At 38.1% G+C, this 109,280-nt stretch overlaps 7 protein-coding genes across 14 annotated transcripts; 3 read left to right on the forward strand and 4 right to left on the reverse strand.

Annotated features, from left to right (window-relative positions):
* Positions 1 to 19,409: 19,409 nt before the first annotated feature.
* slc44a5b (solute carrier family 44 member 5b) lies at positions 19,410 to 59,880 on the forward strand. 7 transcript variants are annotated; one of them, XM_056252267.1, is made up of 23 exons: positions 31,758 to 32,008; positions 32,447 to 32,495; positions 37,968 to 38,041; positions 39,832 to 39,916; positions 40,628 to 40,707; positions 40,832 to 40,965; positions 41,634 to 41,694; positions 43,336 to 43,459; positions 45,129 to 45,161; positions 47,123 to 47,206; positions 47,291 to 47,403; positions 47,768 to 47,899; positions 48,056 to 48,155; positions 48,286 to 48,378; positions 48,844 to 48,931; positions 49,052 to 49,314; positions 49,429 to 49,523; positions 51,820 to 51,923; positions 52,104 to 52,177; positions 53,650 to 53,720; positions 53,909 to 53,997; positions 54,912 to 54,996; positions 58,503 to 59,880. In XM_056252267.1, the coding sequence occupies exons 1-23, from the start codon at positions 31,969 to 31,971 to the stop codon at positions 58,625 to 58,627; spliced, it is 2,196 nt and encodes a 731-aa protein (XP_056108242.1). In that variant the 5' UTR covers positions 31,758 to 31,968; the 3' UTR covers positions 58,628 to 59,880. The 7 variants fall into 7 exon arrangements, with proteins under 7 accessions (XP_056108238.1, XP_056108239.1, XP_056108237.1 ...); XM_056252263.1 differs by lacking the exons at positions 31,758 to 32,008; positions 32,447 to 32,495; positions 58,503 to 59,880 and adding exons at positions 19,410 to 19,601; positions 55,322 to 56,260; XM_056252264.1 differs by lacking the exons at positions 31,758 to 32,008; positions 32,447 to 32,495; positions 45,129 to 45,161 and adding exons at positions 19,412 to 19,601; positions 44,633 to 44,656.
* Positions 59,881 to 59,941: 61 nt separating this feature from the next.
* Positions 59,942 to 64,366, reverse strand: LOC130086113 (LIM/homeobox protein Lhx8). 2 transcript variants are annotated; one of them, XM_056252270.1, is made up of 8 exons: positions 63,899 to 64,366; positions 63,031 to 63,171; positions 62,807 to 62,928; positions 62,491 to 62,711; positions 61,314 to 61,378; positions 61,084 to 61,179; positions 60,757 to 60,922; positions 59,942 to 60,106 (listed from the first exon to the last, which is right to left on the reverse strand). In XM_056252270.1, the coding sequence occupies exons 1-8, from the start codon at positions 64,064 to 64,066 to the stop codon at positions 60,030 to 60,032; spliced, it is 1,056 nt and encodes a 351-aa protein (XP_056108245.1). In that variant the 5' UTR covers positions 64,067 to 64,366; the 3' UTR covers positions 59,942 to 60,029. The 2 variants fall into 2 exon arrangements, with proteins under 2 accessions (XP_056108245.1, XP_056108244.1); XM_056252269.1 differs by lacking the exon at positions 59,942 to 60,106 and having other exon boundaries at positions 60,364 to 60,922; positions 62,491 to 62,708.
* Positions 64,367 to 66,823: 2,457 nt separating this feature from the next.
* On the forward strand, positions 66,824 to 79,794 carry erich3 (glutamate-rich 3). The gene is made up of 14 exons (XM_056252249.1): positions 66,824 to 66,972; positions 67,807 to 67,900; positions 68,165 to 68,290; positions 68,562 to 68,633; positions 68,720 to 68,848; positions 69,564 to 69,731; positions 70,425 to 70,616; positions 70,723 to 70,900; positions 71,136 to 71,322; positions 72,008 to 72,219; positions 72,759 to 72,914; positions 73,036 to 73,419; positions 75,624 to 75,755; positions 75,979 to 79,794. Exons 1-14 carry the CDS (start codon positions 66,953 to 66,955, stop codon positions 79,254 to 79,256), a joined length of 5,328 nt encoding a protein of 1,775 aa, XP_056108224.1. The 5' UTR covers positions 66,824 to 66,952; the 3' UTR covers positions 79,257 to 79,794.
* Positions 79,795 to 80,014: 220 nt separating this feature from the next.
* On the reverse strand, positions 80,015 to 92,256 carry tnni3k (TNNI3 interacting kinase). Its single transcript, XM_056252271.1, has 25 exons — positions 92,128 to 92,256; positions 91,809 to 91,917; positions 91,126 to 91,211; positions 90,311 to 90,408; positions 90,113 to 90,223; positions 89,932 to 90,030; positions 89,707 to 89,845; positions 89,427 to 89,571; positions 89,202 to 89,306; positions 88,591 to 88,685; positions 88,338 to 88,487; positions 88,030 to 88,116; positions 87,836 to 87,892; positions 87,396 to 87,488; positions 87,260 to 87,317; positions 86,983 to 87,177; positions 85,836 to 85,940; positions 85,589 to 85,641; positions 85,085 to 85,137; positions 84,705 to 84,837; positions 83,206 to 83,315; positions 81,791 to 81,850; positions 81,522 to 81,691; positions 80,663 to 80,742; positions 80,015 to 80,405 (listed from the first exon to the last, which is right to left on the reverse strand). Exons 1-25 carry the CDS (start codon positions 92,165 to 92,167, stop codon positions 80,329 to 80,331), a joined length of 2,508 nt encoding a protein of 835 aa, XP_056108246.1. The 5' UTR covers positions 92,168 to 92,256; the 3' UTR covers positions 80,015 to 80,328.
* A 1,052-nt stretch (positions 92,257 to 93,308) lies between these two features.
* fpgt (fucose-1-phosphate guanylyltransferase) lies at positions 93,309 to 96,141 on the reverse strand. The gene is made up of 4 exons (XM_056252272.1): positions 95,940 to 96,141; positions 95,438 to 95,605; positions 95,274 to 95,366; positions 93,309 to 94,737 (listed from the first exon to the last, which is right to left on the reverse strand). The coding sequence occupies exons 1-4, from the start codon at positions 96,010 to 96,012 to the stop codon at positions 93,356 to 93,358; spliced, it is 1,716 nt and encodes a 571-aa protein (XP_056108247.1). The 5' UTR covers positions 96,013 to 96,141; the 3' UTR covers positions 93,309 to 93,355.
* A 521-nt stretch (positions 96,142 to 96,662) lies between these two features.
* On the forward strand, positions 96,663 to 100,297 carry lrriq3 (leucine rich repeats and IQ motif containing 3). The gene is made up of 7 exons (XM_056252274.1): positions 96,663 to 96,929; positions 97,788 to 98,111; positions 98,194 to 98,324; positions 98,493 to 98,646; positions 99,243 to 99,317; positions 99,404 to 99,524; positions 99,596 to 100,297. The coding sequence occupies exons 1-7, from the start codon at positions 96,663 to 96,665 to the stop codon at positions 100,228 to 100,230; spliced, it is 1,707 nt and encodes a 568-aa protein (XP_056108249.1). The 3' UTR covers positions 100,231 to 100,297.
* Positions 100,298 to 100,938: 641 nt separating this feature from the next.
* Positions 100,939 to 108,813, reverse strand: acot11b (acyl-CoA thioesterase 11b). The gene is made up of 16 exons (XM_056252275.1): positions 108,687 to 108,813; positions 106,979 to 107,178; positions 106,287 to 106,356; positions 106,148 to 106,208; positions 105,398 to 105,499; positions 105,136 to 105,271; positions 104,697 to 104,853; positions 104,426 to 104,545; positions 103,612 to 103,750; positions 103,336 to 103,391; positions 102,923 to 102,989; positions 102,750 to 102,833; positions 102,494 to 102,627; positions 102,059 to 102,190; positions 101,844 to 101,970; positions 100,939 to 101,591 (listed from the first exon to the last, which is right to left on the reverse strand). The coding sequence occupies exons 2-16, from the start codon at positions 107,166 to 107,168 to the stop codon at positions 101,433 to 101,435; spliced, it is 1,734 nt and encodes a 577-aa protein (XP_056108250.1). The 5' UTR covers positions 107,169 to 107,178; positions 108,687 to 108,813; the 3' UTR covers positions 100,939 to 101,432.
* Between the last annotated feature and the right edge of the window lie 467 nt (positions 108,814 to 109,280).

Here is a 109,280-nt window from a genome sequence, read left to right on the forward strand (position 1 = left end):
CTTTCCATTTCATTATCTGATCAGGGGTGAAGGTAGAAATTATAGGATAGTATAGGATATTATAGGATAGATCACTGGATAGTGTAATTTAAAAGGCTTTAAAAGCCTGCACCTGATTTATCATGAAAAACTGCAGAGGCAGAAGACCGAAAAATGACGAAAAGAAAGAAAAATGGTCAAGTCTTCTGAATATTATTGTGCACTGCATATCATAAAAATGCAACTGCATCTAAACAGTTTGATAAAAAAAAAAAGTAAGGATACTGTACAGTGCCGTTATTCTTCACGTTTAAGTTATCGTCCTAATGTCTTGAAGTTTCCAAAGCAAAATTTTAATTCTAGGGACAAAGAAGTTTTTGTGCAAAGCTAAAGAATAGGAGACCACAGCCTGGTCTAAGAGTTAGATTATGGATTTAAAGAAAAATTTAAAATTTTCCAGATGTTAACAAAAAAAAAGAAGACATTTTGGAGCTCTTCTCCATATAATATTAAGGATATAGAAAATAACAGACTGAGGTGACTCTATAGTCATCAAATGCAACATTCAAAGGAAAAAACAAACTGTTAAAGCCCCAGGAAAAAAAAAAATATCTAGAAACTTTTCGTTTTAAACTGCCATATTAATCATTTTAGTGCTAGCATTTTACAGACCTAAAATAAGTAAGTCACCTTATTATCAATGATGCTGCTGTAACCTTCTAAGTAGGATGTTTGCTGACTGAGAACATTCGTCTGATGTCCATCTGATTGAACCTGATCTTCAGGTGTGTCGGTAGAACTGCTGTTGTACAGGAATAATAAGCTTGTAAGCACAGTCACAAAACCAATCAATATGATCCCATGACCCTGAAACAAGAGGAAAAACAACATTTTTTATAAAGGATGCGCTCAGATTATCCTCCATCTATGGTTCTGCTGACATGCATCAGTAAATAAAAAGGATCATTTTGAGGCATGAATGAAATGTTGGGTAAATATGCGTATTATATATCAAATAAAAACGCTCAGTATATTCAGTGCCAAGAAGACAACTGAAATGACTAGCCAGCCAGTAGTTGTAAATTCAACCATGTCAGGTAATGGTGGGTTTCATTTAAGAAACAAAAAAGCTACACTGCAAGACACATGATTAAATGATAAACAACTGCCAAAAAATGTATCACAAAAAAAAGATCTGATAGTTCAATAGACTGAATGAACAGTGTGTTTAAAAAAAAGCATAAATAATAAAGAATAGATAATACAGATAATATTTAGGGTTCAATTTTATCTTCAGAAACATTTTACAGTGTAAATTTATTGCAAATAAATCCAAATGAATGTTTTTTTTTTTAATTTTGCCAATTGAAAAATATGAAAGTAGTTAACCAAAATTATGAAAAAAAATAAAAAACTACCTCCTTAATAAGTTTTTACATTTAAATTACAATGCATTTATATACATATCAATTTCATTATACAAACGTGCTCACCAAACATTTATTAATCAAATGAATCTGGGCACTTTAATAATTATCTTACAATAATTTACAATAGCAGCCATAGTTTCCACCAAAATATCAGGCAAGTCTTGCCATTGACACAACTGATATGATATATATATATATATATATATATATATATATATATATATATATATATATATATATATATATATATATATATATATATATATATATAAAAAACAAGACAACAATAACTGTGATAAATACGCAACTCTGACGGAAACTATGTACAATGGTAAATGTTTGTAAGGGCAGCTAAAGTTCCTGTAAATAATGTCAGAGAGAGTTTGCGCTACCGTCCGCGTCTTCATATTGTGAAGTGTATAATTCGGTCCGTTTAGTCCAGGCGTGTTATTCAGCCTCGCCGACAGCAGCTTTACAAACCCACAGTTCTGCTCGCTCACACATCTTTTTCTTCACACTGAAGCTCCAGCCTCCACTGAACTCAGATCTAAAGTCGTCCGTTCGTCCACACACACACACACACACACGCTGTGCGCACGCGTGGTCTTAAAGAACGCCGATTCACAATCCCTCGTAAAACATTACCATTTATTGACGGACCAAAATTATTAACTATTGAAAAATATTTAAAATGATTCAAAATTGATTCAAATAATTTAAAAGCATTTAGGAACGTTTGTTTAGTTAAAAAAAAAACGCCAGCAACTAATCACAACTCCCCCACTTTAGGCTACAATATTGCCTATCGCTAATGCATACTGTATTATCTCATTGATATATTGGATTTTCACTGCACTTCCGTTTAAAAAACGTCAGGAAATAAGGGCCCTGGATTATGGGATTCACAACTCCTCCACTTTAGACTATAGGCTATTGCCTATTACTGTGTTATCTCATTGTTAGCTATATTGGATTTTCACTGTACTTCCATGTTTTTAAACGTTTAGGTAATGTAACAGTAAAAAGTCAGTGCAAACCATATCAAATTAGGATCCTATTAAACTCTTGTTATCAAAGGAGTTGATGTACAATAATAATAAAATACAATAATAGAGTTTCGTGTTATTCCAACATGCCTTATAAAAAAAATTATGACTTTGCTGGACTTTAAAGGAATAAAGTACTGTTTGTAAGGAATGATTTCTGTGATGATATTACTGTAATTCAATTTTCCATTATGTCCTATTAATGAGATGGTTTGATATATGATACGTTAATGATCCTCAGTACTCGGCAGATGATATTTAATCATGTAATATGTAGTCATTTGATATTTCTGTCTGGGTCTGGCTGACACATCATGAATGATTTTTAGTGTGACTCATAAATCATAAAGCAACATGCAGCATTGAGTTCAGATGTGTATAATTTTTGTTAAGACAAAACAAAATAAAATAAAATACCATCTTACTCTTTGAAACTTTGGACAGGACACTGAATGCTATTCAGTATGTTATGGTCATATCAAACAGTGACACTGAAACCTTCGGTATATGAACATCAAAAGGAGCATTAAAAAAAACACCATATAGGCACTTTGATCAACTGATACAGACGGTAAAGCAGCATGTATGGTTTTTGATGCATTTGCTTTTAAACTCGGCCTCAGCGATTTATTACAATGCATTAATTGATGAGAAATTCTGGGTTGCAATACATCAAACTCAAATTCAATTCCCTTCGGTCTGCAGTGAGATGTCACTTAAGAAACCATCATAATCCATCTTTTTTTATTATTATTATAGGGGCACTGTGACTGACATATTAAACAATGCATATGATTTCTAAAATTCTCCCATGCCAAATGACAAATCAGAATCATTATTTTGGTAATCTAACAGTCAGCTCTCAGTCTATCACATGCATTGTCACTATGGATCTTCATCTGATGTCACGAGGTCACCAACACCATTAACTTCATGTTTATGAGAGGCGGCGCAGGTGTCTTAATGTGAACTGATTTCAGCATATAGTAAACAGCCTATCCCAAACCGCCGGCATTTGGCCTGGATGTAAAAGATACCATCTTCTCTTCTAAAAATGGCACGCAATGTGGCAGAGATTCTCACAGGAGCAGAGATTTGCTGGAAGCTACGTGTAATTTCGTCCGGAACTAGGCAGAAATAGAAATACATCTTTTTTGTATTTCATATATACATTTTTCAAATCTCACATCCTTTCTCAGTCCTTCACTTTTCAGATTTATAACTGCTCTCAACCTTGTGATTATGTGAAAATGAGACATATTGATTTATGATCTGTCTTGCTGTGTGCTTCAGTTTCGTTTTACAGTTACTTTTTGCAAAGAATTGAATTCCACATCTGTGTTGCACATTTGATACCTACTGAAGAAAAAGCCTATAGTTATGCAACAGAATGTTAGTTTACAATTTCCATGCTTTCTCAACAATATCAATGTATAAACCAATACTTTAATAAAAATTGGGTATTCATTCATTCTTTTTTTTTAAAGCAAACATTTGTGTGATTTTTAGAGTTAGGTAAATATCTTGATTGAAGTTGGCATGACTTAAAATGTGCCATCATTGTAACAATTACCTATGTATTTCTTGAGTTGACTTATTACGCATAATAATTTCCTTTATATTATTTAATAATTTTGTGTTTTCTAAATGTTGAGGTAACAGAAAGTTCAAATATGCATTAATCCAACTCAATGTTATTCTTCAGCATTATTTTCTTGATCCAAGACTCATTTCACATGGCTTGCATGTGGTTTATATGTGAAAACAAATTAATCAAAAAGAAAGCCTATGATCTTCTAGGATGAAATTTGCTCATTTCCTTCATTGAGCGTGGGTGAAAATTAGAAAAGGGCAAAGGCATCTGATGGGTATTGATTCAGTGTTTGTTGTCATTGGAGACAAATGAGAATTAGATTTTGCTTGCCTTTCTGTCTGTCTCATTAGTATATTTGATTAAATCACTCCTTGAGGCTGAGGCTGTGGTGACAGTTGGTGATGCGTTTGCCATAAAATTAAAGCTTATCTGAATTAAATAGTCTTACCTCTCTGATGAGGTCACAAACCGCTGCTCTTCAAGTGGATGGACAGATACATTTTCAGAATGATCACATAAAGTTGGTATTGCCTTGAAAAAGCAGCAATCAGATATTGTGCCTCTTTGCCTATCTCTCTAATTAATGCAGCAGGCCTATATGTTTCAGGAGTTTATTTAATAATCTGAAATCCTAAACAGTTTTAATCACCCAAGGCAAAGAGACAGCAAAAAAATGTTAAAACAAATTAATTAATCTTTTTTAATATATTTTAAAATATAATTTATTCAATAAAAAAATAAATAAAAAAAACTAGAAACGCTTGCGCCAACTTCAAGCATAACAATTACAATGGCGGACTACATCGTGTTTCTGCAAATGTTTCTCCTGGCTTTGCGATCCTATTATGTCAGAAAATATGTTATCTAAATCCGCCCCCAGCCCCCGAGGTAAGCATGACGTGGTAAAAGAACGGTTCTAGTCCAGCAAAGAGTTGGTGCCGCTTTGGAACCAGTTTTCCTGGCCGAGAACCGGTTCTTTGGCTGTCGAAACACAAAGAACTGGTTCGCGCGCAGGCACCGGCTCCGAACCGGCTCTCAAAATGCGTTGGTGGAAAAGGGGTATGGCCAGTCCCAGAGCCATAGAGAGAAAGAGTTGCGACACTCCCATAGACCGCCATAGGAACTTTGGAATGCGGAAGTAACGCGTGTCGTGGAGCAGCCAATAGTTCCAAACACTGATAGTTCTCTTACGAGAGGTTCTCTCGTATTGCGTAAGCTAGCTTACGCTGCGGGAAAGATTCATCTTTTCTGAGAAATTGAAGCCAAAAATTATCCTATAATTTTGTATCCATTGTCAACGCAGTTCAGCTGCAGCAGACCATGAGCAGGCTAGCTAGCAGCTCATTGGCTCGCTCACAGGGAACTGCTTAAGCCTATGAGGAGACACGAATGAACTCTCGGCCAATGAGAGTCTGACCTGCTCTCATTGCGTCAGAGCCCGCCGAAACGGGCGTGGCCAGAGAGTATAAATTCGCCTCTCAGGCTGCAAACTCTGATTTTCATCTCTTCAGCGAGGCTACACGCATCTGCTGATCCTGAGAGAAGCCGCCGTCGTGGAAAAGGCACCTTCTAGCGAGCATCTGGGAGACTGAGGAAGCCGGCCGTCTTCGCCACCTTCAGCCGTCCTGCAAGCTAGCGCCATCCGACGGATTCATATCCTTTTTACCAAAAGCTTCTTGTTTTGTGTGTGTGTGTATCTAAAAGAGCCGAGCGTCTTTGTAAAGATGTCTCGTTTTTCCTCCTGCGGTTCTTGCCGCGCTCCCCTCGAGACTGGAGACCGCCACGTCATCTGCGCTCTCTGCCTCGGATTGGAGCACGCCGAGCTCGCCCTCGCCGATGGCGGCTGCGATCTCTGCGAGGAGATGCCGTTGTCGACCCTGCGGGCTCGACTTCAGGCCACTAAAGTTGCTTCCGCGCCGCCTCTGACTTCGCCGCGTAAGAAGAAACGCCGCTCGCAGAGGCCGCCGGAACCCCAGCCAGAAGCGTTCATCCCGCCGGAGCCGGTCGCCTCCCGCTCTCCTTCTCCGCCGCTTCCGGACATACAGTTGCCGCCGAGTGGCCGCTCTGTCGCCTCCGACGACGCCGCGGACATCAAGGAGACATGTTCGCTTCTCGCTTCAGACAGTGAGGAATGGTCCGGTTCTCACGCCTCTTCGGCCCGAGAATCCTCTGGGACCCGCGCTGGAATCGAGGAGGAATTAGTGCGCCTCTTCTCACAGGCCGTCGAACGCCTCGGGCTCGATTGGTCTCCTCCCCCCGAGCAGACCATCAACCGTATGGACGGCAGCTATTTCCGCCAGCGCTCGACTCCCGTCACTAAACGGGCCGCGCCCTTCTTGCCCGAACTGCACGCGGAACTCACAAAGTCCTGGAATGCCCCGCTCTCTGCCAGAACTCGCTCCGACTCTTCCGCCCCGCTTCGCGTTGTGGACGGAGCCGCAGAAAAGGGCTATCTTTCCATTCCCCCTGTAGAGGACCTGGTCGCCGCACATCTGTGCCCGCCCTCCACGAGATGGCGCTCATCACCTGTGCTTCCTTCTAAAGCCTGCAGAGCGACTTCGAGCTTCCACGCCCGCGCTTACTCAGCCGCCGGCCAAGCAGCCTCTGCACTTCACTCCATGACCGTCCTCCAGATTCTACAGGGTGATTTACTGCGTGAGTGGGACGAGAGCGGGAAAAAATCCCCCCTCAGTCGCGGATTTGAGGAGCGCCACGGACATTGCCCTTCGCGCTACAAAGTCTGCTGCTCAAGCCCTGGGGAAATGTATGGCCGCCATTTGCGTGTCTGAAAGACATTTGTGGCTCACGCTCGCCGACATGGGAGATTCCGAGCGCGCCGCTTTTCTCAACGCCCCGCTCTCTCCATCCGGCCTCTTCGGATCTGCTGTCACGGGTATCGTTGACCGTTTCTCCGAAGTGCAGAAAGCCTCCCAGGCCATGAATCTTTTTCTGCCTCGTCGCGCTAGCTCCTCTGCAGGCCGCTCACGTGACCAGCCTCCTGCACGAGCCCCACCCCAGCGCCCAGCTCAGCACAGTCAGACTTCTCAGCGACGCCAGGGCGGCCGCCCTCGTTCTCGCTCTGACAGCCGCCACAGACCGCCGCCTCCCCGTGGGCCTCGGTCCAGGATCACGCTGAAACCTGATCACTCAAGGTCTGCCTAGCACAGCTGAGAAAAAGACGGCGCTCTCCCGCCGAGGCCGGACCGCCGTCAAAGTTTCGCCCTCTGTTAGTCCCCGCTCACGCGGCTACTACAGCAGTGTACCCCGCCATTACCAAGCCGGTTCCCTTTCCCGCTTGCATGAGCACAAACGCCGTTATCACGGCGACCCAGAGAAATCTCAAAAAGAGCATAAAAGCCTCACGTGTAGAAAATGTGCCCACAACACTGTGTTCACTCATACACAAAAGCATTTCAGTTCCCGTGTGTCTCACAGAGCCCACTCTCATAAAGCGGTTCCAACCCGCTCGAGTTTCAGAGTGCATAAGCGCGCCCACGAGCCCGTGTGCGCGTCCCACCTCTGCTCACTCTGTTACACGGCCCTTAAACTCATCTCTGAGTGTAAGTCCCGCTGTCATAAACACGATGAGCGCGCCCGCACGGCCCGCTGTGTGCAGCAACGGGGACCATGTAGCCATTCACCCCTTAGCGTTACGCTTCAAAGCGTGGGAAGCTATTCCGGGAATTTCCCAGTGGGTGCTAAACACAATAAGGCTAGGCTATCGCTTACAGTTTCACCGCCGCCCTCCACGTTTCCGAGCGCGGCTAGAAACTATTGTGAACCCAGAAGCAGTGACTCTGCTCCGTTCAGAGATAGCAAAACTATTGTGCAAAAGGGCTATAGAGAGAGTCCCTCTATCTATGAGCGAGTCGGGGTTTTACGGCCGTTATTTTCTGGTTCCAAAGAAAGACGGTGGCCTCAGACCAATCGTAGACCAATCGTAGAAAATATTTTTCTCAAAAGGCGAGGACGCGCTAGCCCAGACCTGGCCCAGCCGCCCGCTTTATGCATTCCCTCCGGTTTCTCTGCTACCGCAGGTGCTTCAGAGAATCAGGGAAACACGCCACTCGGTGCTCCTCATAGCCCCGCGTTGGGAGGGTCAGACTTGGTTTCCGGAGCTCACTCAGCTGTCACAGACAGCCCCGTGGCCCATTCCAGTCAGAACAGATCTCCTCTCCCAAGCTCGCGGCACGATCTGGCATCCCCACCCAGAGCGCTGGGCGCTTCATGCGTGGGTGATCAACGACTACCCGTTGCTTTGCCAGAAGGAGTTTTAAACACGATCATGCAGGCTAGAGCGGCTTCTACTAGAAGGCTCTATGCGTCTAAATGGTCTGTGTTCTCTAAGTGGTGCACCGACAGAAACTTGGACCCACGGTCATGCGAGGTTCCTTCCTTGCTAGTTTTTCTCCAAGAGATGCTGGACAAGGGCAGGTCCCCATCCACTCTCAAGGTGTATGTGGCAGCCGTCGCGGCGTTCGCTGATCCCCGGCGCGGCCAGTCACTGGGCAAAGATGGCTTAGTCATCCGCTTCCTCAGGGGAGCTAGAAGGATGAACCCCTCACGCCCCCCGTCGGTGCCGATTTGGGACCTTTCCATAGTTCTCGAAGCTATGAAAGCCCCCCCATTCGAACCGTTAAACACCGTGGATCTCAAATACCTTTCGCTCAAAACCATTTTTCTGCTCGCGCTCGCGTCAGTGAAGCGTGTGGGAGACCTTCACGCGCTGTCCAGTAGCGCTTCCTGTCTGGAGTTTGGGCCCAATGACTCCTTAGTCGTTCTCAAACCTAGACATGGTTATGTCCCAAAAGCGATTGGTACCCCATTCAGGGCACAAGTTATTTCCCTATCGGCTCTGCCTGCATCCGATAGCGAATCTGACTCTAATCTCCTGTGTCCGGTCAGGGCCCTGAGATTATACTTTACTCGCACTGCTCCGGTCAGACGAGCTGAGCAGCTTTTTGTTTCGTTCGGTGGGCGCACCAAAGGGTTGGCCGCCTCGAAACAGACTCTGTCCAGATGGATAGTTGATGCCATTGCAGCCGCATACGCGTCAAAAGACCTGCCATGCCCTCTGGGCATCAGGGCCCATTCCACTAGAGGCATGGCCTCATCGTGGGCATGGTCCAGCGGAATTTCCATTCATGATATTTGTGTGGCAGCGGGATGGGCTTCCCCCTCCACCTTTATCAGATTTTACAATCTGGAAGTTCCCGCCTTGCAGGCTAAACTACTAGCAGTCTAGTATGTTACAGCTCTTCTGGTTGAGCTGCACTATAGGGAGTTATTCACTCAGACCGGTTTCGCTCTGTCCCTCCTTATCATGTGCTTATGTACTTCACAATCCCCGGCCCGCTCCGCTGGCCTTTGTCACATGTACATATTTTATTCCCACTCATAAGGGTTCCCCGGGGTCCCCCCTGGGACTCATAGTGGATGCTTAGCACGCACGGCGTTGACCAGGTGTTCCCGCAGCGTAAGCTAGCTTACGCAATACGAGAGAACCTCTCATAAGAGAACGAATCGGTTACCTAACGTAACCTCGGTTCTCTCTAGATGAGGGAACGAGTATTGCGTTCCTGGCCGTGCTTGTGCTACTAGCGTTCTCGCTTCATTCTATGAAAACCAGAGTTTGCAGCCTGAGAGGCGAATTTACACTCTCTGGCCACGCCCGTTTCGGCGGGCTCTGACGCAATGAGAGCAGGTCAGACTCTCATTGGCCGAGAGTTCATTCGTGTCTCCTCATAGGCTTAAGCAGTTCCCTGTGAGCGAGCCAATGAGCTGCTAGCTAGCCTGCTCATGGTCTGCTGCAGCTGAACTGCGTTGACAATGGATACAAAATTATAGGATAATTTTTGGCTTCAATTTCTCAGAAATTGAATTTTATAATATATAATATTTTTATAATATTTTATATATATATATATATAACGTTAGCCTATATATAATATAATATATACATACACACACACACACAATTCATTTATTTAAATGGGTTAGGGTTATGCATATATGTGCTTATATGTATTTAGGAACATAGTTAATTCACTCATTAACTATATCTCCGGTTTAATTTTATGAAGAATATTTTTCGGTTGAATATTTACCGAACATTGCTGTATATATCGTTGCTTTCTACGTTATGGGAGCAGTCTATTTCCCTCCTAAATCATTCATTTGAACATGCACAGCGTGCGTAATTATTTATATTTTATGTTGGTTGGAGTTCTGAACGGACTGCAGAGCTCTTTGCGTGATCATGAAGGTAGGCTAATAGCCTGGTAATACCAGACTCTGCTACTTCACTTTGCTTCGTACACAGAGTCTGGGATAGCATAATAGAGAAGTGTTTTCTCTCTCGCTAGGGGGCGCGTACTGAAGTTTAAAATCATTGGTTACCCGTAAGCCAATCAGATAAGTTTGTTTATGACGTATGTTATGCGCCGACACAGCCGCATCGAACCACAGACATCATGCATCGAACTCAAATCTATGATCGAACTTCCACTGTAAACACTTGATGATGCGAGCGAAATACCCGAGTGAACATGGCTGTAAACGACTTTTTTGATCTGTGAGTGATGTAATAGAATGACTGCTGCGCTTGACAGGGCACAAACGAGCAGAGAGAGAGAGAGCGAGAGAGAGCCCCGGCCGCGCGCGCGCACTCCCACGTCTACAAACAACACGAGCGCTGTATTGCTCTCTCTCCCTCGCGCATATTCATAAAAATCAATCGACAAGATAGTAAGAGGTCGGAAGACCGCGGTTTCACGTGGAGCATTTGGAGATTTTTAGAGATTATAGACTCTAGGAACAACATCTCAATGAACAACATCTCAACTATAAAGGCCTGTCTCATATAAGTTAGACGCCTATCTCAAGTACAAGCCGGTGCAGTTCGACGATTTGGGCAAATAAAAGCCCGGGCTATTATTTGAAGTTTTACGGTATTTAAGACCTGGAAAAGAAAAGAGACACTGACCTGTCAGTTTCTCGCTGACGATCGGTAATAGTTGATAAATTAAACTTTTCCCAAAGGGAGTAGGGCCACAACATCACCTCCATTCAAAATGTTTAATACACACTCTTCGTGTTCGGGCTTCAGTTTGCTAATGCCGGAAATATTCTCCACAACAGAGCGAATTGCATCCGCGTCTCCATATCAGCGGTCGTTTTCGATTTCCCTGACCTAATCTTAAACACGGCGCTTACCGACTACGTCACGGCTTTCAGCCCGCCCTCTGTTCGTTGATTGGCCAGGCTGTTTTCAGGCCGGTGGAAAACAGAAAGATAGGCTGCTATCTCAGACTGACTACAGGAGCGAAATGAAATTAGAAATTAGTAGTCAGGCTAGTAGGCTAATGGCTGAATCGGAATTTATAAGCAAGATCACGGAAATCAATAGCCTAATACAGCCCAGTTGTGCTAAAATAAATATCATGAGACGTCCATCATCAGATGAATGACATGGAAAAGTTAAGTTAGAGCCGCTAAAGCCAGCTACTACCCATGCGAACATGAACACTAAGCTTTTCCCTCCAAAAATATAGCCTAAAACTTATCTAAGTTGTCACCCTGCCTCTCCAAATGCAAAACTGACATTAACAAAATGCAATAACAGCTGAAAAAGTACTTGGGTGTGTGTTTTATTTTATATTTACCGTTTAAAAATGCAATCGCTGCTGTCTGTCCATAGAAGAACATGACAGCCCGCGTACGTTTTGGAACTATTGGGGCTTACATGAACCACGTGACAGCCGTCGCGGCGACATCAAAGCGTGTCGCAACTCTTTAGGTGTGTTCGACATCGGCTGCGGCTGTAACTGATCGGCGAGAGTAGCCGCGTGCAGGCGGGGAGGAGCTGCAAACGGAGACGTGAAGTCGGACACTTTCTGGTTCCCGTAGTGACCGCTCACGTGGTGTTTGTATACTTTAGCACAGCTGAAGTGAAATAAATGCAATATTTGCCAAATACACAGATGTTTCAGAGACATTTTCATTCAATACTTTATGTACTGCTTCATACAGCGTTTGTTTGAACAAGAATAAAGTTCAACATAAGCCTACAGCTACTATCAATGAAGTGGAATCAACGTTTTTAATCAGTTTTATTTTGATAAACATAACACAATACATCGCGACTAAATGAAAAGAGTGTTTACTGTTAAAGGAACACTCCGACTTTTTGGGACTTTAGCCTATTCACCTTATCCCCCAGAGTTAGATAAGTCCATACATACCTTTTTCATCTCCGTGCGTGCTATAGTCTGTTTGACGCACCCACCGCTAGCCTAGCTTAGCACAAAGACTGGATGTAAATGGTTGCAGCTAGCATACTAATCCAAATAAGTGACAAAATAACGCAAACATGTTTCTATTTACATGTTGTGATTTGTATAGTCACAGAGTGTACAAAAAACAAAGTCACATAAGACACAGACATATTTTAACCGTATAAATACTGGGAACTATATTCTCTGAAGGCGACTATATTCTCTGAAGGCGAAGCACTGCTACTTGGGCGGAGTGATAACCGCAGCACCTGAGACGAGCCGTGGTGAGGAGCAGAGAGCGCGTCTCAGGTGCTGCGGTTATCACTCCGCCCAAGTAGCAGTGCTTCGCCTTCAGAGAATATAGTTCCCAGTATTTATACGGTTAAAATATGTCTGTGTCTCATGTGACTTTGTTTTTTGTACACTCTGTGACTATACAAATCACAACATGTAAATAGGAAAATGTTTGCGCTATTTTGTCACTTATTTGGATTAGTATGCTAGCTGCAACCATTTACATCCAGTCTTTGTGCTAAGCTAGGCTAGCGGTGGGTGCGTCAGATAGAGTTACAGCACGCACGGAGATGAAAAAGGGATGGACTTATCTAACTCTGGGGGATAAGGTGAATAGGCTAAAGTTTCAAAAAGTCGGAGTGTTCCTTTAAAAAAACTGATTTGTGAGCTTTAGTGGAACTAAAGGTGTGTGAGAATAAACCATAGACAGTATAAGAAGGAATAAACCGAATAAACACGAAACGCACGTGATCGTTGTCATGCGGTGAATCCGGCCAATCGTGGAACAGCTGTGTCGTCATCAGAGCTCGTGCAGCCCAGAGCAGCCGTTCTTCAGAAGCTGCGCTGGCTGAGTTCTCCGGCTACTCTCGAATCGCTCTCGCGGTACTTTGATGGCATACGTCACAGTCACGTGGCGTCGGCGCTGTATCAAGTCGGACAAAATTTCTAACAGGTGTTGTGCCGAATTTCGACCCCCGCCAAATTATTACCCCCCTAGCATTGGTAGGTTTAGGATTAGTTGTGGGGAGGGGTTAGGATTAGGGGCGGGGTTGGGATTAGGCAATCAGGTACTGACTTCAACGAGGGGGGTAATAATTTGGCAGGGGGTCGAAATTCGGCACAACACCGGCATGCACTGCTTCAAGTCTGCCGCCGATCGGTCTGCGCAGAGCTGCATGAAGTCGAACGAGCCTTTTCTCTCTATGGCTCTGGCCAGTCCGCCCCTGCATCGTATTCGTATCCTATCATGTTCTGTATCCAAATCATTTGGCCGGATCCCGTGATTTCCTCAGATATAAAGCTGGCTACCTCCATCCAGTCTGACAAGTGTTTTCGCCTGTTAAGTATATTCCGGCGCAGTAGGCCTATGTTTGGTAACGTCCTACGACAAATGGTAATGCCATGTTGGTAGCTATAATTATTGCACCTGTAGAATTTCCTTTTGTTAAAAGGCAAGCCCAGATAAACGTAAAAAGCTACTATTAGGTTTAGATCCATGTCGGCAGATCGACTTCACGAACGCATTTCTTTAGCCTACAAAAAAAAATAAAAAAGATTTTATACGGAAGACTGCATTCTCGTAATTTTGACGTTATTCTCGTAATGTTTCGACTTTAATCGTATTGAGCTCTGGTCTACTTCATCAAGGATAAACGTTGTGTCACTCTGCGTATCTAAGATAGGACTTCTTGATCTGGCCATTTTGTGGATGACACCCAAACTGGTTTGATCGTGGAAGTTTGTGTTTTTCTTGTCTGACTGCATTGGTGATTGCTGCTGCAGCTATTTTGGTTTGGTTCAGGGCTTACGTATACCTCTAATAGATGAATGCATGAAATTATGGGATTAATTATAAATAAATAAATTATTAAACAAATGCATAGGACATCTGCATAACAGCAATTACACTAGGAATGAAACAACGTCTTTTTAACCACACAGTCAATCATTATTTTTGTGTTACAATAACCCAAATTATCAAGTACTGGGATAAAAGTTTATAGATCAGATATAAACAGTGATGATGTCTAGACTAGAGTAAAACTTGACACTTCAAAGATTGTATCAATTACATTGTTATGCCAATAGGTGGCGACAAGACTGTTTAAAAATGTATTCGTCATTGAATCAGATGTGTGCAGCAAATAACATTTTAATAGAGCCTCTAAATTACATGTTATTTTGATTAGTTGTCTATTCAGAATTGTGGGAGAATAGTGAACTTTATTTTAAACATGAAAACCGTGCTTCTCAATTTATCCAGAATCGTGCAGCTCTAACTCTATTACACCACTATACTGCAGCCCAGAAATGTTCAGGAATCTCCATGAATATCCATGTGCAAGCTATTTTAAGATCCCGAAGCAGATGGAGCCAACCAAAACCCAACAAGTGTCTGGCCTTTTTACGTGGCACCCTGAACAGATGAACTGTCTCCTTATGAGACAGTGGTGATCACACAGAGAAGCAGGGGACACACTTTGTGAATGTTAATATATTCATAGCAGTGAAGAAAGACACTCACCCAGAGTTTCACATGGTGAGCAATCCTAAGATTGTTTATCTAAAGGCACCTCAGAATAAACAGAATGGAGCAGGTGTCTTTCCTACCTGAGGAATGAATCCAAAGTTTTTTAGCCAAGCTTGGACAGTATCTGGTCTCAATTTATCCAAACCATTTATTACTGCTATATGCTGATAACTGATAGCTTCAGGGGAAGAAATACCTCAAATTTCAATCAGGCTCTCAGATCAAAATGAATAGAAGAAATGTGAATATTCCAGATGGACCATTACTAAATTACTTAAGATCTATTATGAAATTAGAGCAGTCATTTTCCCAAAGGAAGTATAGTCTTCAGTCGCTCACTGTTGGTCAAGAGGGAGGAAAATTGAGAAAAAAAAAAATTGAGAAAAAAAAAACACCATATAGGAAATCACAACAAAAGGACTGAGGCTCTCACTGTATGTAGCTGATATACCGTTCGTTTGGGCTCATGATTGCTTTAAAATAATAATTATACTTTTTTTTTAGCAAGGACACATTACAGTAAAGATATTTATAATGCTACAGAAAAATCTATTTCAAATAAATGTTGTTCTTTATATTCATCAAAGAATCCTGAAGAGAAAGTATGTTTACTAAAATATTAAGCAGCACAACTATTTTCAACATTGATAATAATTAGAAATGTTTCTTGAGCACCAAAATTAGCATATTAGAATGATTTCTGAAAACTGGAGAAATGATGCTGAAAAAACACATGAATAAGTTTAATTTTTTAAATATATTAAAATGCAAAAGTTATTTTAAAATTTAATTTTATTGTACTTTTGATCAAATAAATGCAGCCTTGTTGAACATAAGAGACTTCTTTCAAAAGCATTAAAAAAATGTTTAAATGGCCCTATGGTTACACATAGCCTACACTTCAAAAGCCTTTTCAAACAACATTTCATTAAGTACAAAGTGAGTATTTGGTGATTGTGCGATAAATAGATGCTAGCAAACGTCTGTCACGTTCATCTAAAGAGTAATCATAGCAACATTAAGGTGCTATTTGCTTTTCATATTGAACGGTACAATAAAAATAATATTAGCGTAATTATTTTAGTCTTTACAAAACAAGATATTACAAGAATACCACCACATTCACACAGACTGATACATTTTAAAAGTTGGCATGAAACGGAAGATGCGACAGTCTGTTCTTCCCTATTCTGACGTATATCAAAGTGAAATTGCATCTCGAACAAGAAAAAAATGTAGTGTGGCACTTGATTTTGTCCAACGGGAATTGATTGGATCGTTGGATGCTTGTGATTTGCTATTGCTGTGATGTCATGTGAGTGACAGTTTGATCCCGCCCTCGCGCCACTAAACACGTCATCAGAGAAAAGAAGAAATGTTGTTGCAAGAGGAGGGGAAGTTATTTTGATTAAAGATTATGAGGGTACATGAATTTAACAAAAAAATAATAATGTGCATGCATAAATTATTTATAATAAATAATGCAATATTCCATAAAAAACAAGAATTGTCCATTTTAAACATTACACAACTAGTTAAGAGGCATACTGCATGTTGCTGATCTATGTTTTTGCCCATTGTGTTCTTTTGTCAGTTATTCCCAAGAGCTGCATCTTAGATACTGCACTGTATCTTGTTTTGGCTTTGGCTCTTATCTGAAGCTGTGCCTACAGTGCCAATGATATCACATGCACCTTCAGTCCATTTATTCTAGCCCAACAGCATACAACGGTTGGTGTCTATTCTTAGTTTGTTGCTCAGCAGTGTTTGCGGTCAGTGTTGGATGTTTATATTATTCCTAGTAAATTGAAGTATAAACCTGCATCTTTAAAAGACTGGACATAAAATTAAACAGGATAAATCTGCATGATTAAGCCTTTATACTGTAATATTAATACATACTATAAGCCATATTTGCTTTTGTGAAACTGCCATGAACGTGCATATGACTGCACTGTCATCTTGAGCGTTGTGGTTGCAGTGTAAGTTTCCTGAGTGCAAAAAAATTTCACTCAAGATGAGCCCACAGCAACATGCATCAACATCTATATTTTCTTGGCACATTTTGGGCCCCTTAGTAGTACCAATCGATCATTGTTTAAACACTACAGCCTATCTGATAATTGTTGCTGACTGTTGTTGATTAATGCAGATTTCCATTGTTTGCTCATGTTTCCATTTGAAAGAGGTTTCTGTCTTGGTCTGAGTATTTAGAGAGAAGTTGCAGACGGCTCAAGGCACGGTTTGTAGTCAGATCAGCCCGTAATGCTGAGTGTCTTCCAGACTCTCAGCTTTATGTATTTTTCTGAGGTCAGGTATGATGTTTTGTATTGATTATCTTTGAATTGATTATGTAATTGTCATGATACATTTGCCTGACTAATAATAAATGGTTACATTTGATTTTATTCTGACTTACTCTGAAATTATTAACTCTAGTAGATTACGTATTGGATCCATTATTACTGCAAGTCAGGTTAGTAACAGACTAGAGTCCAGTTTTGAGTGGAGCACAGGGCACACCAACTGAGATTTTAGAGTTCCGGCTAACACTTGGCACTGGTTCACTGGCAACGCGACTTACTGTAAAGGCCAATTTCCATAAGGAAAGGCTATTTCCATTTAGGACAACAGAATGTTGCTCGACCAACCTAGGGTGAGCCTTACCTCTGTTTATTGTAATATTACTCTAAGTGTATGTGGGAAACCATGGCATGACCAAATCAAAGCTACTATCAGAGAAGGTAATGATGGTCGCCTTATATCTGTAGTAGTTGTCATGACCTCTGTCTAGAGATAGTTACTTCAAGTGTATACAGATATGGGGGCTAAACAAAATACTTTTAGAGAGAGCAAGCATGAGAGCGGCCCAGTATAGTCAATTACCTCTGTCCAGTGACCAAGATTGGCAAGTTTGTGATAGTGGGATCTGCGTTAAACGGCTGGCGCAAGACCTTGAGCGACACTGGTAACCGAATTAATGAGTGCAATAAGAGTAAAGAGTTGAATAGAATAATCAAGTGTCTAGATAAACTATTATACAAATGGTCAATCAATAACCAATTGGCAGTTCAAACTAAATTCGAGATCACCAGATCTCAAACCAATAGAGCACCTTTGGGATTTGCATCATGGATGTGCAGCTGACAAATCTGCAACAACTGAGTGATGCTATCATGTCAGTATGGACCAGTACCTGTAGATGTTTCCAGCACCTTGTAAGGCAGGTCTGAAGGCAAATGGGGGTCCAACCCGGTACTAGCAATGTGTAAGTGTACCTAATAAAGTGGCAGGGGAGTGTACAACACAAGTCATTTAATACCAAAACAGTGCAATAATTTGTGCAATTAATTTAATTAATAATATGGTTTATTTGCATGTAATCTTGACCTTGATGACAGGTATATAGATCTACCTGTCAGACCCATTAGACAAAAAATAAAAAAAAGATTTCAATTAAATTAGAGACAATATACTTTACAGTTCCTTTGTTCCTATTGGTCCTTATAGTACCTTAATCATTTTGTCCTGCAGACTTTCAGGATCAATTAGTTGCTGCTGCTCCCATTTGCAAGAAAATTAAAGATCATTATTGCTTATTAGACCACTTACTGGAGTCTTAATGGATTTTTGATTGTCTAGTCAAAAAGTTTCTGAAAGAATGCATTGCATTTGTATGTGTATTTATCTTTGGAACTCTGCATTACTAAGAATTGAGATATTCACAGTAAGAGACAAAAAAGAAAAAGTTGGATTTCTGTTAAGAACTGGATTTTACCAAACCTTTAATCATTAAGTAATTTCACTGCATTACTGTATATGCAATAAATCAAAATTTGAACTTTCAGGTTGCCTAAACCAGGGGGTTTATATCCTGAGGGCTGCACTGCATATTTTACATGTTTTCCTTATTTAACACTTGTTTCAGATCAGACATGTTCATCAATTTACAACACATTACTGCCATCAGGTGGTGAAATGCAAACGTTGGCAGCCACAGTAATTTAATACAATGGCTTTGTTTTTATTTTATTTTTGACAGATTTGATATGTTAAATTGTATATCTTAATATACGGTAATCAAACAGTTTGTCTACATATATTTGGGTTCTTAAATAAATGTAGTTGGTTTTTTTTTTAGGATGAAACAATGCAACCAAACCAGAAACCTTTGTGACCTTTACTACATGATTTATATTACATGGTGCACCAATCATTGTGGTTGCCACAAGGCCATACTGTACATAAATGCTCACAGAATACTTTCTTGTGTCGAGCAGCACAGGGGAATTTCAAAACACTGGCACATTGTTTTCAGCTGATTTACTTTGTTCTCATGTAGTCGCTGAAGTGTTTCCCCGTGCCTGAGAAGTGAGAAATGTCTCTATTTTCCCACCAGTATTACGATATGTCCTGCCTCCTGAGGTTGGATTGGCTGTTGGGAGACGATGGCACTCAGCGATTGGACAGTTGAGGCGTCACTCATACAATAGACCGCCTCTGCGTGCGCATTGTCTCACTGCTGATGGCGCTGTAAACACAGTGACGCGGTGTTGCGTGGCCCAGCAAATCACAGATAGACAGATTAGCGTTATATATGTGGACGACTAGTGTTAGAGACGCTATTCACGTCCACAGCTTCATATGCAATCACATAAACAAAAGACACGCGAGGACTGCTCGTCGGAGGTGCAATGGCAAGAAAAAGTGCAATTCCTCCTTCATACTATGGTAAGAGAGCAGCAGTTTGTGAATCGCTTTAAATCAAGTTTTTGCTGTGAGACCAGTGACAAAGAGAACTGACCTAGCGGTGCTGGTGTCAAGTCACCTCGATTCTTTATTTTAAGTGTTCGGCTGTTTTCTCTCGCAGTTGATATTTTAAGAACCTACACAGCACAAAAGCTACCCTGATATGTTTTCATTCTGATCTGAGTTGCTTTGTTTTTGCAAAACTGGATGACGGGCAGACAAAACGCAGATTCGGATTCTGAATTCGGAGAGGATTTAATTGTTACGTCATAGAAGTTAACTGGAAAGTAACCAAAGCAATAAGAGCAAGAATTGGAATAATAGAAAACACATATGGTGTTAACTCCGCAGGGTTTGCCGTATTAAGATGGGTTTATGTGTTTTTGCTGTGTGAGTCGGTCCTCATATTACGGTACATAATGTGGACAGACCTTAAAATAACTGTTTGCTATTTACTGAAGTTTGATAGCACGCGTACATCACGGATACGTCTATTTGATGTGCTTGTTTACATCTGGAAGACGTATTTTTGATGTTTCCTGTCAGATGTCAATTAGACGTTTAGAAAATGTCTTTAAGATGTTTTTGATTTAGAACGTATGTAAAACTGACATCTTAAAGACGTCTATCAGATGTCAGTAAACAGCAGATGCTTTCCAGATAAAGTGATCTTTAACAGACATCTTGCACGTGTGCTATCTGTTTAAAGAGTTTTTAAAGATTCACTCAATATTGCAAATTATCGCATTTGAACACATAAACAAATGAATGGCACTTTTAAGAAATATGATAAAATTATCCTACACACATGAAATGAAGATGGTAACTATAACAGTAACTATTTTAGCATCCACACCAACATACGATAACGTTCTGTTTATTATAAGCGCACAATGTGTCATCTGTCGCTTTAAAGTCAGTTTGATTCTGATTAGCTGTCAATGTTTTTATTGTAAAAGTTGTTTTGAATGTGATTCCAATGATATTGTGTATCTGTGTTGTTATCATTAGCTGTGGTGTGGACTTCCCTATTCTCTTAGAATTAGAATAAGAACGATTATTAAAACTTTTATAGTTACAGTTATCGTTCTTGGTGTGAACCGCCTTTATACAACTGTTTTATTCTTCATTGAGTGGGTTTCCATGTTGCCATCACAGTTACTTTGGTGCTTTAAAAGCTCCAGCTCTTTAAATTTGGCTAGATTCTGATTGCCTGTCATTTTATTTTATCATTCATGAGCTGAAAAAAAAAGTTCTGAAAGTGATCCTAATTATATTGTTCCTCTCTGCCAATAACGTTCAATGACAGTGATAAAATTGCAAGAATCACTGTTTGTAGTCGACACATCATGTTGCTAATCATTTCTTTAGGCTGGATCCAAAAATGTGTTATACACAAATATGAATCTGTTTGTTATGAGAAAAAAAAAGAGAAAAAAAACAGATGAACAAAACAACCAAAGTGGCAGCAGTTAGTAAACAAATTTCATGCTCCATGAAGTATGCAGTCCAAAACCACTGGTATACAGATCTTTAAAAGCCAGCAAAATGTAAACCAGAACTCTTTGAGAATAGTCGGTCTGGAGTCAGTCAGATTTACTTTACATTCCTCCATAGTCATCACAGACCTTACACATTGTTCTGGAAACCAGTCATTCGCAATCCCCCATGAGCTTGAGCAGAGCACTTGTAGGTCCCCCCCAGCCATTTAACACTACTGCGCTAAATATGTTTCAGAGGCAATCTATCTAATTATAACACATTATCATGCCGAAAGGATGCATCTGGTACGCCTACACACCCACTCAGCATAACCATCCAAATAGAGTTGTAATTATTATCATGTGGTGTACTGCATTTTAAACTCTAATATTTAAAGCCTAGATGCCTCACCATGGCAGTGCTGTTGAAGTGTCAAAGAAAGAAGTTTTCTTTGTCACGTAAATTGTGCAGGGAGCAGCTGTTTCTTTGACTCGCTTGGGCAGGGTCAAGCTCTTTGGCCTTTGCCACATGTATTGTTAAGTTCCCACGAGCCACTTATCAATCACAACTATTGTCAGCTAGAATTGGGAAGTAGTCTGTGGAGAGATATCCAAATCAAAATAAATTGTTGTTCCAAACCCGTAAGACTTTCATTCATCTTCAGAACACAAATGAAGATATTTTTAATGAAATCTGAGGGATTTCTGTCCCTCCACTGATACGCAACTGACACTTTGATGCTTTAAAAAATTCATAAAGAGCATAAGAGATCGTAAAACCAATCCATATGAATTGAGCAGTTTACCACTGAATTCATTTGGATTAGTTTTACTATCTCTTTATGAACTTTTTGAAGCGTTAAAGTGGTAGTTGCATAACTGTCAATGGAGGGACAGAAATCGCTCAGATTTGATTTAAAATATCTTCATTTGTGTTCCGGAGATGAACGAAAGTCCTACGGGTTTGGAACGACAAGGGTGAGTAATGACAGAATTTTATTTTTTGAGTGAATTAACACTTTAAGTCATAATTCTAATTTGCCATAGTTGGATATAGTATGGGTGTTCAGATGCCTTGTTGCAATAAACCCTTTATACTTAATATTTTTGCTGTCGACAGATAATTCTGGTTAAATACGATTGAGCAAATGTATCGTTCAAGCTCCTATAGTAAGAAGTAGAGAAAGTGAATTGCATTGGGTTCCTGGCCCAATGCGGATGTAAATTTTAAAAAGCCTCCCTCTGGATGTGGAAGGATCTTATTAACAGTTCCTCAACAGGACGATCTTCCCTTAAGGACCGAAAGCAAATTATATTCCTGAATCAGAGGTTGCTACAAGAGGTACATTAAAGATGCCTGCAATTATGTAGCTAATAGAGAGGACAGTCAGTGCATTTATGAGGGACCAGATAGTCTCTCGTTAACTCTTAAGAGTTTAACACAGAAGATTCTCTCTCATGTCCACTGCCTGTCGTTCAAAGCAGCTCTGTCGCACATGCCACAGTCCACCATAGAGTTCAGAATGAGCTCTCTACTGTGCGCCCGGGACATTAACAATGACAAATTCTACTGAAGCTCCATGCTAAGGGATGAATGGCTCATAATGGGTGTCATCTCCCTTTCCAGAGCCTTTATAAATGACTTGGAAGTTGTATAGGTTCTGCTAATGGAACCTAAATGAAAGTCTGGACCTCTATGAAAGACTACAAAATGCATCTTCTTTGGGTCTTGATCCAAGCTGATTTTGAATGCAACTTGCAAAAAAAAAAAAAAGATTGACTATGGCGGAAATCACTCGTTCATGTCAGTCCAATCTTTTTCACTAGGCTTCAAAACACTTGAAATAAAGTGCACAAAGTATATAGACCACTTTTATGGTGATTTTGTGCACTTTTTGAAGCTTAAAAGCCCAATTTATTGTAATTTCATGGAAGGAATGATCAGTCTTCAGAATTTCTTTTTTTTTCTATAGAAGATAGAACGTTATGCAGGATTAGAAAGACATGAGGGTGAGTAAATGGAAAACAATTTTTTAAAAATATAATTTCTATCAGGTTTCAATGTCTCCTAAAAGTTCTAAAGGCTTTTTGTATTTGTTGTTTGTCTCAGGAACAAATTGCGGCAGGACTGCATTTGGTTGCACTGCAAAAAAAAGTTGCTGGCATATATTGATTAACCACCACTTGTCTGTCTGTTCTGGATTTCTGTTTTACATTTTCACTCGTTACTGTGAACTTGTTTCATAATTGATTAACTTTGCAACATTGACACAGTTAGCCTACTGAACGGAATTGAAACAACATTGAACTAAATTGAGCTGAATTAAATGACACCATTGTCTTTTGTAGGGCTCCTATAAAGCTGAAATGAAAGTCGTTTCATAATTGATGAATTATACAATATTACAGCAGCCAATATTTTTGCCACCTATTTGGGCTTGAACGGTCAAACACACTTGTGTCAATTCCTGTCTTTGCGAGTAACGTCGTAAACGCAGTAATTTATGGTTTAAATGAATGTAAACGGTTGAGAAGGAAAACGCATGTGTAGCAGTAAATTGGATCTGTGTATTCGTTCTTAAAGTGACAGCAGCCTAATAAACCTGCTGCTATCTCTGTCATTAATGTTAATCAAACAACAAAAGACAAAGAGAAAATATCTCACTGCTCTTGACCGAATCACTTTTGTAAGTTTAATAAGAATACATTTATATTTAATGTGCACAGTGAAGATTATGCAGTGTTTTTTGTACATTTAAGTAATTTCAATTTATGTATTTTCTTATTTCTAGTGCTTGAAGTTTTTCAGGTAGGTTTATTTCCGTTGTCTATTCTGGATTTGTCCTATTGCTTAGTTAGTTTCTCTGTTCTTATTTTATCACTGACTGTTTTCTTGTTTTCAATAAGCTTAAGGCAGTATTAGGGGTTTTGCGATGTTGAAATTAGTGACGAGATTTATGAAATTTCAATGGTATCATTTTTTTTATATCATAACCTTTTTGTAAGCATAAATAACTATATAGTGATATTGATATTGTGAAAACAAAATAACTAATATTGTGATATAAGACTTTGGTCATATCGCCCACCCCATGCCACTGGTTGTAAAGGTGTGAATCACATTTCAGACAGTATCCAGGAGTCATATTCACACTCACCCTGTCAGTGTCTATGCTGTCCACCTGGTGCTCAAGGCTAAAGCTGGTGTCCTTGAGAGATCTGCAAGCAGTTGTACTCATTTGAACAGGCACTGGCAGGCCTTTATGCATTACATGTCCTTTGTGATAGGGACTGAGCAACAGAACAACATCTACATGTGACCAATTTTAATGCACTTTTGAGGCATTTTGCCTAATAAACAAACAGCCATGTGACTTTCAACTTTAGTCGTTTTACATAAAGGTCCCAGAATGACCTCCAATTGCATTGAAATGTAAGCAAGCATATCAAGTGTTGGTATTATCATCACACAATAAATGATCAGAGTAGAAACAGCTGAAGTGCTGTCTCTGATATCATTAAGTAAGAGCTCTCATTTGAAAAAAACTGTTTGCAGATAAATAACAGCCCTTTGATTAGACGTAGTAATGAAGCAGCCACATGTAAAGCGTCTTCAATCCTCTTATTTGAGTACAGGCCAGTGATAACCGGCATGTATCAGCAAAACACAAGTCCAAAGGGAGGGGAGTCTCACGTCACGAATCTGCTCTGTCTGTCACTCGCTTCACTTTGCCTGTCCATCTGTCCCTGAAGGTTTGCGTGTCTGTCACTCGCTTTCTGTGATGACATCCAAGTTAATCTTGAGTCAGAGAAAATATTTTATATGTATTTTGTTGTACCCATAGATCAGAGATAACAATAAGTGTTGTATAAAATAGTGTGACCATTAAATAATATTAATATGACTAAAATGTATTATTCAATATTTTTACAGATTTAATGACAGCCAACGCAGCACACAAAAATGAAAAATTATATAATTTTACAGATTTAATGACATTTGCAATATTATTGATCAATCACTCATCTGTTTAACCTAGATTTATGTTTTACATTTGCACAAAATGTTACAAATGTAGTTAATTATTTATCCATTTGTGCATTTAATTTATAGCAGTTTAATTATTTTAAACTGGCCATGTTCAGCCGATTCATTTTAAGGTCGTGATTGAGATGCAGCATATGTAAGGGACTTGTTTGTGACTTAATGCCATGGGGTGGGAACTCCATGTTCTGGTAGGAAGAGGAAAACGTAACCACACAGTGTTTCCATTCGACCAAACTCACACTGTCTGCACCTGCACGCCTTCCCAGGCTGTTCCTTATGGAGAAACACTGAAAGAGGCTTGTGTTTTGCAGCAAGGCACGCAAAACACTGCTCTCAGTGTGTAAACTCATGTGTGTGCAAGGAAAAAAATCTTAGTGGAAATAGAGGATGAGAGGAAGAGGTATAGAAAGAGAGATGAGACTTCACTGAGCAGTTCAAGGAAGGAATTACTGTACCCCGCTATATCTGAAGCCAACAACTATTTGGATTGTGCTTTCTAAAGAGTAACAGTTGCTTTTTGTGCCAGTGAATTCTCATCTCAGCTATAAACAAGTGGAAGAGAGGGTAAAACAAGATAAATCTCTGACAAGAGTGAATGTTTTGGGAAATGTGATTCCAAGAAGAGGATCTCGCTGTACAGGCTTTTAACTGGAACAAGGAAATGTATAATTTATTAATGCTTGTGTGTATTCAATTCTGTTCAATATTCAAATTTAGAGTAATTTGTTATACATGCATATATATATATATATATATATATATATATATATATATACACACACACACACACACACACACACACACACACACACACACACATGCTTACATAAGATATATACGAATTCATATACACTCACCTAAAGGATTATTAGGAACACCTGTTCAATTTCTCTTTAATGCAATTATCTAATCAACCAATCACATGGCAGTTGCTTCAATGCATTTAGGGGTGTGGTCCTGGTCAAGACAATCTCCTGAACTCCAAACTGAATGTCAGAATGGGAAAGAAAGGTGATTTAAGCAATTTTGAGCGTGGCATGGTTGTTGGTGCCAGACGGGCCGGTCTGAGTATTTCACAATCTGCTCAGTTACTGGGATTTTCATGCACAATCATTTCTAGGGTTTACAAAGAATGGTGTGAAAAGGGAAAAACATCCAGTATGCGGCAGGCCTGTGGGCGAAAATGCCTTGTTGATGCTAGAGGTCAGAGGAGAATGGGCCGACTGATTCAAGCTGATAGAAGAGCAACTTTGACTGAAATAACCACTCGTTACAACCGAGGTATGCAGCAAAGCATTTGTGAAGCCACAACACGCACAACCTTGAGGCGGATGGGCTACAACAGCAGAAGACCCCACGGTACCACTCATCTCCACTACAAATAGGAAAAAGAGGCTACAATTTGCTAGCGCTCATCAAAATTGGACAGTTGAAGACTGGAAAAATGTTGCCTCGTCTGATGAGTCTCGATTTCTGTTGAGACATTCAGATGGTAGAATCAGAATTTGGCGTAAACAGAATGAGAACATGGATCCATCATGCCTTGTTACCACTGTGCAGGCTGGTGGTGGTGGTGTAATGGTGTGGGGGATGTTTTCTTGGCACACTTTAGGCCCCTTAGTGCCAATTTGGCATCGTTTAAATGCCACGGCCTACCTGAGCATTGTTTCTGACCATGTCCATCCCTTTATGGCCACCATGTACCCATCCTCTGATGGCTACTTTCAGCAGGATAATGCACCATGTCACAAAGCTCGAATCATTTCAAATTGGTTTCTTGAACATGGCAATGAGTTCACTGTACTAAAATGGCCCCCACAGTCACCAGATCTCAACCCAATAGAGCATCTTTGGGATGTGGTGGAACGGGAGCTTCGTGCCCTGGATGTGCATCCAACAAATCTCCATCAACTGCAAGATGCTATCCTATCAATATGGGCCAACATTTCTAAAGAATGCTTTCAGCACCTTGTTGAATCAATGCCATGTAGAATTAAGGCAGTTCTGAAGGCGAAATGGGGTCAAACACAGTATTAGTATGGTGGTCCTAATAATCCTTTAGGTGAGTGTATAGGTCACAGCAGGCGATCCACACTCCAATCCAGAAGCGTGGTAATGCAATGCTGTTTGCTAACTGCCACAACAGGAAAAAGAGCAGAAGAAGAGACGATCATGCTCCAACCCGTAACAAGAGTTCATATGGCTCACAAGAGCTTGCTAGTAGCCTATACGCTGATTTTTGTGACATGCTCTACCAGCTTCACGGAAAGGAAACCGGGACATCTTTATTTTACAAAAGCACAATGTTTGGTTTTTATTGTGAGCGTACACAAATAAAAACCGACCCTTTACAGTTCCGAATGATGTCATACTCTTATCTGTTGGACCATAAATTAGTTGTTTCCGCTGTTAAATTCTGCTGTCGATTTGTAATTTCTTGAAAAAGCGTAATATTGAACATTGTGCATCTGCCATTGTTTAAATTGTTCACAACACGTTATTTAAACCAATAAGTGGAAAAACACACGTCGCATTTTATCACGCAGCATTGGTCAATCTATCAATTAGAGTAACAAAAAAAACAATTTTTTATTTTTATTTTAAGCAATCAGGAATCTGGGGAGGATCGGCAAGAGTGCATTCTGTTTAGTGCTTAATATACACTAGAGGCAGTATTCTACCAACTACCTCAAGGTGGGACTAAATACACCTGGTGTAACAAACTGTAATTTGCACTTCTCTCTGTTCAAAATAAATTAAATGAAACCTAGCATTGGGGATTTGTTGCATTCTCTTGTTGTGCCGAACTCTGACCCCAAAACGGAGCTACGTACCGAACCGTGACTTCTGTGTACCGTGACACACCCCCCCCCCCTGGATGTTTGCGATTGAGGAGTCATTGTTGAAATTAATGTCACTGTCTGTGCCTGTCTCGCTTGGTGGTAATTTAGTTTACCTGGGAAGGATTGACACCAGCTGTACCTTAGCCACAGTTCAGCTGATGCAATTATGCCATGCAAACTGACGAAACATTCAGTCTGTTAAATGCCGGGCCGATTATAAATGAGACGGAGAAGTGGAGATAAACTGTTGATCTGCTGTCTGGGGCTCCTGTGATGTGAGATGTGTCTCAGGGGACGTCCTGTTAGCCGAGTCAAGTTTATTGCCATTCTTCTCGTTACAGTCAATTGAACAACATTGTAACTGCTTGAAGGATTTGGTGGTGGTGGTTGTTGTTGTATTTTGTATTCAGCAGTTAGACAAGACCAATAAATCTGTCCTTTAGTTATTTGAGCTGACATTTTGTAAAAAGCTTTCATTTATTCTCTACTTATCCTAATGAAACACTTTTCCCCTAAATTCTGAGGATAATTAGAAGAGAGCTTTTTTCCTAAATTAGCTGTATCTATCCATATTTGAGACATTTAATTGTCTTGTATTTGAGGGGCATATATTGAGAGCATTCAAACTTCTGAAACCTAAGACGGGACACCCTATAAGCATGTGACAGGGCAAGCAATGCCGACATTGTTTTTTCCCATAATACCTCAGGGGCATTTTCCTGATGTCCTGGCCTGTTTGTCCACTGCTGCGTGACAAGACCACAGTGTCTTATCAATTTCTCATTCCTCTCTCTCTCTCTCTCTCTCTCTCTCTCTCTCTCTCTCTCTCTCTCTCTCTCTCTCTCTCTCTCTCTCTCTCTCTCTCTCTCCTCTCTCCTCTCTCCTCTCTCCTCTCTCCTCTCTCCTCTCTCCTCTCTCCTCTCTCCTCTCTCCTCTCTCCTCTCTCCTCTCTCCTCTCTCCTCTCTCCTCTCTCCTCTCTCCTCTCTCCTCTCTCCTCTCTCCTCTCTCTCTCTGTCTCTGTCCATCTTTCTTTCTCTCAAACCTGCCTGTAGTATTTATATCTCTTTATCTTTCTCATTGTCTCTTTTGGTCTCTCTTTTGTCCATCCCTCTCTTTATTCATATTATTATTCACAATACTGTAAATGTGTTCCTTATCTGTATAAGGTATGTATAAGATATGTTTATTCTGACTAAACCTATCTTTGTTTTTATACTTTTTTATACCAAGGCTTTAATACCAAGGTAAATTTCTTGTTTGGGCAAGCACACTTGGCAATCAAGTTCTTTCTGATTCTGATTCTCATTTTAAGCTTTGTCACTTTAAACAATTCAAGCGCAGTGAAACACGAAAGAGAACTCAGTTTGGTAATCACTCGTTTTTCTGACAGACTGTTTTCTGTGCACTCGCACCTGAAGTGTGCACACAAAAAGCCATCGGTCAAACAGCGTGTAAATACTGAATTAAATTCCTTTTCGCAGTTTGTGTTTAAATTACACAGATTCATGTAAACGCAGTCGGTCCTGTCTAAAGTAAAGGGAAAAAGTTGGGATAAAATCAGGTCAGAGTCATTATCATTTTGAAGCCTTTTCATTTTAAACATTCAAGCGAATATTTTTTATTATTTTTTTCAAACAGAGTAAAACATGAGAGAACTTAATTTGGTACTCGCACGGTGTTCTGACAGATGGTTTTCTGTGCGCTCGCAAAGGTGCTAAACACTGTTTCTTTTTCGTGGTTAATTGCTTTTAAAAGTTCAATTATACTGCACTATTTTCACTGCATTAATTAACTTTGTGTTTTTTTTTTACATTTGATTGCGTGTTTTTTTTTTTTTTTTTTTTTTTTTTTTTTACTTATACCCAAACTGAAAAAGCACACTTTATTTATTTTTTCTATGTATTTATTTGTCTATTTTGTTCTATTGCTTGTAATTCGATTATTCGTTCTTATTGTATTATGGACTGTTTACTTGCCTTCAAAAATCTAACTTTTTACTGTACATTGAGGTAGGCTAGTATTAGTTTTCATAACAAACTTAATTTCCAGCAAATATGACTGGATAACAGATAACTGGATACATCATGATAACGTTGTCATGAAATGAAATGACTCCTACTGTGATGTAAGAGTTTGGTCATATTTTGGTCATGGCCTCAGCCCTAAGTCAGTAGTTTGGAAGGAATGGACATTCCTTAAATTCACATTGTTAAAAGCTCAGGATGTAGTTCAGCCCTTGTGATAATAGAGACCGAAAAGTGGAGCTGACTACTGTATATTGGAGCTCATCCAAAATCTGGTGTGCGTTGTATACTTTCTTTTACTTTATCGAGGTCAAGAGGTCCAGAATGTTTTTGCAAATGGTGGTTGTTTTGTGAATGTGAAAGATCTTCTGTGGTTTCTCTGAGATGTGTTAACAGAGCTGTTATTTTGCCATCTAGCCTAAATTGCCACAGACTGAACCAATCAGAAGCCTCTTTGAAATGTTTGTCTATTGATAATGAATACAGTGAGCCTCACCCACTTGTGGGCAGAACAAATCAGGGTCACACAGTGTCTGTAAGGAAAATTGAGATAAATATTCAATATTTTTATACTGATAAAGTCAGTAAAGTTAATTTTAGAAAGAAAAACAATTTTTTTGCGTTTTTATTTTTTTGTTATCGAGTGTAAAAATATTTATGCATTTGACTAATTAACCTTTTGGTGGTGTCAGTGTTTTGGGAAATGTTATTCCAAATAGAGAATCTCTCATCCCTTTGACTGAAACTCAGCAGGACTTGTAAATAAATATTCAATATAATATGATGGAACTATTCATGAAGAGTAGCCTATATTTGAATACTGAATTAGTCAATTTGGCTATTTTAGAAACGAAAAACTAAATTTTAAGCACAAAAATACATATTGATACCGGGAAAAGTTATATGTAATTTATAGTGTATTTAACATTTCGTTATAAATCTTTTTCCACACAATGTATAGCATACTATCATAAACAAACCTTTATTTACACATTGATGGAATAAAACAAATGAAACGCTATACATTCTTTATTTATCCAATTAACTGAATAAATAATTGCCAGACTCGAGTAATCAATTATGAAAATTATTGCTATATGTCTTTCCCTCTACTCAGCCACTGATGCCATCATAAACATGTCATCATACATGACATCATGATAGCATCATAAAATTTTAAACAATCAAAAACTGCTTAAACCACTCTGGTTTGCTGGTCTTTTGGCTGGTTTTAGAGGGGTTTTTGGGACATCTCAGATCTCCTGAAGACCAGTTTAAACCAGCTAAGACTGTTCTTTGTCTTGCAGGATGGCATCATTGCCTGATCCCCCAACTCGGGCTACCTAGGCATCTATCATCATACAGTATGTGACGCCTGACGTCTGTACACTCAGCTTGGTCAGTAATACTGGCACAGATACTAGCAGACCTACATGTTTGTTCTGTGTTGTCAACCTGCTTTAGTCTATTCATTTTATTAATTAATTGTGTTCGTAATTCCACTGAACAGATGTGATGGTATGTTTGGCGATGGACAAGCTCCACTTTGAGTCTGTGTGTGTGCAAAGCTTTGAGCAGGTGGCTGCCATGCTGTTGTCTCATTGTGTTTGGTGTGTCAGTGGATGCATCATGCTACCAATCTGAGCCGCGAGACACCAGTGCTGTTTCCTTTGTGAGCGTGCGAGAGAGAGAGAGAGAGAGAGAGAGAAAGAGGATAAGGAATGAGTGAAGGAGTAGAGAGTGGATAGTGTGAGAGAGAGGCAGATGGAAGCGACGCAAACGCCCACCAGCCTGATTTCTCCTCCACCTCTTCTCGCAAACACAGCTTATGTGTGTAATGATTAACCGATCGCAAAAAAAGATGAGAAGATACCGCCTCAGCCCTCATAGGAAGTGACACGCACACAGTAACATTATATAAACACAGTGTCTTCGCTCAGAGAACAGTGAACATGACTGGACCAAAAGGAGGATACTACAAAGCAGAATTGGGTAGGAACTTATTGTAAATACTTTGAAGATTTTAAATGCTTTGTCTCAAAATTAGCGGTATCTGCTGTGTTTCAAACTGTGGCAGGTACATGCTTTTGTTTGCCTGTGCTTTGTTATGGCACTCCTGAGGCATTGTGGGGCTGTTCAGACCTTGGCTACTTGATTGAGTGCTTTTTTTTTTCTTTTTTTTTTCTTCTTTTTTTTTTTTTAATGAACAGGGTGGTGACAAGATGAGCATTGTTTTACGTTGTTTCAATGTTGCCTTGTTCTGATATCAGTTGGTTTGTTTGCTCTTTGTCCTGGTTATAAGCCTATACATGGTTCAAGCTTCCTGATGAGAATAGCAAAAAGATTAAAGGCTTTTGGGGTGCTTGAGGTTTTGCAATCGTTATTTTCACCATTTAAATGTGATTTTGACACCTTGCTCTTGTGTTACAGGGGAGCCACACAAATTTGACCCCTCATTCACAGGACCCGTTCACAATAGGTAAAGTAAATCTTGTTTCTTTTTTATGCTTTTTGGATTTTATTTGAGGCTGAGCACTCAAGGCTATTTGAGCATTTATCATTCTTCACATGTCACTTCATGTACACGTATACTTATTATTAATCAGTATTTTATATATATATATATATTATACTGTGTGCATAATATATAAATGCATATATATATATATATATATATATATATATATATATATATATATATATATATGCTTTTAAAATGTTATATTTATATATTAAAATATAAAATTATATTTATTTTTTACCTTATTGAACATTTAAGAACAACTACTAACAGTTTTATACATAGAACAAATGCTTGAATGGTGACTTCGTATTCACTTCTTAATATACTTCCTATTATTGACTTCATACTAAGCTTACAACCGAATATCAAAAGTAACCCTAAAATACTTTTGGTATTTATAGAAGTGAATAAAGCCATTATTTAGTCTTTTATGAATCATTTTTACTTTTAAGACCTCTACAAATTTTTCTACAGAGTTTTTTTTTTAATATTTAGCTAACTTCTGGAAATATTTAGCAGAAATAATGCCCTCAAAACCACAGCTAGGACAGAAACAAACATGCACACCCTAAAAATGTCGTCCTTTTCTCTATCCCTGATTTGCACGTGCCTATTATTGATAAAAAATATTGACTTCATTTATGGACCTGTCGCTCCGCTGGCCTGTTTCTTGCTCTAATCCAGAGCTGCTGGTGGATCAATGGTTAGTTCAGCAGTGATAGTGGACAGAACAGCTTTCACCCCACCGGAGCAGAGAAATCAATGACTGTTGCTCAAATGTCTTGGGTTGCTATGCATAATTAACATGCATACTAAATAAGATTCAGCAGATTGTGATGTAATTCTGCTATTATTGGACAAGCAGCCACGGGTTTCATTTTATTTTTGTTGTTCCAAATACAAAGTGTGCAGCTCAGCGTGTTTCTAATAGGGTTTTCCTGTGCTTAGTGCGTATTTGTAAGTCCTGACTACTGCTAATTAGGGTTGACTGATGTAAAACGCTTAAGCTCTGTTGGGTTAGTACAGCATATGGAGCTTTGTGCTATGTTTGCTGTGATCAGGTGTGGTGCATTCCAGAGATGGTCCTCACTGCAGAACACGAAATCCAGGGGGAGGAGTTGGATCCAGATCCAACTCCTCCCACCTTACATATACCTAAACCTACCCATCTCCACCCCCTGATCCCTAACCCCACTCCTAATCCTACCCATCTCCACCCCCTGATCCCTAACCCCACCCCTAATCCTACCACTCTCCACCCCCTGATCCCTAACCCCACCCCTAAACCTACCCATCTCCACCCCCTGATCCCTAACCCCACCTCTAATCCTACCCATCTCCACCCCCTGATCCCTAACCCCACCCTTAAACCTACCCATCTCCACCCCCTGATCCCTAACCCCACCCCTAAACCTACCCATCTCCACCCCCTGATCCCTAACCCCACCTCTAATCCTACCCATCTCCACCCCCTGATCCCTAACCCCACCCTTAAACCGACCCATCTCCACCCCCTGATCCCTAAACCCACCCCTAAACCTACCCATCTCCACCCCCTGATCCCTAACCCCACCCTTAAACCTACCCATCTCCACCCCCTGATCCCTAACCCCACCCCTAAACCTACCCATCTCCACCCCCTGATCCCTAACCCCACCTCTAATCCTACCCATCTCCACCCCCTGATCCCTAACCCCACCCTTAAACCGACCCATCTCCACCCCCTGATCCCTAAACCCACCCCTAAACCTACCCATCTCCACCCCCTGATCCCTAACCCCACCCCTAATCCTACCAATCTCCACCCCCTGATCCCTAACCCCACCCCTAAACCTACCCATCTCCACCCCCTGATCCCTAACCCCACCTCTAATCCTACCCATCTCCACCCCCTGATCCCTAACCCCACCCCTAAACCTACCCATCTCCACCCCCTGATCCCTAACCCCACCCCTAAACCTACCCATCTCCACCCCCTGATCCCTAACCCCACCCCTAAACCTACCCATCTCCACCCCCTGATCCCTAACCCCACCCCTAATCCTACCCATCTCCACCCCCTGATCCCTAACCCCACCCCTAATCCTACCCATCTCCACGCCTGAAATCTGGATCCAACTCCGCCCCCTGGATCTCGTGTATTGCGATGAGGTGCTACTGGCATTCCATGTCACAGCTGACCCAGTTGTTTATCGTAGTGGCTCAGTAATAACATGATAAAGTTTATTTTTTTTATTATTAGATTTATTTGTTTATGGTTTGATAAACCAAGAGACTTAGTAGCACTTTAAGATAGTTTTGTGTGAGGAACATTTGATAATCTTCTCCTCCAGTGCACAGAACTGCTGTGACTGGATCATTGAGAACTGGATCATTTCGATTCGAATTCTTTTTAATTTGTTATTTTCAATCAACCTCAGAATGATTTGTTGACATTAGGGGTGGGACGATACAGGTACCTCACGATTCAATTCTGTGGCGATATGTGGTCCACGATATGATAATATCACGATTCGCGATATCTACGATATTCAATATATTGGAAGAAATTTCATCAACGATATATCACGATATATGTGACTGAAAAGAAAAAGAAGGAATAAGGAAATAATCAGGCACAAAAATAATAAGGCACACGAATATACTTTTGTCTAGTTTCGCCATTTTGAACTGAAAATAGCCTATGCAACGTGACTCATGTTAATGTAATAATTAGTTTACTGTCATTGTGAGGGGAAAAGCCGTTTTCATTATGTTAGGCACAAGATTAATAATGCATGTGTACATATTGAGAATTAATATACCGTAAAACTTCCCGGGTTTTTATTTTCCCAAATCGTCGAACTGCACCGGCTTGTATTTGAGACAGGCGTCTATATGAGACAGGCCTTTATAATTTAGTGTTGAGATGTTGTTCATTGAGTTTAGGCGAGTCTCTAATCTCTAAAAATCTCCAAATGCTCCACGTGAAACTGCGGTCTTCCGACCTTTTACTATCGTGTCAATTGATTTTGATTAATATGCGCGAGGGAGAGAGCAAGACAGCGCTCGTGTTGTTTGAAGACGTGCGAGTGCGCGCGCGCGGCCGTTGCGCTCTCTATGCTCGTAAAACCCGAAGTGTCTCCACACTTTAGAGTGGAAACTAGCGGGTGGGTCTTTGATTAGTTTTTTATTTTTTCCGCCATTCTTCTCGCTTCTCTTTTTTTCTGCAATTCTCTGTTGTTGTTGTTAGTTAACTTGTGTTCTTCACCGGCCGCTGTTTGCGCCACTTTACCCCTATTTACTCGAACAGCGCCCCCGCAAACAGAATGGTAGATATGGGTAGTGACAGTGACACTGACAACGGGTAAATTAATCATTTTGTGTTGTAATAAAATATCGATATTGGGCGTTAGTGTATCGATTATTTATTGCGACAGAGAGCACAACAATATATTGCAATATCGATTTTTTTTCCCACCCCTAGTTGACATTATTATTGACTCGGTCTGGTCACAGCAGCTCACTGGAAGACATGATTAATGTTCAGTCTGTTCCTCACACAAAGTTATCATATGACTTGCAATGTAGTAATATAGTCATATGAGCTACTTTTATTTTTTTTATCTTTTTTGTAATTTTTGGTTGATTAATCATAATGACCTTTCATTATATGAAAAAGAGTTGCACGTAGACTTATAAAACAAAAATAACAGCATTTGGGTAATGTTGGGTATTATTTTGTGTAACTTTTTCCTGTGACTAAGCTTTTTTTTCCTGTGACTAAGCTTTTTTTTTCCTGAATCTTAGTTGGCCAACTTTCCATAAGTCCATTAACAAAATATCACCATAAATATCACCCAAGCTGCATTACATTAAATGTCACTTACTCCCAGTAACACGTCAAATCCACACCTTTGTGTGAACGTGGCCCGGCGCAACCACCCACTTCCCGTCTGTGTTGAGCAGAATATAAATATAGCTCAGGGAACACTTTTACAGACGACACTGATGGGACTGTGGGTTTGTAGTTTACACATCAGACACGTCACTCATTTCTACTGTCCTCCACATTACTGTGAGTTCGTAAGATTTAGTTTAGTGGAGTCAGTACTACTACAACACTTAGGATGTCCCAGTTAGCTTATGTATACTCTTCACTACATGTACTTTACTGGTGGTCCATTCTTTTGAGTGTGTGTTATTAGGACACGTTACCACAACATAAAGTTGCGTCTTAGTTCTACAGACTTCCTTTTAGCAAATTGTTTATATTAGCATCTAGCTAACTCATTAGCTTAAAATTCACGGTTTCACTTTATTTGGATGGTCTCTTTAACACATTCTGTTGACTATAAGTTATGTTCCACCTACATGTCTACTAACTCTTATTAGAATGTTAGTAGAGTATTAGTAGACTGGTAGCGTTAGGGTTAGAATAAGTTAACATGTAGTTGCAAAGTTACTTATAGTCAGTAGAATGTTTGTTGAAGGACCATCACAATAAAGAGTTAGCAGATATTAAGCAGACAGACAGTCTACTAATACTCTAATGAGAGTTAGTTAACATGTTATTGCAAAGTTACTTATAGTCAACAGAATGTTCAAAAGGGACCATCAAATTAAAGTGTACCAAATTCAATATTACTTAAAGTTGGCATGAAACAGAAGTTGTCATGGTCTTTTCTTCCCTATTGTTACGTATTGCTGAGTGAAACATCTTGAACAAGAAAAAAAAATGTAGGGTGGGACTTGATTTTGTCCATTGGGAATTTATTGGATTGTTGTTGTTTGCTATTGTGGTGATCTTATGTGAGTGAGAGGTTGTCCCATCATGTCATCAGAATGTGCATGCATAAATCATTTGGATTAAATCCTACAATATTCTATAAAAACACATTTTTGTAAGTTTAAGTTTTTCATCTAAATATTATATTTTATTTCAGATAACAAAAAAAATATATTTTTAATTATTTCTAGTTAACATTAGCAGCCCTGTGCACTACTTTACAATAATTGCATACTATTTAGGATGATATGTGAATGGGGATTCAGCACAGCTGTTAATCTCTTAGTTGCCCTGCTGTGACCTCAGACTCCTTTTCTCAGTCTGCAAAGCTGTTATATAGACCAGTTGTTTTCAATTAGTTGGTTGGCACTCAAAAATGGGTCATAAGTCTGTTCTGTTGGCGTTAAAGTCAGCATGGAAAAAACAATGGCAAATACAGTATGTGCTCAGTGTACAAAAAAATAACTATATAAACTATTTTTTAAATTTTGTTCATGGATTGAGGGTTCACAATATTTATAAGAGTTTTATTGACCAACATTTGATTAATTGTATATAATTCATTAACTTGTTCAAATAATTATTGAAATGCTAGTATGAATGTAAATATACTGTGATTTATTCATTCACATTCTCTCTTTCTCACATTCCCACTGCAGGGGCTGCACAGATGTGCTTTGCTGTGTGATCTTTGTCATCGTCATCCTCGGTTACATCGTTCTGGGAACAGTGGGTGAGTTACACTCATTAACGTGCGATTCAGCAGAGAGGGTTGCATAATGCGGCTCATGAATCCAGTGCTATTAAGCAGCCAAATAGAAGCGGCGGGGGAGCGTCAGTCCTAACCCCCCTCACCGTATGTGGCTGTTTTTCAAGGACAGTCATTTAGTCCATTCTCAAAAAAACCAAGAGGACTCACACGAACCCATTCATTCACTGTGACATTTGATTGTGTGCATCATTCATGGTTTAAATGTGGGATCTGTGGTTAAAACTGTCAGAGGCTCTTCTCTTGTGCCGTTTCTGGGAGACTCACAGCTTGCTGACTGTTTTGATCTGTCTGTTTTGGAAAATTGCTGCCAGGGTTATATATATATATATATATATATATATATATATACACAGTGGCGGGTTTTAGTTTTTTTTTAGAATTTTGGAATAGGATCATGTGACACTGAAGACTGGAGTAATGGCTGCTGAAACTTTAGCTTTAGCCATAATATTTTTTTTCTTTTAATTAAAACAATTATTTTATACGTATATATGTGTAAAATAATGTAAACTGATATTTTTTACTGGCACACTGCAGCAAAAGATATAAATGGCTGGCTTAAAACCATCTTTTTGGTGAAAATAATAACGTTCCTAAGACTTTTGCACAGTACTTTATATATATTTTTGTATGCACAAGGAGTCGGTATCTGACAACAGTTGGTATGATCCACACAGAGATCTGATCTCACCACCATCGAGTCCATCTGGGATTACATGAAAAGTCAGAAAAAACTGAGACAGACTAAATCCAGAAGAACTGCAGCAACGTCTCCAAGATGCTTGAAGAAACCTTCCTGCAAAGCTACAGTACTGTGAAAAGTTTTAGGCACTTGCTGTAAAGTGAGGATGCTTTCAAAAATAATGTCATAAATAGATTTTATTTATCAATTAACTTGATTAAATCAAATCAATATTTGGTGTGACCACCCTTTGCGTTTAAAACAGTTTTTGTCCAGGTACACTTGCACATAGCTACCTAGCTTTGCAGGAAGGTTTCTTCAAGCATCTTGGAGACGTTGCCGCCGTTCTTCTGGATTCAAGCAGCTTGAGTGCTGCTGCTGTGGTTATAGTAAATGGGACAAACCAAATAGCAAAACATTCTGAAATCGAGGTTCATTTGTCATTCAAATTATGATACTAATTCTTTAGTCTGTACATATTGTGTCTATGGAGTGTTTGCTGTTTCTCCCAGTGCATTTTCTTTCTCACACTGATCTCATTCCACTCCTCTCTGATGTCTTATTGGTTTAATCCTGACTAGGCTAAATTAATACGACTGGCTTTTTTGTTGCCCTTTGAAGTGCACTGACATCTCATGTGACCCTTTTAGACTTGAGGTGACATTCCATGACCCCTGAAGCTCAAATTCACTTCCATGCAGACTTAAGTGGAGAGAATTAAATCATTGGGCACAATCATTCTCCACAGAGCTGCAGTGTTTTCGATTCACTGTGGATTTGAATCGCTCATGTTAAATTACATAAAGAGCTTCTTATGCTCTAAATTAAATATGGGGTTTCACTTTATTTTTAGTTTGTTTTTCATGCATCTTTTCTTGTTTGTCCTCTTTGCTTGTGCCTGTTCCTTCTCAACAGGAACAGTGGGTGTAGTGTCAGTGCCATAAAATACTGAGGTTGAATTTTAAAATTATAGCAATTATTTGAAATGCATGATGTTTGAAATGCAACTCTGGTGAACTTATTTGAGAAACATGTTTCAGATGACATGGCTTGTGTTATGTTTTTTAAGCTTGGATGCATGGAGACCCCCGGAAAGTGGTCTACCCGACAGACAGCTATGGGCAGTTCTGTGGACAGCAGGAAACCCCTAATGCGTGAGTATGAGTCCGAGAGGAGTTAAAGCCATTATCTTTAAATGAAAAAATTTAAAAGAGTATTTAAAAGTAGTCTCACACTTTATATTATATTATATTATATTATATTATATTATATTATATTATATTATATTATATTATATTATATTATATTATATTATTAGGGATGCACCGATATGAAACTTTTGGCCGATAACCGATAATTCTTTATATTTGAAAGCCAATAACTGAGATATTGGGCGATGATTCTAAATCCAAATTTTTTTTTAAAATTGAGAGCCTGATTACAAAAACAAAAGTCTCACCATTAAAATCCATGTCCCAAGGACACAATTATAATGTTCTCATTATAATTGTATGTAGCCTATATGACAGACTTGTGCTGTGCATGTTGCACTTAACTGTATTTTTCCTTTTTTACAGTTATTCCAATCATATTTCAAGCAATTCAAAACCATCATGGTAAATTGTGCGCATCTGAAGTGTCTCAGCTGAAGGAAATAATCCATTATTTTTCTGCTTTAATATATCGGCCCAATTTTCTTATCAGACCAATAACGATAACATAAAAAATGAACATATATCGGCCGCTACCGATATGGAGGCCGATATATCGTGTATCGATATATATTATATTATATTATATTATTAATTTTTAAGACATTCAGGTTTCAAAGATGGATTGAAACACCTTCTGTTTCTCCCCCGCAGAAATAAAGCCATATTATTTTACTTCAATATTTTACAATGTGCCAATCCTACAGTCCTCATTAACCTCCAGTGCCCTACAACTCAGGTAATACTGACACTTTTGCAAACTATCTGTCATTCTTTGTTTCTAAGCTAGATTGCTCTGTTTTTTAGCACATGCCTTGTTTTATTTGTAGCTGATGTTTCTTTTCCTCTCTTGTTCACCTCAGCTGTGTGTATCCAAGTGCCCAGATAGATTTGCCACATACATTGACATGCAATACAACTATAGACGCAATAAGAGCTACTGGGAATACTACAAGCAATTCTGCAAGCAGGACTTCAACAATCCTGATAAGGTACCATGTGGATATCCAGTAGAACCAGAACTTAGTTTAAATTCAGAGATGACTGAACAAAAACATCTACACTGGCTTTTGATGAAAGTTTGAATATTGAAATGAATAAAATCAAAGTCATAGATATTTCTATAGTGATATATAGGCTATATATTTATTCATATTATTCTCTGCTCTGAAATATTTATTTGTCAATGCATCGTTGAGTCTAAATGATTTATTTGCAAGTTTATCTGAATTTAAGTGATAATTAATTGAATAATACTTATCCAGTAATCACAAATCACTGGAAAAGTCATGGAAGTTTATTAGTTAAAAAGACGGTGGGAACCCTGTTATCTCTAGAGGATTTTTATGCTTATTGTCAGATAGATTAGTACTTGTGATGACGATGGTTCATCTTAGCAAGCCGATACGTGAGCTGTATCTTCCAGCAGGCGCCACATTTCCTTCGCGCGTCTGTGCGTAAATCTACCAACGCAAAACCGTCAATGATCTAATTCTGCTGCGTCACTGGACTTTCACACATGAACATTTAGAAGCTCACATGGTGACAGTTTTTGAGGCAGCCCTGACATACTGGAGAGATATTGTAGAGAGAAGAATGCTGTATAAGGTTTATTTTTGTAAAATATCTTCTTTTTTCCCTCTTCTTTTCCATTTGGCAGCCGGTTTCTCAGGTGCTACGGGATGAAGATTGTCCCTCAATGATTGTGCCAAGCAGACCATGTGAGTTTTTATTTAAAAAAAATATTTTTAGTGGAATACATAGTCAAAACTATGCCTTCTGTCCTAAAATGTTTCATTATAATTCCCTGTCTTAGTGCTGATGTACATTTACATTTATTGGACTGAAATTTTGCACCAATAATGTGCAAATGCTATTCCAGGAGAATCTTGAAAGTTTGAGGTGTGAACTAGTGCCAGAACAAAGAAAACCCAACATATATGTGTATACGTGGGCTAAATTAATTAATGTGAAATCTTGTTCATGTGTAATTAAAATGAAATTGCTAATGGCAACATGTATGTGAACATGAATAGAAACTTGTGCAGCAGGAGATCAAGAGTTTCAGTTCAGGCCGCTGGATCTCTTTGAAGCCATCATAACTGCTTCGATGTAAACATTGTGAGTAATATAAGAGATAGAAAAAGAGAAAATGTCACTGGCAAGGCTGAGAAAGGTTGCTGTGTCCTCTCCATATCGGCAGAGGAGGCACAGAATGATATAAAACCCTTGGATAGTAGCAGCTGCTTATCACTTCTTATGAACTCAAGCCTTGAACTCAGGGTGAAAAAACACAAGTGCAGACAGACACAAAGCATGTCCTCAACAACTTTTGTATACTATATATTGTAGGGGATTTTACAGTTAAAGACCCATGGACCAGATATGACAAATGAAGACCCAGAATCAGAATTATAATAAATTGAAGAAAAAGTTTACTGAAGAATATTTTGCAGTTTCATCAGCAGAAGTCAGCTTCAACACTCACAAGGAGTTCGTAGGCCGCTCTGCTGTACATTCATATTTCCCAGCAATTATACCTTTCACCAAGGTCTAAGACTTCATTACGTCGAGTTAAATGATTCTGGTTGGCTAAGAAAATTGACTGAATGGAATGGAATTTCCACACATGGACTGATAGACAGAAGCATATCTTCATTGATCTCGCGGCTGACACCCGGAGCCTGGATTTAGGCACGACGTGACCCTCCGCGGTCACAGAACTGTATTTCTAGGCGCCAGCATTTCATCGCCCCAAGGTGCCAGACAGAATATTAGCATACACACACACAGATACACAGCTTCTTCAAGGTTGAAGTTGTTCGAGCTCTAACTATAAACAGGAAAGTTTCCCAAAACATACAGATTTCTTTCAGTAAGAGGTTCAGACAATATTCACCATTATTTTCTAATGTTTGAATATAGATAAGTAAATACTTTAACTAAGAAGTGGGCACGTAGGTGACAGGCTGAAGTGACCCAGTACCCTCGACTGTCTTGGTCATCTAGAAAAGTAGATATTACTACACATGTTTTAACACATGTTGGGTGCCTCTCTCAAAAACATGGAAAGAGCACATTCCATTATAATAATAATAAAAATGTATATAGCGCTTTTCTGGGTACTCAAAGCGCTTTACATGGAAGGGGGAATCTCCTCAACCGACATTAAACAGACATGTAATTTTTGAAGAAGTCATTTAAATCATTTAATATTTAGAAGGATAAATATTGATTAATACCTTGATTATACATCACTCAAAAGTTACACATTGAAGTGGCAGTGAATTCCAATATCCACCCCTTTCAATATAAATACTTAGAGGGGTTTTAATTTAGCTTTATTCTTCACTTTCTATCAGTTCTCCAGAGGTGCTTTCCCGATTTCATCACCAGAAACGGGACGTTAACTGTTGCCAACCAAACAAGCTTCAAAGATGGACATGGTAAAACCAGAAGTGTCATCGATCTGAGAGAAGCGGCAAAGTAAGTTTCACTTATTAAAAGTGCTTAGCATCACTCATTAAAGGTTATTCTACTAGCCTGTTTAATAGCTATTGGACTGATGCTGCACTGTCTGTCTGGCTACAAAATTGCTCTTATTTGGTGGAACATGAGTAGGAAGACTAGTTGGGCATGTCAAAACACCCATGCTGTGACACATGAGCTTAGTTTAGTTACGACAGTATTTCTCAAATATCCACCTTAATTACACGCACCATTCTGTTGTCAAATATTGTTATACAATGACTGCTAAACTATATCATTTACCTACGTTGTTATATTACATACTTAACTGTGCTAGTTTCATGTCTCTCGGATCTCTCCGTGGTCTCCTTCTCACATACTCCACATTTTATATCTATTTGTGTGTTTATTTGGTTAAGTAGCTGTGTTGCAAGTGGGATAATATACAGCTAGTTGGTCATTAACACAAAATAAACCCCTTCACTTTACTTCAGGGTCCTCATCACCATGTTAGGGTTTATACGAGTCTTGGGTTTTAAGTGAGTGTACACTACTGTTCAAAAGTTTGGGGTCTGAGTTTTTTTATATTTTTGAAAGTTCAAGGCTGCATTTATCTAGTCAAAAATACTATAAAAATATTGGTATATTGTTAAAAATGTGTAAAATTTAAATAACTATTTTCTATTTTAGTGTGTGTGTGTGTGTGTGTGTGTGTGTGTGTGTGTGTGTGTGTGTGTGTGTGTGTGTGTGTGTGTGTGTGTGTGTGTGTGTGTGTGTGTGTGTGTGTGTGTGTGTGTGTGTGTGTGTGTGTGTGTGTGTGTGTGTGTGTGTGTGTGATACTTATAAGCTGAATTTTCAGCTGTCATTACTCCAGGTATCACATGATTCTTCAGAAATCATTCTAATATGCTGAATTGGTGCTAAAGAAACATTTCTTATTATTATTAATGTGTTGTGCTGCTTGCTTTATATTTTTGTAGAAACATTTATACATTTCCCTTAGTGTTTTTTTCTAAATGTGATTAATTTCTTTCCAAAAAAATTACTGACCCCAAACCTTTGAACGGAAGTGTATGTTTACTATTGCATCTTGATATTAAAAATATCTGCTTTTGACTCGGTAGACACAGCAGGTAAACAAATACAGTTATTTTTAACCTTTGTTCCTAAATATACTGTCTTTCCATCCAGGCAAGAGAGGACAGTTTTATCTGGGTATGACATAAGGCCTTACAAAGGTCAGAGAGAATCTGGCCTTTTAAGCCACGCAAATAAGTCAAGCTGTGCATGTTTGCATGAGTTTGCTGCTGCCATAATAGCACTAATGTGAATGCCTGGGGTGAAAGGTCACATGGGGTACATTCTTATTTTAGCAGGCAGGTTTCTTGTAACTAATAGACATTGTTTACACAGGACGTGTTCTTACGTCTTCAGCCATTGCATTGCATCTTGCTACATGGTAAAATTTGTTAAAAGATTTCCATCTAGCTGTTTTTGAATGCAAGACTGTGTCTTGTGTAAACAGGCTTTGACCAATTATACTTTTGGATTGAGTTTCGCTCACAATAACGAGCACTTTTATGCTATGATCTGCTGATGCTTTTTACAACTCTTTACCTGATTTCAGAAATCCAAGGTTTTTTGCTTCCTGTGTGTCTTTTGTAACATGCTCAATGCTTTTTTGTAGCAAAGTCACGGCCATGCAGCAAGGAACAGAAAGGTCTTAATTTCTTGTCAGCTTTGAAACTTGACCTTGTCCTTCGCTTATCTACAAACTAACCTCCCTCATCACACATTCTGCACCTGCAGCATCTCAAAGAATCTGTAGAACAGAAAAAACACATCTGTTTTTCCCCCTCATCAGAACTGAGGTCACTGACAAAATCCCACCGCCTTTCAGATGTCTGTCTGCTGAAAGAGCATTTAAGAATATAATGGCAAATGTAAGGAAGGAATGAAGATCGTTTTGCACAGGAACCAGATTGATCATGTTTTTGGCCATGCAAAATTGAGCGTAGGAGTTTGAAATGCAGATGACGCTGTTAAAATTGGGACTGTTAAAATCTCTTCCATTCACCGACAGCTTCTCTTCTCTAGAGAAACACACTTTTCATTAGCATTACTTGGAGAATTTCATCTCTGTTATCCAGTGTTTGGAAGTAACTAACTAAACCTAACTATATTTTTCAGTATCATGACAGTAGTTGTGCTGTTTTCGAAAGCAGCAAGCTACTTTTTCCATCAAGTAGTGATATAAACATGACAAAATGCTGCTTCTTTTTTTCTCAAACTCCGGTTTACAGCCGAATGAACTTTCACACTCTCTCATATGAAACTTTCACATGATTCTTTGAGTCCAGATGTCTGCACAGCTTTTTCTTGTAGCAATATACAGTTGGTGTTTTTTGTTGTTGTTTTTTTACAATTATACAGCATAGCTAGCTAGCTAAGTGTAGACAACTGCATTTATTTAAAAAAAAAAAGAGTAGCTTTAATGTAGTTTAACTAAACTACTTTAAATTTAGAAGCTTGTAGCATACAAGCAAATTGCTTGCACAACACTGCTGCTGTCCTTTTCAAAAACACCTCACTTCTGTACAAATCAATGAGCATCACATAACTATGAAATATTCATGTATCTAGCTTACTAGGTATAAGGCTTATTACCTTTTATTAGGTAATAAAATCAAATCCATTGAATACACTACCATTCAAAAGTTTGGGTCGAATATTCTTATGCTCACCAAGGCTGCATTTATTTGATTAAAATACAATAAAAACAGTATTATTGTGAAATATTAGTACAATTTAAAATAACGGTTTTCTATTTGAATATATTCTCAAATGTAATTTATTCCTGTGATGGCAAAGCAAAATTTTCTGCATCATTACTCCAGTCTTTAGTGTCACATGATCCTTCAAAAATCATTATAATATGCTGGATTAGTGCACAGTTGTGTTAAAAACAGTTGTGCTGCTTAATATTTTTTTTTTTGCGTGGAAAATGTGATCCCTTTTTTTAGGATTCTTTGACGAATAGAAAGTTCAAAAGAACAGCATTTATTTAAAATAGAAATGTTCCTGTATATACATTATATACATATAACATTATACTGTAAATGTATTTACCGTCACATTTGATCAGTTTAATGCATCCAATTAAAGTATTAATTTATTTTTCTTCTTTTTTTTTTACAAAAAAAAACAAAAACGTATGAACGGTAGTGCATATACCACAAATACTTCTCTCACCATAGACTTACATAGACTGTGCTATATTCATTTCTATTTTAACCTGAATGAAAACGAGACTGTGATGGTTAGAAATAAAGTCTGGAGACAAAAAATATCTGTAAAAGGAAATTAGATGTGACCAATGACCTTTTTTAGACAGAACGGCTTATTGCACAGACTCTTCTGCCCCTCACAGCGTCATTTTCAGATAAAATAAACAAAGTCTTAACCCTTGTCCTCCACTGTGCATGAAAAAACGTGGCTTTTTCATGAATGGAGAGCAATAGAACAAAACTGATGTCTTCTTACACTGGTAACACTTGTGTGAAACATCCACCTGATCACTGTTGATCTGTAGTGTCACTGCTTCTTAGTCCTCATATACGGCTCTGTACAGTTGAATGTGCAGTTTGTATTGTTTTTGATGGTTTTCTTGCTCTTTTACAGTGGCATCACCAGCCTGTTGGATGCAAAGGAGGTCGGCACCAAGATCTTTGAGGATTACGCCAGCTCGTGGTTTTGGATCCTAATGTATGTATCGCATTAGTGTTTAACCTTTAGAATAAATACAATAGATTAATGTTGAAGCTGATCTGTTTTTATGGGTGTTTTCAGTGGTTTGGTGATTAGCATGCTGGTCAGTCTGATCTTTATTCTGCTGCTGAGGTTCACCGCTGGCATTCTCTTCTGGATGGTCATCTTCGGGGTCATCGCGGCTGTGGGCTATGGTTGGTAATGACTACAAAACCCCATAGACCAAAACTAAACTGTCATATACTAGACTTCAATGTTTTACAATAACCTCTTAAAGGGATAGTCACTCTCTTGACTGTCGTTCTTCAGTGGAACTCAACAGAAAATCACTCTTTTAAAACATCAAAAAGTCCTTTTTGAAATCTTAATATGTCTTCCAAAGTTGAACATAAGTCTTATGGGTTTATAAAGACATGAAGGTGAGTAATTGACGACAGAATATTTTTTGTTGTTGTTGTTGAACTATCCCTTTAACACTAAATGATTTGTTAGATAAGTTTGTTTTTGAATTTCTCTACACTATGAGTTCACCCACTGTGTCCTGACTGTCACTTACAGGAATATGGCATTGTTACTGGGAGTACAGTTCACTCAAGGGAAAGCCGGACTCTGATATCACCATCTCAGACATTGGATTCCAGACTGACTTCCGGGTTTACCTGCAGCTGAGTCAGACCTGGCTCATATTCAGTGAGATTTCTTCAGTTATTCCAGTATATGAGTGTTTGTAGTGCAGTTTAAATCAAATAATAAATCTCAAACCAAGCAATGCACCTGCACTGTCAAGTTGAAGGTTATGAAAAGTTCAGTTTGATGGAAAAATGACAGCTTGATAATTTACCGCAGTGATCTCCTTGGCTGTCATTGAAGCTATCATCATCTTAGTGCTGATATTCCTGCGGAACAGAGTTCGTATTGCCATCGCTCTACTGAAGGAGGGCAGCAAGTTAGTTTCTTTTTCCTTTCTTTTGTTTAATGCTGGTGCATGGAAATGGAAAGAATAGGAAACACACCTAAAAAACAAAGCTGTCAAATGTTGTTGTTTTTATTTTTTCACGTCTCTCTCTATCCTACAGGGCGGTTGGCTGCATTATGTCGACACTATTCTATCCCATCATCACCTTTCTGCTGCTGGCTCTCTGCATCGCATACTGGGCCGTTACAGCTGTGTATCCAAATCTCAATTTAATTGAATGCTGGATTAAAATGAATATATGCATATACTGTATTCATATACTAATCTTATATAATTTTTTCTTTTCTTTTTTTTTTAACCTCCAACCCCCCTCTTCGAAGGACAACTTTATTTTTGTTTGGTTTTTTTATTACAGAAACTGTAATATCTTTTTTAAGTACATACACAATATGTTATATTCGGATTACATTTATAATCAGTACCTTTAACTGTTGTCCTACCATAACCTTTCACCATGTTTTAGTAAGATCCTAGATCCTTATAAGGGCATGGGGGGCATACTTATCTTATATTAATATGTTTGTATGCATGATTTTGGGGAGAGACTGATTTGTTTGTGCAATTTTTATTTTAGCAGTTCCATTTACTGGAACAGAAATGACACACTTCAGCTTTGACTAGTTTGTATTTTAGTCTCCTTAACCATAACTTCTTTTAGGTTCCTGGCATCCTCTGGCGATGCAGTCTATAAAGTAATGTCAACACTACCCGACTGCAAGTATACCAATCTCACCTGTGACCCAGAGGTAAGCACTTAACCTACTGTAAACTGTGATTATCTACTCAACTGTGATTGAGTACTGAGTCCATTTATCTAGTAACTGTATCATATTGGTGATTGTTTGTGTCTCTTTGATGTGTTTCAGACCTTCAGTCAATCAAACGTGACTACACTGTGTCCGGGCTCCCAGTGCACGTTTGCTTTTTACGGTGGGGAGAGTTTGTACCACCGTTATATCTTTGTTCTTCAGCTTTGCAATTTACTGGTCTTCCTCTGGCTGGTGAATTTCACCATCGCTCTGGGCCAGTGCACCCTCGCTGGGGCTTTTGCCTCATATTACTGGGCCTTGAGGAAGCCAGAAGACATCCCACCTTGCCCCTTGGGTTCATCATTTGGCAGGGCTTTAAGGTATGTTGCCATCAGTGCTTTTAAAGCTTGTAGGTGATTGATTATGTCTGTGAGTGGAGGGCTGTTGGACTGAAATTAAATGTTCACTATAATCACATTACAATGCTATTCCAGGTATCACACCGGCTCTCTTGCATTTGGAGCTTTGATTCTGTCCGTCGTACAGTTCATCAGGATTATTCTGGAGTATCTCGACCACAAACTGAAAGGTATAATATTACATTAAAATAAGGTGTGTTCACACTTGGCAGTTTTGGTTTGATTAAAACTAACTCTAGTGCGATTGCTCTGTTAGTGCGGTTCATTTGAATAAGTGTTAGCGCTGCCATCCGAACCCTGGTGCGCATCAAACAAGCTGACCGAGACCGCTGAAAAGATGGGTCTCGGTCCGCTTCCAAACGAACTCTGGTGTGGTTCGATTGAAATATGAACGTAACACGGACCAAAGACATGTAAACAAACCAAAAACTGGAAGATGAGACCCTAAAAAGGACAGAATGCTCACACATACCTGTTTTTTCTCTCGTCATAGTCGCATAGTCTCCTCGCAGCAGATCTTTGTGTGTGACGGAGGGATTCCTGCCACTGTTTAGACTCCTTTACACATTTTTAAAGCTCTTCACGAGTTCTCAGCTGGTCAAATTACCATCATATGTAGGCTATGTTCATACAATGAGCACATTTATCCTAGCTAGCACATAGCATTGTTATAGATGTTCAGTAAGTTCCGTCTCAAAATAGGCAATACATCATAGAAGTCGACCAATCAGGTTGTGAACGTATCCCTATGCCTTTAGGTTTCGGTGATAAAAATGCCAATCTGAACGCAAACCGGACCAAAACTAAAAGGTTTTTTTTTTTTGGTCTGGATCAAACAAACCAAACTACAAGTGTGAACTCACCCTCAGAATTTTGATTGTAACTGGTTCACTGACTCATTTATCATTTAGAAATGTTCAAAGAGGTTTTAAAATGTTGTAAAAAAAAAAAAAAAAGAAGAAAGAAAATGCACCACTGTTCTAAAGTTTGGGGTCAAAACAGTTTTAATTGAAAGAAATTAATATATTTATTCACCAGTAATGCATTAAATTAATCAAAAGTAAAAATGTCTTTTTTTTTTTTTAAGTTCCTTTACTTGTTAGGGGTAAACAGTTAAAGACCCAGATATAACCAGACATGATGAATGAAGACCCGGAGTCAGAATTATAATAAATTAAAGAAAAGATTTACTGAAGATAGTTTGCTGTTTCATCAGCAGAAGTCAGCTTCAAGACTCACACAGGAGTTCGTAGGCCACCCCCCCTTACAGTGACAAAGATCACAGCAATTATACCATTCACCAAGGTCTAAGCTATGTCCTTGCTTCAGGTTGCAGTTTCTGATTGGCTAAGAACACATAGTCTAAGTAATTTGCCTCACATATACAGATAGACTGAAGCATCTCTCCATAGATTATGCAGCTGACACTCAGACCCTGAAGTTTAAGCACTTCATGACCTTCAACATGTAGAAGAAAACAAGTCAGTCAATCTCCCATAATGCCAGTGGTTCCTTAACCTGCAACCAAGAAGACTAACACACACACCGACACACAGCTTTTCCAAGGTTGGATTTGGCCAGGCTCTAACTATAAACAGGAGAGTCGTCTCAAAACATCAAGATAATGCGTTCTTTCTCTCAAGGATTGCTAGACTTTAGTCTAACTGGAAAGTAAGGCTTTAACAAAGAAATTGTCCCTTAAACTATTGGCTTCAATGACCCCTTTATGTTTTAACACTTTGAAGACCTTTCTCAAACACAAAACAAGTCCCTATTTCATTTCTGGAAGCCGGGCTAAATGAGCAAGCACTGTTACTGCATTCAGATATCAAATACAGACATTAAAGAATACATGAAAAGAACATTTCCGTAATCACACTGGTAACTTCTATAACGAAGTGAAATCTCACAAGCCTAGAGAAGTCATTCAACTCATTTGATTTTTAGAAGGAAAAATATTGATTAATACCTTGATTATAATCACTCATTCATTACATATACATTGAAGAAGCAGTGTATTCCAATCCACCCCCTTCAACTCAAAGTATTCATCAAAGAATCCTGAATAAACATGTAACATGATTTTCAAAAATGTTTACACAGCACAGCTGTTTTTAACATTGATAATTATAAGAAATATTTCTTGAGCACCAAATCAGTATATTAAAATGATTTTTGAAGGATCATGTGACACTGAAGACTGGAGTAAAGATGCTGAAAATGCAGCTTTACATCACAGGAATGAAAAATGTACGTTAAAATGTATTCAAATAGAAAACAGTTATTTAAATTGTACTAATATTTCATAATATGACTGTTTTACTGCAAATACAGCCTTGGTGAGCATACAAGACTTCTTTTATGAACATTAAAAAAATCTTATGACCCTGAACTTTTGAACGGTGGACTGTATCAGTATAGAATACGTTATGAATGATGCTGCTCTTCCTTCTGTCTTTGTCTCAGGTGCTCACAATGCATGTACACGCTTCCTGCTGTGCTGCCTCAAATGCTGTTTCTGGTGCCTTGAGCACTTCATTAAGTTCATGAACAGGAATGCTTACATTATGGTGAGTCACCCCACTTTTTCAAGGTACAGGCATTCCATAACTTTATTCTCTCTATATATATATATATATCATATAACTATATAACCGCAAAGAAAAGAAAAGCAATGTCAAACCTGAGTTGTGGAGACAGACCGACTAATAGGTCTGTCGTTTATGGTTGCTTCTCCTTTTATTCCTCAGATTTCAATATATGGGAAGAATTTCTGTGCCTCAGCGCGAGACGCTTTCTTCCTGTTAATGAGGAACGTTATGAGGTAAGACTCTGCACAGCTGAGACATTTATAATGTCATTGTCAAGGTGTGAAGCTGCAAGGACTTTCTCTTACACACACCTGTGCAATCATTTGTTTCAGTTATTGTGACATTTCCAAGATGTTATTGTTGATGTGATTTATTTTTTTCTTGCTACAGTGTTATCAAAAAAATGATCATTCAAATTTTGCCTCCATAAAATAAAGCATAATTGTGAACAGTGTTGGTCAAGTTACTTGGAAATAGTAATTAGTTACTGATTACTGATTACTTCTCCAAGAAAGTAATCCAGTTACTTTACTGATTACTTATTTTCAAAAGTAATTAGTTACTTTACTAAGTTACTTTTCAAAAACATGATGCACAACCTGAATACGCTATAAAGCAATAGACCTTTCAGCCTAATTCTATTCTTTCTGCATATTCCATCATCTAAAATTTAATCAAATGAAACACTCTTTTTTTAAACTTGTTTTATTAAGTTCAATATTTTAACTTTATGCACATTGCATCAAGCAAAAATTAAATTAAATGCAACAGTCTCAGACTTTTGATGAACATTTAAACCTATTTTCTGCACATTCCACCATATTTTAATGAAATAAAGAAAGTCCTTCTTCCTTCTTGCTAGGTGCTTGCTCAGATTTGAGGTGGAATTTTGACATTCTCCAACAGGGGTCCTGTTTCTAGATCAGGATGCCCTCTACACACGCAAGGTCTCTCGCTCGCTCTCGCTCTCTGCGGGTGCGCGCGCGCTAGCGGTCTCTGTCTCGCATGCACGCTCGCTCTAGATTCCGGGAGATTTTAACTAATTTGCGGTATAACTAGTCGATCACGAGTGGCTCAACAGGTAGATCTATAGATAAACTCATCTTTCAGGCATTTGACCGACCGGGTTGTCACTTCAGTGTGAGAAATCGGGGGTGTGGCGTGTGAGACCAATCAAATGCGTGTCTCTCTCCCGCGCTCCATGTTGTCTCTTGTTCAACTACACATTTCGGTGTTTACCACTGACGCTGCGGCGCTCATACATCATTGTCACTCACGCAGGACTCATGGCACGAGACAGTCTCACGAAACAAAATGACGGTTAACTAACGCAGTAGCGCAGCCTGCTTACGGGGAAGTAACAGTAATCTAATTACTGTTTTTGCAATTGTAATCCCTTACTTTACTCGTTACTTGAAAAAAGTAATTGGATTACAGTAACGCGTTACTTCTAACGTGTTACTGCCCATCAGTGATTGTGAAGCATAATTTCAACAATATTGAATTAATAAGTCAGACATCGGAAAAAAATTGTCACACAACTCGTATTCAGATAAATATAATCAATTAAATTGTGAATTGTTTAAATATTCCATATAATTAGTTATCTAATTTATGTAACATTACTAAGACTCAATGCGACTATATACAGAATCTGTTTAATGTGTTTTTATTGTGATTTTTGTGTTTGTTTGTTTTTGTCTAGAGTTGCTGTTCTGGACAAGGTGACTGACTTCCTGCTGTTCTTGGGCAAACTGCTGATCTCAGGGAGTGTGGGTGAGTCGACGTTCACCTGTGTCATACAGACGGGGAAACATTAAGACTAATAGAGTCTGAGGGCTTTAAACAAACGTGCACACACACTGCATAGACCTACTGCCTACATACACACATAAATGAAACGATGTCAGTCACATTGTTTGCGGGCTCTTTTTGTTTGCTGATGTTGTGAATGTTTTTTGCAGGTGTCCTTGCGTTCTTTTTCTTCACCCGCCAAATACCAGTGATCCAGGAAGAGGTGCCATCATTAAATTATTATTGGGTCCCTCTACTGGTGAGTGAATACATTACAGCTTGCTTATGTTAAATTATGCTTTTATTTGTTGTTAAAGTGATTTCTCAGATTTCATTCTTCTGCCGTCTTTAAGACTTAAGATTTAAATATCAATAGATGAATATATGTAAAATATTTTTTTTTAATATGCACTGTCTGGCCAAAAAAAGTCAGTGTTTGTATTGAAATGGGCAAATGCTTAAGAGTCTATGATTGGATTCTTATTGCAGTGATTATGTCTATAGCATTATATTTTTGGCAACAATTCTTCTAACCCTAATTGATGGAGTGTGTAGCTTTTCATTTCTTAAACAACCATGTAGGAAGACACATCATGGCCATATTCCAGGAGGACAATGTCAAGATTCATCAGGCTCAAATTATGAAAGAATGGTTGGGAGGGAGCATGAAGAATAATGTTTACACATGAATTGGCACCTCTGAGTCCAGATCTTAAATTTATTGACAGTCTTTGAGATGTGCTGGAGGAGACTTTACAGAGTGCTTGAATCTAGCATTGACACAATACAAGATCTTGACCAAAAATCCTCTTGATAGAAATAAATGTTGTTGTGATATTACCATCAAGAGGTGCATACATTTTTGGTCAAGATCTTGTATTGACAATGCAAGTCAAGCACTCTGTAAAGTCTACTATTTGTATATATGTGTTAGTTTATTAATAAATACATTTATTTAAAATAAATTCTCATTGATCAAGAGGGTATGGGAACCCTCACCTTTAAAGACGGCATGAAACTAAATTTATGAGGACCTTTTCTTCCATATTGTGACGTATACACAAGTGAAACATCTTCTCGAACAAGAAAAAATGGAGGGCGGGACTTATATAATTTTTCATTTTGATTTCATTGTGACTAATTTCTCTCGTAATCTTTTTTTTCCATCCACAGACTGTGATATTTGGATCCTATATGATAGCACACGGATTCTTTAACGTCTATGCCATGTGTGTAGATACATTGTTCCTCTGCTTCTGTAAGTACACCTTATTAAATCTGCAATATTCCCATACTGGTATGTGTGTTTGGTAATAAATTCTGTTTTCAACTTAAATACATACACACTGGTCTTCCTTTACTTTCCTCTTCTTTTTCTGTGCATGACTTTTATCTTTTCTGTTTCTTTATTTTATAATCCTAATGTGATCTTTATGTATTTATTCTTTTCACATCTTCTTAAACTGCAAGACTACTCACTAACTCTTTCTTATTTCTTTTACCCCTTTTTCCTTGCAACACTGTGTCTTTCCTCCTTCACTCTTGCATTCTTCCGTCGTCTGATTTGCCGGGACACCCTTCAGGTGAAGATCTTGAAAGGAACGATGGTAGTCCTTCCAAACCGTATTACATGCCTCAAGGCCTGCACAGGATACTTAACAAAAATGATCAAGCAGGCAAAAAGTATGCTGTGTCCTGAAACTGTTACCTCAGTGGGACGTGAAGAACTGCGGTAGTACTGTAGCACGCTGCATCTCTCCACAGCAGAGCAAGGCATTCTGGGATATGGAATCAGGAGCCGATAGCATTTATAGAAGCGATCTCCTCTCTGCTGATTCTGACTGGCTCTTGCTGTACTTTTTTTCTCCTATACTTTTTCCCTTCCATTTCTCTTTGCTGATATTCTGTCCATCATTGCCTTACACATTGTTTGTCTTCTGGAGCAAAGTAACTGAATTAAAGTCTGATGATATTCTGGTTGCCAATTATGAAAGCAAACTATTCTATATATTTATTCTCTAATGAGAAAAGATCTTGTATCTTGCAGTATCCTTCTCTTTCTATACAACTCTTTGTTTTCATGTCATTTCTGGTTTATAAGATCATGCGGTACATAGGATGTGCGTGTGTGGATGGATTGATTCTCAGTCCATGTGCCACATAATTTAATATTAACTTTATCATAATCTAATGGCAAATGTTATTGTATTGGAGGATTCATAATAGATACAGTGTATATTCTCTTTTAACCATGTTTTGATATAATCTATGAATTTCCAGGTGTTCTGATGGCAGTATTTAGTAAATGTGCCTAGTTTAAAAGGAAGAGTACTGCTCTTCTTTGTTTTTTTGCAATCAGTCTGAAAGTTTTTCAAGTTCAATTTATAAAAGGAACATAAAAGCCATTTTTGTAATTTTGTAATATGTAGACAGGTTTGATGCTGCATCTACTCTGAGAAGTTCAGTACAAGTTGTCTTTTAATGGGGGAAAGTTTTGTAAAAATACAATGTTTTTTTCCCCAATTAGAATAAAGCTGAACTAAATATTATTATTGGTTTGATTATTTTTTCCTTTTTTTGCAGTATGCTGACAAATATTATCAATATTGTTTACATTCTAAGTTTAATAAAAAAAAGATTATAGTGCTGTCAAAATTAGTGTGAACGACTGCGATTCAGTTTAATGCGTTAAAAATATTTAAAATTCTATTAAGTTCTATTAAACCATCTAAATATGAGGGAAATATTATTTATATATACAGTTGTGGTCAGAATTATTGGCACCCCTGGTAAATATGATCAAAAATGGCTGTAAAAAATAAATCTGCATTGTTTATCCTTTTGATCTTTCATTCAAAAAAATGAAAAACCTTTCATTGAAGTAAAAGAATTGAAAGTGGGTGGAAATCACATTATGAAATAAATGTTTTTCTCCAAAGCACGTTGGCCTTGAAAAAAGGTTAAAAAATAAATTACGAGTAAAATATCTCTGAAGTATATTCCCATTAATATTTACCTTTTTTAGCACACCAGGGTGACTAGGAACATGAAATTGTCCAGCTATGACTTCTTGTTTCACAGGAGTTTAAATATGAGGAAACACAAAAGGCCAAATACCCTTAATCATCCATCACAATGAGTAAAACCAAAGAATATAGTTCTGATCTGCAGCAAAAGATTGTTGAGCTTCACAAAATAGAAAGCTATAGAATTTAAAATAGCTAAAATAGCTAAAGAATTGAAAATCCCCATTTTGACCATCAGGGCAATAATTAAGAAGTTCCAATCAAAAAGGATCACAGATGGAGAATTGCAGATATTAGTTGAGTCTTGGGGTCAGAAAGCCTATTAAAAAAAAATCAAACAACCCCTACATCACCACATGTTGTTTGGGAGGGTTTCAAGAAAAATCCTCCTCGCTCCTCCAAAAACAAACTTCAGCAAATTCAGGTGTCAGACACGACTGGAACTTCAAAAGGGACCGGATTCTGTGGTCAGATAAAACTAAAAATCTTGTTCAGATACGTGGTATTATGGATTCTAGCAAATACTAACAGATAAAAAATCAAAACCTGACGGCTTCTGCTAGAAATCTTATAATGGAATGTGGTTGGATCTTCCATCAGGACAACGGTCCAAAGCAAACATCAAAAGCAACACAAAAATAGCTAACTGAGCACAAAATGAAGCTTCTGCCATGACCGTCCCAGTTCCCTGACCTGATGAGTGTGGTGAACTGAAGAGAAGAAGCACCAACATGAACTTGTGAATCTGCAGGATCTGGAGAGATTCTGTATGGAGGAATGGTCTCTGATCTCTTGTCAGTTGTTCTCCAGACTCATCAGGCATTATAGGAGAAAACTCAGAGCTGTTATCTTGGCAAAAGGAGATTGCAAAAAGTATTTAATAAAAGGGTGCCAATAATTATGGCCAGTGTGTTTTGGAAAAAAGCATTTATTTCATAATGTGATGATCCCCCCCCCCCCCCCCCCCCCCCCCCCATTTTCAATTCTTTTACTTCAATGGAAAGGTTAGATTTTTGCGAATTTTTTGAATGAAAGATCAAAAGGATAAACATCGCAGATTTTTTTTTTTTTTGCCATTTTTATCATATTTACCAGGGGTGCCATTAATTCTGAGCACGACTGTATATACACAAGAAACGTTAATGCTATATATAAAATGCTATATATATATATACATATACATATAAACTATAATGTATGTGTGTGTGTGTATATATTTTTTATATATTAATCTTTTTAGATATGAAGGAAGAACAAAACACAAAACATGGTTAAGGTATTTATCTGAAAAAATTATTTGGCAAAAAAAAGGCAAAATAGAGCTATGGGTTTTATTTTACTATGAAACCTAAAAAATGCATAGAAAGACAAAAAGCTCACAAGAAAAAGCATACAATGACTGCAACATAATCAGTTATTCATATTTCATTTGTTCTCTCTTGTTTTTGCAATTGTTTATAATTTCTTTGTATCACAAATAAAACAATTGACTATGCAATATGATTACAAAATCTTTACCCTTTATAAAAATATTAGTAAAAATGTGTTAGAGATGTAAATATTCCTAGGCTGGACATCACTTTTGTCCACTACTGTATAAATACTTTTTCTGATATACAGTATAACTTTCTCCAATTAAGTTTTCCTTGTATCCAAATATCCAGCATTGCCTCTGATTGCCGACAAAATCACATTAACGATTGGTTGGCATTAACGTTGCTTATGCTTCTGTTCTCAGTGCTTGATCTGGAGAAGAACGACGGCTCAGCAAGCCGCCCGTATTACATGCCTGGCAGCCTGCGAGCCATCCTCAACAAGAAGAACCACAAGAGACCAGAGGAGAAAAAGAAAGGTAGAAAATAAAAGCAGCAACCAACAAAAAGGCACTGCCATGAAAAACGGACACTGCCGATTGTGATTCTGTTTCCTGACCATCAGCATCCTAAATGGACTTCTTTAAGCAGTATTCAGTCATGTCCGTAGGCAGCTTCTGTGTTATAAATCTTATTAGAAGCCCAAAAACATAAATACAAGAGTCTTCAAACTGATCTGCATCTTTTTGTTATGTTATCATTATAAAAGTACATATAATTGACAATAAGCATCTAAATCAGCGGAGATTATTTCCTGTTTGTAGGTGTGTTTGTAAGTGTCTATGCATTTTCATAGATTTTAGTGTTTTTTTGTTTGTTTGTTTTTACTGATTCTTGCCTTTTATATGACCATTGGATTCTGTTAGCACCCATTTGGGGTGAAACTACCACTTTTCTCATATTGAGAAAACGACCGGTAACGCATTTAATTGCTCTTCACTAGATGAATTTTCCTCAACTTTTTTAAGTTGCTGTTTGTACTTGCAGTTTAGCTGAAGTGCCTTACTCCAACATGCCGTTAACATCTCTTTTAACCTCAACCACATGTTGATTTGAGCCCTTTTCTGCTGTGCAGAGCTTTAAACTCCTATTTATTCCTTCATTACTGCTCTTATTCATCCATCCATCCATCCAACTGCATTTCCCATCAGATCGATTGCTCTCTAGCAGCAGGAGGTTACACCCCTCGCTCCTTCAGAGGTTTCATTGCGTCCATTCACACTTCATTTTAGCCAAGGACTTGAATTTATGTTAATAACACCTTGATATGAATATGTGTGCAGAATATTGGTAGTTATTTTAGGTGGACTAATTGCTCATATTTTGATGAAGTTATGTGATTACAAACCATTTGAAGTTTTACCTTTTTTTATACAATGTACAAATTTTTTTTCTCTCTCATCATTTAAAAGGGATGTTTTTTCTAATATTTAAGTCAAAATGTATTCCGTACCATTTTTATGTTAAGAACACTTGAATGTGAACGCTAATACAATGAGTGCATGTGCTGAAATTAAAATCAGCTCTCATAATTCATCTAAATTGCATTATTCTTTAGTTTAACACTTGTCTTATCTTATTAGTATTTAACTTTATTTAATTCTCTTCTTTTACAGTGTGGTAAACATTTTGATTATTTTTGTGACTTTATATTGTGCTAATTTACAATGCATAATAACATTGTATGATGTAATCCAAGTGCATGCAAGGATCAATTTGGAAATAAAGTATTTCATATAGACACATGGCAACAAGTTATTTTTACTTAACCGCATGGGATAGGAACAAAATACACATTAAAACACAAATTAAAAAATGTAATAGAAATGTATTAGTGGCATAAATATTGTTATAATAATTGGCACAACATTTACAACTGAATTGTTAAATGTTTAGCTGCTGCTGATCAGTAGATGTGTAGATTGTTGGGACAGTAATGGCTGATAGAGTAGAGATGTTGGTGTGTGAACTGGAGATAAAAGAGAAACGGAGCCATTAACAAAAGCACAAACACACAGGAACAAATTTATGTCATCTTGACACACCTTTTTCCAGACATGTTTACAAGTCTTTGAGGTCCAAGTCTTTGCTTCTAAGTCCAAGTCAAGTCTCAACTCTTTGAGGTCCAAGTCAAGTCTCAAGTCTTTGAGGTCCAAGTCTCAAGTCTTTGAGGTCCAAGTCTCAAGTCTTTGAGGTCCAAGTCTCAAGTCTTTGAGGTCCAAGTCTCAAGTCTTTGAGGTCCAAGTCAAGTGTCAAGTTTTTTACCCAATCATTAAATCAGTTAGTTGTTGACTCAAGAACAGCTGCAATCGGATCAGTCTGATTCTCAAATGAATCTTTCAATGCGCTTTAAGAACCAATTTGGCAGGTTCATTGGAAATCTGCTCCTTCGTGAATTGAACATCGCTATTGTGTCTTGGATTGGTATTGGGTGGTGATTTCCTCAGTTTGAAATAAGGAGGAAAGATATGTTTTTGCCTTTCCATTTGCAGTTTTCATCAAATCAGCAAATTCTTCCAGTATTTCTGCTATATCAGAACAGTTTTCCACACTAAAAACTGATAAAGTACTCTTTAAATAGTACTTGGCTAATTGTACTACAATTCCCTCAAATCTCACCATCGATGCAGATGCTGTGTAAGGCTGTAAGCATGGATGTGTCTGTATAATGCAGTTCATTTAGGTTGGGAACCACCCGGAGTGACGACAGACCTCCTGCCGATATTCCTGAATGAGGGGGAGAGATGTTCTTCTTCTGACGGGCACGACAGTTTTGAAACCAAACCTGACCAGATAGAAATTTGAAGAAATTATTTAGACAACATACGCATTCTCTTCTGTTGCTACATACGGTAGAAAATGGTAAACAATGGTAAAACAACTTTTTAAGTTACAAATTTATAACAGCTCAATTAGGCACTTTAGATATTGCTAAAGAAATGTAACCTGAATGACGCGTCGACTAAGCCCAGTCTGTTCAGCAAGCCTCTGAAGTGTCTGTGCGTCTGGGTTATTGTCCTGAGCAAACTGAGCCTGCATAACCTGCAAGCCACAAACATAGACATAGCGTCAGTAAGGGAGTGGGAAATCTGTACAAAGTACAACATAGCAGGGATCGATTATTTCTTTCATTGAACTCATTTGGGACACATTGAACAGCGAGAGTGATGATTTACCTGTAGCTGGTCAGAAGTGAAACTGGTACGTGCTCTTTTTGACGGCTTTTGGTTTATCTCACAACCTGTAGGCAACGCACCATCAGGACAAATGGTTTTGGAATAATAAAAGGTAAGGCACAGGTGTAATTATTTTTTCAGACAGAGCATGCTACAAACTAGAAAACAAAACCAGAAGCCCATCTATCAAAACCAAACAACTGCTTTTTTTCACCTAGATATCTTGGTTTGTTTTATTTTTACCCAAACTATGCAAATAATAGTTTAACCCTGTAAAGCCTGACATGAAATAATAGTCTAAAGAATCATTTGCTTTAAATGGAACAGTTTAGAGAACCTTTAGACAAAATCAAAAAAAAAATTGCATACTGTATGTTGTTGTTTTGTTGTTGAGTGTCTTATTTGTTACATCAGGCTTTCATGGCTCATAGTATGATATATGAGAATATGGAGCTCATACTCAGAGGAAAAAAATCTTAATTTTTATTCAGAGACCCAAACTGAGCAAAAATATGTGATTTGCTCATATTTACAGTATGTGGCCAGATAAGCTGAAATTCTTAGTAAGGTAAATCAATTGGATCTTTATAACAGTATAGCAGACTACTTACCATGAAATGCATAAAAATATCAGTTGTTGTCACTCTGTGGCTCCTAATAATATTTCTTAGAAAAATTATATTGTTTTATGATCAAAACTCAACTATTGTGGGGGGCAAAGCATATAATGCAATGCAATGCAATGCAATGATGATAGCGACATACAAACATTTCTCAAAAGCCTGATGTACAGCATCATATTTGATACTCGCATTTTAACATGATTTTTTTTTTAAATGTTAATCAAGTTGCCCTGAGTTGCTTCAGTCCAGCAAGTATATATATATATATATATATATATATATATATATATCATGTGTTCACTTTATAAAAATCAGTAAAAATCTCACAGCAAAAAGATGTGTACCACAACCTGAAGATGGACTTTTTCTTTTGAATTCTACTAAAAGGTCTTTAGAATACAGAAGGCATATAGAAGATTGTGTACAACAGTTTTTTCAGCAACATTTTGATCATGTTGATAATTTAGAGGCCTTAGAAATGTGCGTATAAAATATAACAGTAGGTTTTATAGGGTTTTAAAGTATGTCCCCTGTATGCATGACTCTCAACTCACCTTTTTCAGAGGCCCCTTTGAGTTTGTCCTGCATGCTGTCGTAATGGATTCGACAAAACAATTTTTGCCCGACCAAAGCAAACTCCTCGCCTGTGGACAGCTGCCTCTTACAGGAGAAGCACGAGAAGCATGCCAGGTGGTAAACGTTTCCCTTCGCCCTGTGTACCCAGTCCGAAGATTGAACCGTTTCCCCACAGCACGAGCACCATGTCCGATACCTTCTGTCAAACATCCATAATTATGTTTGGATTAGGTTAAATACATACTGAAACATCTTGTAAGCATATATTATGCTGTACATCTTCAAAAGAAATACCTGAAGTAATCTAGTTTGCAGAAGACCTCTCGCCCTCTAACATAGCAGGTTGTGTTTCCGCTGAGAGTGGTTTGGCACAAACTGCATGAAAGGCATCGCACATGCCAGCACAAGTCATTTACCTGCATTCAATAATTACCAGGTGTAAGAAATCACATTAAAATATTTATTCATAGACAATTTTGCGGCATGATTCTAATTTAAAGGGAAAAAATCCTCCTCACCTTAAGTAGATACCTGTCTAGGATGTCATCTCTACACCCCGTGCAAACTACTTTGCCTTGAAAAGCATCAGAAGCCATTGCTTGGGGTAAAGCAGACGGAGAAGCAGGATCTAATCGGCCATTCACAAGTTCTGATGAAATCTGTAGAAACAGAAATAATATTTTCAAACATTGCTTTAATTGCTTTAAATTGGTTAAATCTTGTATAATTTAAGTTTAATGCGTATTAACTAATTTTGATGAGTGTGCAATGTAAAAACATGTTTTCATAACTATTGATCATATATTTTAGTGTACAGCTATGTTGGTTCAACACAATTGAAAATTATATATGAACTGTGCACTTCTGTGAATAAAATTTGAATGCGAATATCAAATATAGGTGCCTACATATATATATATATGGTTTAATAGCATTTTCTATCAATATTTCAGCAACAAATAAATCGCATTTCCGCCGCCAAAAAAAAATATATTAATCGCGTTCGCTTGAAGAGGTGACCATAGCAACCGAGGATGTTAACGTTACTGTACCGGCAAAGCACACGTAGGTTATTTTCCTTATTTGACGGGGTTTTTTGTTGTTGTTGTTGTAGTTTTCATATCACACGTATATCACAACTGTTTTTTTTTTTTTTTGTTGTTGTTGTTGTTGTTTTTTTACATTTTAAAAGTAGCCTATTTTAAGTATTTAAGCCAAGGGCGCCAAAATACGGGTTGCAAGAGATGAACCTCAATGTTGGACCAAAAAATATATGACTCTCCTCAACAATACAATTACAACTAGCCTATATCACTGACTGAAAAGGGTTTATGGATTATCGATGGCTTCGGGTGGTCAAGCAAAAAATATATAAAAAATATTTACCATGCAAACGTCGCTTGTAACTTCTCTGGACTTGTTGGTAAAATCCTCACTGCGACCCGTAGACATGACTGTGGTGAATGTGCTCCGGATTTCCAAAGTCCCCATCGAAACAGCCTTTAAATGTACGCGCTCCATCCCATAAGCATCACTCAATCTTCTCTTCACCATGACAACCGCAACCAATAGCCTGCCAAAACAACATTTAGACTTTAAGAATTTCAGTCATTATTAAACCACGTCCGACTGTTAGAGTGGGCTAATGGTTATCTGTGCATGTATTATGTGCTTGAAATCAGCATTAGGGGTTCGGAAACGGTTCACACATAATGCCTTAACCCCAAACGTATCAATTACGAATGCCAGTCAAAACCTCTGAAGAATCAGAGGAAGAAGAGAATTGATTTATTTAATAACAGCAATTAAAAGCCACACGTTTGGCACAAACGCTCAACCAGAGCGACCCAAAGGTGAAGAGGTCTCATTAAACTCTTGACACTTAATTGCTGCGATTTCAAGGCGGGTTCTTTTCTTCTTCTGGTATAATTGAGGGAAAATGGTGGAAATATTTCTTCCGAACTGTGCACGGAACGCATCACACCGGGAAAAAAAAAAAAATCAATCTATCATTATGACATGTAGGCTAAAGCGCTTTCTCTGTATTTATTTGTTCATGGTAGGTGTTCCAGAATTAAACAATGTGTTGGCCTAAAGCAATTTCCGGGAATTGAAAATGAGCGTTTTAATTGTAGCCTAATTGTAGCTATGCAATTCTTGTCAATTGACAGACACTTAGCCTATGTGTCGCAAAACCTACACAGTTTATAGGATGTTTTAAAATATGTTCTTACTTTATATTAATAGGCTACTTAATGACTTAAAGGACACTAATGTAAAATAATAATAACATAATATATAGGCTAATATTTTCGAAGGCCTAATGAGGATTAGGCTTATCTGTTCGTTAGTCAAATAGGCTACTATATAGCCTACTTTTAAAAGTTTATGGGGTCTCTTTATTCATTTTAACCTAATTATGCCTAATGACTGATATCTATTTAATTAATCATGTAGGCTAGATGATGAAAACTATGATAATAAAAAATATTTTTAAATATACTAACTTGTAACTTTACTAATGCAGTGATTTTGGCATCTGTTGTGTAAGCCTATTCATTTTGTTTGAAAGGCATGCAGCCTGTAGGCTTATGTTCATTGTTTTAAGTTATGTAGTTTTTGGGTGGTTTCGGTGGCGATTTTTTTAATGTATTTAATTGTTAAAATATTATTATTTATATAATTTTTTAACAAAGTGTAAAACTGGAAATTCTCGTCGGTGCGCTCTGATGAGGCCTTCAGCCCGCATGTTTTGAGTGGTGATCTGTAGGACTGCATGTCTGTCTGTCCAATCAGAGACTTGTGGAAAAATGCCCTAATCAGGAAGTGATTGCCTTCTCCACAATCACAGCATAAATGTCCAATCTAACACTGATTGCACTTGCTGCAGTGCCACCACTACAGTCACACCCAAACACTCCGACAATCCCATGCCATCCGACACACACACACAGACACACACACACATGTTGTTGTGTTTTCAGACGTTGAGTTTTCATGTTTTATGGGGACTATCTGTAGACATAATGATTTTTATACCATACAAACTGTATAATCTATACCCTTAAACTAACCCTATAGCCCTAAACCCATCACAGAAAACTTTCTGCATTTTTACATTTTCAAAAATCCATTTAGTCTTATTTATAAGCTGTTTTCCTCATTGGGACCAAAAAATGTCCCTACACGACACGGACAAGGATTTCGGATATTGCCATCGTTGTAGGGACATTTTGTCCTAATAACGTGGGGTTTACCTGGACCACACACACACACACACACACACACACTCACACATGTTGGGTTTCCATGTTTTATGGGGACTCTCCGCAATGATTTTTATACTGTGCAAACTGTATATTCTATCCCCCTACACTACCCCCACCCCTAAACAGAACACTTTCTGCATTTTTACATTTTCAAATAAGCTGTTTTCCTCATGGGGCCCAAAATTTCCCCAAAAGGTCAGAATTTTCTGGTTTTTACTATCTATAACTTATAGAATACCAGGTACACACACACACACACACACACACACACACACACACATTTTATGTGCTCATATTTTTGCAGTTGTAATAGAGTAAATATTTTGTGGTAGGCTACAGTTAGAAGAATGTAGGCTAGGTGAAAGTAGAGTAGGCCTAGGGTTATTTTGGAATATGTACATAGGGTATCCTATTACGTCAGGCTAATCTAGGAAAACGACCTGATTGAGAAATGAAGAAAAAAAAACTATTTTCCATGTCAGTAAGTAAAGTTGATTCACTTCTACTTCAAATTCTAATTTTATTTGTCACTCAAATTAACTTTTTTTTTGTTTTTTTTTTTATGTTTCCAAGAATGAAAGGCCAAAATTATGTCACTGCATTGAAATATCATGAATATGAAATATCTCTCTTTTTGGTTCAGTGATTCCTTCAGTTTGTACAGACAATCTCCAGTGAAAACACTAGAGGGCATCAATGTACAGCTTATTGGAACCTGAGCTAGCCTACATTAACTATCCCCACGTTTAATAAAAAAAATCTACAAAACCATAACATCTGACAAAAGCGATATGTTACAGCTACACAATACATAACATAACGATCATTTTTTGTTTTTTATTTTTCCATTTCAAACTAATAAGACCTGTATTTTTATTGACACTTCAGATATATTTCCACGTCCATTTGACTTTTTGACGTATCAATATGAACTTATTTAAGTAATATCGTATTTAAACAAAGCACAAAGAATGCGTAGTTATTGGCATCATCACGTGATTCACCATGGCAACGCAGGCTGTCATCAGTTCCTCGCGAGGAAAGGTGTTGAGTATTCAGAGCCGGGCAGACGGGATGCACACATAGTTTTAATGTCCCCTGGATTAAAGAAAACTCTAAAATTATCGCTTGTTTGCTCTATTCATATCAAAGATCACTACGCGCCGACAAAATGAGTCATCTGAACCCAGGGTGAGTAACTAAGCTAGACCAAGTTGCAGTGTTGACTGAAATGTACTATTAAATGCTCTAACTAGCTGTCCTGTCTTAGACTGCCATTTGCATTACCAAGCATTATGCATTATAACGATTAATTTTCAACTTTATGTTTATGGCAAGACACTATATGACCAAACGCTCTTGTTACTGTGGAGATAAAACAACAGCAATAGATCAACCATCCGCAAAGGACAGGCAATATTGTTCATGCATGACTTGAACTGAACTGAATGTTGTTTATTTGTTGAACATACCTCAAATATATAACTGTCATACTAAATATATGTCTGACGTTAAAAAAGACACAATTAATTAGATTTAAGTCAAATGAAATGTTTCCTATATGTTTAGGCTATCTTGCACAGACATCATGTTTTATTTCTGAACAATTTTAGTGGGAGATATGAATTCAATGGGGGGCCATGGGTTAAGTGTGCTATCCATCCACACTCAATTCCAATAGAAACCAGACACTGGTAATGGTATCTACTTGGCCTGAGGATTGGTGTACAGGTTGTGTTGTCTTCTTTACAAACGCTCGGGGAAATCAAATCTGTATCGGAAAAAGCCAGGCAGACAAACAGTCGAGCATTTCCAAGACTACACTTGACACAGATGTAGAGTGTTCACCTCAAGCTGAAATCTGTGGCACTGCTGGCCTTGAGGATCACTGAATCATTCCATCAGCCTGGTCAGGCCCGTCCTTACATTACAACTCCACGACGCCTGTGATGAGTTATATGAATGTTTTAATGTGCAGACTGTTTTTTTTTTATACATTGTTGATAATGTCTATTGTCTATGTAGTCTTCTTTCAGCTTACAATAGCTTAACTGACAAACATCTGACTGGATACTTCAACAATGTGAGAATACGAAGACATCTTCAGAAGGTTGGGCTGGTAAGATAGTCATGCTAGAAAATAATGATGTTATGTGTATATTCATTGGGATTAACCTAGAGATTTGATAATTCTGAGAAGTTAAAATATTTACAAACTAACATCTCTTATATATTAATCAATATCTCTCTGTTTATATAAGTTAATTAGCATTCTCATAATGATCACTTTATAGATAACCTGTTAAAGGATGAAAGGAAAAGCACTTTTATGTTATACAAGATCAGATGCTTCAGGCATTAAATGCAGGTGCATGTGCTTCAGATCTCCCGGAGCGGACGGATTGTTCCTGATAAGGAGTACAGGCACAAGCTGATCCAGCGAGCACATCAGAGACATGTGAGAGAGTGTCTGGCTCAGGCCATCTTTCACAAGGTGCTAGACATGGAGGTGAGAGCATTATGCAGACTACATCAGAAGCTCTATTAGGCTAGAATGTTGTGTTGTGTCATAAAGTAAGGGTAATGCTAATATCCTATTCACATATAGTAGTCTACATACTGTATTCATCTCATTGTATAATACAAGTTAAAAGGTGCATAAGAATGAAACATTTCTGAAGTAATATTGTATAAGTATGGATATAAAATATGTAAATAGATCCTGTACTAAGGCAAAAAAAAGTATTTTCTATATTTCATTTTTTCCACTGTTTATGTAGCGCCTTCATCAAACCGAGATCAAGAGAAAACTTGAGGAATTTGCACGGAGGGAACGAATCCACAAAATAAAGGTTTGTCGTTTTTACAAAACTCCTTGGCCTTGGTGACTTGGTAATAAAGTACATTTTGTGATTTAACTTTTTGCGCTTTATGCTAGGCTGAGCGCTCCAAGAGATATGAAGATGAACCAATGCCAATGCTGTCACCTCGGCCACCCACGGGGCCAAAGATCTCTCACGTACGGCATTCTGGGCCGGAGGGAGAGCATTCTGAGTCAACAGAATCTGTGAGTGGCCCATATCAGTTAATAATGGGTAAAATAGCTTTACAAACTAACCATGTCCTTACAGTTTACATACCAAACAATTAACAGGTACCACCTAAGTGCGCTTCAATTCTATATTACAAATGACTGTTCTCCTAGTGATGTGCTGTTCATATCCTGCCTCTTCTTCAAAAAGATATTATGAATTTATTATCTGCTTTATGTTTATTCTACATAGTTACCTAGCTAGTCCTAATGGTTGCTTAATTGTAGATTCAGATCATTTGTTTGCTCATTAGGGTCTGACATGTTTAACAGAAGGTGATATGAAGTGGTGTGGTGGTTCCCATCATGGATGTTTGCCTGTTGACGTTTTAGGCACCTTGAGAGTTACTGCTCCAGCAGATTGATGACACATGAGCTTTTTTTTTTTTTGCTCTGGTTTCTCTAGATACCTTTTTTCAAACCCACATGTTAAGATCTTAGTTTTAATAGTTTACGTTCAAGTTATTCAAGAACACTCTGTTTAGTTCCTGTCTCTATTAAGCCCCTTCTTCAGTTCAGAGTTCAGAAACAGTGCTATATATATATATATATATATATATATATATATATATATATATATATTTATAATGCATAACAAGAGTTACATTAGTATTAACTCTTTCTACTTTCTACTCTTTTCTACTATTCATCATATTTAATATTTGGTAAGTGAGTTGTCTTACTCCTGTAGCCGAGTTCCTCAAGGCCCAACACGGCTCCGGGGAAGATGCAGAGGCCTGTTCGTCTCAAGCCCCTGAACAGTAACAGTGCCACGGCCTCTCTGAAGAGAACCTCCCCTCGACACAGACCCCCGGACTGGGACTCCTCTAACGACACAGATCAGCTCCTCAGTTATACGGTGAGACCATCCTCAGGTCCTAATACTTACATGCTTGCTTACAAAACCCCTCATCATGTGTCGCGTACAAATACAGTGCAAATCACGCTCGGCCAAATAATAGTACTCATTTGCATACAGCTCTGCTGAAGTATCGAAGACCAGCGTTTCGTGTGTCTTCCTGTAGGAAAGAGAAATCACAAATTAGATGTCTTTAAACATTAAATTAATACTAAATGAATACTTTAATACTTTAAAACTTTTATTCAGCAAGGACACATTAAAGTGATCAATAGTGAAAGTAAAGACATTTATTATAATATAATTATAATCTATAATTTATTAAAAACAAATCCATTTAAAAAAAACTATTAGGCAGCACAACTGTATTTTTGACCAAATAAATGCAGCCTTGTTAAGGGTAAGAGTTTTATAAAAAAATATATAAAAAAACATATACTAAAGTCTATGAAATCAAAAGTTAGAGATATTAATATTAAATATAAATATTTCTCGTAAAATTTCAAGACCAAATGATCAAAGCTATGATATTCACATTCATTTCATAATTTTACTTAAAGTCAACAATTTGTTTATTTCTAATATAACTTTGTTTCTACTTAAAATCTGCATAAGAACTCCACTTGGTCTCCAGGGCTATAAACAAACAACCTCAGAGTAATAACATTTTTGTCTCTCTGGGTTGTTTTATAGCTGGACAAAGAGGGCATGAGACATTTGACCATGACAGACTGCTCTAGCACTGTCTCGCCTTACCGTCTTCCTGTCATTAACAACTATGTGACCCCTGTGCCGCCCCTCACGAAGAAAAAAGAGAGAGGGCCGAGAGCGAACGGCACACACAGGGGTCGAAAGTTAAGACCCACTACAGCACCAACTACAGAGGTCTATATGTTGAAGTTATTTACTGAGTATTCAGGGACATGAAGGTTGATATAGCCTTAAAACAAATCTTCGCTTACATATATTCTGCTATTACTCTTGTCTGCAGCCATCTTCTCTCCAGAGGACATCAGCCCAGAGTAAAGTGTCAGTAAGCATGGTATACTTTGGGAAGAGTGTTCACCTGTCCCATGATTTGATGGACCTCAGAGATGAGGTCAAGGTCTTCCAGCAGCACTGTGGAGGAGAGAACCTCTGTGTCTACAAAGGGATGCTGAGAGAGGGAGGTAGGTCCCTGTACACATGTGCTTTGTAATTCATATCTTAAGGACACCATGCATTACACTACTGATCTAGGGGCTTTTGATAATGAGTGGCTCTTACCTGGCAGTGTTGCATATATTAGAATATATTATGCATATATTATGTGATTCTGCTCTTTGATTTCAAGATGCAGTCATCAAAAGCAAATGAAAAGTGAAAAGTGAACTTTCTTTGCCTATCCTGTATCCTTACTTGTAGAAGTTTTCCAATTTGTGTCAAGACGTCACCAAGGATTTCCCTTCAGTCTTACATTCTTCCTGAATGGCCTCCAAGTGGATAGGCTCAGCTCCTGCTGTGAGTTCAAACACAGGAAAGGCACTCGGCTCGGGGGCAGACATGGACACTTTGGATTTTGCGGGGTGGAGGGAGCCTCTCCTTGCTACAAGTAATGATAATACATGTCTATAATGATATTTTTGTGTTTAATGTTAAAATGAAAAAGGTACTTTCAAAACTGTATTAGTTTGATAACACAATAAGTGAGGAAAAAAACACATTTATATCACACACGCACACACACACACATACTACTGTTTAAACGTTTGGGCTCAGAAAAAGAAATTCATACTTTTATCCAACAAGGACGTGACAGTAAAGACATTTATAATAATACAATTATAATTTACAATTTATTAAACATGTCTCAACAAAATATTAAGTAGCACAACTGTTTTCAATATTGATAATAAGAAATGTGCGTATCAGAATGATATCTGAAGGATCATGTGACACTGAAGACTCGAGTTATAGCTGCTGATAATTAATTTGTGATCACAGTAAATTGTAACATTTAAACATGTAAAATTATATTTTATAAATATACATTAAAATAGAAAACAGTTTAACTGTAATAATATTTCACAATATATGTTTTTATAGTATTTTTGAATAAGCTGCAGTCTTGTTGAGGATAACATTTTAAAAATCGTACTGAGCACAAACTTTTGAACAGTAGCATTATATCTACCACACTCCCTATTTATCATTATTGGTTCTGGCCATTGGAAAAACCTACATTGGTCTGTCACTAATAAAGATGCATTATGGTTTTGTCTGATGTACTTCATCAGGTGTATTATTGCCATGGGCTTGGATAAAAAACCCACCCCTCCTCAAAAAAGAGTGAAAGAGGAGCTGCCCACCTCTAAATCCCCAGATGCTAAGGAGGCCACAGATGTAGATGAAGACATACACACACATTCTAACGCAGTGCCTGACGCACCTCAGGAAATGGAGACGGAGCCTAATGGAGAAACAACAGGGAAGAAAAAGACCAAAGATGGTACAAAGTTTAACTCCAAAAAAACTCAAACAACAACAAATATATTTGTGAAATATCTTGTAGTGATGTAGGTACTGTTTGATTTTATTTGTATTTATTTATTGAGGCTTTCTGTCCTCAAGACTCAACTAATTTCTGCAATTCCCCAGCTGTGATCCTTGGAGACTCCTTGGCCACTCGAATTAGGCCTTTGTGTTTCTTCATATTTATACTCATGGCTGGATAATTTCATGTTCCTATCACCCTGGTGTGCTAAACAAAAATGAATTTCATAATATTTTCCCCCCACTTAATTATTTTACTTCAATAACAGGTTAGATCTTTGTGAATTTTTTTTAATGAAAAATATAAAAGGATAAACAATGCAGATTTATTTTCACAGCCTTCTTTAATCATATTTACCAACAGTGCTAATAATTCTGACCAGGACTGTATACTGATACAATACACAGTATGAGTAATACATACCAAGTAATTTTGGATACATTTTTATTTATTTAATATTTCATAGACAATATTTATGCTATGCTCTCATATAGACTATGAGGAAGACTTTGAGGCAGATGATGAAGGGCCAGTTGAAGATGTTGATGAAGTAGAGGAAAAGACATCTGCTGCCAATGGTGGAGAAGAAGAGACCAGGGATGAAAATGACATAAATGAAGTGAAAAGCAACACTGACAGTGATGACGCCAGTATGTCTAGTTAGCATTACTTTATGGTCACCTTTTTCAACAATATTTGTCAACATCTAATACATTCTGTTTGTGTTCTTCAACACCTGATACTCAGAGATTATTTGTCTTCTTCCTTCAGAGGTCAAAAGGTCATCATCTGTCTCATCTGGACGAACATCCAGCTTGTCCAGCAGTGACAATGACAACAGTGAAAGAGAAATTGTGGAGGACACCAAAGAAGTCACCACTGCTAATGTTCCAGAGGAGAGCTTACATGCAGAGGAGGACCTCACCACAGCTGAGACCAAACCGGAGGAGACAGAGGTCACAGAGTCCAGTGACATCACATTACCTCAAGCTGCAGCGGAAGACTCTGGGACACAGGATAGTCCTGGGGATGGCATGGAGAAGAGCGACCTGGAAATGTCAGAAGACACAGACAAGAAAGAGGGAACTGAAGGTGAGCAATCTGGGGAGGATGCCAAACCTGAAGATAAGCCACAAGAGAATGAGCCAGAGAGAGGTCAGTGTCTGCATGAAAACTAGTGCTGTGTGCCTGGCATCATCAGACATTTTGTGTTTATGCATGTTGGCTTTTTCAACATCAGAACTGGAGGGCCTGTTGTTTTATTCACAAATAAACAGTTTGAGCAAGATAAACGAACCCCAACCCAAAAAAAAAATCTAGCATTTCGAGATTATCAAAATATACCAAATAATAATAATATTTCTATATTAAAGTCGATATATTTCTAGATTAAAGTCGAAATATTTCTAGATTAAAGTCGAAATATTTCGAGAATAAAGTCAAAATATTTCGAGAATAAAGTCGTAATATTTTGAGAATAAAGTTACGAGAATACAGTCTTCCATAGAAGTTTTTTGTTGAAAAAAAAAATAATGTGCCCGTGAAGTCGAACTGCTTCTGATGGATCTAAATATAATAGTAGCTTTTTACTTTTATCTGGGCTTTCAACAAAAGGAAATTCTACAGGTGCTAATCTAACAACATGGCATCACCATTTGTTTTAGGACGCCTATAGACGAGCATGAAGACTCCGCCGGAGTAGGTACCACAATCCTGGTCCAAACTTTATGTGGCACGTTGACTCGAAGCCTACGTGTCTTTGTGCTCGTCTATAGGCAACAGCATCTGGTTCGAGAACACTTAACAGTAACCGTACTGTCTCCCTCTTCACCGTAAATACTTTCTGGATACATTTTAAGTGCATCAATCTGTATCCAATCATTTGGCCTGATCCCGCGATATACTTTACTGATCCCGGAATATACTTTACAGGCGAAAACACTTTTCAGACTGGATAACTCCATCCAGTCTGAAAAGTGTTTTCGCCTGTAAAAAGTATATTCCGGCACAGTATATATTTTGTAACGTCCTAAAACAAATGGTAATGCCATGTTGGTAGATTGGCACCTGTAGAATTTCCTTTTGTTGAAAGCCCAGATAAAAGTAAAAAGCTACTATTTTGTTTAGATCCATGTCCGAGGCAGTCTGACTTCACGAGCGCATTTCTTTACACACACGCACACACAAACTTCTATGGAAGACTTCTCGTAATTTTGACTTTATTCTCAAAATATTACGACTTTATTCTCGTAATGTTTCGACTTTAATCTCGAAATGCTAGAATTTATTTAAATTTTTTACGTTTTTTTACGTACATTTTTTACAGTTCAGGGCTTCCGTAGTTTAGTTACTTTACACAGCATTTTTAAAGAGTCATCTATTTTACATTTTTGCTAAATTTTGAAATTATACACAAGCTTTAACTACTTAGCAACTTTTGAAAACATAATATTGCCTGAAATAGTTACCTGAGGAGAGGATAGTTTAGATGATGGCATGGTTTATTGCAAGAACATAACCCAACCAACACAGACTTGAGTTCTGATTGTGTTAAAAGCACACTTCTGTGTAATTGTCAAGGCCCCTGAGAGTTTGTTTAACTCTAGGTGGTCTTGCAAACATCATTGTATTGATTGGTTTTGTGTTTGCTATGTGGCATAAAATGTGTTTTTGATTGCATGTTATTTGTGTTGCCGTAAGCATACTGCTCAGTATAAACCACTGTCTTGACTTTCACAATCCATCAAGAATGTTTAGACTTAATTTTGAGATACTTCTTGGATTTCAAAATAGGCCAAGTCACTGCAAAACAACCAAATCTATAAACAGCCGTATGCATTACGTGTTGGCTCTTGAGGATTTGCTAGTTTAATGAGTGGGAAAACAGAGCAGTGTTTTCTATTTGTGATTTTGTCTTAAGTTTCTGATTTCAACATGTTTGAACCATTTAAATGTGCGTATAACCATTTTTGATTGGTTTTCGATTACACATGATTCAATACACTTTTGTTTGGCTTAATTGGTACACTTCAAGATAAGGTTGTGCAAAATCCATGTGTATTTCCATCAGAGATGGTTATGGATCCTTTTTCGGACACCTGTCCTGTGTGAAAGCATTTAAGTGATTGTTCCCTGCATACTGTGTTACCAATCAAAGTGTTTGCTGTGCTTTTGGTAATAAACCTTTGAGCAATTATTTTTGTGTTTCATTGCTTCTGTGTTTTATTTTTAAATACATTTCAAATGAAATTCATCCAACTGAGTATCTGACTGTTATTCATTTAGTTACTTCACAATTTAACATTAACATTTTGCCATGGATGACATATGTCTGTCTCATTCCCCGTGACTATAAACAGCCAAGTCAATGCAAGAAAAGTTGGCTGAGGCCATTTTGAAGGAATCTCAATGTAGTTCAGAGCCAGAGTTTAGTGATACAAGCACAGAGGAAGATGAAGGGGCCTCAGTGAAGACCCAACAGGACGGCCAAGGTAAAAAAGTTGCCGCCTTCTTTAATTGGGCAGTCTACAGATAATATATAAAGCTCAATGACGAATTACCTCATTTATTTATTTTCAAAAATATCACCAGTAGAGGTACATTTTTCATACAACAAAGTAGTTCTTGCAGTCCTTGAAAAAACCCTTGGCAGTTTTGCATTTGTAAATATGATTAAATCTGAAATGGTTTAATTGGAAATGCTCACTTTTACAGGACCAGAAATGGAGAGTGCGGTGGGTTTCACCTCACCACAACCATCAAACACACTGGATGAAAATGCAGAGAAAGGTGAAAGCAACACACGAGAGTCTCTATGTGAGGAAACGGCACAGGAGCCTCATGTCCACATAGAAGAAGAAAGACAAGAAATAGGAGAGACTCAGGAGGCAGCAGTAAGTTTAGACATAGAGGAAACGCAGAAGGACGAACAAAGTGTGAGGACAAATGAAGTTGAACAACCAGATAAAAGAGAGGAAGTAAAAACTGAGACTGAGGATATGCAGGAGAAAGATAAGGATGTGAACAATACAAATGCAGAGGTTGCAGAGGTTAATACGGAGTTTAAAGAAGAAGAGAAAGACTTATTAGTACAGGAACCAGAGACACATACTGAAATGCTGGACACTGGAAATACAGACACTGAGGTTCCAGAGATGGAGGAGATGGATTCGGTATCTCATACAGAGAATGATACACAAACAGGGGCAGGTGACACTCAGAGGCAGCCAGACGCTGATGACGCAGATCAGAACAGAGAGAGAAGGAGCGACGGACACCCAGACAGAGATGAAAGAGAAGACCTAGCAGATGAGGCTGGGGATGAAAGGTCAACTGGGGAAATGGTACAGAAGACAGATGGCAAGGTGGGTGGTGGGGGCTCTGTTGGTAAGGACGAAGATGGTGAAAAATCTAGTGAAGAGATAGAAGAGACAAAAATGCTAGAGGTTGAGGATACAAGTGAAGATTTGGGAATAGAGGAGGCAGAGAAACCTGGGGAAGAAGAGATACGAGTTGGTGAGAAAGATAATGAGTTAGAAGGTGATCAAGATTCAAAGGCAGAAGATAAACAAAATAAGGACAGTACAGAAAAAGACAAGGATGGTGTGAATGATGAACATAAAGAAAGTGAAGATGGGAAACTGTCTATTGAGGTTATAAATAGACTAAATGAGTCACAGGAAATTCAAAATGTAAGGGCAGAAGGTAATGAAAAAGAGGATGATGGTATGAATGATAAACAAAAAGAAACAGAAGATGGAGAACAGGTTAAAAACATACTTAGTGATGGAGCCGAGGAAGAAGGGCATGAGAAACCAAACAGTGAGGTTGAGATTGGAGGAGAAATCAAGAAAGGGAAAGATGAAAGGATGGAAAATAGGTCTCAGGAAGGGGAAAATAGGTCTCAGGAAGAGGAAAAAGAAGAGGACGGGAAGGTGGATGAGATGGCAGTGGGAACAGATGGAAACTATGTAGAGAATGAGGCAAAAGACAAAGAGCATGAGAATGAGTTAGAAACAGGAGAAAAGTTTATAGAAGAGCAAGAGAAGGAGATGGCAGATATAAACGAGATTAGTGAGAATACATTAGAGGCAGGAGATGGAAAAGAGACTGTTTCTGGTGAGAATACAGCCCAAAAATTGGAAGACAACTTTGAGGACAAAAATGAGGAATCGGTTTCACAGGAAGAACAAAAAGAAATGGGTTCCAGCGGAACGCTCAAGGATGAAACAGAGGCCAGTACCAAGGAAGAACTGGATGAACCTGCTGGGGTGAATAATGACCTGCTGGATAGGAACGTAGATGCTGAAAATGCAGAGAGACAAGAAGTGGGTCTTGAAGAGGCTGATAAGGTGGAAGAATATCTCCAAGAGGAAATGCGAGACAAATCAGAGGGTGAGACAACTGGTGATAGTACTCAAGAAGTTATAGATAACACTGAAAAGACAGAGACTGATAAAGATGTGAAAGAAGAAAATGGTAATGACAAAGAGCAAGAGATAGAAAACAAGTTGAATGCTCAAGTTGTTCCCTCAGAAAGAGAGTCTCAGTTGGGCGGTGAACAGGAGGACCAGGGCAGTGACAACCAAAAAGCTGAAGAAGAGGATGACAAAGAAGAGGCTGACAAAGAATCAGAAACCTCTGCAACAACATTCATAGAAAACATAACTCCTCAGATAACACAGACGATGGTCAATAAGGATACAGAAAGTGATATTGTCTCAGCCGAAGCTAAAGTCACAGAAGAGGAACCAGAACTGAAAGGTACTGACGATGAACTGATAAGTAGAGATGCTCCTGAAGGGATGGATGGTGATCAAGTGCAACCTTTGGAGAAGAAAGGGAATCTTGTCAATGAAGAGAGTGGCTCATCAGTTTCCCATACGGTGGAATCAGAACCACCTGTGAAGAAAGTCAAAAAAGGGGACAAAGATCCAGTTCTGAGCATTAATTCAGATGATCTGGATGATCATCCAGCAGCTTTAGCTAAAGTAGTTGGGGTGGATCTAGTGAGTAACTGGATTAACATACACCAAGAATCAAAGTATTTTCAGACATTCATCGAACCCCTCGATGAAGAGGGTCTCATCTCGGAAGAAACCGAGGAGAGACTAAACGGTGAAGTGTTAGATGCTACAGATACACCACCAAGTACTGATATTGGGGGCCTTGATGAAACACTCAAGAGTAGAGATGAAACTGCAACTCCCATAAGGAACAACCTCAATGAGAACACAGAGTCTGTAGTTGAAAGCTTGAAAACAGAGACTAAAGTTGAGGCCATAGAGGCAGATGCTTACAGTTATCACTCTAATGACAGCATACATACCTTAACCAAAGATGAAAAAGTCCAGGAGGCTGGAGATACTAGAGGTTCTTTGGTCACTTCCTGGTCAAGACAGAGTAATAATGAAGACACCAATCAAAAAGACACTGCTAGACAAGAAACTTTGACGTCAGATGACGTCAAAAACATGGGGATAACAGCAACATCTGAAGACATTCAAGACAGAGCCCCATCTGAAACAGAACAGCAGAATGTACCTAGAAATGTCGACCTGAATGCAAAAGAGACTGAACAAAGTAATCAACTAAATATGACTGATGAAACCAAACATTTAGCCCAAACAGAGGAAGCAAGTAACAAAGAGACCTTGGAGAGTTCGGAAGACAATTTGAAACCTGAGCATGTACCTCAGTCAGAGCATATCGAGCCACAGAGTCCCACAATCACAGTAATTACAGACCTCACAATTGTCAATAAATCGGAGAATGGGAGCCAAGATGACACAGCAAGTGTAGACTTCCATTCCAGACAGTCAGATGGAAGCAGGAACGTGAATGGAAACAGGAGAACTAAAGTAATTGATGGCCATTTCAAACAGACTCTAAGCACAGAGACCTTAAGCACTTTCTCATTGGATGATTCAAGATTTTTTGGGCCCACAGGATATCCTAGATTAACGACTGCTCACACGGAGAACAGCTATTAGTACAATAGTAAATCTTTCACCTAACCCAGGGGTGTCCAATCCTACTTCTGGCGGGCCACTGTCCTGCAGAGTTTAGGTCTAACCCCAATTAAACACATTTGAACCAGTTAATCAAGGATTACTAGAAACTTCCAGACAGGTGTATAGGGGTAAGTTTGAGCAAAACTCTGCAGGACATCGGCCCTCGAGGAGAAGGATTGGACACCCCTGCCTCAACCCATATTAATGGGTTTAAAATAATGGCACTTCCTTTTCCTTATCAGAGACCCATAGTGAGTCTTGTGTGCTTGGTAGGGAAGCTATCAACATCCCACTGAAAATAGACACCCTAGGACACACGCAGCACAAATAATTTAATTATTCATGATGCGGAGCCCTCCAGTTGGTTAGGCTGCACTAGCAGTATATCGACCCACTTCAGACACGCATACCTTAACTAAGAGAGTTTAACTAAAACCCAAAAGCCTGCACTTTCCTCTGTGTTCCTAATTAGTATCCGGAACACTTTAATTTGCTGTTGCACAGTGTGATGTGAATGACATGAACACCTTGCTGATTTCTGGAACTAGTTTAATGGTGTTGTCATGATTTTACACTGGATTAATCATCCATCATCAATTCACATACATTGCTATGATACATTAGAATCAAAACTTGAGATGTTTCAACCCCAGAAGCAAGGCCAAATTGCTCTAATAGTGCCTATGTTGTTAGGTGACTTCATTCATTATCTGTTATAGATAACCTGTCAAGCTCCTGTTTTCTTTTGGAATTTGAAAAAAATATTGACTAATTTGTCTTTACATTTAACCACCAAACACAATATAAAAAACCCTTGTACAAAAGTTTTTGACTCTTTAAAATCAAAACTTTGAAATAATTGTATGTATACTGAATGTAACACCACATTATGCAGTATTATTATACAAAAAAAAATTACAAAAAAAATTCCTTGTGAGGTTTTGATGTTGATTAACATTTGTCTTGCCATTTTGGTTGATTACGGTCATTTAGACATGTCATGAATGCAAGTATTTGTTTGCGTGTGATGTTCTTCAGAGAGTTGCTGCTTCTAGTTGCTGTCCTCAAAACTTCCATTGCTGCTGCATGAATGGAAACGCATGGTGCTCATGGGATCTGACACATATCCTGTGGGGAATAGCACAGAACACAGTGACTGACACGCACTCAAATGCAACCACCATATGCTGAAAAACATGCACAGAGTGCTCTCATCTCTCTGTGAAAATGTCATTTTAACCTCAGAATGAATTTGCGTGGATTATGTCAACATGATTGTTGCCATATTCCATGTAAATTAAAATGCAAAAACAATGTTGCCCCACATTAAGCCGTTACATAAACAGATGAATCACACATTTGATAACTTCCAGTTGGACACAAACCGTTTCTGTCGACGGGTGGGAACTGCATGTTTCTCCTCAGCTCATCCAGAGACAAACCCTGTGAAGACCTCCGACCAGAGCTGTCAAAAGAAGAAAGGCTTGATTCAACAATGAGATTAGTATTGGTTTACGCTAAAGACCACAGAACAATTACGATTCATCCGTGATATAAAATTTTAATGACGCTAAATGGGATACACTTCTGTTTCTTTGTTGTTGTTATATCAGCTCAATGAGGCCTTGCAGGGTTTGTCCTGCTCAGATGATCCTCTATTTGTTTTTTTCGTTAGTCATTCGCAGTGTCACTTTAGCCTTATTTATTGCTCATACTGTACCACCAAACTGCTTACATTGCTAGATCTAGTTACATAAAACATCATATTGCAAAGATTATAACTAAATTAGGTCCCTTGTTGTAATTTGTTGACGGGTTTGTTGACAGTTGCCAGGTTCCCCCACAACACACACATTCATCACCACCCATAAAGAATTGAGAGGTGACCACCAGCAAAGGATCTCAGTGTGAATGTCATGCAAGTTTCATTGCAGTCACTTTCTTTTGTTTTCATGCCTCGGTTTCCAAGCAACAGCACTTCAGACTGTACAGAAGTGTTGTGGTTGGACATGACACTGACCAAACAAAAGAGCAAGCTGACCTAACTCCTCCATTAATGCATGGGTATGAGGTAATGGCCTCTATTTAGTCTTTATTTAAAATCAGTTTTTTTCAGTAATTTCTCATTGTAGTTTGGCAATAGGTTGGTGGGTGGGCTCTTCTTTTTGCAATATCATGGTCTCATTCTTGAATAGTTTATATGTTTGTGGTGGTTTTAGGGTGCTTGAGTGTTTGTATGTGTACTTTTGGGTCCAAAATGCATAGGCACGGGCATTAAGGGCGTATTCCAACTCGAAGCGCGAGCGGAGGGCAGCCACATGACTTCGTCCAGGACTGCCACGTGCTACCAGGCTGTCCATGGAGGATGAGGGTGAAAGAGAACCACTGCTGTTACTGGAGGCTGGAGACATAAGCTGAACACACATAGAAACATATATGAACATGTACTAGACAAATAGAATAGTACTGTATAGTGGATATACTGTATGGGTTATGTGCATGATGCAACCTACCTCCACGTTACACAGGCATTCCTCTAGTTTGGCAACCACCTCGGAAAACTCAGGTCTTTCCTGTCACAGAGAGTCAAAAATAGGGGATTTTCATCAGAGAGGTTTGTTTAAAAGTACAGAAACGTATCTCTAGCTATCCAATCAGCTGCTCTGCTGAAGAGCATATATAAATTACTGTTAAAAAGTTTGGGGTTAGTAGGTTTTTTTTCTTCTAAATTACGATTTAGAAAGGATTCATTAAATTGATCAAAAGTGACATTGAGAGTAAGGACCTTTACATTGATACAAAAATCTATTTCAAATAAATGCTGTTCTTTTGCACTTTGTATTTATCAAATAATAAGTAGAAAAAAACGTATTACCGTTTCTGCAAAAATATAAAGCAGTACAACATTTTCCTGAGCAGTCACACAGGAATAATAAAAAATGTAAAAAAAAACAACTAAAAAAACATAATATTAATGTTTTTACTGTGTGGAATGTTGGACATTTCATGCACTCAACTGTCGCAGCTTTAATTATGTAGTGGAGTCTGTTTAGTTGGTTCTGATTCGCCTGCATTCCTGTGTTCTTCTGAGCTCCTGTGTGTTTTTTAGTTTTGGTTTATTGTTAAATAAAGTGACTGTTACGTATAGATTTTGCCTCACTACTATCCTTGCTGCAACCAATACACACACACACACACACACACACACACACACACACACACACACACACACACAATGTTATTTAGCTCTTTAATCAACACTAAATGAATGCACAGTACAAGCTGTAAATATCCTGGCTCTTTTCAAGTGTTGCTCAGCAAAAGCTCTGTGCTCTACAGAGAATAGTGTCAAGCTGCACTTTGTACCAGGGCACATTCTTAACAAGCACACTTGACACAGTTTCTGCCACACACCTGAGGGACCAGCGCTGAGAACATTGCAAAGATGCTGTTCTTGAGAAAACACCTGGCACAGCTTTGTCGTAGAGAAAAACATGGTATGGTAGGCAAGCAGCTTATGCTCATTAACAGGAATAGAAATAAAACCTGAACTCTTTTCAGTCTATCTCTGGAGTCCTGAACTCCAGAGTAAGACATTCTGGGTATTCTGACTGATTATAAGCAGACTCAGAAGCAGAGAGGTAGTTCATGAATGGATGTAATAGTGACATGTAAGGCAACAGAAAATAATTTGTTAAATGTGAATATTCCTAAATTAGATTAAGCTCATTATTTCCGCTTTGATCCTTATTTAATAATGTTTTACTTATAATAATTTTCTGCTTCTCACCTCTTTACCTAAGAAGCAACTAAATTTTTATACAATACCAAATCACAGCTAAACAAAGTTCATAGTGAATGTGCATGATAAACCTATTATATTTGACTTCTTTTCTGGACATATTTATGCTAGATGTGGGTCCCTCACCTCTGGACAGGCATTCCAGCCCCTCATCAGCAGTGCTGAGATGGGTTTGGGGATTGAGTATCCAATCGGAGGACGGACATGATGATACGCCATATCTGCAGCGGCTGCAGCTGTAAAGAATACACACAGATGGGGGTGAGGTCTTTTTAATTCAAATGTAAATCACAATTATATTAATATAATACTAATAACATTTAATTTAATAATTTAACTACAATTGAATAGTTTATAATTCATCTTGCTTTTCAAACCAAGACAATTCGGGTGAAAATGTATTTCCAATCCCAAGTTAAAGAAAGTTCTGTCATGACAACTCTCGGAGTGATTGGCATGGTAATGGGTATGACAATGTTGATATGCAAGTTTTTTTTTTTTTTTTACACCACAATAAATGTATTCTGGTTGCCAAAACATTTGGTAACTAAACATAATTTTACTAGGTTTAACTTGTAACAATGCTACAATGTTTACATGGTACAATGACTGGTATGCTACTGTTTTTATTAGGCTATTGCTTGACACAAATTTCACGATTTCAATTCAATTCTTGTAATTTGATTCCAATCTTGATTCATTTGGATACATATTAGGTTCAGTAGATGCATGTACAATACAATAAATATGTAATATAGTGCACATATTTAGCTAAATACTCCTCTCTATAGCTAATTTTTCTAGCCAAATAAGGTGCTATACTATGGTCTACATGGCTTTCCTGAGGTAACGTTATGTGACAATAGGCCTATTGTTCTCCAGCTGTTTTATTGACCTCTTTCCTCGGTTGAAAAACACTTATTGATCGATATTATGTATGAGGGATACATTTCGGTAAGTTGTACTGTCTCTTTCAACATACCCACCATTGTTCATTCGTGTTTACTAGATGATCGGTTCACGTGCCGCTTGAACTGAGGCTCTACAACGATGTCACGTCACATTTACAAGCGCCAAAACGGTATTTATTGTTTGAATTTTCAAATAAAATTGACATTGACAGAATCTGCGAGCTGAGAATTTCTTTCATATTAAAAGTAACCTTCTCTGTCTTGTCTGACGGTGTCAGTGTCTTCTTTGCTTCGCGATTTTTCTCTGCGTGAGAAAAATGTTCTAGCAAGGTTCTCTCAAAGTTACAAACAAAAATTCTTCCAGTAACATTAATAGAATGCTTGTTCAAAGTTATCTGGTCTTTAATAATGTTCTCAAAACGTTAGCACAACATTTTTATTTCATTGTTTTAGTGGAGCGTTCGCCTAACATTTTTTAAATGTTGCTATTTCTTTCAGAATGTTTAGAGAGCATTCAAAAGTAACTTTCCCATAAACTTCAAAGAATGATAAAACAGATTTTTCCTTAACATTCGCATAACCTAGAAAAAACTTTTCTTTTTTTCAGAGAACATTCAGAAATAACGTTTTCATAACCTAATGGTAACGTTATAAAAAAGGATTGTGGGTCAATATTAACTATTACAGTAGTGAATAGAGAGGTGCAGTGCATGCCTGGTTTGAGATGTGCAAATGGAATCTCGCCGGTGAGCAGCTCCCATAAGCAGAGGGCATAGCTGAACATGTCTGCTTTCACCGTGTAGCGTGTACACTGGGTAAACACCTCTGGGGCCATCCATCGCAGGTTCTGCACAGCATCAGAGAGCAAAAAATGATGAACACAAAACAAAACGCCTCCTAACCCCAAAGGACAGGCACACATACCTCCCCAAAGACACACTGACGTACTTAATGTGACGTAAAGGAGAGCCAAAACCGCAGTGTAAGCAGTATTCAAATTGCTTACAGAGGATTTGTAGGTGCCAATTAATGTATTACCTTTTTGAGGTGTTAATTAATAAACAGAATTAACCAAGAACACAGAATGCCTGTACCCCGGGTTGTTTAGTCATATTGTCCTCATCCACTGACAAAAGGAAGCGAGACTCTGCAGAACAATACAGAAACATTTTCATTACATAAAATTACATTTCATTTTGTTTTTTTATTACAAATTATAGTATCAGCATAACAATTTGAAAAAGTCTAACTGAAATGTTATGAATTTCATGTCTATGTATTTGGTTTGTCCCTCTTTTGCTCCAATGACCGCTGCACTCAAGCTGCAAAAGTTTGTGTAAAAAGTAAACGTATGATCATGTTGATTGACACAAGCATGATTTGAAATGATCTTTTGAAAATCTGACCCTTTGTACAAAGGAGTTCACATGGTCGGTGTCGCAAATTTGATTAGTGACCAAGAAATTGAGCTTTAAGTTTCAAATTCGATTTTGAATCCAAGATTTTCAATGCTGACTCAACTGTTTTTGCTCTAACTAAAAAAAGTGAGACCAAATCTTGGTTCAGGTGTCATGTTAAGTGTGTGTGGCTTTCCTTACCTCCAAAATCAGCCACCACAGCGTGTCCATCCTCATAGAGCAGAATATTATGACTGAAAAGATATCACTAGGTGAAGGGAGGTTTAAAACAAAGAGCTCAGAATAGTTTCATCATCACTGCCAGCATTGGCAGTCTAAACATATACAGATTATCATGTAATAGGATGGTTTTAACAAATGGACTGAGAAACACCAAGGTTATTGAACGAAGCATGTGATGATGATGATGATGATGATGATGACTAACCTGTTGAGGTCTCTGTGAATGATTGGTTGGGTTAGATTGTGCAGATACTCCATGCCCTTGGCCACATCAATGGCAATGATGAGCTTGGACTGCAGATCAATGATTCTGGATGTAAAGACATTGTTAAGTGAACACCTCCTCCCCGCCACTGATCAATGCACACTACCATCATTCCAACTCAAACAGATCAATGAGATGAAGATCACCTTAAACTGCATATGGAGCACTAAGAAGAAATCAGACGCTTATTGGCATTGATGCCAGTCTTAATGTACAAGCAGATCCTGGATTGCCTCAAATTTCTCTTCTCTTCTGGTCACATTCTAATCAGGGCTTTTTATAATAATGTAATGTAAAAAAAAAAAAGTTTTGAATTTTCAGCATCATTACTCCTGTCTTCAGTGTCACATGATCCTTCAGAAATCATCCTAATACGCTAATAAGATTATTTGATCAATAGAAAGTCATCATCAAACATCAACAGAATGCCGCTTCAGATCCCTTCTGCGCTTCAACGGACAAAAACACACAAAATTATGTCGAAATGTTATTGGCAAGTATCCTTGTAAGCAGAGTCTTAAACAAGTTAAAAAGAGTTAAATTAACGTAAAGAGTTGTGAGAAAATAGGTTGTGTCCTGCGTCATGTCTTAAAGTGACAGCAGCCTAATAAACCTGCTGCTGTCTGTGCCATTAACGTTAATCAAAGAACAAAAGACATAGAGAAAATCATTCACTGCTCTTGGCTGAATCACTTTTGTAGCTTTAATAAGGATTAATCTATATTCAATTTATAATTTATGCAGTGAAGACTGTGCAATGTTTGATTATTCAATTTCTGTATATTTACCTGTTAGACCTACCTGGAAATCTTAAAGCACTGTTTACAAGGTAACATGGGTCAAAAACAACAGCTTAGTAAAAAGATGCCATTAAACAAATATTTAAAATATACTGTCTTTATATTGTTTCTATATTATTTTAGAAATTCAATAAATTACATTATAAAAAGATATTATAAACTTGAATGTTAGGTGCAATTTAGTGTGATTAATTACAGAAAAATGTGTGATTAATTAGTGTGTATACACACTAATTAATCACAGGACAATTCACTAACCATATAAATATATATATTCTTAAAATTACCTCTTCTGCTCATGCAACAGCGAGAACAGTGATCCTCCGGACACATATTGCGTTACAATGGCAAACTGACTAGGGTCGTCCAGACATGCCCCCACAAACTGGATCACACAGGGGTGGTTGAGACGACACAGGATGGAAACCTCCCGACAGAACATATCGGTGTCTGATTTTGAGCAGTATGTGTTTGCACGGTACCTGTGGAAAGGTATGAATGTCATGCAGTTTGCTTTGTATACTCGATGTGGACAATTAAGAAAAACAAGTAAAGAGCTCTTACCGTTTAATTGCAACTATCTTATTACGGCACCTTCCTTTGTAGACCTTTCCAAAGGAGCCTAGGTTAGAGTGTTTTAGTCAATTAGGGTTTAATGGGTACTCATGGAGAGCTAATATTTATTATTAAACTGGCATACCTGATCCAATAATCTCATTAAATTCCAGTTCAGAGAGTTGAAGTTGGAAGTTTGATGCAAGACTTGCTCTCAGGAGAAGCACATCTGCCTTCTCTGAAGAGAAAAGAGGGCAAACAGGAGTTTGTTTGTTTTAGTACCGTCACATCAATCATTGTATGAAACTCTAATCATGTTTCCTTTAGCTTGTTGTTGACATATGCCGATGAGTCATAAAAGATGGGTAATGTTATTTGTAAAATCTGTGGCAGATACAAAGTAATGGCTTAAACTGTAGCAATCACGCAGCGGGAGTATGTTTGAAGAGGGTTTCTGACTCACTGACTCTTGGAAAATTTTGGTGACTGTGGGTAGCAGTATTTCAGGACATAAAAATAGCATCATAGCAACAGTGATTCTGTGAGTCAGCTCTAAGTGTGAGCATGTGTGTGTGTGTGTTTTACCTTTAGTCATACTTTTGATCTTTCCCAAGGGAGAGGGAACAGAAACATAAGACCCATCTGCAACAGACACAACTAACAAAAATGAACTTTTTTTCCTGATGCTTCCACTAAATTTCACAACAGCAACAGAATTTTACATATACACTAATTCACAGTACAAATCTGTCAGGCTACATGTGGAGAGTGTCTCATACCCCCTCCTGGTTGAGAATACTCATTGCAGGGTGAATCGTCCTGAGGCCGTTTGTAGTGTTTTAGCAGAGTAACAATGGCATCGTGGCCTAAAAAGAACATGCACACATCGATCACACACATGGAAATCAAGGCCTTTATTTCAGTTGATTTTAGCCTTTAGAATTTGAAAATGTGATGGATCAAGAGCAATGTACTTAATTTGTCATTTCAGACATATTTGGACTCATATAATTATAAGTGTTAAATTATATATAATATAAATGTAATTATGTATTAGACAGACAGACTGGTAGATAGATAGACTAACCTTTCTCATAGGCCCACATTAAGCATGTCTGTTCGTCCTTTTCTCCACTGGAACGGCTGGGGTCACAAGCCACCAGATTCATATCTGCCCCGTTGTCCAAAAGAAACTGGACCAGTCGGATGTGTCCATGGAAACAGGCACTATGCAGACCTGTTGTTTCAAAGGTTAACTTGAGATGTCAAGACATTGATGATGAAAGCAAATTTTTGTCATTATTACTGATGTAAAGCATAGATTACTGCTGTCATCCTACCTGTGTGTCCATCTCGCCCCTGATGGTTGATGCTCACGGCATTCTGACTGAGCAGATACTTGACCATTTCCAAGTTCTTGCCGTAGGTGCAGGCACTACAGAGAACAGTTAAGCCTTCATTTAGAATGTAATAATAAGATCAGCAGGGACCTTAACCTTATTACAGAGGTGTAATCTGTCAGGAGATGCCCATATAGAATGCATAGGTTAAAGTCACCATGAAATCAAAATGGACAATTCTTGGGTTTTTTTCTTGATTATTTTTATCGATCACTGGCAGTGTGAATGAACCAAAATTAAATGATCCCGGGACACATTATCAGTGTATTTAACGGAATCACTGTGTACAAGGAGGCTTCTGATGACTTGTTTACTGGCGCAAGGGTGATTCAATCTGATATGATTAACCAATAGAAAACCACAACCATCCAATCAATTGCCCATGGACAAAATCAATCCCCACCCTACATTTTTTCTTGTTCAAGAAGCCGTTTCACGTGGATATACGTCACAAATAGGGATGAAAAAACTACCGCAACTTCTGCTTTGTGCAGACTTTAATAGTGGTTAATTAAAATGTGAAGGACATTGAACAAACTGAGGAATGTTACCTATGAAAAGCTGTCTCGCTGAAGATGTTCTCCTTAGACAGACTCTCCGTGCCAGACAACTGAATAATCTCTTTCACCGCTTCAAACTTTCCATTGTAGCAGGCTCTGACGGGGAATATGACACTCAAATCAGAATCACTATTACTTCTGTCTGAATCACAGATGATTTGTTGAGTTTAACTGCCACCTTGTGTTGTGTGTGATTCACTTCTCAGGTGAACTCACAGGTGGAGAGGTGTGTCGCCGTAGATGTTGACAGAGTGCGGCTGTACGTCAAAGCTGCCCTGCAGTAAGAAACGGACAACCTCTTGGTGTCCAAATCGAGCGCAGAAATGAAGGGGAACGTGGTCCTCATTGTCTTGAGCATTGGCTGTATAGAGTCGAGATGTAAAATGCATCAATTATGAAAACGTGTTCTAAAGAAGGCAAAAAGCGTCGCTATTCAGCTCAAGTCAGTTCAATGTTGATTCACTTCAGTTTTAGAGTACAAGGAACAAGCTCTCACCATCAGTTTTGCTGCCGTCATCCATCAACAGTTTGACAATGCCCAGAAAGCCTTTAGCTCCGGCCAAGTGAAGCGGCCTGTCCCCTACCTCTCCACTCGCATTGACATCAGCCCCAAACTTCATAAGAAGCTTGCACACCTGTCCCGCAAGAAAAAGAAAAAAAAAGATAATGAACAAGCCATTAAGTAGATCATGGACATTTATGATACAAAGTACATCCTAACCTGCTCATGGCCAAAGTATGCTGCAATATGCAGAGGGGTGAAGAACACTGCATCTTGGACGTTGACATACGCCCCGTGTTGCAAGAGAATATCGACGGCCTTGAGGAAAAGTAAACAGATGTTAATGGCCTTATTTAAACCCCTATAATTATTATAACTTAATTTCAGGTCCAGCACACACCTCAAGATGTGCGGCCACAGTAGCTATATGTAGGGCCGTGAGGGCTCCGTACCCCACCTGCTGGATATCTGCTCCACCATGCAGCAGTGCAGTGACCAGTTCAGCATTATCCTACATTACAGAAAGAAATGCCAAGTTATCATATCATTTGGGATTGTTTATAAGAGGAAAAGCATCCCAAATTAACCCTTGAGTGACCTTGAATGCAGCCAGGTGCAGAGCCGTGAATCCATTCCGAGTGAGTCTGGATGGACGCAAACCTTTCAGCATGAGGGTCCTGATGTGAACTTTATTCCCTGGTTGCGGAAAAAGAAAACAACTTAGAAAAAAATGTAAATGTATGAAAGTGCCATATAACAACAGAATGTAATTCATCAAGCAATTAAACAGCTGGAAATTCGCTCCTAAAAAGTAGGTTAAATATCATTATTCAAATCTAATATGTTAATGCAAAGGAAATGTCAGTTGGGATGAGTCATGTATGATGTTTTAAATATCATTGCATCAGATATAACTTTATGGCCCGGTTTCACAGACAGGGCTTTGATTAAGCCAGGATTAGGCCTTAGTTCAATTAGGACATTTAAGTAGCTTTTATAAACATGCTGTAGAAAAAACGGTCCCACTTTATATTAAGTGGCTTTAACTACTACTGTATGTACTAACGTTGAAATTAATAATTTGATACAATGGACTTATTGTACACATACATGTTTTTACATTGTACTTATATTTTGAAAATACCTGCATGTAATTACAGCTGTAATTAATTTATGTAATTACATTTGTAATTACACTCTTGACCCTTCCTTTACACCTTAACCCACCCTTAAACCTACACATGCACCACACCTGTCCCTAACCTTACCCGTGTCACACCTCAATAGCAGTAAACATGTTTTACAATACAACATGAACACAATAATTGTACTTATTTTTCGATGTAAGTACATAGTACTCAAATACACTTAATACAAAGTGGGACCGTAAAAGTTAACATGTTTTAGCTCTACCTCCACATACACAGCAGAGATGCAGCAGGGACAGTCCACCCTCTGTGCGATAATTCAGGTTCACTTTATTGAATGCTTCGTCTGAGCTGTATGGTAAAAACACAGAAAAATCAAGATATAATAAAAACATAAGCTTAAACAGATCTCCACATTTACTCTCTCTTTGCGGTAGTGTTATTATAACAGTTCTGTCATGACAACTCTCGGAGTGTTTGGCATGGTAATGGATATGACACTGTTAATATGTCTGGTCTTGGCTGAATAGATCTGCTACGATGTTAATGTTGATTATTGCTGCTAATGCCAATACATATATATATTCTGCTATGAGCAAGACCTGCTGCTGCTGCTGTATAGAATCCATGAATTTCCCACAGCAGATCTATACAGGTGGAGCTGGGGAAGATGGAGGGTTTCTGAAAGTGCACTGCAACTGCTACGATAAATGCTGACCAAATATATGAAAGTTGAGTAGCAAGCTTATTGGCTACTGATACAGCAGAAACCAATCAGCTGTGCCCAATAGAGAATGAAGTGAATGCGAGCAGATTAAGGACCTATCAGTCTGTGCCATATGTAGAGTTTCATGACAGAACTTTGTATATGTCCACACCTTGTATACACTAATAATAGTACACTACAAAGGAGGCTATAACACTGCTCTTAGTTTTAATCAGTCTCACCTGAAAACATGCTTGAGTTCCTTGAACTCCTCCTCTTTAATTCTCAAGTCCTCCTCCAGTCTCTCAATAATAACAGCGTATGACTCACTCACTTTCTTTTTCCACTCATCTAAAGCAAAACATTGAATCAAGACCACAACAGTACATGAACACAATAAACACCAATGTTACATACAGAACAATAGTTACTTAGTCAATGGAGTTGTCAACAAGGATTGAAAGACTGAAAATGTTAGTCTTAATCTATTCATATTAACATCGACATGAAAAGCATGCAAAGAACTAATCAAACAGTCAATTAAAGAAGCTTAATGTTTACCAGTACAGGTTTGAGTGGGTCTTGATTTGTAATTGCCCATTGGACTGGTTGTTTCGAACTTTTGTATGCGATTAGCTGGAGGGAAAGTCTCATGCAGTGGTAACACAATGCTTTGGCATAATAGAGAGGAGTCCGATAAGGGATCGCAGCCCATGCTAAAAATACATCAGCTTCAGTGCGGAATGTGTGACAACAATGACAGCTGACCTCTCTGAGGATCTGTACCTATTACAGGGTGAAGCCATGGCCGATTACTCTCTTCAGACAACAGCTGCATCAAGACTCATCTATATGTTCTTATATATCTCATCTATATATCTTTCCTTTTCTATATTATATCTATCTCTCTGAACTTAGATCTGACAAAACTACATAATGTCATGTTCTGTAAAGAAAATACACTACCGTTTAAGTATGGAGTCAGTGAGATTTTTTAAGATCTCAGACTTTTACTCAGCAAGGACGCGTTAAATTGCAAAAAAAAAGTGACAGTAAAGATATTTATGTTTTCCATTTCAAATAAATAAAAATAATTTCTTTAGAAATTCATCAGAGAATTCTGAAAAAAATTATAAAAAAAAATAAAAAAAATGAAGAAGCACAACTGTTTTCAACATTAATAATAATAAATGTTTCTTGAGCACTAAATTAAAGAATCGTGTGACACCGAAGCCTGGCTGCTGAAAATTCTGCTTTATTATTATCACAGGAATGAATTACATTTTTTATATATATTCAAATAGAAAGCAGTTATTTAAATTGTAACAATATTTCACAATATTAGTGTTTTTACTGTATTCTTGACCCCAAACTTTTGAACGGTAGTGTACATTCCAGATGCATACATTTAAAATATAGCATGACACACATTTAAAATGGGCAACTTTTAATGATGATTGCATAGGATTTTTTCATAGGACTTTTCCTCCTTTTATCTTTTGTGATTACGCACCTGATACAATTTGGCCTTCATGATGCCTTGATTTGTGTTTGGTGAAGATGCTCAAAGTCGACATAGTAAAAGCAATAACTCTGAACACAGAACATTAAAATGAGCCAACACAAATTTAATAAAAAAGGTTCATATTTAGAGAAAACAGTGAAAACTGATATCGAATCAACTAAAATTCAGTAAAACTAATCTGAAGCCATTTTTTTCGCAGTACTTACAGCGCTTTGCCTTGGGCACTGGCAGTTTATGCAACGAAGTTAGTGGTAACAGAATTTCTTAAATTCCCCCGAGAATGTCTTCATAAAGTTCTTTCCTAAATTTCAGCATTTCCTCCAGGTTCTTGTTCTGTAGAGTTTCCTGTAAAGAGGTTAGTGTGGTATTATTGGGAAGAGTGAATTTGGTTCCACTCTCCAAGGCCTTTACCATCCCCAGTGACATCACAAATGAACCCTTTAAATCGGAACACACTGGGAAAATGCAGGTGTTCCACAAACTGCACATGGATGTGTCTCCTGAGAACCTGATCCTTTCGAGACACAAGCCCCAGAGTCTAACACAATCCTCCAGATTAACCTTACACAAACTCAGAGCTTTCATTTCAGCAGGGGTGGATACATTTCTCTTTAGATCATCTTGAATACCAAAAACCACAGTCACAAAACCTGTTTTTCCATCCAGGTTTACAGACAAAGAGTGCATGAAAGTGTCACTTGGCACCGTTATATCCGTGCCAATCCAGCATCCGCTGATGATAGATCTAGTACCCACTTTAACCTTAGAATCCAGTCTGGAGTATTCCACGACACTGCCCTGGGATGCGGTCACAGTGGGATGCAGGATGCTATGCATCACGCAAGCTCTAGTTTTCCCCAATGGCTCCAAGTCGCACGCGCTGAAAGCGGCAGAGAGAAGGCCAAGTTCTTCTCTGAGACAGGGGTCAGCGGTAAAGTGGAACAAGTATTCCTCTGTGGTGCCGACATGATAGAACTTGGAGTTGTTGAGCAGGATGACGTTAAGTGCTGTGCCTTTGAGACGACGGAAAATCTTTCTGCGAATCTCAACGAGACCTTTTTCCTTCTTTGTGACGTTGGCTGTGTTTTCTGTGTAATCCACAGTAGCTTTTCGTCCCAGAGCTTGAAGAAAGTCCCCATAAGCATCGATTTCACATGTGAGAGGGCTGATTTCCCTTAACAAGGTCAGCAGTGTCATAGCAGTCCCGTAATCAACATAATAAGTGCTGTCGGTGTAAACAAACTCCTCTCCTTCCCGCTTGCATACTGCGTTGCATATGCGCATCTTTTCGATGTTTGGCTTATGCAAAAATTGAGAGCAATTTCTATATTCCATGTCACAGACACTGGGCGTCTCTGCTGGTTCTAGAACAAAAACTCCATGTGTGGTCCCAACAGAGAGAGGGGAGGGATGTGCTAAGGCAGTAAAACCTGACTTATCAAACACAACGTTCTCTTGGTCAGGAACACTATAGAGCTCTATATCATCAGCACAGGTAACCAGAATTCCTGGCTTCATGTGTGAAGGGAAATCCACATACATTGCAAGTTTAAGCTCCAGCATCTGATATAAAGGCTTTCCCAGGGGCAAAGCTGTGAATATTTTACCCAGGGCACTGGCATTGGGTAAACGTTGACTGAATCCTCCTGCAAACATAACAAAATTAATAGATAAGTAAGTACATAACACAATAATTCTAAATGATAAGTAAGTAAGAAGATGTGTATAAAGCAAGATAATGTATAGTCAGCCAGTCATTATCACAGAATAACCCATTTTTAGGATAACATACAAGACCCCTCAGTTTCATTTTGGGGTTTATTTTGCCCAACACCTACTGTACATTATCCTTTACAAACACTGCCATTCAGAAGTTTAGGGTCAGTAAGATATATTTTTTTTAATTAATGTTTTTATTCAGCAAGGATGCATTAAATTGATAATGAGAGTAAAAACATTTATAAAGTTACAAACGTTTACCATTTTAAATAAATAAATTCTGTATTTCACAACATTGGTCATTTTTAATCAAATAAATTTAGCTTTGTTGAGTATAAGATACTTAAAAAAATACAAATAAACTCTTACTGACCCCAATTTTTTGAACGGAAGTGTAAGGCTCATTAACAATGAACAAAATTCAGGAATGATTGATGATAATTAAAATAAATTTATATAGTACCTGCATGAATTAGGATGACTTTAAATCCAGACAGTGACTTGCCATATTTATCATGAAGAAACTGCAGTGAATGTAATGTGGACCCACCATTACCTGTATGACAAAACAGTTCTTAACAATGTGCTTGAAATACCATTTTAAAAACAAGTTTTTATATATCGCACCAATCTTGCATCCTGGAGGATCTGCAAACACATGATAACTGATGCCAAGGGGCAGTTCTTTCCTCTCCAGTTTCTCAGTGATCTGAATTTCATAAGCAGACCTCTGGTCCTCATCCACGGCAGTAATGACCACCAGATCCCAGAATTCATTAGTCTGAACTTCTTTACCTTTGGACAGGAAATTAATAACTTTTACTCTTGTTAAAGAAGCCCTCATGAGCAGCAGACACGTGTCAATATTATCACCACCAACACTAATAAAAAAAGTACCACAGCATTACCATGTTTATTTGGACATGTATCACATGCCATGGTATTCCATGGGATTGTAAAGAATAACGTTACCATGTAAATACCATAGTATATGAATAAGGCAATCACTCAGTAGCCATATCTGATACCACCACTTTACCATGGTACCATAACAGTACAACACAAGTCAAACAGTTTTAAAATGAATAGAAAAAGTAGTTTGAAGATATAATGGAAACTTTAACGTTACCTCTCAACTGGTTGAATTTTTTTATTTTCTCTTTGGTGGATTTTTGCAGATGAACGTTTCCGCGTTCTGCCATTGTGAGACCAATCAAATCCACTATCTGTCTATATCACTACAATGAAATCAGAACTTTTAATCAACGACAAATATGAATCAAGCCGACGATCACTGTTAACTGTACGGAAACATATGCGAAAAATAACGAGTTAATTGCCGTTTTCAAAAGTCAGAGAATCTCACTTAAACTTGTGTTTACATATGCACTTCCGGGTTTCAATCATGTGACAAACGAACTCTGACGTGTGTGTTTTTATTTATTTATCGCTCTCTTCATCAAAATCATTTAGGCTACGTTAAACTGAATTAATTAAATATCCAACCTCCCGACATAAAATTAATATTCTTTGTATTTTATTTGTAATGTAGTGTAAGAGGTTTGCAAGAAAATGTTTGGAGAAGATTCTTGTATTTCCAATCATTGTTGTCATAGCAACTTTTATCTTGCTTTTATACAGTCAACAAAAGAGTACAATTGAGAACCAGGCACACAACCATGGTAAGAACAAACTCAACAGCAGATTGAGATTTGAATAGTTTAATTTCAGTAAAACATTCAAATATGTATTTGGAATAGTACTGTCATGCAGTGTTGACAATAGGCCTAATTCAGGATGTTTTGTTTCCTTCAGAAAATGGAAAAGATATGAATTTCAATTTTTTTTTAAAATGAATTCGCTGAAAGCACACTGGGACTATTTGGTAAACTGCTCCCAGTCTCTGATACTGGATCATGGCTACTGGACATCAGAGGGTGAGAAAGACCCGAAGGACATTGTGATGGTCAGATTGAGCAGTTTGCTTTTAAAGAGTCTGGATCAGATTGGAGCTTGCAGAGCAATGAGGATTTGCATCTTGGCTGACAACTTTCTGACCAGGATCGAAGCTCTGATGGCATGCACTCACTTGGTGAAGTTAGATTTAAAAGGCAATCAGGTATTTACTACATTTAATTGAACCCTGAATATTTGATTCACTTTTTTTAAATGATAGTTCACCCAAAACTGAAAATTCTGTCATTAAATTACTCACTCTCATTTTGTCCCAAACCCTTAAGACTTTCGTTCATCTTTGGAACACAAATGAAGATTTTTTTTAATGAAATCTGAGAGATTTTTGTCCCTCCATTGACAGCTACGCACCTGACATTTTGACGCTTCAAAAAGTAAATAAACTCAATCCATATGAATTGAGCGGTTTAGTCCAAATTGACTGACTTGATCGCTTTATATGATGAACAGATTTAATTTAGGCTTTTCACACATTGATCAGCGAACATAAACAGAAGCTCAACCGAACCTGCTTGATGTGCGAGAACAAACCTCTTGAGGAAGCTCAAACGTGCTGCGTAACACAAGAATGACCCTCATTGGTTCTCGCACGTCAAGCGAACATGCTCGAGCTTCCGTTTACCACAACTGATGTGTGTTGATGTTTATATGTGAACATATGTGAAGTTTATTGTGAGATGTGAATAAAAGACTAAATTAAATCGGTTCATCATATAAAGCGATTAAGCCTCTTCAGAAAATTTGGACTAAACTGCTCAATTCATATGGATTAGTTTTACGATCTCTTTATGAACTTTTTGAAGCATCAAAATGGTGGTTGCATAGCTGAGGGACAGAAATCTCAGATTTCATCAAAAAGATCTTCATTTGTGTTTCGAAGATGAACGGAAGTCTTAAGGGTTTGGAACGACATGAGGGTGAGTAATTAATGACAGAATTTTCATTTTTGGCCGAACTATCCCTTTAAGGAGAACAAATCACTAATAATCATCTTTTTGCTCAGATCGTTCAGCTCCCTGATGCTTCATGTTGGAGTCATCTGAGAGAATTACAACTTCTATATCTACACGATAACAACATGTCAACCTGGGACAATATTAAAGGCCTCTCGGGCTGTTTAAACCTGACTGCTTTAACTCTCTATGACACCCCACTCAGTTTAAAGAAGAACTACAGGCACTGTCTGGTCAACAACATATGGTCACTGAAGGCCTTGGACAACTTTGTTATCTCTGACGAGGAAATCATCCAAAACTGGTCCCTTCCCTTACATTTCAAAGCAATGAAGCAACACTTTTGTGTCAGTTTGTACCCGTCTACAAAGTCGGTTAGTGCTCATTATTTTCTTCTTTGTTTGCTGTGTTAACCGTTGTGTCCAAATCATATTTTGATGTTTTCTTTTTCTTCAGGATTCATTTGAGACCGAGATGAAAGCTGTGTATAAGATAATCACTGAAATAAACAGGATTCAGGCCTTTTATTCTCCTACACTTATTGTACAGCGCTGGATCCGAGGCCATTTAATTAGAAAAAGTCTTGGGTAAATATGTTATGTTGCAGAGTTTTTGATATCTTGACATTTGCTAAGCAACATTTTATGCTTCACTAAAATGTACAGGGCAATTACTTACCAGTGGAAATATTATTTGGGATATTTATTCGTGGGTCTATAGAAGTTGTTTTTTTAAGAAGAATTCTGCATTGTCAGACTTTGTAGTAGAAACACCAAAGAAACACCAATGAAACACACAGCGTCTGGGAAACCATTAATTTCCACCCCACCTGTGAGGGCAGAAAATGAGCAGCAACCATCTCAGTCTCAGAAAACCATCGAGGAGGACACAGATGACAACCATGAGCTAGTATGTACAATATTTGACTGATGTACACTACCATTCAAAAGTTTAGGGTCGGTAAGATTTTTTTATGTTATATTTGATTGAAAAACAAAACAGTTAAAACAGCAATATTGTGAAATATTAGTACAATTTAAAATAGCTATTTTTCCTCTGAATATATTTTAATTTATTCCTGTAATAGCAAAGCTGAATTTTTAGCATCATTACGCCAGTCTTTAGTGTCACATGATCCTTCAGAAATCATTCTAATATGCTGATTTGCTGCTCAAGAAATAATTCTTATTATTATCAATGCTGAAAACAGTTGTGCTGATAAACATTTTTGTGGAAACCATGAAAAAAAAAAGAAATTCAATATTTTTGGATGAATAGAAAGTAAAAAAACCCGCATGAATTTGTATTATAAATGTACTCACTGTCATTTTTGGACAATTTATTTGATTAATATAAGTATTCCTTTCTTTCTTTAAAAAAAAAAAAATCTTACTGACCCCAAACTTTTGAATAGTATCACATTATACTGCATATTGTTAATTAGTGAAAAAATGTGTGCTTTGTAACTCTGGTGCTGTATTCTAACATGTAGTTATGTTTGTCAGCCAAAGGAAAAGAATACAGAGATCAAAAGGCTTCACGTAAACCTTAATAAGCTGATGCAAACTCTCTGCCCAGAGGTAATGTGATAGTATAAGTATTAACACTTAACACTATATCTAAAAGTAGACTGTTTAGTAATCATGCATTGGTCACTTTTACACAGGTTTTTGAGGAAGCTACAAATGCTGAATCATTTGATGGTCAACAAGACATGATAGTACCATACAACAGCCCTAAATGCAGAAGTCTGAAATCTGAAGTCCAAATAAGCACATTTGACCAAGGTACAATAGAGTTATAGCTTTAATTAGCTTTCTTAAATTGTATTCACCAATAGCCTGTTTTGTATGTCCAGATACTAATGTGAATGGTGACCTCTGTAATGAAGAAATTGAGGAAGGAACCTTTCATGTTTTGGGACTGAAGGCTTTGGTCCACCAGAGTGAGCCACTGAGTGACATGTTGTGGTCCCGTAAAGCTGTGGGGCAGGACATCCGCGAGGCTTTCAGCCATTTTCACACTCAAAGACCTGGTCTACAGCCTCACTCACCTGCCATTACTTCAGGGAAGCGGCTGGTTGGTCGTTGCCACGACAAAATCAGCCTCACTCCCTTTAAAGTAATTGAAAGAGCCCATCAATCATTCGACGAGGCCAGAATACAGAAACATCTTGCAGAGAAGGTTACAGAGCACCACGTTGACCATGAAGTGGCCAAAGGCCGCAGATACGACTTCATGGAGGCTCGGAAGACAGACGTGCGTCTGCGTCAGGAGCGTGAAAAGGCTGATATGGAGAAAACTCTCATTATACAGAGAGCCAAGCTGGAACGGGACGTCCATCATGCGCGCCAGAAACATTCCCAGTTTCTGGAAGAGAAGAGGAGGAGGATTCAGGAGCAAAAGATGGTTTGCCGGTTCAGCCAACAGCACATCTCTCTAGCGAGGGCCGTACTCCGATATAGCACATGGAAATGTGCTAACCAGCAATAGATGCATGAATCCTATTAATAAAACTCAGTTTAACATGGAACATGACATTTGAATGTGTTAGTTTGAACCCCTTGTGTAGATTCAAAAGCAGATTTACTATAGTATAGAATAGTATAATATATTATAGTACTCACCTGAAGATGTCTGCAAAGGTTATATAAATTATAGATAATGGGATATGCTCCGCCTTTTAAAATCCAAAACATTACATAACAGGGATCCAAAAATAATCTCCTAATACACAACCACCCCCGTCCGTCAGGCACACGTCAAGAGTAACTAGTATTAAAGCCAGTCTAACTTTACATAACAAATAATTCCACACTGAGTCATCATTACACTCATTAAAATAGCACGTAAGAAAGATGAACTGAATGGCACGTTCAGCAAGTCAAATCATTGCAATTTTTCATAGTATAACACAAGGATCTTTAAATCATCTTTTAATGCCCAAACCAATTTTGCTGGAGAATGAATAAAGACGTACTGCACTAAATTGCTACATGTAATAGTATTAATGAAAACAATATCAAAAATCATTATCCCATGTCTTCATCCAGAAGTCTAACAAATCAGGAATGTGAAATTCAATGTATTGTTCTGGCCTAACATAAAAATGTATAGAATCTAACATTTGTAAATGACTAGACTGAAAATGTATGCAAACTTGATCTTGACTTGAACTTGTCATAGGAAGTACCACATATCGACCTTGCCACCTATTTGAAGGTTATTCATATTATTTTGAGTACTAAACTCATTGATAAGGACAACAGGGCAATATACTAGCTTAGTCTTCTGGTAAAGCCATCTGTAGAGATTTTTACATGATTGCACATAACCCTGAATTCTAGCTTATAGTCAAGAAGGTGAATATATATATTAAAAATATCTATTTTTTAAATAATACTATTCATCATATCTATCTACATTATAAAATAATGTGTAATATATTTACGAATCTGGTGTTTTAACAGAAAAAGGATCATGAAAAGTAAACTAATACCTTTTTCTGAATTCATGTGGAAAAAGAGTATTAATATGTACCAAACGGGTCATGATCTTTTATACTGAACTCAGATGTGAAAGTCTATGTCATCCCAATTCTACAGTGACGTCTCGACCCAAATCATTATTTTTCAGAAACAAAATCAATCACTGAATAGCACAGAATGTCGACTTCAACTTCTCCCTGAGTTTTGTCACAGGGTGGAGGTGGGCAGAGAAGCCAGGCTGTCTTTATTCCCCTCCAGGAAAGCACTACATGAGGCAAAGGTGCAGTAGAAGCTGGAGGAAAGCCCAGCGATGTCAGTGGAGATGTAGGGCAGCACGCCAGGAGTGGCCTGGTTGTAGTAAGAAATCTGAGAGAAATGCATACATAAGCATGTAAGCCAGACACACTTAACCTTTAGTACTTTAACACCTGTGGCAGAATCAGGAACCACTCTAAGCAGTTTCTAAACATGAGTTATAATAAATGGTATTATTGGCTAATGTACACGCATTATTTCAGTTAAAGAGATTGTTATGTTTAAAGCTGTGTTAATTCTTGAACTCTGACTCATTCAGTCATTCGGTATAAGTGTCCATTATGTTTTCTGTGTATTTATCACCTTTGTGAAAGAGCTTTCCTCTTCCCAGATACTGAACCCAGCACAGAGCACCTCTCCTCTGTTGTAGTCTTCAGTAGGAGGGTACGCAGGCAGGGTAACAGAACGCAAGGCAATCAAGTAAGGGTCTCTAAAAAGGACAAATATATAATAACTTATGTTATATTGTCCTTTAGAAAGACAAAACAAAATTCATTCTTTAGGATTTGGAGGTTTACCCAGAATCACAAGGGCGCCTCCTAGAGGCCAGGAGGATGAATTCCTGGTCTTTGCCTCCTTTAGTCACAGAGGGGGTGACAACACGGTAGATGGTGTCGTCTTCATGTGGGTCGGTTATCACTTCGCACTCTCTGTATAAGAGCATATTTATTATGCTCAGTTATAATGTTAGTTCTACGTTAAGTAATTTGAAACTGGCTGATAATTTAGCTTTATCTACAAGATGACCTGAAAAACAACAAAATTCAGTTGTTGCAATATAGTACATAATTCAACATTTTCTGTACCAGCCACCCTGGTCATATTGTTTATTTGGGAAGATGAATAATATAGTGAGATGTAGTAATTGTAAATAATTCAAATGTTATATTAGTGAGCCATTCTCATAGGATTCCTCACAGTCATTTTGATGCAGCAAAATACATTTGACATACTGATAGTGGTGGTCCCATGCCTTCCTTCGCCTTAGATCAGACAGTAACAGAAACACCTGCTCGGCTGCCATGGCCACATGGGTCTCCACCTTAAAGCATAAAATCTGGTTCTCCTCCAGCGTGTATAAGCTCACCTGGGCACAACGTTTCAGCTCATAAATTTCTCTCAAGCTTTTTTTGACTGCTCAAATCACCCATGTAATCTCAAAAGGACAAAATGAAAACTTTAAATATAGAGTTTACAAAGATTATCCACCTTGTTTTTCTCTGAGGTCAAGACCCAGTTGGTCCGGGCAGCTAACATTTTCAGTGCCGAAACATTATTGTAACTGAGGTACATCTGGCAAGATAATGGAATAGTCACGTGATTCAGAAAAGTATTTTGAATATATCCATGACATTTATAGCTCGTAGAACAGATTAATATACCTGGTTACTTGGGTCCCAGGGAACTGAGAGAGGAACCTCACTTTGCTTGCAGGATATTATGTACTTCCTGTAAGAGGAGAGCATACTCATGTGATCAGTTTCCCATCCAACTTTGAATATGACATACAGCTAGAGCTTATAAATAGCATATGATCATAAAAATATTACAAAACGGCCTGGTTTCACAGACAAGGCTTAGATTAAGCCAGGCTTAAGTGGCTTTTATAAATGTGCGTTAGAAAAAATATTGAATCTTGGGATAAAACAATGGCAATGACATATTTTAAGATATGACAGAGCAAGTTTCTTTCAGTTAAGACAGCTCAAACATGCATTTTAGTCTGGGACTAGGTTTAAGCCTTGTCTGAAACCAGCCAAACCTGTTATAAAAGAGACAATCTACAGGATCCTACCTGTCGAGGCGGATTTTCTTTCTGGCTATGGCTTCCTGAAAGCGCCTCTTACCATCCTAAAAAGACAGGATGAGGAGATTATGATTTCTAATCTGAAATATAAATCAAATCTAAATAAGATACGGTTTTAAAAACTGCACGTTTTCATGTCAAGGAAGCACTTCAGTTCCAGCACTGATTCTGTTTCACCCTCTTGAACCCATCCAACAAACTCCTCTGTCAACAAGTTTAACTTATCCACCATGTGAGGGATTATAAGAATGTTACAGCGCTCACCACAGGCTCAGGCCGTATCCTTGGCAAAGTGCGTGGCTTCCTGTCATTGTCCAAGACCTCAAAGTTCATGAAGGCAGTGTTGATGTGTCGTAGGGGTTCTCCACCCTGATAGGCCTCTGCACACACTCCCACCTCCATACTGGAATAGCAAACACAACATAACAGTTGTGCAAGGATAAATCAGGCTTCTTGATTCATGGATGTAAGTGATACTGAGTCATAGCTTGTTTATGATATTATAAAATATATAATAGGTTTTTTAGTGTTTTTAATACAATAAAATAAATATAATACTAAATGTAATAAAATAATAATAGTTTTATATTTTAATATATTTTAAAATGTAATTTATTCCTGTGATGGCAAAGCTGAGTTTTCAGCATCATCACGAGAGCACCACGACGCATGTGTGTTGTGTTGATGCGGGAGCAGACGTTGTTGCGTGAACGCATGTTGGAGATCAATATTTTTTAAATAGACCCACAGAGTGCCAAATTCAGATTTTTTTTCTCGAAAAAACACTTGTTTCGCTTTATAAAATTGAGGTTAAACCACTGGAGTCACATGGATCACTTTAATGTTGTGTTCTGCCGGCTTGAAAGTGGTAGTAAGTAATAAGACCTTCATTTGTGTTCAGAAAATGAACAAATGTCTTACAGGATTGGGATGACATGAGGGTGAGTAATTAATGACAGAATTGTTATTTTTCAGAAACTTTCAACTTCCAAAAAAAATCCTATTAACACCAAACTTTTGAATGTTTGGGGTATTCGCCCCAGTGGTCAGCACAATTTTTATTTTCATATAGTGGTACCTTTTCTTGAAAGCATTGTTTACGATTGCCTTCAACACCAGTCTGTCTCCAATGTGGGAGGGGCCACGAAAGTGGAACATGTCTATGCTCCGCAGAATTGGGTGAGCATTACACAAACGGCTAGAGGAAAAAGCATACAGAGTATAATGCACCAAAACACCAATGGTTTATTTACAGGTTCTAATTATTTTTCTTTAAAAGAATATAATAGAATATCCTGAATGAGTTTTTTGTCATCAGATTCAACTGTAGTAGAACAGTGACTGTACACCTGGCAGAGATGGTGGCTACATTCTCCATCCAGGCCATGATTTGTCCACCGAAGGTGCTGACCTGGTGATTGGCATGAGGCGGCAGCACCAGCTCGACGCTTTCTACCCGAGTTCTCTCTGCAGGCACCGCATCCTGGTAATCTAGATGCTCACTCACTGACAAACAAATAGAGCACCACTTATCAGAGCTAGTGCATCTTCCACTCTCTTTATTCTACACACTTCAAACCACGTGACCCTTTGAAAGCGAACGGTGAAGGTTTACTGCACATATATATGCTTAAATGAATGTTGGCGGAATACTCATGAAGAGACACCAAACAAACCAAATGACACTTTTAATCATGAACACAACTTCTGATTCATGACTCATTTCCCGTGGCCTCGCTTCAAAGTCTTGGAAGTAAACAAACACACCTGGAGAGAGTCTCTGCTCACCTGTCTGAGAGGAGCAGCTGCTGAGGAGGTCGATAATAGTCTCTGCGTGGATTAGTCTCATCCTCCTGCGCTCGGCTGCGAGGCTGTACTCCATCTGCTCTGCCTGCGTGCGTGGAATCGCCTGCATGAGCTGTACCTGTGCAAACCCAAACACTGCACTGATCAATCACAACTCTAACAAGACATGGAGCAAAGCCAAGATCTTCTACAGATCTGATTCAAAGGTGTGCCTAAAAATATTTGTTTCAGTGACGTTTCTTACCTTTCCTGCTTCTGTACGACGGGCCACAAAGGTGGCGAAAGCGTGGCAGACCTTCCACTGTCTGTCACTAAAGAGATCTTCACAGCTCACCGAAATACCAACCTGTGACAAAGACCGACATCATCAGTCACACGTTTGGTTTTATTCATTTAGCAGAAGCTTTTGTCCAAAGTGAATTACAAATCAGAAACAGTGCAAGTAATTCATCATAAGAGACAGATATATTTAAAGTAGACAAGTTTCCAGTATAAACTAGATTAGAGCTCAAGCTAGAGCAGAAGTGAAATGCAGTGTTTTGGTTGTTCATTAGCCAATGACCAAAATTCGACATGTAAATAATATCAATAGATTTTTGATTAATAAAATCATTTGTTCTCTCTAATTTGCGCTAAATAGTCACCTTTATTTATATAGTGCTTTATACAACACAAATAGTTTCAAAGCAGCTTTACAGTGATAAACAGGAAAATAATGATTCAATGATGCAAACAGAATTCAATTCTGCTGCAAAGCAGCTCTAAAAAGACAATAGTGTCCTGAATTGTTCAGAGTTGATTCAGTTTGGTTCAATAACTGTAAAGTTAATCCATTGTGAAATTAGTTCAATTTAGCTATAAAGCAGCTCTGCAGAAAACAGTGATGTCATCATCCAGCTCAGTTCAGTTCTCATCCAATAGTGTCAGTGCAGTGAAATCCATAATATTGCTGAATATTAAGTGAATATTAAATGGCAGTATAGATCCCACAAACCTCCATGCTGGATGTGAAGGCTCTGTTGACTTTGGCTGTAATGTTTACAACCTGTCCAATCCTGAAGAAGCAACAAAACATATAATCAAGCAAAAACGTGTTGTTTCAATTTGAAGTAAGTTCCTGTATATGTTTTTACCCTATAGTTGTTTCAAAGTGAATGTCATCCACTGAAGCTGTGATACAGGAGCAGCCAGCATGTCTTTCAGCTGGAAACAAGAGAGCAAATATTGATGATTATTAAATGTTTACACCCAAAGCAAGTATTTAAGCAGGTTCTTCTGAAAACGCAAGTAGGTAATTCTGAAGGTAATAAGGTTCTGCGCTTCCGAATGAAGAGAAAACAAACAGGCCAGCGCAGCTCATCTCGAGCAACATGAAGGGAAGCATGTAAAGCTGTTACCAACCACCATCTGTGCTTTTCACAGTGCTACAAAGGTTTAGCCACAGAAATGCTTTCGCCTTTTATCAGCTAAATATGATTAAAAATCATTCCAACTGCTATTAAACTTTCTCACCAGCCCGTTACTCTGTTTATTCACGGTAAGAGGATGGAAATCACAGTCTAAACTGTAAAGACTCCTCCATCTGCGATGTCTAATGACACTTAGTACAAGCATATGGTGTGGGGGTGTTTACATGAATATCGGAGGTGACGGCAATGATTCAGAGTGAAATGAAATCACCTTAAAAAATGTACTTGATTTTAGTGGATCATTGGCAGGGATCAGTTGTGAACTGAATTTAAAATAAAATAAAATAATCATGGTTTCATTCAAACAGTGACAGCAACTCAGTTTGTCTCTAACATTAAGAATACCCCAAACGGACCTGACAGGCAGGCGGTGGAGTCCATCCACTTGAGCAGCTGCCCAGAACTGAGTTCTCCACAGTGGTTTGCATGGCAGGGAAGAACTATCTGGCTCATCTTTACTTCAGTTGGGTTCCTATACATCTCCCCATTCTCCAGAATGAACATGGGCTCTGCCAGCAGCATAGGGTCCCTGATCTCACTTGCCATGGCTAGGGCTCTGTTGGACAGAGCAATATATTTACATATTAAGATCCATATTTGGCGGTATCAAAATCATAGAGTATCACTGCCTTGAAACATATTGGTGGAAGGTCAAAAGTTCAGGAAATGTAGGCCTTGTTTTAAGGCCATCCTCTAATATAAAGTTTTCTTGTATAAACATTTGCTTGAATATCAGGACAGGTAACTTGTCATTTTCACAGGATTCATGGTGAGGTCAAGGCACATTAAGTCATCACACAAGCTCATGCTTCTTTTAAACCTTTTATATTATCATATCTGATTCCAAATGTTATACAGTCACTAATTGTGACCTGTCCATTTTGCTTGTTATTTTCATGAGTCACAGCAATTTTAAAGTCAGTTCAAAAGGGATTAGTCATACCAATTTAGTTTAAAAAAAAAAATAAGACTACTTGAAAGTGCTACACTTGCAACAGATTTATAATCAGAGAAAATTCCTTCTGGAATTACTGCAGACCCTACATGAACAGATTATTCTGCATTAATAAAAAATAGTATTGTATTGTATTGTATACGTATTGTAAATAAAAAAAATAAAAAATAAACTTTTTTTTTATAAACATCAAGAAAAATTATTTTATCACCCAAGCAGTGTGTATTAGCAACACAATGCATTTCAGTTTATTTTCTAGGTGCAATAACCTGCACCAGTTAGCCAAACACTATCTTACAGACATGTTCCATGTCTATAAAATAAAAACACAAGTTCTTTAAAATGATTGGAAAAACAGTAAAAGACGCATTAAAACTAATAAAAATAGCTCGCGATATGTGAAAGTAAAACAGCAAAACAATATGAAGAAGGAGAATTGGAGCCAGATCAGAAACAGGACAAAGCCGTTTTTGTCTGTAAACTACGTGTCATAGCGATTAATACGCTTAACTCGTTTCTGTTTGTTATTAACTCAAGCCTGTGTATACAGTCAAACATTAAGAGAGATATTACAAGAAAACACAGCTGATATTCCGCAATAGTTTTCAGGTGGACTTTACAATTAAAAGCATAAATTAACCAATCATATCAGTGTGCCGTTATTCAGCATCAAAACGCAACTCCTGTTCGGTTCTCATTTAGCCTACGGAACACTTGTCATGCGTCAGACAGAGTCATGACCTCTAACAAACTCTGGACTGGCATTAACCTGCTGTCAAATGACATATTTGGCTAATTCATAAATGGTTTTCATTGTTATGAGTTAAGGTTATGGGAGACTACATAAAGTTATTAAATAATGAATTATTATAGACTATATATATTATAGACAAACTGTTGCATATTAATTAATTATTTTTCTAATTCAAGACAAAAAAATACATATAGGCTACACGATTATTAAGTTGCATGCATTTATTTGTTGATTTTTATGAAAAACATATGATTAGCCTACGTTTTCCTAAAGTTTACACAGCAGGTTATTCTGTGACAATTCAAGTGTCTACTGCGTCTGAACTAAAATAGCCTTGGGTAATGAGCAAACTTACGCGAATAGATGTTAAACCACTCTCATTTGCACGAAGAAAGAAACGATGTCTGTGTGGTGTCTGAATCTTTGCAAGATATATGAAAATAAATAAAAATACATTCTTATTCCCAGTCAAACAAAGTGTCCACACTGCGCTCTACTGTTCCCATAGCCCAATGAAGTTACAGTGACGCCCAGAAACTTTTTAAGGTAGACTGAATCCATTAGGCTACTCAAGATCAACTCTCCGACCTTATGAAATTAGGGTGAAACAACAGGCTAACAATAGCACATTTTAAAATATATATAAAATATATATATTACGAAACAAATATAATCTGCTTACAGGGTTTTAATAACTTTAGGCTAATTTAAGAATTCAACAGACCCGAAGTCAATATTTAAACATGTCTTTTTGTAATTAGCCTACTTACAAAGAATTTCTCAATCTATTGTATTGCAAAGAGTGCAGTTATGATTACTCTCGCGTATGTAAAGTTCATAGGCTAATAGGCTATAAATAGGCTAACTGAAGTTATATTTAGAAATATGCATAATAATGAATTTTAAATTACATTTTAATGCTATTTTCTTTGAATTTTATATTATATTA

The sequence above is a fragment of the Rhinichthys klamathensis genome, unplaced genomic scaffold (assembly GCF_029890125.1).
Source record: "Rhinichthys klamathensis goyatoka isolate OS25496 unplaced genomic scaffold, OSU_Roscu_1.1 h1tg000094l_1, whole genome shotgun sequence".
In the NCBI taxonomy this organism is placed as follows: domain Eukaryota; kingdom Metazoa; phylum Chordata; class Actinopteri; order Cypriniformes; family Leuciscidae; genus Rhinichthys; species Rhinichthys klamathensis.

Coding starts and splice junctions, on each gene's coding strand:
- erich3 (XM_056252249.1), top strand. CDS start 66,953: ATGAGTCATCTGAACCCAGG. Junction 69,732..70,424: donor ATCAGCTCCTCAGTTATACG/GTGAGACCATCC, acceptor GTTGTTTTATAG/CTGGACAAAGAGGGCATGAG. Junction 70,901..71,135: donor AGGGATGCTGAGAGAGGGAG/GTAGGTCCCTGT, acceptor CCTTACTTGTAG/AAGTTTTCCAATTTGTGTCA.
- tnni3k (XM_056252271.1), bottom strand. CDS start 92,167: ATGGGCAATTACAAATCAAGACCCACTCAAACCTGTACTG. Junction 91,212..91,808: donor GAACTCAAGCATGTTTTCAG/GTGAGACTGATT, acceptor TTTACCATACAG/CTCAGACGAAGCATTCAATA. Junction 88,488..88,590: donor GGGGCGAGATGGACACACAG/GTAGGATGACAG, acceptor TTGAAACAACAG/GTCTGCATAGTGCCTGTTTC.
- fpgt (XM_056252272.1), bottom strand. CDS start 96,012: ATGGCAGAACGCGGAAACGTTCATCTGCAAAAATCCACCAAAGAGAAA. Junction 95,367..95,437: donor TCCTCCAGGATGCAAGATTG/GTGCGATATATA, acceptor TTTGTCATACAG/GTAATGGTGGGTCCACATTA. Junction 94,738..95,273: donor AGTCATCCTAATTCATGCAG/GTACTATATAAA, acceptor TTATGTTTGCAG/GAGGATTCAGTCAACGTTTA.
- lrriq3 (XM_056252274.1), top strand. CDS start 96,663: ATGAATTCGCTGAAAGCACACTGGGACTATTTGGTAAACTGCTCCCAG. Junction 98,325..98,492: donor TTAATTAGAAAAAGTCTTGG/GTAAATATGTTA, acceptor CTGCATTGTCAG/ACTTTGTAGTAGAAACACCA. Junction 99,525..99,595: donor AATAAGCACATTTGACCAAG/GTACAATAGAGT, acceptor TTGTATGTCCAG/ATACTAATGTGAATGGTGAC.
- LOC130086113 (XM_056252270.1), bottom strand. CDS start 64,066: ATGGTGAAGAGAAGATTGAGTGATGCTTATGGGATGGAGCGCGTACAT. Junction 61,379..62,490: donor CAAAGGGGCCTCTGAAAAAG/GTGAGTTGAGAG, acceptor CGTTGCCTACAG/GTTGTGAGATAAACCAAAAG. Junction 60,107..60,756: donor ACACAGCATCTGCATCGATG/GTGAGATTTGAG, acceptor TTTTATCTCCAG/TTCACACACCAACATCTCTA.
- acot11b (XM_056252275.1), bottom strand. CDS start 107,168: ATGGCAAGTGAGATCAGGGACCCTATGCTGCTGGCAGAGCCCATGTTC. Junction 104,854..105,135: donor CAGCTGCTCCTCTCAGACAG/GTGAGCAGAGAC, acceptor TTTGTTTGTCAG/TGAGTGAGCATCTAGATTAC. Junction 102,628..102,749: donor TGACCTCAGAGAAAAACAAG/GTGGATAATCTT, acceptor CGTTGTGCCCAG/GTGAGCTTATACACGCTGGA.
- slc44a5b (XM_056252262.1), top strand. CDS start 19,468: ATGTGGACGACTAGTGTTAGAGACGCTATTCACGTCCACAGCTTCATA. Junction 39,917..40,627: donor CAGCAGGAAACCCCTAATGC/GTGAGTATGAGT, acceptor TCTCCCCCGCAG/AAATAAAGCCATATTATTTT. Junction 53,998..54,911: donor ATTATTGGGTCCCTCTACTG/GTGAGTGAATAC, acceptor TTCCATCCACAG/ACTGTGATATTTGGATCCTA.